We start from the raw sequence: 144,179 nt of genomic DNA, 5'->3' as shown, positions 1-144,179 counted from the left end.
AAATTCACATTGAAAAGCATCAGCTTGGTTGATTAGATGATCCATAACTGATCTTGTTCTCCCTAAATGTCAGGATTCCCCCTTACAGGTCAGACACACCTCAGTATACTGCACAGTGCACACATACTTTGTATTTTTAATATTGGATTATATAGAGTGTGTACATACATTTGTGTGTGCTCTGTAGTGTGTGTTTGTGTGTACATGTGTATGCTCTGGAGATTGTGTGTTTGTGTGTACATGTGTATGCTCTGGAAAGTGTGTATTTGTGCGTACATGTGTATGCTTGGGAGAGTGTGTGTTTGTGTGTACATATGTATGCTATGGAGAGTGTGTGTTTGTGTGTACATGTGTATGTGTATGCTATGGAGAGTGTGTGTTTGTGTGTACATGTGTATGTGTATGCTATGGAGAGTGTGTGTTTGTGTGTACATGTGTATGTGTATGCTATGGAGAGTGTGTGTTTGTGTGTACATGTGTATGTGTATGCTATGGAGAGTGTGTGTTTGTGTGTACATGTGTATGTGTATGCTATGGAGAGTGTGTGTTTGTGTGTACATGTGTATGTGTATGCTATGGAGAGTGTGTGTTTGTGTGTACATGTGTATGCTATGGAGAGTGTGTGTTTGTGTGTACATGTGTATGTGTATGCTATGGAGAGTGTGTGTTTGTGTGTACATGTGTATGTGTATGCTATGGAGAGTGTGTGTTTGTGTGTACATGTGTATGTGTATGCTATGGAGAGTGTGTGTTTGTGTGTACATGTATATGTGTATGCTCTGAAGAGTGTGTGTTTGTTTGTACATGTATATGTGTATGCTCTGGAGAGTGTGTGTTTGTGTTTACATATATATGTGTATACTCTGGAGAGTGTGTGTTTGTTTGTACATGTATATGTGTATACTCTGGAGAGTGTGTGTTTGTGTTTACATGTATATGTGTATACTCTGGAGAGTGTGTGTTTGTGTTTACATATATATGTGTATACTCTGGAGAGTGTGTGTGTATATGGGTTAGGACATTTTGTTATGTTAGACATTCCCTTGGTATTCATGAAAGGGATAATTTTGCTGTACAGTGGCTGTCTAAACAATAAATATGTAGTGAATATCCCAAAATTGGTGAGATGCTTTTAGGGGGGCCCAAAACAAATTCTTGCACCAGGGCCCTGTAGACATTAGGTCTGCCACTGATTTTTAGTATGCTATGCCGTGCATTGCATTAAATATTTATGTACTTAAAAAAATATATAAATAAATTAAAAAACAATATTTAATTAATTAATTAATTAGTTAATTAATTAATTAGTAAATATATTAAATTAATCCACAGTGGAGGAATTTATATATTTATTTACTTAGTACTGCTTAGGTCCAATTTCACATATTGCAATTTTTTTTTTTTAAATGATTAGCTCAACAGTGGATAATCCACTGCTGGGCTAATCATTTAAAAAAAAAAAAAACAATTATAAAATAAATTGATTTAGTTGTTTTTTGGGATGTTGGGGTGGAGAGCAAAATTTCATGGGCGGGGCCCAAGAAAATGTTTGCCCAGGGTCCAGTCAATATTAAAGACAGCCCTGTGTAGCCTATGCTAGTGTATGTGCATTTTTTATACATGCAGGATTAAATAGCATAATTTTCTTAAAATACAGGTATAGCAGTCACTATATGCTTATGCTGTTTCCCTCTCCTAGATGATCCAGACCTTTGAGCGAAGTCAAAGTATACAGGCAACTAGACATATTCCTGGCATGGAGATTCTTGAAGACATGGTGAGCATATACAGATCCCATACAAAAATTACTCTTGTGTGAATATACTGTAATTGTGTACATTAAATTATTTAAATACACCACACACACACACACGTATGTAAGCATAGATTTTAAATTGGTATGTAAAAATTACAAAACATAAAATGCCTCACTTATAAAAAAGCCACTGAACAAATACGTTTTAGACTTTCAGTAAGAACTGGATAGCCCACATGCAGTTAAAGTGGAGTTTGGTAAATGCTTTTCTCTAATAGGCAGGATAGCCAGATCTGTAGAGAAAGGGGATAAAAGAAGATATGGAGGCCTATTTAACAACGGTCTGTCGGATCTGATCCGACAGTGAGGGTCAGGTCCGACAGACCTCACTGAATGCGGAGAGCAATACGCTCTCCGTATTCAGCATTGCACCAGCAGCTCTTATGAGCTCAATCGGGTTGAATTGTGGCGATGTCTGTCCGCCTCCTCCGAGCATGCGGACAGGTTATGGAGCGGCGGTCTTTGGACCGCTGCTCCATAACTTGTGTTTCTGGCGAGTCTGAAGGCTCGTCAGAAACACGGGGCTTCAAGCTCCATACAGAGCTTGATAGATATGCCCCAAGGTGTAATGTTTTTGTATATCAAATATGTTTATGAAAATAAAAATTACAGATATAACCTTAAAGTAATGGTAAATTTTGCCGTTTGTCTAAACAGATCCGGAATCTTATTGATATTTTTAGATGGAGTTTAATTTATCTGTTGTAATGAAGATGCGCTATAACTTACTTTTTAATGTTAAAATTCAAATACCCGAGCTCCGGCCGCCCACTCCAAAAGTATTTTTTTGTTGAGCTAATGTTTTGAAATATTCTACAAACTGCGTTCTAGCTACAACAAAAGTGCCGTATGGCTAGAGCGCTGATTGGAGAACAGTTCAAACCGTTAGATCAACAAATTTTAGAAGTGGCTAACCAGTGCACAGGGTATTTAAATTTCAACGCTACATTAAAAAAGTAAGTTATAGTGCATCTTCATTACAAATGATGAAATAAACTAAAGTACCACTAACATTCCGGATCTGTTTAGACAAATTGCTCCTAATCTACTACACCTGTCTGCCAGTCTTTCTGCTGGCTTTCCTTAGCCTCAATGGCTGATTCCCCCTCTTTTGTTACGTCCTCACCTTCTTGTCTACAGGAACTGTACCCAGTTTGTGGAATTCTCTACCTTATTTCATGGGACTCCCACTTATATTTCAGAGCTTACATTGTAGACTAACTTATTTCTGTGATTTCTCACCTCAGATCATATTCCTTCTTTAATCCTTACCCCTTTAGCATGAAAACTCATAAGCCAACAATTGATGAATAGGGTCCCCTTTATTGTTCATGTAATTATATTTTGAAATTATAGCTCTGTCATTGTGCACCTAATGCCATGTTCGTCCAGATTATGCTGACATTTTATAAATAAATAATAATTTGTGGATTCCAATGTGCATAGCATAAACACATTCAAGTCAAGAACTATAAATTCCTGTGGGTTTTAGTATCTCCTCCAGTATCTATCTATCTATCTATCTATCTATCTATCTATCTATCTATCTATCTATTGGGTACTTATAGAGCGTGAACTAATCACCCGTGAGGGTCTCAAGGCGCTAAGGGAAGGTAGATAGGAGGAAAGGGGGGAGGGGGAGGGGATGGGCGTTCAGTCGAAGAGCCAGGTTTTGAGGTCCTTTCTGAACTTTATAAGGGAGGTGGATTGTCTGAGGTGCAGCGGGAGGGTGTTCCATGTCTTTGCTGCTATGTGGGAGAAGGATCCCACATAGCAGTAGACACCCAAACACTATCTCTAGATCATGATTATCCTCTATAAATATGTCTGTCTGTATATTCATATATACACATATAAATACATGTGTACACACATATATATATATATATATATATATATACATACATACATATATCATAATAATTTTTTAGATAGTGTTATTATGAGTGTAACTGTTTTAAGTGTATTTTTAATGTTTTTTGTGCAACTTTTTAGTCAAGTCTAACAGTTAACCAGAGCTCTGAGGTTGCAGGATCTCGGCGCATGTTAAATTAAAAGGCTCTTGAGCGAACGCATTAACTTTCAACCTGTAATATGCACGCTACTTCTGATGTACACAAAGAGCCGAGATAAACCCCTTTTTGCTTGCGCACAACTGTTGGCGCGCTACTCGTAATCTAATCTGTGTGAGGACCTTGGAATTACACCTGTGTTCAAGGAAGGTCTTTTGCTGCTTGTATAATGGTGTGTGCATTTTTGGTACGGTTCAGGGGATTCTTCTGCCTCAAAGCAAAAATTCCATATCAACATATACTAGTATTATTATGATTATCTCTCATCTTAAGGACATTGTAGGCAAAAATATTCAGCCAAGAATATCGGAAAGCATAAACTTAAAATATTTTTATGTAGAAAAACAGGTTTACATTAAACAGCTTTTGCTTAACTTCAACCACCAGGAAATGCATTTTGTTGTAGAGACATTCATAATTATTCGTCAATAGGGAAAATTCCTAGAGCTGTACTGGTTTAAATGGATAAACCTCCATAAATCTACAAACCTCATAAAGCTGTTTAATGGTCCACAGGATGAGCTGGGGGAAATTCTGAGTGACCCTATGCAAAAAAGGAGATACCAGCAGAAGCTTACTGTTTTCATTGTGGGATATCAGGAGATATGTGGACAACGGAAACATGTGTTGGACCAGCTGCAAGAGGTCAGTTGAAATGCAAGAACCCCAATAATAATCAAAATATCTACATCAGTGCTAAATGACTACTGTTTATACACAGCATCAGTGACACCTTCTACTGACTCTTGAACCTTTACAGTTTTTCAGTTTCTATTGCAAAGTGAATAAAGAGGATGGAGACCTTAACAGGCTGGAAGAATCTTCAGTAGATATGGATGGAGTAGTAGACCAGGTAAGTCATAGATAAATACACACATAACCTGATATTTGGATAAATACACACTGGACTTCAATGGAATTAGTTTTTAGGGCTATTATAGTGTGGTGGGGGGAATACATGGTCTCAGTCATGAGAGCGTGTAATTTTATCACTATCAACCCTGAATGTCTCAAAGGCAGTTTCCACCCTGGTCCAGCAGTTCTCTCTCCTTTGCAGAGGTAAAAAACATAGATTTGCAGGTTAAATAATGAAAAAATAAAATTTTCACTGTATTGGCCCTTTAAATATGCAAACCGATCTAGAACAAGATGATGCTGTTTTAAATAACTTTTCACATATTTCTCCATATCTATCATCTATCTACCTAACTACCTACCTATCTTCCTACCTACATTTTGCCAGCTATAAACAAGCATGTAATGCCAGATGTAGCTATGTTTGTGTGCAAAAATATTGGAGGTGACATTGGCCTAGCTAAGGGTAGTGTCTGGGGTGTAGAGCCTACATGCATGCCATTTGTCATTGATGTACATACTGGAGGGCACAACATTCCTGCCCCAAATTTAATGAATGTTTGGCAAATATGTAGTGCTATATTTATATATGCTTCCATGTATATGTACATTTGTTGTCCAAAGATGCATATATATGTAACATTCATCACTAACTACAACTCTCTTTTGTCCCAAGATATACACAGAGATGAACCACATATAGGGGGCACACAGTAAAAAAGGGGCAACATACACACACACATATATACTGTACCTCTAAGGTAATCTTGGACAAGATCTGGACATTCCCACTAGTTTACTAACCCTAGACGAGTAAGACATTTCAGTGGACTGTTAAAACATTTGGCTTTAATGATTTTCACAACAAAAGAGCTGAAATAGTCTTAAAGAACAATTAAACTTGACATTTCAACAAGGCATAAAATGTTTCATTATTGCAAGCAAAACATTATTGCAATATACATTCATTATTTTATTTTGCAGCCTTTTGCTGTAAAATACATATACAATTTGTGTTTGTTTCACATTTTGCCAGGGAGTCTTGGGTTAATACTTTTACGCAATTTTTGTTCACTTTTCCCTCCCTCCCTAAGCTTCTATGGTGTCACATGCTGTTAAAATGGAAATTATCAGTTTTGCAACAGCAATCATAAGAGGAAAATCATTCTTTGCAATAGTAACTAAGTTGAAGCAGTGCTAAACCACATTAAGGGAATATAAGAGGGCAAGCTACCCTAGTCTACACATGTGCAAACAGAGTTTGTGCTATATTTAAATATTAGTTTGTCATTGGTTAGCAGAGGTGCTTTTGTTCTGGTTAATAGGGATATCAGTGAAAAGAATAAACATAAAACAATATTGTCATTTGACAAAATAGAGCTGCAGTTTCCATTGCAAAATTATTCTTATATATGAAGTTTCATAATCAAGTAGTTTACAATTTGTGTTTAAAGTTTCTTTAATTCAAGAGACACATTTTAACAGTCAAAACCCAAAATCATATCCAAATTCAAATACCCTACACAATATTTTAGTTGTCACTCTTCTAAACATAATGTGGTGGCTATCTTATTTAGAAAATATATAACATTTGAACTACACACCCTAGACAGAAATATGGATGGAAGATACCTCATTTTGGTAGGCAGATTAAGGTTAAAATGTAAGATTCTAGCTAATAGACCTAATAAATATTTGACCTCTTTAATTCATATTGAGCAGGTACACATCAGGTGTGCCCTTTGTCCCCCTTGCTATTTGTACTCACCATAGAAATACTAGCCCAAAAAAGTAGAGACATTAAAACATTTGGCTTTTTTCCTTCCTTTAACATTGAGTGAACTAATAACTTTTTCCCTCTCGGCTAATAACTTTTAACCCCTGACTAGTAAACTATAGGACATATGTGGTAAAACATTAAAAGCCTTGAGAAATAAATACTTGGTGCAAATAACTAGTCAAACATACATCACCACAAAAAAGTGTGCTTATTAAAAATATAGATTTCCTTTCTAGAAATGTGTAATAATTTTGTGTTTACTTTTTGTGCAGATTTTTACAGTTTTGATACATTTTTCTGGCCACAACTAACCAGGAACAGTGCCACGGTTTGCCACAATTTGCTGCTTATTTGTTTTGTTTTTACAGGTCACAGGAGCACTAAAGTCAGCTGAGATGGCTATGTGTCGTCTTGCAGATATTCACTCAGAAATAGTGAACTATGTCAATCAGACTCTATCTACATGTTCCAGCCGAAAAAGGTAAGAGACCAAGGATATAAGACTTAAAGCTGGCATCTGCCTAAAGTTATGGCCATGAACCAAATAAAACTTCAGGCTATTAGAAAACAAATGGGCCTCTAGTTAGTTGGCCTCTGTTTCTGGCGAGTCTTCAGACTCGCCAGAAACAGCAGTTATGAAGCAGCGGTCACAAAGACCATAACCAGCGATGTCTGTCGGACCTGATCCGCACTGTCGGATCAGGTCCGACAGACAATGATAACTAGAGGCCATAGTATTTAATGATACACAGTTATTTCTTGGTGGTGTTTAACAGTTGCTCTCTGTTCTCTTTTATTATTTTTTATTTATTTTTGTATTAAAGTGTATATATATTACATTGTATGGCACTGCACTGAAAAGCCCCAATATGTGTTCCCATAGAATGACAGCCAGCAAACAGAAGCAAAGATGTGAAACACAAATAAAAAATGATAATGGTCTAAGTTATCCAAAACAGGACATAGTATAATTCTAACAACACTGTAAAGAAAAATGTGCCTTGTTTTTTTTTTCCTGTGACAATAATCACAATTTCAAGACTATGTGGAAAGGAAAACATTTAAATGCAGACACAGCAGGAGAATTCAATATACCTTAGCAAGTGGTAATATCAGGGGTGTATTTAGGTTCAGTGCTGTCCTAGATCCTGAATTAAATCAATCTCGCCATCCAACCAGAGACAAAAAATTAAATGTGACTATTATTTTGTGAATATAGGGCACATTGTGATAAATAGTTCAGGGCTGTAAATGGCTGTCTGCACTTACCAGGATTTCTATTGAAGTCAATGGAGACATTAAAGGGACAGTGTACAGTAACATTTTCAATTATCCATTTTACCTGCTGGAGTATACTAAACTGTTTACAAATTGCTCATTTACCTTTCCTTTTGCCTGTTGTATCCCCCACCTATACTGCGCTAATGGGTACAGAAAAACTATGTAAACAAAATCCAACAAAATAAATTAGACTCCCAGTGGAGTATGGGAGAAGGAGGTACTAAAATATTAATTTTCAATTGTTATGTCACACAAAGATATTATAAGGTAGCCTTTGCATTCATTTATATAAAGTGATAAGCTAATAAGATCCTTTCTCCTATTCAGCACATTTTAATGGGTTGTAATTTCAAAGAGCAAAAACAGCTATTTCATATACAAAAATAAACATAAACTAGCCAATTCTCATACATTTAATACTCTACAACTTGTATAAGTCATAGGAAAACAATTTTATAGCATGATGTGTCTCAAAGCATTTCCATACAATTTATAGGTTGTTAAGGATTCTGTAAAAGTGATCTCACACAATGTATAGTATAGTTGAGTTTTGATGTTTTATTTACCAAAGCTCCTATGTCTAAGGAGTGTTTCACAAATAGAGTTTTTTTGTTCTACTGTAAGCAGTCATTATAATTTTCACCTTTTTATTTTTCAGGAAAATTTCAGATGACAAGTAAGTGCCCTTACTGTTATGAGTGGCAGAAGAGAATGAGCAGGGTAAAAACGGTGAATAGGAGAACTAAGGTTCTATTCCAATCCATTAGCAGAGATGTGCAAAATGCTTCAGTGTCAGAGTACTATAATTGGAGGCTGTTCACACAAGAGAATTCAGCTTTCATGTGGTTTTATAATTGTATTTATTTATTTACTTATTTTTTACTTCACAAGGGAAAATCTCTTTGCATTAACCCTTAATTATGAGTGTTTTAATCTTAATAAATTGATTGTTGGACTTTTTTAGAAAAAGTTTTCTTCATATGGTAATAACTCCTGGTTAATTAAAAATAAAAATAATGAAACCTGTACACATTTAAAATATGGTTTTCAGAGTGTTCGTTTATGCAAATACCTGTCTGGACATTAGAAACTGATTAATTATTAAATGATGTAAAATGATTTGCAGTTATTAATTGCACATCATGAATAGTTATTATTAGCTATGTGAAACACATTAGGCAGTTATAGGCTTTGTTGAATCAGTTTGCCACTGTTTTACTTTTCCATTTGACACAAATATTTTAGTTCCATGTAGAAAGAAGCCTGTTTCTTTAAAAGTGTTCTCCAATCCAATGATGTTCTGTTACATTGTATACACAATTCAATGTCACGGCAACCAGGAATGTAATACATTTAAAGGCATCTTCTGTCCCTCCCTGGATGCCAGGCAGGTGCATGCTCCTCCTACCGGGCACACGTGTGCCATCTTTTATTATTGGCAGTGCACTGTTCCTGTAAAACGACATAAGTATCTGTTACGCTCTTAGTTGTTCTGTCTACTACCTGTTTCATAGCATCTGCTTCTGCCTTCCCTGTTTTATTCTCTTCTGGCCAATATCTACTTTTACATCCTTCTGGTCAATGCCTGCTATTGGTCATTACGTAATAATGAGTACTCTTGGCTATTACCTGCAACTGTGAGCTGCAGGTTATTATTTGTTTCTTTGGTCCTTCTTGTTGGCCATCACCTGCTACTGTGTATTGCTGATCATTAACTAACTATCAGTTTGCAATTCAAGCAAAGGAACATAAACCCCAAATGTTTTCTTTCATGATTCAGATAGAACATACAATTTTAACCCACTTTCTAATTTACGTCTTTTATCAAATATTCCTTATTTTCTTTGTATCCTTTGTTGAAAAGCAGGAAGGTAAGTTCAGGAGCGTGCACGTGTCTGCAGCACTATATGGCGGCAGTTTTGCAAGTGCACTAGATGGCAGCACTATTTACTATCATGTAATGCTTCAGGCATGTGCACATTACCTATCTAGATCAACAAAGAATAACAAGAGAACAAAGCAAATCTGATAATAGAAGTACATTGGAAAGTTGTTTGTAATTGCATTCTCTATCTGAATCATGAAAGAAATGTTTTGGATTTCATGTCCCTTTAGCTTCTAAAGTTGTGTATTGTCTATGACCACCACCATTAGCCTGGGCTTTGCTTAGCTACAACCAGTTAGATTTCTGTTGGACTCAGACCTCATATACTTTTACTTCTACTTCACTATCCAGACCACTGTTTTCTGAACGTAGTACATATGTATATTTACAGGAACCGTAAAAAGCTAGAGAAAGCTGTGGAGCAGGCAAGGGGAAACATTGTGACGCTCACAAACCAGCTTCTGCGTGCACAGGAAGGTGAGCTGACTTCTATCAATTTGTTACCATTTGGCTCAAGTCTGTATCATACCTGATCTTCCTGTCATTTGTTTTACTTTTAGATCTAACCTCAAAAGATCAGCAGATGAAAGAAATGTTGCGACAACATGAGATGAGGCTGGTGGAGATTCGCCACTTTAAAGGCCAGCTGGAAGACACCAAAGTAAGATTGCTATAGAATGTGGCTTCATGGTTGTATATCATTCTCCTACCAACTACTCTCATTTTTAACTGCAAAACACTAGGTATAATTCTATTGGCCCACATTTGTGAAATGGGTATTAATGCAAATATGTAGGATTCACAGAACTTTATTTGGTATCATGCTATTTCTTATTGACTCACTTTGTTCCTAACATAAATGTAAATTAAATAGCCAATTACATAAATACTTAATGTAAAATTATAGATATTATATATATATATATATATATATATATATATATATATATATATATATATATTAGATAGATATATATTAGATTATATTCATGTTGTAAACATTAATGCCTGGTAGAAACAGCAAAGGACTGGTGGTCTGAGATGCCTCAGACATTTAGTTTTGCAGATCAATTTTTTCCAGTTATCTAAATTCATCAGCCGAAGTTCTGTTTTTTAGAATTATTCTGGTTTGGACAGAATATTTCTTCCAGTTGGTGATTGAATGGTATTCCTAACATGTCTTCATGAAGATTTGTTGTTTAAGTTGGCCACATTGACTCCAATGCATATTTTCACTATACCTAACAGTTTGATTTGCAGATCAAATGGCATTTGGTAGAAAGGGCTTTCAGGCCATTCTTTTTCCACCTACACTTACCATCACATGATTCACTTTTTGTACTATTCTACATGAATCAGAGTGAAACCAGATTTAAACTTACTGATAAACATATTTTTAGCACATTTTAGACAGACCTATGTGAATGCCCACGCTCCTTGGCACAAATTTGTCATTAATTTATATGTCTCTTAAAGTCATTTTGAGGTCATTTCCATTCTTTTTTTCTTTCTCCAAATAGGTTGTTGCTTGACTATGTATGAATTAGCTCAAGTAAGAAGTAGAGGTGGGTGTGCCCACCTCCTATAATTTTGGGACAGTACTATCTACTAGATATCAGAGGTCATCAGTCCATTGTTACTAATATTGTTCTATATCTAATGTGAAGAAATGGATTAATCAGTAAATATAATTCTGTTTTCTCTTGTAAGGTGTATCCAGTCCACGGATCATCCATTACTTGTGGGATATTCTCCTTCCCAACAGGAAGTTGCAAGAGGATCACCCACAGCAGAGCTGCTATATAGCTCCTCCCCTAACTGCCATATCCAGTCATTCTCTTGCAACTCTCAACAAGCATGGAGGTAGTAAGAGAGAAGTGGTGTAACATAGTTGTTTTTTACTTCAATCAAGAGTTTGTTATTTTTAAATGGTACCGGAGTTGTACTATTTTGTCCCAGGCAGAAAAAGGAAGAAGAATCTGCCTGTGATTTCTATGATCTTAGCAGGTTGTAACTAAGATCCATTGCTGTTCTCACACATAACTGAAGTGAGAAGTAACTTCAGCTGGGGAATGGCGTGCAGGTTATCCTGCTATGAGGTATGTGCAGTAATTTTTTTTTCTAGAGATGTAAATGCTAGAAAATGCTGCTGATACCAGATTTATGTAAGGTAAGCCTGAATACAGTGATTTAATAGCGACTGGTATCATGCTTACTTCTGAGGTAATACTCTTATAGATTTACAATATAAAACGTTTGCTGGCATGTTTAAACGTTTTTATATATACTTTGGTGATAAAACTTTATTGGGGCCTAGTTTTTTTCCACATGGCTGGCTTAAATTTGCCTAGAAACAGTTTCCTGAGGCTTTCCACTGTTTTAATATGAGTGGGAGGGGCCTAATTTAGCGCTTTTTTGCACAGTAACTTTTACAGACTGAGACATCCAGCTTCCTCCAGGAGTCCCCTGCATGCTATAGGACCTCTCTAAAGGGCTCTTAGGCTTTCCAAAATCGTTTGTTGGGGAAGGTAGGCCCACAGCAAGGCTGTGGCAGTTGTTGTGTCTATATCGTTTTTTTGATCCGTTTTTTGAACTAAGGGGTTAATCATCCATTTGCAAGTGGGTGCAATGTTAGCTTATTATACACACTATAAAAATTTCATTTGATTTACTGCTTTTTTTCACTGTTTTTCAAATTCTGACAAAATATGTTTCTCTTAAAGGCACAGTACCGTGTTTATTTTTTGCTTGTTAACTTGATTTAAAGTGTTTTCCAAGCTTGTTGGTCTCATTGCTAGTCTGTTTAAACATGTATGACATAGAGGAAACTCCTTGTTCATTATGTTTAGAAGCCATGGTGGAATCCCCTCTTAGAATGTGTACCAAATGTACTGATTTCACTTTAAGTAATAAAGATCATATTCTGTCTTTAAAAAATGTATCACCAGAGGAATCTGACGAGGGGGAAGTTATGCCGACTAACTCGCCCCACGTGTCAGACCCTTTGACTCCCGCTCAAGGGACTCATGCTCTAATGGCGCCAAGTACATCGAGTGCGCCCATAGCGTTTACTTTACAAGACATGACGTTTGTCATGGATAATACACTGTCAGCGGTATTATCCAGACTACCTGGGTTTAGAAGAAAGCGAGATAGCTCTGGAGTTAGAAGAAATACAGAGCATACTGACGCTTTAGTAGCTATGTCTGATATTCCCTCACAATATACAGAAGCTGAGGAAGTATACAGAAGCTGAGGAAGGAGAGCTTCTTTCTGTGGGTGATGTTTCTGACTCAGGGAAAAAGATTCAACCTGATTCTGATATGTCTACATTTAAATTTAAGCTTGAACACCTCCGCGTGTTGCTCAAGGAGGTTTTAGCTGCTCTGAATGACTGTGATACAATTGCAGTGCCAGAAAAATTGTGTAGATTGGACAAATACTATGCAGTGCCGGTGTGCACTGATGTTTTTCCAATACCTAAAAGGTTTACAGAGATTATTACTAAGGAATGGGATAGACTAGGTGTGCCGTTCTCTCCCCCTCCTATTTTTAAGAAAATGTTTCCAATAGATGCCACCACATGGGACTTATGGCAGACAGTCCTTAAGGTGGAGGGAGCAGTTTCTACCCTAGCTAAGCGTACTACTATCCCTGTCAAGGCCATTTGTGCTTTCTCAGATCCAATGGATAAAAAGTTAGAGGGTTACCTTAAGAAAATGTTTATTCAACAAGGTTTTATTCTACAGCCCCTTGCATGCATTGCCCCAGTCACTGCTGCTGCGGCTTTCTGGTTTGAGTCTCTGGTAGAGGCTTTACAGGTAGAGACCCCATTGGATGACATACTCGACAAGCTTAGAGCACTTAAGCTAGCCAATTCTTTTGTTTCTGATGCCATTGTTCATTTGACTAAACTAACGGCTAAAAATTCTGTTTTTGCTATTCAAGCGCGCAGGGCGCTATGGCTTAAATCATGGTCAGCTGACGTTACTTCAAAGTCTAAGCTGCTTAACATTCCCTTCAAGGGGCAAACCCTATTCGGGCCTGGTTTGAAGGAGATCATTTCTGATATCACTGGAGGAAAAGGTCATGCCCTTCCTCAGGATAGGTCCAAATCTAGGGCCAAACAGTCTAATTTTCGTGCCTTTCGAAATTTCAAGGCGAGTGCGGCATCAACTTCCTCTAATGCAAAACAAGAGGGAACTTTTGCCCAGTCCAAGTCGTTCTGGAGACCTAACCAGACCTGGAAAAAAGGGAAGCAGGCCAAAAAGCCTGCTGCTGCCCCTAAGACAGCATGAAGTATCAGCCCCCTATCCGGTAACGGATCTAGTAGGGGGCAGACTTTTGCTCTTCGCCCAGGCTTGGGCAAGAGATGTCCAGGAACCCTGGGCGTTGGAAATTGTATCCCAGGGATATCTTCTGGACTTCAAAGCTTCTCCTCCAAATGGGAGATTTCACCTTTCACGATTATCTGCAAACCAGATAAAGAGAGAGGCATTTTTACACTGTGTTCAAGACCTCCTAGTTATGGGAGTGATCCACCCAGTTCCAAAGGAAGAACAGGGACAAGGATTCTATTCAAATCTGTTTGTGGTTCCCAAAAAAAAGGGAACCTTCAGACCAATCTTAGATCTAAAGATCCTAAACAAATTTCTCAGGGTCCCATCATTCAAGATGGAGACTATTCGTACCATCCTGCCTATGATCCAGGAGGGTCAATACATGACTACAGTGGATTTAAAGGATGCGTATCTTCACATTCCGATACACAAAGATCATCATCGGTTTCTCAGGTTTGCCTTCCTAGACAGGCATTACCAGTTTGTAGCTCTTCCATTTGGGTTAGCTACAGCCCCAAGAATCTTTACAAAGGTTCTGGGGTCACTTCTGGCGGTCCTAAGGCCGCGGGGCATAGCAGTGGCCCCTTATTTAGACAACATTCTGATACAGGCGTCAAATTTCAAAATTGCCAAGTCTCATACGGACATAGTTCTGGCATTTCTGAGGTCGCATGGGTGGAAAGTGAACGAAGAAAAGAGTTCTCTATCCCCTCTCACAAGAGTTTCCTTTCTGGGAACTCTAATAGATTCTGTAGAAATGAGGATTTACCTGACAGAGACCAGGTTATCAAAACTTCTAAATTCCTGCCGTGTTCTTTATTCCACTCCTCACCCTTTGGTGGCTCAGTGTATGGAAGTAATCGGCTTAATGGTAGCAATGGACATAGTGCCGTTCGCCTGCCTACATCTCAGATCGCTGCAACTCTGCATGCTCAGCCAGTGGAATGGGGATTACACAGATTTGTCCCCTCTACTAAATCTGGATCAAGAGACCAGGGATTCTCTTCTCTGGTGGCTATCTCGGGTCCATCTGTCCAAAGGTATGACCTTTCGCAGGCCAGATTGGACAATTGTAACGACAGATGCCAGCCTTCTAGGCTGGGGGGCAGTCTGGAACTCCCTGAAGGCTCAGGGATCGTGGACTCAGGAGGAGACACTCCTTCTGATAAACATTCTGAAACTAAGAGCGATATTCAATGCTCTTCAGGCTTGGCCTCAGCTAGCGACAATGAGGTTCATAAGATTTCAGTCGGACAACATCACGACTGTGGCTTACATCAACCATCAAGGGGGAACAAGGAGTTCCCTAGCGATGTTAGAAGTCTCAAAGATAATTCGCTGGGCAGAGATTCACTCTTGCCACCTATCCATATCCCAGGTGTAGAGAACTGGGAGGCGGATTTTCTAAGTCGACAGACTTTTCATCCGGGGGAGTGGGAACTCCATCCGGAGGTGTTTGCACAATTGATTCATCGTTGGGGCAAACCAGAACTGGATCTCATGGCGTCTCGCCAGAACGCCAAACTTCCTTGTTATGGATCCAGGCCCAGGGACCCCAAGGCAACGCTGATAAATGCTCTAGCAGCGCCTTGGTCCTTCAACCTGGCTTATGTGTCTCCACCGTTTCCTCTGCTCCCTCGTCTGATTGCCAAAATCAAGCAGGAGAGAGCATCTGTGATCTTGATAGTGCCTGCGTGGCCACGCAGGACTTGGTATGCAGATCTGGTGGACATGTCATCCTTTCCACCATGGACTCTGCCGCTGAGACAGGACCTTCTACTTCAAGGTCCTTTCAACCATCCAAATCTAATTTCTCTGAGGCTGACTGCCTGGAGATTGAACGCTTGATTTTATCAAAGCGTGGTTTCTCCGAGTCAAAATCTATCATAAGATATGGCGTAAATATCTTTATTGGTGTGAATCCAAGGGCTACTCATGGAGTAAGGTCAGGATTCCCAGGATATTATCTTTTCTCCAAGAAGGATTGGAGAGAGGATTGTCAGCTAGTTCCTTAAAGGGACAGATTTCTGCTCTGTCTATTCTTTTGCACAAGCGTCTGGCGGATGTTTCAGACGTTCAGGCATTTTGTCAGGCTTTAGTTAAATTTGGTTCTTAAAGTTCTTCAGGGGGTTCCGTTTGAACCTCTTCATTCCATAGATCCATCAAACTTTTATCTTGGAAAGTTCTTTTTTTGGTAGCTATTTCCTCGGCTCGTAGATTTTCCGAGTTGTCTGCCTTACAATGTGATTCTCCTTATCTGATCTTCCATGCAGATAAGGTAGTTCTGCGTACCAAACCTGGGTTTTTACCTAAGGTGGTATCTAATAAGAATATCAATCAGGAGATTGTTGTTCCTTCATTGTGTCCTAATCCTTCTTCAAAGAAGGAACGTCTATTACACAATCTTGACGTGGTTCGTGCTTTAAAGTATTATTTACAAGCTACTAAAGATTTTCGTCAAACATCTGCTTTGTTTGTTGTCTACTCTGGACAGAGGAGAGGCCAAAAGGCTTCGGCAACTTCTCTTTCTTTTTGGCTAAGGAGTATAATACGCTTAGCTTATGAGACCGCTGGCCAGCAGCATCCGGAAAGGATTACAGCTCATTCTACTAGAGCTGTGGCTTCCACATGGGCCTTTAAAAATGAGGCTTCTGTTGAACAGATTTGCAAGGCGGCGACTTGGTCTTCGCGTCATACCTTTTCAAAATTCTATAAATTTGATACTTTTGCTTCTTCGGAGGCTATTTTTGGGAGAAAGGTTTTACAGGCAGTGGTACCGTTTAAGTACCTGCCTTGTCCCTCCCTTCATCCGTGTACTTTAGCTTTGGTATTGGTATCCCACAAGTAATGAATGATTCGTGGACTGGATACACCTTACAAGAGAAAACATAATTTATGCTTACCTGATAAATTTATTTCTCTTGTGGTGTATCCAGTCCACGGCCCGCCCTGTCATTTTAAGGCAGGTATTTTTTAATTTTAAACTACAGTCACCACTGCATCCTATGGTTTCTCCTTTCTCTGCTTGTCTTCGGTCGAATGACTGGATATGGCAGTTAGGGGAGGAGCTATATAGCAGCTCTGCTGTGGGTGATCCTCTTGCAACTTCCTGTTGGGAAGGAGAATATCCCACAAGTAATGGATGATCCGTGGACTGGATACACCACAAGAGAAATAAATTTATCAGGTAAGCATAAATTATGTTTTTTTGCATTCAGTTCTTTTGCAATGCCAAGCTTAGTTACTGATATTTACTATTTATATATAAAATGGCTTTATAAAAGTGTTCTTTGTAAGCATGTTAAAGTAAGAAAATGGTATTTACCCTACCGGCTTTCAGAATGAGGCTGTACGCTACAAATTATCTTTGTCTATCTGTATTTGCATTGTGATCTTATTGGCCTGGAAGCTCCAATTTAAAGCTAATTTCACTAACATTATAGCATACTACTCATTCTTAACATTTTAAGTTCTTAACTCTGCACCAGAAGGCTTAGGGCTGAAATTGTAAATGTTTATGGGCAGAATGAGATACTCAAGGGAAATCTAGGCATAAAGCCTGGTGCAGCTAGGTACATGGTCTGAAGATCCAGGGCACAGTCTGGTTGAGTTTGGGTGATTCCATTGTTTTCAGTTTAAAACTTTCCTTTATTGTAATCTGTGGGGGACCTTGTAATTCTGCCATATTTTACTATTGCTGCTTTGCAGGGAAAACAAGCTTTCTTACGTGTAGGCAGGGCCGCCATCAGGGGGTGACAGGGGTGACTCCTGTCAGGGGCCCAATGAGCCAGGGGGGCCCCATGAGGGAAGAACTAAAAAAAAAAAAATTTTTTTTTTTTCTTTAAATTTTGGCAGCCACCAGTGGGTACTACAGCAGAGTGCTAATTGAGCATAGAAAATGTTATTACAAGGAGTAAAGTATTAGCATTTGAGAGGATTTCTTAGTGTGCACTAAACCACTATGCTCAGTGTGAGACAGACTTGGCACTTTGTACAGTGTGTGCCTGAGTCAGACGGCAGATCACTTTAATTTGAAGAGGAGGTAGAACTTACTTAGCAAATGTTTTTTATTTCTTTGTGCAATTTTGGATTGTAACTTCAGTGTGGTAGTAGTTGTTTGGTGGGGCTAGGGGTCCATAAAAACACATTTTTTTAGCAGCAGTGTATTTATGATTATTTCACAATGCTGTAGAAATTCTATATTTAAAACCATGCAGAAATGTTTCCTCCTCAATACACAAATGGTAAATGCCCTTTTGGCAGATATGCATTATATATATATATATATATATATATATATATATATTACATTCCAGTTTACTGCCCCTTTATGCAAGGACTTTCCAGATGCAAGGAGGCATCTTATCTAAGATTTTTGCATCTGCATAAAATGTTATACTCTCAGACTAAGATTGCTCAGTGTTTGAAATGAGACAGGTTAACATAAAACTGTTCAGTTTACACTACAGCTGACTTAGTTTTGAAATACCTACCAACAAGCCTAAATCCTGCATTTAAGCAGATCTAATGGTATGAGTACCACAGCTTATGGTCCCACCAAGACCATATAGAGTACAGCATTTTCAAAATCTATAAGTACAGCTGACAGATGGGAAAATTTGTACACTATATTTGAAGTGATGCTCTTGGTTGGGGAAAATAGGGAAAAAACAAACAAACAAACAAACAAACAAACATATGTCAATCTTTTAAAGGTACTTTTCTTCATCTAGCCATCTACCCAGCTCAATAATGTACAATTTTGAATTCACAGAATTATTTTTGTTTGCACATTTACAAATATGATTCTTTAAAAAGTGATCTCTTAATTTCTGCAATTTTTTTTATCATGCATGTCACACACTGTTTATTTAGGGGATGCAAGGTGCATAAATGTTTCCTCCTGTGAGTGTTTCTGTGGGTGTCTGTGTTTATGTCTTTGTGCTTTGGTTTGTGTCTCTATGTGTATTTATTTTTTATCTGTGGGTCTCTCTGTGAGGGTGGGTGTGTATGTCTTTGTGCATTTTCTGTGGATGTCTGTGAGCGTGTGTGCATATGTCTTTGAGCTTTTTCTATGGGTGTCTCTGTGAGGGTGTGTGTGTGTGTGTGTGTATGTATGTATTTCTGTGTTTTCTGTGGATGTCTCAGTGAGGGTGTGTATATGTATGTCTTTCTGTGTTTTTCAGGTGGTTGTCTCTCTGTGTGTGTGTGTATGTCTTTGTGTGTTTTCTGTGGATGTCTCAGTGAGGGGGTGTGTGTATGTTTTTGTGTGTTTTATGTGGTTGTTTCTCTGTGTGTGTATGTCTTTGTGTGTTTTCTGTGTGTGTCTCTGTGTGTGTGTATATGTCTTTGTGTGTTTTCTGAGGCTGTCTCTGTCAGTGTTTCCTTGGGTGTATGTGCAAGTTTGAGTTTGTGTGGGACATTTTGACCTTACTACTGATTATTCCCATCTTTCTACAGACTTTGAGACTAACAAGACCTTTCCGGAAGTAACCAATCTACCATTTAACCTTTAAATTATTGTTTAGGCAGTTCAGGGCCCTTCCTTTCAGCCACTGCATGCTGTCGTCATCATTTAGTTGGCATCTTCCTTTACAAAAAGATAATCAGAACTCCATATTTTGTTTTCTAAATCTCCTTTTTTTACAAAACTGTAGTTTACCTCATTACTTGTCAGGACAATGTAAACAAGTGCTAAGTGTCTGTTTGGGTGTCTGAGTGTGTTTCTTTGCGTGTCTGCTAGAGTGTCTATATGTGAATCCTATGTGTGAGTGTGTTTGTGTGTTTCAGTGTATGAGTGTGTCTGTGTGTGTGTCTGTGTATGTTACTACTTTTACAACATTTCCAAGTTTAAATATACGTTTTAGTCACTTGGTCAAAAATTGCACATGTCAAAGGAGCGGGGGGGGGGGGGGCCTGATCAATGGTTGAGTCAGGGGCCCCAAAATTTCTAGTGGCGGCCCTGCGTGTAGGCCATTGGATAGGTAGATTCACAGCTCATTCACAGAAAATAAAAAGTTCACACTGCCAAAGCAAGCTAGGTTGTGGCTAAATGGATATTCTAGTATGAAATGAGACTATTTTATTTTATAAATAATTTCTCTTTTCTCACTATAACCTCATACCAATCATTCAGAAGAGCCATGCAAAACCATCTTATGCACGCTCATGGCTTCTGTCTTCGAAAAACATAAACAAGGGGCGCCCAGAATAACAATTATATCATCCTAAGCATGAAAATATATATTACATCAATGATTTCAAAAAGCCTTTTTAGATCTCTCTTGATAATCTAAATATATAATAAGCCTCCGTCTAGTGATGTCAATGAGCAAGCGGGAGCACTAAATAGTACTCCACTCGTAATCTATCCCATAATGGTATGCCTGATAAAACAACCAGAATAGGTTGAGACATTTGTCGCAGCAAACATTTTTTATATTGCTTTTAATAAACTAAGCATATAATGAGCCATTTGCATCTGATTTCACTTCTGTGGCGTGCTCGTTGGGAGAGGAACTGGCAGAGTTTGCTAAGGAGGCAGTCAGCTGGAGAGTGGGGATACCAGCTTGCTTTCTGTGCACTAAAAACGATTTGTGCCACTGCCATTGTGAGTAATCTCTTTTGGACTTTCTTTCTTTTATATCATACGATACTGTATCAGGGTATGTGGTGCACCCTTGTTTATATTTTTTTTACATTTTGATTGTATGTGTTTCCAGACCACAGAAGAGGAGCAACCTTCTAAGTGATGCTATACACTGTTATCATTGTTCAACTTTACAAGTTGTTTGAGACTTTGGTATATTGAACTTTACAATTTTATATTTTTTTCTTAATTTATTAGCCAAAATAGAGATATAATTTCATGTGTTTTTGGAATTAGCAGTTGCACATCCCCTATAGCCAAAAGCACTTTTTTGGCTTTCTTTGTTATGATTTTTGTCTTGTCTAGCTAAGCAATTATAAACTATTAGAAGAGTTTGACAATTTTTTTATCAGGGATTTTCAAATACCTTTACTGGGCAAAATATATGCAGTGAAAGTTAAAACATGACATCTATTTGAGTCAATTTTAATAATGATTGCCAAATGTATGTTTTAGCTATTCCATGCTGATTTTTACATGAACTTGTCAATTGGGCTTATCTTTAAATGTCTTCTTATTTGCAAGATAAATCTCCAAACTCTGCAAGAGGAAACAGCAAAGCAACGTTCCCTCTTGGAGGCTGAAATGAGAATACAGGCTGGGAGGTTAGCAGAACTAGAAAGCCAGGTTACCATTAAGCTGAATCAGTATAGACATGCATCTTCACAGGTGATGAATTTGTATTCTTAAAATAATAACGTAATCAGTATCTCTGCAAAAGTCTTGGTACCTTCAACATATTGTATTGCATTATATTCCAGTGGGAGATTCAGGAGCTCATTTCATATACATGTAGAGCTACTCAAACACCTGATGAGGATGAGGAGAAGAGTGTGGTTCAGAAAACTGAGCCTGTTCCACCAAATGACAAAGAGATCCATTGGGTAAGTACAGAGAGGTCAATGCAATCAGTGTCATCCATACATGAGTGATTTATATAACAAGAGAAAATTCCAACATGGGAAAGGCTACACATTGCAGCAGAAAAACCAAGTGAGAGAAAAAATAGATGTAAATTATAAATTATTATTTGTGGTAGCCATGCACAATACAAGAAAAATGCAAGTTACCCCTTTTAATCCGTCAAATTTTATGCCAAAACACGTATGCAAGCTCAGGTAATTAATTTCTTTTTTTTAAAGGGACACTGAACCAAAAATGTTTCTTTTGTGATTCAGATAGAGCATGCAATTTTAAGCAACTTTCTAATTTACTCATATTATCAATTTGTCTTCATTCTCTTGCTATCTTTATCTAAAAAAGAAGGCATCTACGCTTTTTTCTTGGTTCAGAACTCTGGACAGCAGTTTTTGATTGGTGGATGAATTTATCCACCAATCAGCAAGGACAACCTAGGTTGTTCACCAAAAATTGGCCGGCATCTAAACTTACATTCTTGCATTTCAAATAAAGATTCCAAGAGAATGAAGAAAATTTGATAATAGGAGTAAATTTGAAAGTTGCTTAAAATGTCATGCTCTATCTGAATCACGAAAGAAAAAATTTGGGTACAGTGTCCCTTTAAGCCATTCAATTGTGTTTTAAGAGCACCCATTGATTTATTAAAAACACTCAAATTACACATTAAATGTAATTGAATTAAAGACATGGAAAAAATAGATGTTTCACAAGATTATTATTTTTTTAATTATTATTTATTTATTTTTATTGAGGATGTTCAAAATAAAGTTACATATACAGGTAGACAACATAAAGTTTCACAGCAAAATTGCATAATGTGCCTGTAGAACATAAAAACCCCCCATAAAATACAGTCCTTATTTTTCTTCTTTAAAGTCCCCTTAGGATCAAAGAAATAGGCTACTCTTGGACATCTGCAGAGATATATCTTCATAACATTGGGGTTATGTGAAGCAAGGTTACTCACGAACCTTGTATTATTATATTCTCAAAATATATACAAATATAAACACAGTGTGATAGTTATATCCTTAAAGGGACGCTCAAGTCAAATTAAACTTTCATGATTTAGATAGAGCATGCAATTTTAAAAAACTTTCCAATTTACTTCCATTAATAAAATGTGCACAGTCATTTTATATTTACAATGTTGGAGTCACCAGCCCCTACTAAGCATGTGCAAAAATGCAAAGAATATACCTATAGGCATTTGTGATTGGCTGATGGCTGTCACATGATATATGAGGAGTGGAAATAGACAAACTAAGTGCAATTGCATTGTCTTGTTATCATGCATTTGTTGATCATGCAAATCTACTGTATTTACTGGTCCTTTAAGGATTCTGTGATTAATATTGTTGTTAGAGGTCAATAATAAGCAGATTATTGTACACTGCATGGACACACCTCCTTCACAAGATTTTAAAAGGGTTTTTCACAAGATTTTTACAGACCTTCACAAAGTAAAATATATATGACCAGTGCAAAAGGAAAATATAGTGAATAATTGATTCAGTAGTGATAATAGCTGCCTAATGTACCTGAATGTTTTTTTTTCCTGAAAGGGATATTACATTTTATTTTATATGCACTAGAAATGAATTACTGCACTACAAAAGATCTACACACAAAATTAATGTTTCAAAAACATTTAAGTTGTTGATGTTAGGGTTATTTGTATTCTTTTGTAGAGCAGGGACACACTCCTTGAAAACCAGTTGTTTATCTTGCCCACTGCAAAGAAAATACTTCTGGAGAAGATTTTTTTTCTGATGGATATGAATCGAGCAGTAGCATTGTCCCCATATGGGTTATAGCATCACAAGTAATTGACATTCTAATGATGAGCATCTCTTTTTACTCTTTTTACTATTGAAATATAGATTCCTTTTTTTTCACTCTCTCTCTCATACTATGATTTTTACTTTTAGAAAACTATGAATGATAATGGAGAAAGCCAGGTCTCTATCACGAAGCCAAGTACTGTTGACAGCAACATAACTGAAGCTGAAAGGGTGTCACTTTCAGAAATGGAGGCTTCACTTACTATGTCTAAGCAGAATGTCCCCAATATCATATCATCACTCATGTCTGAACTTATTACATCTCTTCCTCTTAATGAAGAGAGTGAATCTATATGTACTTCTCTTCCCGCATACCAAGATGGCCGCTCTATTATGACAGCTCAAGGTGACTCTGAGGAGACCAAGTCTTTTACTACAGAAGAACTCCTGCCTAATAAGACTAATCATCCAGATGGTCCTGCTACTATGCCATACACATTCAGTAATCAGGTCAGTCATTTAAATGCATCATTTTCATTGCCTGAAGAGAATACTGAAAATATCATATCACTGCCTGAACAGGAAAAGACATTTGCTACCTGTGATACAGAATCATTCATTGGAACTCAAACAATGACATCACATCTTATGTTTGATAATACAGCCAATGCTGATACCACTCCACGTATTGGATCTAATGAGAAGAACAGTCCTCTTACATCACTTCCTGTACCCCAAATCAATGCCTGCCCCCCTGAATCAGATGTTGAGAATGGCAAGATAAAAGTGCCGGAAATTGATCCTATTCCTCACCATTCTGTACCACTTCCTGCACCTGAAAATAATACAATTTCTGTTGCATCAGATGGAAATGTATATTTTGCTAAATCACTTTCTATTCTAGAAGTGGACACCAATAATTTTTTATCACAGCCTCTGGAAGGTACTTCTCTTTATTTTACTGCTATTATCGTAAATGCCTAAAAAAAAAAATAGCTAAATAAATAAGCAAAGCATGATGATCAAGAAATAATCTTAGAAAAGCTTAACTGCACAGTGCATAATTTGGTCAATCATTGTACTCACATGTATCTCTGTACACATGTATTTCACAGTCAGCTCATATAAGCTTTTCTAAGACACTGTGGTCTCATATTGTATGTTGTTCCTATGAGAAATTAACATTTCCTATTCCTTACAGATCTTACGTTTCATGCATCTCAACAATTTGAAGAAATAAACTGCATGAATCCAGCGCTCTCTAGCTGTGCAGACACCAAAACTGACAGTTTGTCCATTACACAACATGGAGCTCTGGAAGAAAGAGAAGAGAATATAGTTAGTATATGGCAGTCTTTTGTTTTTATGATTCATGCACTAAACAATAAAATCAAAAGTAGCACAGTGTAGGCTGCAGGGGAGACAGAGATCATTAAAGCTTATTCAAAACTGCATTTGAAAGCACTGAATGCACTGTTCTTTGCACTGCAAGTGAGTGAACCAGATGGGCTGCAGGCAGTGCCGGCACGGCCAATACAAGAGTAATTCGCAGGATTGTGCAGTGGTAAATGCAGAAGTTAGTGATGCCTTCAATGTATTTTCACGTGCAGTACTAGATGTTTTTTTGGGGAGACAAGTAACTTTTTTATGCTTAAAAAATACCCCCATTTAAAAGCAACGCTTTGTAAAGGGACAGTTACTGTAAAATAGTTTTTCCCTTAATGTGTTCCCAATGATTTGTTATACCAGCTGCATATAAAATGTAAGATGAACTGATTATTTGTGTTTATTTTTGTATATGAAATAGTTGCTGTTCTTATCTGAAACCAAAACCCATTAAAAAGGTTTGAGCAGGGAAATCAGATGTCCTTATTTTTATCACTTCCTATACACACACATACTTCTTCATATTAACTCTGTATACCAAAGCCCAATACAATTGAAAATTGACATTTTATAACTTATCTCTCCTAGCCCCCACTGAGAGTGTAATTCATTTACTAACTATCGGCTAGATTATGAGTTTTGCGTTAGAGGCTGTGCAGTGCTAACGAGCAGTTTTTCTCTCACCGCTCACTTACCTGCAGCGCTGGTATTACGAGTTTTTACAAACCTGTGGTTAAAAGACAAGAAGTGAGCGTTGAGCAAAATTTTGCTCATTACCAGCGCTGCTTAAAGGATTACTTTCCGTTATAATTTTTAAGCCAAACAACTAACATATTAAAGTTAATAAACATTAATTAAAACCTACTGACCTATATTTTCTCCAAAACGAAGTTTCATAACGTTCTAAAAGTTATATCTTTTATTTGCCGATGATGTCACGTTATCCTGCCCACTATTTTCAGCACTGCATGTTCAAAATACTTAAACCAATGAAATTGTGTTTAAAGCGCCATTTTGAAACCTAGGTATTGTAAACGGATTGGTACAGAGCAAAGGATACCCGCGGAGTGGGTTTGGAAAACAATTAAATTTGCAGACAAGATTTCTGATATACGGTAGAGATATGTTAATGAAATGCTATTGATAAAAAGCGTATTTGGGGTAGTTAGTTAGTAACAGGCATAGAAAATATTTACTTACAGTGGCCCTTTAAGTCAGCGGTGAGCTGGTCGTATGTGCTCGTGTACGATTTCCCCATAGGAATCAATGGGGAGAGCCGGCCGAGAAAAATTCTAACACCTGCAAAAAAAGCAGTGTAAAACTCAGTAACGCAGCCCCATTGATTCCTATGGGGAAATAAAAGTTATGTCTACACCTAACACCCTAACATGAACCCCCGAGTCTAAACACCCCTAATTTTACACTTATTAACCCCTAATTTGCCACCCCGACACTGCCGACACCTACATTATATTATTAACCCCTAATCTGCCGCTCCGGATACCGACGCCACCTACATTATAGTTATGAACCCCTAATCTGCTGCCCCCAACATTGCCAACAACTACATTATATTTATTAACCCCTAATCTGCTGCCCCCAATGTCGCCGCAACCTACCTACATTTATTAACCCCTAATCTTCCGCCCCCAATGTCGCCGCCACTATAATAAAGTTATTAACCCCTAAACCTAAGTCTAACCCTAACCCTAACACCCCCTAACTTAAAGGGCCACTAAACCCACAATCTTTCTTTCATGATTCAGATAGAGAATATAAATTTAAACAACATTACAATTTACTTCCATTATTTATTTTGCTTCATTTTTAAAATATCCTTAGTTGAAGAAAAAGCAATGCACATGGTGAGCCAATCACACGAGGCTTCTATGTGCAGCAACCAATCAGCAGCTAGTGAGCATATCTAGATATGCTTTTCATCAAAGAATATCAAGAGAATAAAACAAATTAGATAATATAAGTAAATTAGAAAGATGTTTAAAATTGCATTCTCTTTCTAAATCATAAAAGAAAAAATGTGGGTGGCATGTCCCTTTAAATATAATTTAAATAAATCTAAATAAAATTACTATCATTAACTACATTATTCCTATTTAAAACTAAATACTTACCAATAAAAATAAACCCTAAGCTAGCCAAATATAACTAATAGTTACATTGTATCTATCTTAGGTTTTATTTTTATTTTACAGGCAAGTTTGTATTTATTTTAACTAGGTAGAATAGTTATTAAATAGTTATTAACTATTTAATAACTACCTAGCTAAAATAAAGACAAATTTACCTGTAAAATAAAACCTAACCTAAGTTACAATAACACCTAACACTACAATATAATTAAATAAATTAACTAAATTAAATACAATTACCTAAATTAAATTAAATTAGCTAAAGTACAAACCCCCCCCCACTAAATTACAGAAAATCCTAAACTAAACTACCAATAACCCTTAAAGGGGTCTTTTGCGGGGCATTGCCCCAAAGTAATCAGCTCTTTTACCTGTAAAAAAAAATACAAACAACCCCCCAACAGTAAAACCCACCACCCACACAACCAACACCCCAAATAAAATACTATCTAAAAAAACCTAAGCTCCCCATTGCCCTGAAAAGGGCATTTGGATGGGCATTGCCCTTAAAAGGGCAGTTAGCTCTTTTGCCGCCCAAACCCTAACCTAAAAATAAAACCCACCCAATACACCCTTAAAAAAACACTAACCCCCTGAAGATCGACTTACCGGGAGACGTCTTCATCCAAGCCGGGCCGAAGTCCTCAACGAAGCCGGGAGAAGTCTTCATCCAAGCCGGGCAAAGTGGTCCTCCAGACGGGCAGAAGTCTTCATCCAGACGGCATCTTCTATCTTCATCCATCCGGCACGGAGCGGGTCCATCTTCAAGACATCCGACGCGGAGCATCCTCTTCTTCCGACGACTAAAGCTGAATGAAGGTACCTTTAAGTGACGTCATCAAAGATGGCGTCCCTTAGATTCCGATTGGCTGATAGAATTATATCAGCCAATCAGAATTAAGGTAGAAAAAAACCCTATTGTCTGACACAATCAGCCAATAGGATTGAAGTTCAATCCTATTGGCTGATCCAATCAGCCAATAGGATTGAGCTTGCATTCTATTGGCTGTTCCAATCAGGGCAATGCCCATCCAAATGCCCTTTTCAGGGCATTTGGATGGGCAATTCTATCAGCCAATCAGAATTAAGGTAGAAAAAAACCCTATTGTCTGACACAATCAGCCAATAGGATTGAAGTTCAATCCTATTGGCTGATCCAATCAGCCAATAGGATTGAGCTTGCATTCTATTGGCTGTTCCAATCAGGGCAATGCCCATCCAAATGCCCTTTTCAGGGCAATGGGGAGCTTAGGATAGTATTTTATTTGGGGGGTTGGTTTTACTGTTGGGGGGGTTGTTTGTATATATTTTTTACAGGTAAAAGAGCTGATTACTTTGGGGCAATGTCCCGCAAAAAGCCCTTTTATTTTTTTTTGGGGGGGGGCTTTTTTTTATTTTAATAGGGCTATTAGATTAGGTGTAATTAGTTTAAATATCTGTAATTTGTTTATTATTTTCTTATTTTCTACATTATTATGGTTTTTTTTGTACTTTAGCTAATTTAATTTAATTTAGGTAATTGTATTTAATTTAGTTAATTTATTTAATTATTATGTAGTGTTAGGTGTTAGTGTAACTTAGGTTAGGTTTTATTTTACAGGTAAATTTGTCTTTATTTTAGCTAGGTAGTAATTAAATAGTTAATAACTATTTAACAACTATTCTACCTAGTTAAAATAAATACAAACTTGCCTGTAAAATAAAAATAAATCCTAAGCTAGATACAATGTAACTATTAGTTATATTGTAGCTAGCTTAGGGTTTATTTTATAGTTAAGTATTTAGTTTTAAATAGGAATAATGTAGTTAATGATAGTAATTTTATTTAGATTTATTTAAATTATATTTAAGTTAGGGGGTGTTAGGGTTAGACTTAGGTTTAGGGGTTAATAACTTTAATATAGTGGCAGCGACGTTTGGGGGTGGCAGATTAGGGGTTAATAAATGTAGGTTGGTGGCAGGGATGTTAGGGACGGCAGATTAGGGGTTAATAATATTTAACTAATGTTTGCGAGGCGGGAGTGCGGCGGTTTAGGGGTTAATATGTTTATTATAGTGGCGGTGACGTTGGGGGCGGCAGATTAGGGGTTAAAAAGTGTAGGTAGGTTGCGGTGACATTGGTGCGGCAGATTAGGGGTTAATAAATATTATGTAGGTGTCGGCGATGTTGGGGGCAGCAGATTAGGGGTTCATAAATATAATGTAGGTGGCGGCGGTGTCCAGAGCAGCAGATTAGTGGTTACAATTTTTATTATAGTGTTTGCGACGCGGTAGGGCCTCGGTTTAGGGGTTAATAGGTAGTTTATGGGTGTTAGTGTACTTTTTTAGCACTTTAGTTATGAGTTTTATGTTACAGCGTTGTACCATAAAACTCTTAGCTACTGACTTTTAAATGCGTTAGGACTCTTGACAGGATAGGCTGTACTGCTCACTTTTTGGCCTCCCAGGACAGACTCGTAATACCAGCTCTATCGAAGTCCCATAGAAAAAAGACTTTACAAAGTTTACGTAAGTCGTTTTGCGGTAAGGCCAAAGAAGTGTGTGGTACACCTAAACCTTCAAGACTCGTAATACCAGCGGGTGTAAAAAAGCAGCGTTAGGACCTCTTAACGCAAAACTCATAATCTAGCTGAATGTTTACACAGCTTTTTGTTATAGCCAATACTTAGTATTGAAACTTTAAATTTATGTAGGGATACCACAGGCAAAATAAGCCATTTCAAATGCCAAAATAAAGGTAGAGAAAAAATGAGGGTATACTGTCCCTTTAACAAAGTATTTTGCACTTAACAATACAGTATGGAAAAAAAAAAATTATCCATGACATGAACATGATTTTTACAAAAAACAAACAAAAACAAAAATATCTTAGATGAAACAAAAAAAAGTTGACTACAATGTTTCTTTAAACCTTTTTAAAGTGTTTGAAAGAAATGTGAGTGATTTAGCGATATGTTTATTGAAGTTGAATTCTCAGTGGGATCTCCAGGCTGAGGGAGGACAACAGACTCTCTCAGATGTGACAGGCCTGAGGGGTGACCCTCAGACAGAGCTTTTGGAGACTTCATATAGATTTCACATGTGTCTTCAGACAATAAGGAACGTGCTGATTACTGGTGGTAAGTAGAAGTGTTTGTTAATAGAATACTGTAGAAAAATCTACAAAAGGTTATACAGACTGCGCAAAGGTTAGGGTATATATGCTTTAGAATTTAAGGGGATATTTCTCCTAAATCCCCAGGGGAAAGGACACACAGAGAACAATGTAAAATCTAAAGCGCCAGTACAGGCAAAAAATACCCAGGAAAAAGAGAGCATACGATTTTGATGTTTATATTAAAAAATAATTTATTCTTCAACAAATGTCACAACGAGAACCTCAAAATAAAAATATATGTATAATATGGAATGATAATCTCCTAGGTAAAAATTACACCTTATACAAGAATTCAGACAGTAAAATATGTGATTGGCCAATCTCTATTAAAAAAAATGTGAGTAATCTATAAAAGCATTTACACAAGGAAAATCACACATATATTGTAGGCTACTAATGTAAGCAACTAGAACTGTATGTATCAGAATATCAAGCAATTTGTAACACAATATCTATCATAAAAATATCTACTGATAATCTAAGAGTATGTACGCTAAGTGCATAAACCAAATAGCTTCCGTTAAATATGGCTAAGTCAGCATATCAGTAAAATGTCCACAAAGGTGCAGATGAATATGAATGCTTTACTGGTATCCGTGATTCCTTTAGTGTAGCACAGTGTTTTTTGGGTGTTAGTGCTCTAATGGATCCACTCGAAACTACAGGTACCTGTTTTAGTGATCCTTTTAAGTTCAGCTCTTAGAGTGGAATGAGCTGTCTTCTTTGTCCGATGTCACCTTGTAGAAGTAAATGCCTCCAGAATAAGACGAGCAATGTAACTGCTTTAGCTGATCTTGAAGCCGCGCTGTGAACCCCAGCTACAAACACTTCTGTCTCTTGCTCAGTTCGCGCCTATACCGGTTAGGGCGCTGATTGGCTTAATGGAATGGGAGTGTCTGGTTTGAGCTGTGGGGTGCCGGCTCTACAGCTGATCCTTTCCTTTCTTCCTCTTGATGCACAATAGGAGATCCGCAAAGCGTTTCCGCTGAAATTACTTCAGCCTTTGTCAAGCTTGATCTCCTTTGAATCCTATGGCTTTAAATAGCCCTCCTTCCATTTCTATTGGTTAAGAATTTCAGCCAATGTGTGTCTAATTGGCTCAGAAATATTTGTTAAACATTTGTAAACATTATATCTCTTGAATTTATGTATATTCAGATATTGTTTATTTGGTAAGTTCTAATAATTAGTCATAAACATGTATTTCTCTGAAATCTAAAATTGAATGATTGTATAAGATTATAAGAGATATTTTCAACAAACGTTGATTAAAGAACTAGGATGATAAAAAAAAACTTAATTTTGTTAAACTAAACTTTATTTTAGAGATATTAAGGTTGGAATTAATCATAAACAAGTAATTTCTCTGCGAACTAAAATTTGATTGATTATATAAGATTATGGGCTCCATGTACTAAGCCGTCAATTCATCCGTCATTGTAGACGCGGATAAACTCGCCGTTACTCGCCGCGGGCGAAATGGTGTCCGCTGTCGCTATGTACTAATATTCCCCCAATAAATAGACAAGTCTAGCCCGCCGCGAGCAGTTGCGGATTGTTGATAAATTTGACGCCTCGCTCGCCGCGACTAAGCTGATGTACTTAACTTTCAGTTGAATTGTCTGGCCAATTATTAACACGTGACATGCAAGGTGTCACGAACATCATAGTAGTCACGGGAATAGAATTTTGCTCCTATAAAAGTTCAACTTATCTAAACAACTTTATTATTGTTCAAAATTTTTTGAAGAGTGATAACAGAGCGTTATTTTTGTAATATTTATTTACAATTTGGATATGGCTTCATCTGGATCTGATAATATATAAATATTAATATAAAAATAATTATAAAGATTGACAACTATACAATACAAATTTAAAATATAGATTACTCTTTAATTACAGTCGACAAATTGGGTGCAATTTATGTACATGGAAATGAGAGACAAATTAGACGCCAGTTATGCTGTAAGTACAATGCTGATATTACTGCCTTTTATATATGTCTAGACTGGCGTCTAGATTGACTTTCCTATTGTTTTGTACCTTGCCCGCCACCTAAAAGGTGGCGAGGCAAAAATAACGAGGTGGGAGCGGAAATTGTAGCGAGCGGACAAATAGATTTTTTAGTACATTCGTTTTTGGCGAGTTGGTGGTCAAATGTGTCTAATTACAGTGAAAAATGGAGCGGTATCGAGGTTTGGCGGATAAGTACGCTCGCAATTTTAAAGATGCGAGTTTTAACATAATTGACGGCTTTGTACATATCAGTTTGCGAATTTTGATGCGAGATTTGTTGCGGGTAGCTCGCTGACTGCTTAGTACATGGAGCCCTATAAGTGATATTTTCAACAAACGTTGATAAAAGATCTAAGATGATAAAAAAAAAAGGTTATTTTTGAAAAACTAATCTCAATTGTAGATATATTAAGGTTGGAATTCAGAGATGTCCTTAGTAAGGACTAAATGCTACACAATGGTCTAAATTTGTGGAAAAAAGTGGTGAAAAAAATATATGATAAAATTTGATTTTTTTTTTTTTATTTTAAAAGATTGGGATAATTTCACTAATATAATACAGTTTATACTGATTTGTATATAACTTGTCTCTAGTATTTACAGCTTCTATTTTTATAGAGGTACTAAATTTTGATATTATTTTAAATTTATTTTGATTTTATTTAGGTTTTTAAGAAGCAGTTCAGGTTAAAATCTAAATTTAACCCTTTAGGCTTTAGGGTTTGTAATTCAAATATCCATTTGGCTTCTTTTTGCAGGAGTACATAGGATAAATTGCCACCCCTCTTTTTTTCTTTTAATTTAGTTATCGCTGTGAAGTTAAAATATTTCAAATTGTTATTGCAACACATCCTGAAATGTTTCGCGACAGGTAGATCTTTATTGCGTTCCTTTTCCGAATTTTCTATGGAGTTTAGATGTTCCCTAATTCTTTCCCTTAGTGTTCTCTCTGTCTCTCCCACATACTGTTTTTCACATTTTTTGCATGTAATAAGATAGATAACATTCGTGTCCATACACCTGATGGTTTCCTTAATTTTATATTCTTTCTTTGTTATGTTTGATTTAAAGCTTTTTGTTTTAATTGAATGTTTACATGCTTTGCATGATATGCATGGGTAAAACCCTTGTAGTTTTTCGCCTAAGATCCCTCTTATAGTATTATTATTTTTATGTTTAAAAGTTGGTGCAAGTTTGCTTTTTAGATTATTTGCTTTTTTATAAAAAAATTTTGGTTTATCTGGGAGTTTTTCTCCTAAATGAGTATCAGATTTAAGAATTTTCCAATGGGTTTTTATTATTTTTTCTACTTTGATCCTATCTTCACTATACTCTGTTATGAAGGGTAGGAAGATTTCTTCGTTATTTATTGAAGTAGTTGTCTTTGGTTTGTATTGTAAAATCTCTTTTCTATCTAGATTCACAATTTTTTGTCTTTCTGTTTCTATGGTCTCTTCTAAGTATCCTCTTTCTATGAATTTATTTTTTAGTATTTTTTACTGTGTTTCAAAGTCTTCTTTCTCTTTGCAATTTCTTTTTAGTCTTAAGAATTGACTCTTAGGTATGTTTGCTTTCCACCTTTTTAAGTGACAGCTACTTTCATGGATGAAATTGTTAGCGTCTACTTCCTTAAAATATGTTCTGGTAGATATTTTTTCGTCAATAATGTTGATTTCAAGGTCTAAATAATGAACTATATTAGCGCTGAAATCAGCAGTGAACTTCAGATTTAGATTGTTAGTATTCATGTTTTCTAAACAGATTGTTAGTTCCTCTCTAGTTCCACTCCATATGAGAAACAGATCGTCTATATATCTCTTATAGACAATGATGTTTTCCCTATATGGGCTGAGGCTGAGAAATTGTTTTTCCCAGGCTCCCATGAACAGATTTGCGTAGCTAGGGGCGAATTTGGTGCCCATAGCTGTGCCGCAAATCTGTTCATAGTAGTTGTCTTCGTATAAGAAAAAATTGTGGGTAAGAATATACCTTATACTATCTATTAAGAAGTCTCTTTGTTCTTTCTTAATATCTTTAAGAAAATTTTCTATGGCATGTATCCCATCGTCATGTTTAATAGATGTATATAAGGACTGTACATCGCATGTGACCAGTAAGTAATCTTTTTTCCATTTGAACTCATCAAGTAGTAATAGTAAATTGGTAGAGTCTCTTAGATAAGAATCGAGCTTGGTCACATATTTTTGTAAGTATTTGTCTATGTAAGCCGATAGATTAGCTGTTAGTGAATCTATCCCCGCTATAATCGGTCTCCCTGGAGGTTTAGTTAGTGATTTGTGAATTTTCGGGAGGGCATACAGAACAGGCATAATAGGAAATTTGGGGAGTAGATAATCATATTCTTTGTCATTAATGATCCCTTTATCACTAGCTTTATCTAGGTGGTGTTTCAAAAATACTTTATATATCATCGTGGGATTACATCTTAATTGCTTGTATGTGTTGGTGTCATTTATTAGATCATCAATCATATTTCTATACGCTTCTCTGTCTAAGATAACAATCCCTCCTCCCTTGTCCGCCGGTTTTATAGTTATCTCTTTATTTTCTTCTAATTCTTTGATTAGCTTTTTTTGTTTGAGTGTAATGTTATGTTTAATTTTCGTATTTTGCTTAATCTTACTGATGTCTTCAAGAACCAATTTTTCAAAGGTTTCAATAAATAATCCTTTTTCTTGTTTTGGGTAGAAGTTAGATTTATTTTTTAGGCCTGAGTGAATATATTCAGTATTGTTTAAGGCTTCTTGTTCATTTGTAGACATTTTTGTATTAAAATTCCTTTCCAGAGGGGTTTTAAGGAAGTATTTCTTAAGTGTAAGATTTCTAATAAATTTACTTGCATCAATATAAGTGTCAAGTTTGTTTAATGTTCTGGTTGGAGCAAATGACAACCCTTTGTTTAATATTTCTATATGTTTGTTTTCTAATTTAATTTTACTCAAATTAAAAATTCCATTAGTCTTTATCTCTTCATTTTGACCCTCTGTGTGTTCCTGTATGGTTCTTCTACTCTTTCTCTGTAACCCTCCTCCTCTCTTTCCTCGTCGTCTGAGTGATTTCTTTTTCTTCTTGTTCCCTGGTGTTGTGGGCCTACCTCTAAAAAATGTTCAGTGTGTTCTTTACTGTTATCTCCTGTTTTGTTTTGTTTTCTTGTTTCTATCTAATGTATCAAATCTATTAGATGTGGGAATTCTCCATTCATCTTTATTCGGTCTATTTTCAGTGTTATCAGTTCTTTCGTCATTTGTTTTATAATTCCCATTTTTATTATGGTAGTATGTGTTTTTCCTAGGTGTATTTATTTTTGGCTGTTCATAATCCCTTCTGAAGTAATTACGCTCATAATCTCTTCTCTGATAGCTATTGAAACTGTTATAGTTATTTTTGTTTTTGTGTCTCTGATGGTAATTACCCGTTTGCCATTCTGGTCTTAGTTGTGGGCCATTATAATGTATCTGGTTATAATTTGAAGACTGGTTCTCTTGTCTGTAATCATTATAGTAAATAGAGATTGGCCAATCACATATTTTACTGTCTGAATTCTTGTATAAGGTGTAATTTTTATCTAGGAGATTATCATTCCATGTTATACATATATTTTTATTTTGAGGTTCTCGTTGTGACATTTGTTGAAGAATAAATTATTTTTTAATATAAACATCAAAATCGTATGCTCTCTTTTTCCTGGGTATTTTTTGCCTGTACTGGCGCTTTAGATTTTACATTGTTCTCTGTAATAGAATACTGTAGAACAATACAATAATTTATATCTCCTTCATGACATTTTGATTTACATATGCTCTCCATCTACATTTAATTTCCATCTTTTATTTACTTTTTGTCTTCTATCTTTTGCTCGTCTTTCTCCCGCTCTGGAAATCAGGCTTTCATTCACTAGCTAATAAACTGGAATACGAAGACCAAGGTGTATATGGGGAAGTGGCATCGATAAACATGGCACTGCTTGAGAATATCCCAGCAGGTAAGAATGTACATTTGTGTATGTATGTATAGATAGTTATACTTTATAGGTTACAAATTACATATTGAAATTACAGTCAAAGGGTATGAAAGTTGTTAGGAGTCATTTCAATATGTTCTAAATATAAACTGTTTCAATATGATTTGCAAACGAAAGCCTAAAATATGCATCATCTTTTCATAAATACATTTATGAAGTTATCCATATTCAAGTATTATGAAAAGTCCATTTAAATATATGTGTTTAACGATTCTAATATAACAGATAAGTCATGGATCTAAAAGTCCTCTATTCATTTGTGATCAAAAGATGGGGGAGGTATCTTCCCTGAATGTGACAAAAGTTAAGAGGTGGCGCCTACGGCTAACTGTTTGTTGAATTTAATATAAAGGGTTAATACACCAATAATAAATCAATTGATTAATAATGCGAGGATGACCTTAACATATTTCATATATATACAATACTCAAATCATTCAGTAAATTCATGAAACTCTATTCAATATAAAAGATTTTAATTACTCAACACAAGATATACAAATGACGGTATATTTTAAAATTGCATGAACGTTCATTCATTAAATTATAACTTTATCAATTCAATACCCTTAAATATAATGTTAATAAAAATGATCTTAAAAAATTTGATCATATAAAAAATTCATTGACACATTGGCTCAAAAGATCGATTTCCAAACATTAGACTGTGATATTGTGCAGTATTTTAAAAATATCATACGTTGTAAAAAACCATTGGTAATGGACCGCCATTTCGGTGTATTATTAAACCCGGAATTTGGCGTTAGGAGATTAACAGAGTCGATTTCACGAGAAAAACAGTGTCGCTGACACTCCCAAGATCGCCGGACCTGTGAGTACATTTAACCGCAGCAGGCGTTAGGAGACCGTTCACACTGGTGCATGAGAGGAAGACAACCAATAGGATTCCTTAGGTGACACAGAGGAAGAAGGGACACTGAAGCAGCTATTTGCAAAGAACCCCACGACATTGTAGTGCCAGCCTGAAGACGCCGTTACAATCAGGGCGAGCCAGGCGAAATTGGCGGAAAGAGCAACAGTCTCGCAAGGATTGTTTGTATGCACAGCACCTACACCTGTCCGGTAAGAAATCTGACATAAGTCAGTACATCAGTGAGACTTTTATTATAAGAACATAATTAACCTACATAACATTACCTAAAAGACAAAAGGAGATTCCACTCATTCACTAAGGGGTTAAATTATAACATCTAAAGTGGAACAAAGTATCGAAGTTCTAATTGACAGTTCATCAAAAGACGTTTAACAACACATCGTGTCCAGTTACTAATTGACACAATTTTTTTCAAGAGGAAGGAAACAGGATAATAGAATATTGGAACATTAGTTACCAATGGTTTTTTACAACGTATGATATTTTTAAAATACTGCACAATATCGCAGTCTAATTTTTGGAAATCGATCTTTTGAGCCAATGTGTCTATTAATTTTTTATATCATCAAATTTTTTAAGATCATTTTTATTAACATTATATTTAAGGGTATTGAACTGATAAAGTTATAATTTAATGAATGAACGTTCATGCAATTTTAAAATATACCGTCATTTGTATATCTTGTGTTGAGTAATTAAAATCTTTTATATTGAATAGAGTTTCATGAATTTACTGAATGATTTGAGTATTGTATATATATGAAATATGTTAAGGTCATCCTCGCATTATTAATCAATTGATTATTGGTGTATTAACCCTTTATATTAAATTCAACAAACAGTTAGCCGTAGGCGCCACCTCTTAACTTTTGTCACTGTCTTTTCCCCACGTTACTAATCTGTGAGAATTAGTAACATTTGAGGTAGGCAAAACTGTTACACTTGAAGCAGTTAGATAACCACACCTAACCTTTTTCAGATAACCACACCTAACCTTTTTCACAGTATCTTCCCTGAATGTAACTCATCTAGATTCTGATTCTTTAAAATAGGAAGTAAACAAGACGTAACTCAAGCCTTTTTTTTTTCTTCTGCAAGCTTTATTAGAAAAATATATAAAAAATGGTAATACAGCGCAAAGGCACCCATAAGGTTTACATGTTTACAGAAAACAGCTATTAATATCAAGAAAATAAATATTACAAATCCCAATAAACCTGAGTGTTAAAAAGATAGACCACTGAAAAGACCACTGGTTTTCAAACCTGCTCTCAGACCACATTTTGAGGATATCCGTACTAGGTCTCAGGTGAAATAATCAGCTGCTTAGTAAACATGGTTATTTTACCTGCTCTCATCCAAGGTGATCCCAAAAACCTAACCTGTTGGGGAGGGCTGGGGACAGGTTTGAAAATCAGTGAGATAGACCTATAACCACAGAGCTTAGCAGGCACTGCTCCTTAAAGTGCCATAAAACAGGTTGCGATCTGTGCATATCCTAAAAGGGCTAATTAAGTAAAAATAGTTTGCATAAAAAAATGTTTAAAAATTGTTGGGAAATATTTTAAAATAATTAAAAAAAAATAAGCAAAAATACTTAAAATAGCCATGCTGTCTGGACACTGTGCTCCACCCCTCTTATCAGTGTTTAGACACAGGCTTTGTATTTCACCTGAGTTTGCAGCTTCTAGGCATGCTCCAGCAGATAATCCCTATTTATTTGTGCATTTTACCAAAACAACAATGGATATAGCTACAGCCATAAAAGGAATTGTGTGGGGGGAGTTAGAGCTGTACAATTCAGAAACTAAAAAGAAAGGGTTAATGGCGAGGCACTGCAGTATAAATTTGCAGGTAAAGTAATTAAAAAAGTACATATTATTATATGTTGTCTCTATCTCAACTTGTTCTATGTCCCTTTAAGTCTGGAGTTCTACAGTCCAATAATGTCATGTCCATTCATAAGTAAAACAAGACATACTAGTATATCAGTATTTAATTAATATGTTCATGTATATGAATCTAACCAGAATAAACATAAGATTATGCTTATGACAACAGTTTGAAAGAACAACTTCATTTTACAGACAAGTTCTACAACCAATAAAGATGTTACATTCCATAAAAAAAAATTCAGCCTGGAAAAGAGGGAAATTGAGAAAAGAAAAGAAAAAAACAGGGAAAGAAATTATTGGGGAAGGGGGGGACCAACCATGACACCCTTTCCGACAGGAAGACCTCTACCAATTCTAAACATGCATTATAAATAAAACTCCTAATCAAGGGGAGCAACAGGAACTTAGATGGCATCAGTCCTCCTCTCTAATATTAGCTTATGAATTTATACTCTATCCAATCTCAAGTATTGATACCTTTCCAACTGAACCAAATAATCTACCTGCTGTTTCCACATATCTTCCATCAGCACCTCGGGAAATCTCCTCTGTAATGGAATCAAGGATATAATATACAATAGTGCTTTCTGTGCCCTATCTTCTAGCATGGCTCTTCAGGGAGTTTAATAGATAACACTTTGTTTATAAATTAGATGATTTTGTGCAAAAAGGAGCCTAACTTTAAACAGCTCCACCATATGTGGAGCATATCAGCCTCTTCCCGCATCTCCCACTCAATTGTTTATAAATTATTTTAATCCTAACTGGAATGAGATACCACCTAGAAAGGAACATGACATTTGTTTGTTGGACCCGTGCAGATATTGAGGTAGATTTATGTTTCTCAAAAATCCTATCCCAATCTTTAGTAGTCATTTGTACCCCCAGTTCACCATTCCATTTATAGCCATTGTATGGGGTATCAAAACCGTCCATGACTATAAGAAATGTATATATAAGAGAAACTTTATGTTGGGGCAAGGGGTGCATCAAACAAAGCCAAAATAACTCAAGCCTTTTTAACCTACAGGGACATAAGACCATTTTATGTAAAAGAAAAAAAAACTCCTCTTTCAAATGAGGGGTCATGTGACCTTGCACCTGCATTAAACATGGTAGTTGTGAAAATAGTAGCTTACTAACCAATTAGATATCTAGTTTTGAGAAGTAAAGAAAGGGTGCTGAAAGTATTTCCACTATTTTGCTAAATGAATCTATATATCAAGAGAAAAAGGTCCAGATACATTATTGATGTGAAAACATAATTTCTTTTACAAGATATGACGAGTCCATGGATTTCATCCTTACTTGTGGGATATCGCCTCCTGGTCAGCAGGAAGTGGCAAAGCGCTCCACAGCAGAGCTGCATATATAGCCCCTCCCCCTCCACTCATTCTCTTTGCCTGTGTTAGTGATAGGAAGAGGTAAAGTGAGGTGTTTAGTTTAGATTCTTCAATCAAGAGTTTATTGTTTTTAAATGGTGCCAAAGTGTACTATTTTATTACAGAGCAGCTTTAAGTAGTCTTTAAGACTATGGGAACTGGTGGATTTTTGTCTCCACTGTGCCTCCCAGGATTGTGCTGCTTTTGCTGTACATAGTCTTGGAAATTCTTAACTAAGACTTATCTGTTTCACAGGACCTCAGGAGGGAAAAGGTGGACCTCTTGACACTGTGAAGTGGTCATGCTGTTACTCAGCATGAAGGTAAGTGCAGTTCTTTTATTCTGGGACAGAAACAGAAGCTCAGATGAACTGTATGTTTATTATGCCTTGAGGTAAAGGTTAGTGGAACCCGACACTCTAGCGACTGCTACCTAGAAGCACTGGTATATACAAAAACACAAGATGACAGTACCTGACTCTGACAATGTTTATTGGGAGTTGGAGGGAGGGGGGCTATTGTGTGTATGTTTTTTTACCAGACACTCAGGTGGTTCTTAGTATGTGCCTTGAAGCGCTGGGACGTTGTGTGTGGCTTTGCTTTCTGGGGCTGACAGACGCAGGGGAGCTAATAGACAGTGTTTTTTACTTTTGAAACAATTTCGGAGTGCGTATGTTTTTTTCTGGCCTCCGGTTAATGGAGGATGTTGCCTGTATTGGGATTACGCCCACGAGGGGCAGAGCTTAGGACTTGCGCGCTTTCATAGCGCACTTAGTGTTGTGAAGACAGTTGGTTCTTTCGGCCTCTTGTTTTTTTCAGTCCGGTCTCCGGAACAGGTAGGAGCCACAGCAGAGCTGCGGCGAGGTGACAAGGTAGTTTATTTTTTAAAAGCTATCTGTGACTTATACTTGTGGGTTCTTGCCAGAGAATAAGAATGGTGTAAGAGGGAAAGAGAACTTGGAGAGCTTCTCTCTTGTGAAACAGTTTTCAGCAGATTTTATTCAATAAAAACATTTTGTTCAATAAAAACGTATAGCTGTGTAAATTGAGTTCTTAAAGACACAGTACTCAACATATTTATTTTACAGTTTAATTTCTGTGAGTAAGTCAAATTTGCTTGTTGTTTTACTTTAGTAAGATGGATGAACACAGTGCATGCCTTATGTGTTTAAATGCCATTGTAGAACCCCCTGTTACACTTTGTTCTTCATGTATAACTAGGGCATTACAGTGTAAAGGACACATTTTCTTATCTGATGATAATAATGATTGTACTCAGAATGATGAGGTTCAGGATAAAGCTCAATCCCAAGCGTCTCAGCCCATAACGCCCACACAGGCAACGCCATGTTCTTCATCGGTGTCTGCATCATTCACTCTGCAAGATATGGCTACAGTTATGTCCTCAACCCTTACAGAGGTGTTATCTAAGTTGCCAATACTACAGGGTAAACATAGTAGAATAGAGACCCAGGTAGTCCAGGCGACTTCTGATTCCTTGATGGCGATCTCCGATCTTCCCTCCCAGGACTCTGAAGGGGGGGGGGTAGGGAGGTTTTATCAGAAGGAGAACTGTCTGGCTCAGGTAGTACATTACCCAAGACAGATTCGGACGTGATGTCCTTCAGATTTAAGCTTGAACACCTTCGCCTGTTATTGCGGGAGGTTTTGTTAACCCTGGACGACTGTGACTCTATTGTAGTCCCTCCAGAGAAATTGTGTAAGATGGACAGATATTTGGAGGTTCCTACTTACGCTGATGTTTTTCCGATTCCTAAAAGAATTTCGGAAATTATTAACAAGGAATGGGAAAGGCCCGGTATACCATTCTCTCCTTCCCCTATATTTAAGAAAATGTATCCTTTACCTGATACCGTTAGGGATGTTTGGCAAACGATTCCCAAGGTGGAGGGAGCTATTTCTACTCTAGCTAAACGTACAACTATTCCTATTGAGGACAGTTGTGCTTTCAAGGACCCTATGGATAAAAAGTTGGAGGGTCTTCTAAAGAAGCTTTTTGTTCATCAAAGGTTTCTGTTGCAACCAACGGCCTGCATCGTTCCAGTTACAACTGTGGCTACCTTTTGGTTTGATGCCCTAGAAGAGTCTCTTAAGACTGAGACTCCTTTGGAGGAAATATTGGATAGAAGCAGGGTCCTTAAGCTAGCCAATTCCTTTGTTACGGACACCGCCTTTCAGATTGCCAAGTTGGCGGCTAAGAATGCGGGTTTGGCCAGAGTAGCACGCAGAGCCTTATGGTTGAAATCCTGGTCTGTGGATGTATCCTCTAAATCTAAGCTATTAGCTATTCCTTTCAAAGGAAAGACTTTATTTGGGCCTGAATTGAAAGAGATTATTTCTGACATTAAGGGAGGTAAGGGTCACCTCCTCCCTCAGGACAAGACATCCAAACAAAGAAGACAGAGTAATTTTTGTTCCTTTCAAAATTTCAAGGATGTCCCTTCTTCCTCTTCCGCTAAACAGGAAGGGAACTTCGCACAGTCCAAGTCCGTCTGGAGACCCAACCAGGCTTGGACCAAAAATAAACAACCCAAGAAGCCCGCTGCTGCTCCCAAGACAGCATGAAGGGACGCCCTCCGGTCCGAGATCGGACCTAGTAGGGGGCAGACTTTCTCTCTTTGTCCAGGCTTGGATAAGAGATGTTCAGGATCCCTGGACACTAGAAATAGTGTCCCAGGGGTACCAATTGGAGTTCAAAATTCCCTTCCAAGGGGAAGGTTTCTTCTTTCACGATTGTCTACTATGGGAGTAATTTGTCCCATTCCAATACAGGAACAAGGACAGGGGTTTTACTCAAATCTTTTCATGGTTCCCAAAAAAGAGGGAACGTTCAGACCCATTTTAGATCTCAAGAGTCTAAACAAGTTTCTCAGAGTCCCATCTTTCAAGATGGAAATGATTTGGACAATTCTTCCATTAATCCAGGAGGGTCAATATATGACTACCGTGGACTTAAAGGATGCATATCTTCACATTCCTATCCACAGAGATTATCACCAGTTTCTAAGGTTTGCCTTCCTGGACAGACATTTTCAGTTTGTGGCTCTTCCCTTCGGGCTGGTCACGGCACCCAGAATCTTCACAAAAGTTCTAGGGTCTTTGCTAGCGGTTCTCAGACCGCGGGGCATTGCAGTGGCGCCTTATCTAGACGATATACTAATCCAGTCCACGATATACTAATCCAGTCCTTTCAACTGGCAAAGTCCCATACTGACATAGTTCTGTCCTTTCTAAGGACTCATGGGTGGAAGGTGAATCTAGAAAAGAGTTCACTAATTCCACAGACAAAGGTTCCGTTCCTGGGAACTCTAATAGATTCCGTATCCATGACAATCTTTTTGATGGAAGTCAGAATGTTAAAGATTCTGGAGACATGCCGAACCCTTCAGTCCACTCCTTGGCCATCAGTGGCTCAGTGCATGGAGGTAATTGGATTGATGGTAGCGGCAATGGACATCATTCTGTTTGCGCGTTTTCATCTCAGACCTCTACAACTGAGCATGCTCAGACAGTGGAATGGAGATTATGCAAATTTAATCATTCGGTGGCTCACTCTTGTTATCTGTCAGCAACTTACATCCCAGGAGTGGACAACTGGGAAGCAGATTTTTTGAGCAGACAGACGTTTCATCCGGGGGAATGGGAACTTCACCCGGAGGTCTTTGCTACGCTGATTCTCAGGTGGGGCAGACCGGAATTGGATCTGATGGCATCTCGTCAGAATGCCAAGCTTCCAAGGTACGGATCCAGGTCCAGGGATCCTCAGGCCGAACTAATAGATGCCTTGGCACTGCCTTTGTCGTTCAACCTAGCTTATGTGTTTCCTCCGTTTGCTCTCCTTCCCCGGGTGATTGCTCGAATCAAACAGGAGAGGGCGTCAGTGATTCTCATTGCTCCTGCGTGGCCTCGCAGGACTTGGTATGTCGATCTGGTGGACATGTCCTCTCTGCCACCGTGGAAGCTTCCATTGAGGCAGGACCTTCTCATTCAGGGACCCTTCCTTCATCCAAATTTACTCTCTCTGCAGCTGACTGCTTGGAGATTGAACGCTTGATTTTATCTAAGCGAGGGTTCTCTGATTTGGTCATCGATACCTTGATCCAGGCACGTAAGCCTGTTACTAGAAAGATTTACCATAAGATATGGTGTAAATATCTTTATTTGTGCGAATCCAAGGGCTACTCATGGAGTAGAGTTAGGATTCCCAGGATTTTATCTTTTCTCCAAGAAGGATCGGAGAAAGGGTTCTCAGCAAGTTCCTTAAAGGGACAGAGTTCTGCTTTGTCCATTTTGCTACACAAACGTCTGGCAGATGTTCCAGATGTTCAATCCTTTTGTCAGGCTTTGACTAGGATCAGGCCTGTATTTAGACCAATTGCTTCCCCTTGGAGTTTGTATTTAGTTCTTAAAGTTCTTCAAGGGGTTCCGTTTGAACCCATGCATTCCATAAATATTAAGTTATTATCTTGGAAAGTTTTATTTTTCGTTGCTATTTCTTCTGCTCGCAGAGTTTCTGAGCTTTCGGCTTTACAATGTGATCCACCTTATCTTATTTTCCATGCTGATAAGGTGGTGTTACGTACCAAACCTAGTTTCCTTCCTAAGGTTGTTTCTAACAAGAATATTAATCAGGAAATTGTTGTTCCTTCATTATGTATTTTCTCATTTCTGCTAAAGTAAGGCACTGCACAGCTAGTAGTGACACAGTGTTGGCTCTATACATGTACGGAAACATGGGAAAATAGTGAGCTGTGTGGAGAAGAAATAATACTATGGTATCATACAGTTATTAAAAGGAAGTGACAACATAGACAAGCTTACTCTCAATTTTAACACCTTTAACTAACAAAAAATAAATATATATATATTACAAAAATACTATTTGTCATTATATTTTCACATATTTTTTTGCTTTGTGACTAAAGTGTTAACACGTAACCTAGTCATTACATTTGTTATAAATAAAGATTTTATCAGCCTGAGGAGGGGGGGGGGGGGGGAATTAATTGTAACTTTAATTTAAACTTAAAACTTAATTCCCATAAATTAATCAATGACAGTGAAACAACATTTTAATCTGCTCTCTTTATGCATTTTGCTTTTTTATTTTTTGCGTTAAACATAAAACACATTTTTTTTTCATTATTTAGAAACAGTGTACAATTTGAAAAAAAAATCTTTCCAGTTTACTTTTATATATTTTTTGGTATCCTTTGTTGAAAATCATACTTAGCTAGACTCAGGAGCAAGCTCTTGTCTAGAGCACTATATGGTAGGAGGAGTTTTGCAATGCTTTCGACAAACATTAAATTCAAAAGTAAACGTTCATGATTCATATAGCATGTTTACTTTGTTCTCTTGGTATCTTTTATTGGAAAGCATGCCTAGGTAGGAGCAGGAGCAGCAATGCAATACTGAGAGCTAGCTGCCGATTGGTGGTTACACATGTTTCTCTTGTCTTTGACTCACCAGAACTTTTCAGCTACTTTAACTATGTGTTTAATACATTTGTAGATTTTATACACACAGTTAAAGGGATAGTAAAGTCCAAATTAAACTTTCATGATTTAGATAGGGCATGTAATTTTAAACAACTTTTAATTTACTTTTATCATCAAATTTGCTTTGTTCTTTTGTTATTCTTAGTTGAAAGCTAAACTAGGTAGGCTTATATGCTAATTTCTTAGCCCTTGAAGCCCGCCTCTTATCTGAATGCATTTGACAGTTTTTTCACAGCTAGACAGCGTTTTTCACAGCTCCAAAGCGTTAGTTCATGTGTTTCATATAGATAACATTGTGCTCATGCACGTGAGTCAGCAATTAAGGAGGTAGTCAGCAGAAGCTTAGATACAAGGTAATTACAGAGATAAAAAGTATATTTCTATAACAGTGTTGGTTTTGCAAAACTGGGGAATTGCTAATAAACGGATTATCTATCTTTTTAAACAATAAAGTTTTTGGTGTTTACTATCCCTTTAAATGCAAGCAATAGTGCAATAACAACATGCTTTAATGAAGCATTTTCTTTATATCCCTTTAACAATAGCATTTTTGAGCACTAGATGGCAGCAGTGCATACAAAATGTATCAAATTGTTAAAAGATTGATGCAAAGTAAGTTTTATAATAGAATTACATTAGATTTTTGTTTTTCAATTCTATGCTTTATCTGAATCACCATTTTTTTTATGCTACAAATTTCCTGGGTTAGCTTCATATACTAAATAGTGACGTAGTGATTGCTTAGAGCAGCACACAAACCCATTTGCAGTTGATCCTAAAGGTAGCGAGTTTTGGCAATTTGCTGTTACAGAATTTGCTTTTAAAGGGACATTAAATACATTGTATAAGCATAGTTTTCAGGTGATTCCCCACCTCCCTCTAGTCACGTGCTCCACCATGCTGAAATCTATCATTCCCTGCATTCCAGTAATAATGTGTTTGTACATGTGGAGCTACTCCCCTTCAGATACCTGAAGTATAACCTAGGTTACAAAATGGCAGCACCAATTATTACAGGGAGGTGCATGAAATGTAGTTACTTTTTAGTGTCCCTTTAAAGTGATTGTAAAGTTTAATGAATAAGTGCCCGGTATCTAAAAATACCCTTAAAAAGAGGGGCACTTTCATTCATTAAACTCTACAAAGACACTTAATTTTTAATATATTTACCTTTGCGTTATGGTAAACATAACACCAATCCTCCACCCGCTGCTCCTGCTTACTTTTGCAGATTGATGATGAATCCAGCATCCCCCAATTGTTGTGTACCCCCTTTGGCGTCCAGCTTGTGGGATACGCAATCATTGGAGTATGCCGGATTGTCATCGATATGCTAATGGTAAAAGGTATTTTACAAAATAACGGCTAGATTTAGAGTTTTTCGGCCAAAGGGGTGCGTTAGCTACGCGTGTTTTTTCCCCCCCGCACCTTTTAAATAACGCTGGTATTTAGAGTTCTCTGAAGGGCTGCGTTAGACTCCAAAAAGGGAGCGTAGAGGCATATTTACTGCCACTTCAACTCTAAATACCAGCGTTGCTTACGGTAGCGGCCAGCTGGAAAAACGTGCTCGTGCACGATTCCCCCATAGGAAACAATGGGGCAGTTTGAGCTGCAAAAAAGCAGCGTTCAGCTCCTAACGCAGCCCCATTGTTTCCTATGGGGAAACACTTCCTAAGTCTGCACCTAACACCCTAACATGAACCCCGAGTCTAAACACCCCTAACCTTACACTTATTAACCCCTAATCTGCCGCCCCCGCTATTGCTGACACCTGCATTTTATTATTAACCCCTAATCTTCCGCTCCGGACACCGCCGCAACCTACATTATCCCTATGTACCCCTAATCTGCTGCCCCTAACATCGCCGACACCTACATAATATTTATTAACCCCTAATCTGCCCCCCCAATGTCGCCGCTACTTTACCTACACTTATTAACCCCTAATCTGCCGACCGGACCTCGCCGCCACTATAATAAATGTATTAACCCCTAAACCGCCGCACTCCCGCCTCAAAAATCCTATAATAAATAGTATTAACCCCTAATCTGCCCTCCCTAACATCGCCGACACCTAACTTCAAGTATTAACCCCTAATCTGCCGGCCGGACCTCGCCGATAATCTAATAAACGTATTAACCCCTAAAGCTAAGTCTAACCCTGACACCAACACCCCCCTAAGTTAAATATAATTTTTATCTAACAAAATAAATTAAATCTTATTAAATAAATTATTCCTATTTAAAGCTAAATACTTACCTGTAAAATAAATCCTAATATAGCTACAATATAACAAATAATTATATTGTAGCTATTTTAGGATTTATATTTATTTTACAGGCAACTTTGTATTTATTTTAACTAGGTACAATAGCTATTAAATAGTTATTTACTATTTAATAGCTAACTAGTTAAAATAATAAATAAATTACCTGTAAAATAAATCCTAACCTAAGTTACAATTAAACCTAACACTACACTATCATTAAATAAATTAAATCAATTAACTACAAGTACCTACAATTAAATAAACTAAACTAAATTACAAAAAATAACAAACACTAAATTACAAAAAATAAAAAAAGATTATAAGAATTTTAAACTAATTACACCTACTCTAAGCCCCCTAAAAAAATAACAAAGCCCCCCAAAATAAAAAAATGCCCTACCCTATTCTAAAATAAAAAGTTAACAGCTCTATTACCTTACCAGCCCTTAAAAGGGCTTTTTGCGGGGCATGCCCCAAAGAAATCAGCTCTTTTGCCTGTAAAAAACCCATACAATACCCCCCCAACATTACAACCCACCACCCACATACCCCTAAGCTAACCTAAACCCCCCTTAAATAAACCTAACACTACCCCCCTGAAGATCTCCCTACCTTGTATTCACCCAGCCGGGTATCACCGATCCGTCCAGAAGAGGTCCTCCAGAGGGTCCGAAGTCTTCATCCTATCTGGCCAGAAGAGGTCCTCCAGAGGCTCGGAAGTCTTCATCCAGGCGGCATCTTCTATCTTCTTCCATCCGGAGCGGGTCCATCTTGAAGCAGCCGGCGCGGATCCATCCTCTTCTAATGACGTCCTACGTCCGAATGAAGGTTCCTTTAAATGACGTCATCCAGGATGGCGTCCCTCGAATTCCGATTGGCTGATAGTATTCTATCAGCCAATCGAAATTAAGGTAGGAAAAATCTGATTGGCTGATTGAATCAGCCAATCAGATTCAAGTTCAATCGGATTGGCTGATCCAATCAGCCAATCAGATTGAGCTTGCATTCTATTGGCTGTTCCGATCAGCCAATAGAATGCGAATGAATAGAATGGGGTTTTTTTACAAGCAAAAGAGCTGATTTCTTTGGGGCATGCCCCGCAAAAAGCCCTTTTAAGGGCTGGTAAGGTAATAGAGCTGTTAACTTTTTATTTTAGAATGGGGTAGGGCATTTTTTTATTTTGGGGGGCTTCGTTATTTTTTTAGGGGGCTTAGAGTAGGTGTAATTAGTTTAAAATTCTTGTAATCTTTTTTTTATTTTTTGTAATTTAGTGTTTGTTTTTTTTGTAATTTAGTTTAGTTGATTTAATTGTAGGTAATTGTAGGTAGTTTAGTTAATTTATTTATTGATAGTGTAGTGTTAGGTTTAATTGTAACTTAGGTTAGGATTTATTTTACAGGTAATTTTGTTATTATTTTAACTAGGTAGCTATTAAATAGTTAATAACTATTTAATAGCTATTGTACCTAGTTAAAATAAATACAAAGTTGCCTGTAAAATAAATATAAATCCTAAAATAGCTACAATATAATTATTCGTTATATTGTAGCTATATTAGGATTTATTTTACAGGTAAGTATTTAGCTTTAAATAGGAATAATTTATTTAATAAGATTTAATTTATTTCGTTAGATAAAAATTATATTTAACTTAGGGGGGTGTTAGTGTTAGGGTTAGACTTAGCTTTAGGGGTTAATACATTTATTCGAGTAGCGGCGAGGTCCGGTCGGCAGATTAGGGGTTAATACTTGAAGTTAGGTGTCAAAGATGTTAGGGAGGGCAGATTAGGGGTTAATACTATTTATTATAGGGTTTTTGAGGTGGGAGTGTGGCGGTTTAGGGGTTAATACGTTTATTATAGTGGCGGCGAGGTCCGGTCGTCAGATTAGGGGTTAATAAGTGTAGGTAAGGTAGCGGCGACGTTGGGGGGTCAGATTAGGGGTTAATAAATATTATGTAGGTGTCGGCGATGTTAGGGGCAGCAGATTAGGGGTACATAGGGAGAATGTATGTGGCGGCGGTGTGCGGTCGGCAGATTAGGGGTTAAAAATTTTTATTAGAGTGGCGGCGATGTGGGGGGGCCTCGGTTTAGGGGTACATAGGTAGTTTATGGGTGTTAGTGTACTTTAGAGCACAGTAGTTAAGAGCTTTATAAACCGGCATTAGCCCATAAAGCTCTTAACTCCTGACTTTTTTCTGCGGCTGGAGTTTTGTCGTTAGAGTTCTAACGCTCACTTCAGCCAAGACTCTAAATACCGGCGTTAGGAAGATCCCATTGAAAAGATAGGATACGCAATTGGCGTAAGTGGATCTGCGGTATGGAAAAGTCACGGCTGGAAAGTGAGCGTTAGACCCTTTCCTGACTGACTCTAAATACCAGCGGGCGGTAAAAAGCAGCGTTAGGACCCCTTAACGCTGCTTTTGACGGCTAACGCAGAACTCTAAATCTAGGCGTAAGTGTCTTTGTAAAGTTTAATAAATGCGCCCCTGTTTTTAAGAATATTTTTAGATACCGGACACTTATTCGTTAAACTTTACAATCACTTTAAGTCTCTCTAAGAAGCATAGGACAAGCAACATTTTTACAGAAAAATGTGGATATTTTAAAATGAAAGCAAACTGAAAGCAAACAATGTTATTAATCACCATATATCACTATAATTAATTAATTTATTGGGAATTAAAATGAGAGCGTTGTGTCCCTTTAATTTTGTAGAAATATAAATGACTTCAGTGAGAGGATGAAAATGTATGCACAAGGTTTCTTTCATTTGTCTCTATTAGTTCTGCACAGTTTAATTGAAGGTGCCAGCAAACCTGAAAATAAACAAACGCAGCCTGCTGACGCAAGATCACAAGATGGGGAGGACAATGCTGAGATCAAAAGCAAAAAAGAGATCAGGTATGGAGAATCAGCAGTGTAGAATACATTTACAGATTGCTACATTGCTAGCTGTTGGGTTTTCTGCCTCTATACTCACTAACTAATGTAGGATTAAAGGGGACACTAGTCAAAATTATACTTTCATGATTCAGATAGAGCATGCAATTTAAAGCAACTTCCTAATTTATTCCTATTATAAATTTTTCTTCATTCTCTTGGTATCTTTATTTGAAAAGGCTTAAATTTAAGCTTAGGAGCAGGCCCATTTTTGGTTCAGCACCTGGGTAGTGCTTGCTGATTGGTGGCTACATTTAGACCCAAGTGCTGAACCAAAAATAGCCCAGCTCCTAAGCTTACACGTTTGCCTTTTTAAAAAAAGATAGCAAGAGAACAAAGAAAAATGATAATAGGAGTAAATTAGAAAGTTGCTTAAAATTGCATGATCTGTCTGAATCATGAAAGTTTAATTTTGACTAGACTATCCCGTTAACTGTGCACTATGCTGCTAGCTGTACAGAATGCAAAGATAACGCGTCACATTAGACAAAAAAAAAGTATTATAAATACTTAAAGGGACACTGTACCCAAAAATTTTCTTTTGTGATTCAGATAGAGCATGCAATTTTAAGCAACTTTCTAATTTACTGCTATTATCAATTTTTCTTCGTTCTCTTGCTATCTTTATATGAAAAAGAAGGCATCTAAGCTTTTTTCTTGGTTCAGAACTCTGGACAGCAGTTTTTGATTGGTGGATGAATATATCCACGAATCAGCAAGGACAACCTAGGTTGTTCACCAAAAATGGGCCGGCATCTAAACTTACATTCTTGCATTTCAAATAAAGATACCAAGAGAATAAAAAACATTTGATAATAGGAGTAAATTAGAAAGTTGCTTAAAATTGCATGCTCTATCTGAATCACAGAAGAAAATTTTTGGGTACAGTGTCCCTTTAAGAAAAACATATAAGTCCTTATATTTCTCCATGCTTAATGGTTCTGCCGGGTACACTGTGCACTGAATTTTTTTCCACTGTGGTATAATAATTGCTTAATACAACATCATTCACAGATCTGGGATATCCCAGAACACCACATATATTTGAAATAAGGGTTTAAAAGGCCATTATAGTAAAAAAAAAAATGACATGCTTTTGTAGGAGAAAACAATCTATGCGTTTAACCTATGTAATGGGGTTAAACATATACAGTATGTAACATACCACTTGGTAGCTGCAGAGAACTGCTGGTCTCCAGCTGAAACTGCAGCTGACCCAATCAGATGGGCTAATTGTGAAACCTAGCTCTACAACTAGCACTACTGATTGGCTCAGCAGCAGCTTTTCTTTGCAGGGGCTTAAGCACATAGATTTGCAGGGTCAATAGTGAGAAAATTATATGCGCTAACAAATTAAAGCATTTAATTTTTCCACTTTCAGTTTAAGGACATTAAACCAAGTGTTTTAGTAAACTAATTATAACCAAGTTTGAAAAAAAATCAGCAAATTGGGCCAGATTACAAGTGGAGCGCTATTTAATGCTCCCGCTCGAGCGTTAATTGCACTAGAAGTAAACCGAACTTAGAATATCATGTGCACATTTACATTCACGTATTCCCCCATAGGAGTCAATGGAAAATAAACCTAACACCCCACTCTCGCGCAAACCCAATTGCATAGTATCATGTGCGCTAACCCAACATGAAAATATAAATATTTCACATTCCAATGTTCTTCACATAATGTTGTATTTATTCATAAATAAATATTTCTACATATAGCTGATTTTTTTGGTACAGTATATATTTATACATAAATATATATATTTACATGATTATATATAGGTATAGATTTATACAGATATATAAGAGACAGAGAGAGAGAGAGAGAGACAGACAGACAGAGAGAGAAGAAAGTGTGTAGACTCCGCACTCAAAAATCAAGTATATCCATGCCTTGTAGCATAAAACTTGAAAATTGTATTCATACATTTAAAAATGCAGGATCCACAAAAAATACAAAAGTAAAATCACCACTTGTAGCGAACTGCTGTACGCATTCCGATCTCCTCCCAGCCCTTGCTCACCAGCTGTATGCTAATGTCTCAAGTGAGAACCTTTATACAGGTATGCCAGTTCCGTTAACCCTTAACTGCTCAGTCTCAAAAAGCACATAGAAAAAATACATGCAATATGTACTTATAAGAACCTATACATATTTATGGATCTGAAGCCATAGTTAAGCTATACTTAATACAATAATACTATATACACGCTATCAATTTATAATGCATAAAATGTTCTCAAATAATATATATAATAATAGTATAAGCATAGGATTGATAATTTGCACATATGATGATATTAATATGAAAGCAAGGTGTAAAGACAAAATAAACAATGCATAATACATGAATGAATGTTACCACAAATGTACCATATTTCAACAATCTCAACAAGATCATTAACAGATAACTTATATAAAATTTAATTGAAAAGATTGGTATCCATATGGGAATTAAGACCCAATGGAATTCTAGTGTTTACATTAAAAATCCAATAAACCTCACTCTGATCAAGCAATCTTTCTCCATCCTCCCCTCTTGTGGGCTTCGGTATGAAATCAATGCCCTGAATATAAAGTAAACCAGTGTCAGAACCATGATGGTCTCTAAAGTGTCTCCCCACAGGGTCTTCGTGTCTGGATCCTCTATAGAGCTTAAATGTAAAAAACGGTCCTTCATAGACCTTTTAGTATGTCCTGTATACTGTTTGCCACAGGCTTTACATGTAAGAAGATAAACAACATGAGTAGTGTTACAATTAATACGATACTTAATTTTGTACACCTTCCTTGTGACAGTGGAAACTGGGGTCTTCGTGTCTGGATCCTCTATAGATCTTAAATATTGTAAAAAAAACGTCCTTCATAGACCTTTTAGTATGTCCTGTATACTGTTTGCCACAGGCTTTACATGTAATACAATACTTAATTTTGTACACCTTCCTTGTGACAGTGGAAACAAATGTTTCTCCCTCCTTAACATTGGTACATGTCTTACATATCTTAGCTCTGCATTTATAGCAGCCTTTCTTTCTAGTCAGCCAATTATCACTGGCCTCAAGTTTCGGAATCATAGACTGGTTACAGTACGGATTATCATAAAGTTTGTGGAATAATAAATCAGTGTTTACCAATTTTACATGAGGATCCAATTCTTAAACAATTGTTGAAAGAAGATTGTAATTTTGTATCTAAAAAAGCAAAGACCATAGGAAATGTCTTATCACCATCTATGATTCCCAAACTTGAGGCCAGTCATAATTGGCTAACAAGAAAGAAAGGCTGCTATAAATGCAGAGCTAAGATTTGTAAGACATGTAACAATGTAAAAGAGGGAGAAACATTTGTTTCAACTGCCACAGGGAAGGTGTACAAAATTAAGTATCGTATTAATTGTAACACTACTCATGTTGTTTATCTTCTTACATGTAAAGCCTGTGGCAAACAGTATACAGGACATACTAAAAGGTCTATGAAGGACGTTTTTTTTACAATATTTAAGATCTATAGAGGATCCAGACACGAAGACCCCTGTGGGGAGACACTTTAGAGACCATCATGGTTCTGACACTGCTTTACTTTATATTCAGAGCATTGATTTCATACCAAAACCCACAAGAGGGGTATATAGAGAATGATTGCTTGATCAGAGTGAGGTTTATTGGATTTTTAATTTAAAGGACCAGTCAACACTGTAGATTTGCATAATCAACAAATGCAAGATAACAAGACAAAGCAATAGCACTTAGTCTAAACTTCAAATGAATAGTAGATTTTTTTCTGAGAATTTTAAAAGTTATGTCTATTTCCACGCCCCCTGTACCATGTGACAGCCATCAGCCAATCACAAATGCATACACGTACCATGTGACAGCCATTAGCCAATCACAAATGCATATACACTTATTCTTTGAAATCTTGCACATGCTCAGTAGGAGCTGGTGACTCAAAAAGTTTAAATATAAAAAGACTGCGCATTTTTTCTTAATGGAAAAATAATTGGAAAGTTGTTTAAAATTGCATGCTCTATCTGAATAATTAATTTTTAATTTTGACTTGAGTGTCCCTTTAAACACTAGAATTCCATTGGGTCTTAATTCCCATATGGATACCAATATTTTCTATTAAATTTTATATATGTTATCTGTTAATGATCTGGTTGACATTGTTGAAATATGGTACATTTGTGGTAACATTAATTCATGTATTATGCATTGTTTATTTTGTATTTTGTCTTTACACCTTGCTTTTATATTAATATCATCATATGTGCAAATTATCTGTCCTATGCTTATACTATTATTATATACAGTATATTATTTAAGAACATTTTGTGCATTATAAATTGATAGCGTGTATATAGTATTATTATATTAAAGGGACACTGAACCCAAATTTTTTCTTTTGCGATTCAGGTAGAGCATGCAATTTTAAGCAACTTTCTAATTTACTCCTATTATCAATTTTTCTTTGTTCTCTTGCTATCTTTATTTGCATCTAAGTTATTTTTTTGGTTCAGCACTTGTTTATTGGTCGGTTAAATCAATCCCCCAATCAGCAAGAACAACCCAGGTTGTTCACTAAAAATGGGCCGGCATCTAAACTTACATTCTTGCTTTTCAATTAAAGATACCAAGAGAATTAAGAACATTTGATAATAGGAGTAAATTCGAAAGTTGCTTAAAATTGCATGCTCTATCTGAATCACAAAAGAAAAAATTTGGGTTCAGTGTCCATTTAAGAATAGCTTAACTATGGCTTCAGAACCATAAATATGTATAGGTTCTCATAAGTACATATTGCATGTATTTTTTCTATGTGCTTTTTGAGACTGAGCAGTTAAGGGTTAACTTAACTGGTATACCTGTATAAAGGTACAGCTAGTGAGCAAGGGCTGGAAGGAGCCCGAAACGCGTACAGCAGTTTGCTACAAGTGGTGATTTTACTTATTGTGTATTTTTTGTGGATCCTGCATTTTTAAATGTATGAATAAAATTTTCAAGTTATATACTACAAGTCATGGATATACTTGATTTTTGAGTGTCGAGTCAACCCACTTTCTTCTATTTGAATTTACCGCGTGAAGTAGGCGGTTCTCCTGCACCGATCACATGACCAGCCCCTCTGTGAGTGTCGACGCTCAAGAAACGCCATAGGTAGGAGCTGGAGTCCGAGCGCTGAGGGTTTTGAACTATTTTGTTGTGTATATATATATATATATATATATATATATGAATATATATTTTAAAATACATAGAACATATTCTGCTATGTTAATATTTACAGTAAATACATAGTTAAAGCCTTTATTAAAAATGAATATTACATAAGGGCTCCAAATGCACTTCCGATGGGATATTTGCTCTTTGCGCTGTTGTTTATACAGCGATGTCTTGTGTGGCTGGTGATGCGATTACGCATTTGTGTATATGGTTTCTATGGAAACCAAGGGCCAATCAATTCACTGTGACACATCGCGCTTATGCTGTAGCGTGATGATGTCATTCCGAGTTGACGTGATGAAGCGGGCCGTGTTTTAAAATGTATATAAGGTGGGTATTGGAATATAATGTTAGTAGTTTTTTTGGGGGACACGTTCTGTTTTGTGCCTTTTGACATTTGACAAAGGTGTTTATAAAACACTGAAACGCTATGTCTTTGTAATACTTTTTGGAAATAAAATATGACATTTTGTTAAAGTCCAGTGAGTGCCTTTTCTACGATGGAGACTGTATATACATATATATATATATATATATATATATATATATATATATATATATATATAAAAGAACAAGAGGAGATAAATATAATTCAGCGCACAGAAAGAGTATTAATACATCAATCAAATTGTAGTCCGATAAACTGCAATATTTCTAGTCCCATCAAGAAGCACACACTGTGATTGGTAAATGGTTTTCTTCTTACCAGAAGTTACCTCAATCCTATGAGGTAGTGTTTCTTCTTGACAATTAATCCTGAGCCACTTTTCCGGTTTTCTATTTTTCTCCTCGACTATTTTTCAAGCGTTGTACCAGTAGATGGGAAGAAACTTCCTGGTAGAAACTGTCAGCTCTTTGTATCCCCCAGGAGTATGGTTATATGGTAGTAATTCTCAATGGAGTATTATGAAAAGACAAAGAAGACTTGCATAGTGTAATACTGTCAGAAAAATAATTAATTTAAAGATAAAACAATTTGCACTCACATTTAGTGCCCTCAATCCTTAATGAGGTAAGCATTCAGTAAATGTGTAAGGAGCGCCTAACTGAAAGGCAAGGTCAGCACGAGTAGGCCAGGATCAAATGCAAAATGGGTCGTAAATGAATGTAGGAAGAGGTATAAATAGCATATAAAATGTCAATTTAATCTCTGAGTTAAAAATAGGTCTATGTAAGTTAAAATAGGTTTACATAAGCATATGATACAAATATATTTAATAACATGAATCCATGGTACAATTAATAAAAACAAAAACAGATGACAAATATGAATAAAAACAGATGGTAAATATGAATAACAATATGAATAAAAACAGATGCCGACAATATAATCAGTTTTAAAAAAACAATCAGTTTTAAAAACAATGGTGACCGCTCCGGGGTCTAAAATGATATGGGATAGTCAGTGCTCCTGTGTTAAATGCTCGTCTAGGTGACTAAAAAACTTTAATGATACCAAATCCAATAGTTCAAAAGTCTAAAAAGAATCCAATGATCCAACTGATCCAATTTGTGCTGGTTATTCCAATTAGGACAAAAGTGAAAATAAAAATAAAAAATAAAAATATCTAGAAAGTGTGTTCAATGATGATGATAAAGTTGTAAAAAAAATTGTGAAAAAAATGCTCAAAATATATCCAAAAATATCAAAAAAATATGGTGTAGAAAGAAATAGTGTTCAGATTATTCCTTAAATGTGGTGTGGATTACAAACCAAAATGTAAATATAAAACAAAAAACACATCAGTGTTGGTGAAATTCTTGATAGTGCTCAGCTATAAGCAAAAAGAACCAAAAACTCCAAACCTGTGAAAAAATAAATAGTACAACATAGAGCAGTAACGTTTTAGATTAACTGTAATATATTGAAATATAACTCACCATATAGGTCAACGCGTTTCGGCCCACCAATAGGGCCTTTTTCAAGACTGGTATACAGTGAGTAAAAGTGTGCAATTTATATGTTTGATTCGCCAAATGGCGCCAAAAAGTGTTTGAATTGCGCTCATTTTCTGACCCTATGACCCGGATGTGCATTGTGGGACCGGATGTGTAATCTTATTCTGCCAGCTACGTTATGTAATGACCCTATATTTATTGCTTAGGGATTCATAGTAGTGTCCTTTTGTTTATAATTATTTTCTCTTAGATATTATTATTTGAATTGTGATCTTTGTCCCTTTCAGTAAAATTGAGGCCAGACCGGAAGTTTAGTGTTACCGCTAGACTGGATATGATCTATTGTGGGTAAAAACCGGATTCTGCGCCAAACCGGAAGTGAGGCTTTTTTAAGAAAAGTGATCTCTGCTTTATATTTCACTTCTTGTATTAAAAGTTTTTCCAGATTTTTAAAAATCAAAATATAATCAACTATATCTGAGCCATCTGGGTTTTCTGAAGTGGTATAGGTGTTGATATCTAAAGTGATATCTTTCCTCATAGAGTGTGTGATGTTAAACATGTTAGGTGCTAAGATGAGGCTGTGAGCAATTTCAAATGCCAATATAAGGGTAAAGGAGCTATTTGTAAACAATTTAATACACTCCAGCAGGTAAAGTGGATCATTGGGAACAAATTAAAGGGGAGAAATTTTTTGAGTAAACTGTCCCTTTAAGATCTTATGAGACAAAGAAGAGTTCTAAAATTTACAAAATGTTGTTTTTAAGTGTATATAAAATAAAGGATAGTTCAAGAAAGCAGCAATGGGAACAACTAGAGATAGCTTGTGTATAGAAAGAAGTTGGATATTCCGGCAGCGCTAACTTGAGATTAGACCTAAAGCTCCCTTACAATTGGGTCCCTAGTTACCCAGTGAAAATCTAACAGAAACAGTAAATGTGTAAGGAGCGCCTAACTGAAAGGCAAGGTCAGCACGAGTAGGCCAGGATCAAATGCAAAATGGGTCGTAAATGAATGTAGGAAGAGGTATAAATAGCATATAAAATGTCAATTTAATCTCTGAGTTAAAAATAGGTCTATGTAAGTTAAAATAGGTTTACATAAGCATATGATACAAATACATTTAATAACATGAATCCATGGTACAATTAATAAAAACAAAAACAGATGACAAATATGAATAAAAACAGATGGTAAATATGAATAACAATATGAATAAAAACAGATGCCGACAATATAATCAGTTTTAAAAAAACAATCAGTTTTAAAAACAATGGTGACCGCTCCGGGGTCTAAAATGATATGGGACCTAGATTAGCTAGGTTCCTAGAATGATCAACCCTTAATAGTTGGTGGACTTTGGATACCAATATATGCAATCTATCTCGTATGTTGGATATAATTATATTTTTTTACATAATTTTATATATTCTTAGATTTTTATCCTTAACTAGTCACACACTATTAAGAAGGCCACATCTTACATGCACCGATCTCTATTATATTTATTGGAACTTTCTAGCCATAAACTGATCTTAACACAACTGTATTTTTTAATCAATCTACGATTTTAATCTAATCTATACATGATTATTATTCGATATATTTTGTACATATATTATTCTTAGTCCGTCTCAGCCCATAAGACCCCCACCTTATGTAACATCCTTGTCTATATAGCCCTCTGGATATATACCAAATATGTAAATTGATAGGGTGTATGAACTATTCTAAATACAACCTTAGCTTGGGGATAACAGATATAGCCATTTACATTGATCTTCTTCCACACAATCACAACAACATGAAGTTGGATATCCAGATTGTCAGATTGGAAGATTGTCTTTGAATAAGCATGGGCTATAGCTTCAAATTTACCTTTGTTAATATAGAATCATTCTATACCCTTCCAGCCTATCAGTTACTATTAGACACAATTTTAGATAGGGAATTTTCGACTGTTTACCATTTCTATATCATTATGGTCGAAAATGTAATGCTTATTAAACAAACAGACAGTATATAGGTATACTGGAAAAACCCTGATTCACACTAGCAACTAATATAAATATCCACTAAAACCGGAAGTAATGGCATCTCCCCTGGGTCAATACTAACGTTAGACGAGAAAATAATTGGCGAAACAATCGACCATCCCGTACCATTATACATAGGCAAAAATGTAGACTTGAAACTAACACCCTTGGGCTATTGTTGTTTACACCAATAATATTTCCCAATGAGATCATACGGATTCGATAAATCCCACAGAGGTATTAGCCAACTATCCGGAAAACATAAACATCCGGTTTCACACTTCCGGCCCGCATTTACCCATCACGACTTCCGGTTTGGCGCAGAAGCCTCACTTCCGGTTTGGCACAGAAGACTCACTTCCGGTTTTTACCCACAATAGATCATATCCGGTCTAGCGGTAACACTAAACTTCTGGCCTCAATTTTACTGAAAGGGACAAAGATCACAATTCAAATAATAATATCTAAGAGAAAATAATTATAAACAAAAGGACACTACTATGAATCCCTAAGCAATAAATATAGGGTCATTACATAACGTAGCTGGCAGAATAAGATTACACATCCGGTCCCACAATGCACATCCGGGTCATAGGGTCAGAAAATGAGCGCAATTCAAACACTTTTTGGCGCCATTTTGTGAATCAAACATATAAATTGCACACTTTTACTCACTGTATACCAGTCTTGAAAAAGGCCCTATTGGTGGGCCGAAACGCGTTGACCTATATGGTGAGTTATATTTCAATATATTACAGTATACAGTACAATATATTAATCTAAAATGTTACTGCTCTATGTTGTACTATTTCTTTTTTCACAGGTTTGGAGTTTTTGGTTCTTTTTGCTTATAGCTGAGCACTATCAAGAATTTCACCAACACTGATGTGTTTTTTGTTTTATATTTACATTTTGGTTTGTAATCCACACCACATTTGAGGAATAATCTGAACACTATTTCTTTCTACACCATATTTTTTTGATATTTTTGGATATATTTTGAGCATTTTTTTCACAATTTTTTCACAACTTTATCATCATCATTGAACACACTTTCTAGATATTTTTATTTTTTATTTTTATTTTCACTTTTGTCCTAATTGGAATAACCAACACAAATTGGATCAGTTGGATCATTGGATTCTTTTTAGACTTTTGAACTATTGGATTTGGTATCATTAAAGTTTTTTAGTCACCTAGACGAGCATTTAACACAGGAGCACTGACTATCCCAAATCATTTTAGACCCCGGAGCGGTCACCATGGTTTTTAAAACTGATTGTTTTTTTAAAACTGATTATATTATCGGCATCTGTTTTTATTCATATTGTTATTCATATTTCCCATCTGTTTTTATTCATATTTGTCATCTGTTTTTGTTTTTATTAATTGTACCATGGATCCATGTTATTAAATGTATTTGTATCATATGCTTATGTAAACCTATTTTAACTTACATAGACCTATTTTTAACTCAGAGATTAAATTGACATTTTATATGCTATTTATACCTCTTCCTACATTCATTTACGACCCATTTTGCATTTGATCCTGGCCTACTCGTGCTGACCTTGCCTTTCAGTTAGGCGCTCCTTACACATTTACTGTTTCTGTTAGATTTTCACTGAGTAACTAGGGACCCAATTGTAAGGGAGCTTTAGGTCAAATCTCAAGTTAGCGCTGCCGGAATATCCAACTTCTTTCTGAGGTAAGCATTCAGGCACATTAATCCATTAATCCCATATGAATATGTGAAGCTGTTGTGTTCGCCTCTGTTCTCTGAGGTCTAGATGTAAATGAAACATGGGACAACCATGGCTCCAAGTTATGCCAATTTATATATGGGGAGGTGGGAACAAGAATTTATTTATAATAACAACCCATTTGCAGACAATGTCATATGGTGGGGGAGATATATTGATGACATTGTGGTTATATGGAATGGAGAGGAATCTATATGTACGAACTTTATCAACTACTTAAATACCAATCTGATGAATTTTCAATTCACTACGAAAATATCAGACACAGATATAGAATTTTTAGATTTAATTCTATTTCACGAAAAAGACCAAATATTAACTAAATTATACAGAAAGGAGACTGACTGTAATGGATATCTAAGAGCTGACAGCAGTCATTATCAACCATGGATTAATAATATCCCCTATGGGCAATTTAAATGCCTTAGAAGGAATTGCACCAAATTGAGCGATTATAATTAAGAAGCAGAAATTCTTGAAAACAAACTAATTCAGAAGAAATATCCCAGAAAATGAATAAAAAAATATCTAAATACAGTAAAAAATTTGGAAAGACAAACTTTACTAATGAATGGTAAAAATTATCAGAAAAAGATGGTAGAGGAAAGAAATCAAAAGAACACCAATAGAAACTTAAATATGATAACTACATATAATGAAGCCGCACCAGAAATGAAAAAAATCCTAAATAAATATTGGCCTATCCTACAACAGGACAAATTCCTAAAAAAAAGTGTATTGGAAATGCACCAAAAGTAATTTTTAGAAAGAATAGGAATTTCAAACAAATGCTGGCACCCAGCCAACTCAAACAGAAATCAAATGCCCAGAATTGGTTAACCAATACAAGAAAAGGGTTTTTTAAATGTAACAGACTCAATTGCAAAGGTTGTGAACACGCCTATGACCAAAAAAAAACACAAAAACAATTGTATCAAATGCCTTTTCAAAGAAAAGTTGTACAGTAAACAGGTTGATCAATTGTAAGACAACATTTGTAGTTTACCTATTAGAATGTTCCTGTAAATTACAGTATATTGTGCGTACTAAACGACCATACAAGAAACGTCTCTTAGATCATATTAAAAATATAGAGAAAGGGTTTAAAGGCTATAGGCTATCCCGACATTTTAAGAAATTTCACCAAGATCCGAAATTTCTAAAAGGGACTATTCTAGAACATGTCTCATTACCACAACGGGGAGGAGATAGATTTCAGAGATTACGACAAAGAGAAACATTCTGGATCCACTTTATGGGCACTATGACTCCTACAGGCCTAAATGAAGATTTCATTTCATTTGCAGCTTTTCTATAAATAAATCAAAATTAGAATAGATCCAGATAGAGATCATAGACACATATATGTAGTTATAAGAATAGGGTAACCAGAAAACAACATCAATATTATCAATTGATATATGTAGAAGTGAGGTCCCATTATCTATAAAGAGAAGGGGCTAACCCAAACAATCAATACATTAAGAAACGATATTAACACATATATGCAAGTTTTATATTCATACATATTGTTCAGTATGTTTCACACTATTCCCCTTTTATTTCTTATCCAGAATTTCCCCATAGAATTAGGGATAAAAGGGAAACTAGTGATAAGATACCCGCTAGGGTGCTGGGAAAGCGTCCAATTGAAGCACAATGTATGCTAAAAATTTTTGTACTTCTAGATACCTTAACAATTACACCTTTATCCAATATAGCCGAGACATAAATAGAAGTCACGGAGTACAGTTTGGGTCAGATTGTGATTATAACCAGGTTTCCATAGTAACCAGTAAACAAAATGACTGATAGGCGCAATAGTTATCAGGCAAAACGTATTAGCCAGCATCTCCATGAGAACGTATGTAACAATAACCACTACAGGCTGCCGGGGTTACGTGACGTAGTGACGTCACGCGTAACGAAAAAATACGCCCACTTCATCACCCTTTAAATCTAAAGCCGGTCTTGCTGTACACAATCTTCACCTCTGACGAATAAGTATATTTACACTTCGAAATGCGTAAGGATTATTGAAGTGGGTGTACAGTACTTGCACTACGCAACTAGCAACTTGCAGTGGTTTTATTTATTCACCAATTTTTTAAATTGTCATTGCTTTTATTCACTATTTTCGGATAAATTTTTGTTATTAATTGTGAATTACCGTTGCCCTGGGGCTCTATAGTATCAGTATATGTCTGACACATCATTTACATAGACCCCTAGGAGACTATTTTATTCAAATGTGAGTTGGTATCGTCCAAAAAAAACCATCTTTTTAAATTACCCAATAAAAGGGGTTAAAACTCTGTATACTATACAGTGTGACTTTTGAAAGCTCCCAAATAGAGGGAACCCTGTGGGAATTCATTTACATCTAGACCTCAGAGAACAGAGGAGAACACAACAGCTTCACATATTCATATGGGATTAATGGATTGATGTGCCTGAATGCTTACCTCATTAAGGATTGAGGGCACTAAATGTGAGTGCAAATTGTTTTATCTTTAAATAAATTATTTTTCTGACAGTATTACACTATGCAAGTCTTCTTTGTCTTTTCATAATACTCCATTGATAATTACTACCATATAACCATACTCCTGGGGGATACAAAGAGCTGACAGTTTCTACCAGGAAGTTTCTTCCCATCTACTGGTACAACGCTTGAAAAATAGGAGACCGGAAAAGTGGCTCAGGATTAATTGTCAAGCACAAATATTACCTTATAGGATTAAGGCAACTTCTGGTAAGAAGAAAACCATTTACCAGTGTGTGCTTCTTGATGGGACTAGAAATATTGCAGTTTATCGGACTATAATTTGATGTATTAATACTCTTTCTGTGCGCTGAATTATATTGACCTCCTCTTGTTCATTTTTAATCTTTAACAGTGCTATAGGTACACTGTATCATTTTCTAGCAGCACGATTAGAAAGATTCATATTGAAACATTTGTTCTTGACACTGGTATACGGGTTTTGCTACAACTATGTACTGAGATTTAAGTTTTTAGCGCTGGTAATTTATCTTTACTTTTCACACACACACATATATATATATATATATATATATGTCTATACATTGTATACATATGTATTTATGTGTTTATATGTGTATATATGTCTGTAAATACATAAATACACATAGAAATACAAATGTATATATATATATATACATGCATATACATAATACATATTTAGATATGTACAGGGAGTGCAGAATTATTAGGCAAGTTGTATTTTTGAGGATTAATTTTATTATTGAACAACAACCATGTTCTCAATGAACCCAAAAAACTCATTAATATCAAAGCTGAATAGTTTTGGAAGTAGTGTTTAGTTTGTTTTTAGTTATAGCTATTTTAGGGGGATATCTGTGTGTGCAGGTGACTATTACTGTGCATAATTATTAGGCAACTTAACAAAAAACAAATATATACCCATTTCAATTATTTATTTTTACCAGTGAAACCAATATAACATCTCAACATTCACAAATATACATTTCTGACATTCAAAAACAAAACAAAAACAAATCAGTGACAATATAGCCACCTTTCTTTGCAAGGACACTCAAAAGCCTGCCATCCATGGATTCTGTCAGTGTTTTGATCTGTTCACCATCAACATTGCGTGCAGCAGCAACCACAGCCTCCCAAACACTGTTCAGAGAGGTGTACTGTTTTCCCTCCTTGTAAATCTCACATTTGATGATGGACCACAGGTTCTAAATGGGGTTCAGATCAGGTGAACAAGGAGGCCATGTCATTAGATTTTCTTCTTTTATACCCTTTCTTGCCAGCCACGCTGTGGAGTACTTGGACGCGTGTGATGGAGCATTGTCCTGCATGAAAATCATGTTTTTCTTGAAGGATGCAGACTTCTTCCTGTACCACTGCTTGAAGAAGGTGTCTTCCAGAAACTGGCAGTAGGACTGGGAGTTGAGCTTGACTCCCGAAAAGGCCCCACAAGCTCATCTTTGATGATACCAGCCCAAACCAGTACTCCACCTCCACCTTGCTGGCGTCTGAGTCGGACTGGAGCTCTCTGCCCTTTACCAATCCAGCCACGGGCCCATCCATCTGGCCCATCAAGACTCACTCTCATTTCATCAGTCCATAAAACCTTAGAAAAATCAGTCTTGAGATATTTCTTGGCCCAGTCTTGACGTTTCAGCTTGTGTGTCTTGTTCAGTGGTGGTCGTCTTTCAGCCTTTCTTACCTTGGCCATGTCTCTGAGTATTGCACACCTTGTGCTTTTGGGCACTCCAGTGATGTTGCAGCTCTGAAATATGGCCAAACTGGTGGCAAGTGGCATCTTGGCAGCTGCACGCTTGACTTTTCTCAGTTCATGGGCAGTTATTTTGCGCCTTGGTTTTTCCACACGCTTCTTGCAACCCTGTTGACTATTTTGAATGAAACGCTTGATTGTTCGATGATCACGCTTCAGAAGCTTTGCAATTTTAAGAGTGCTGCATCCCTCTGCAAGATATCTCACTATTTTTTACTTTTCTGAGCCTGTCAAGTCCTTCTTTTGACCCATTTTGCCAAAGGAAAGGAAGTTGCCTAATAATTATGCACACCTGATATAGGGTGTTGATGTCATTAGACCACACCCCTTCTCATTACAGAGATGCACATCACCTAATATGCTTAATTGGTAGCAGGCTTTCGAGCCTATACAGCTTGGAGTAAGACAACATGCATAAAGAGGATGATGTGGTCAAAATACTCATTTGCCTAATAATTCTGCACACAGTGTATATGTATGTATCTCAATGTTAAAGCCCTTTGCCTGCTTTTTTTCTAACACCTGAGACCTCATATCTTTGAGCCCCTATAACTTTTGTGTGCAATAATTTTGTAATAATTTTTATTAGATGGTGTTATTATGAGTGCAAGTGTACTTTCTAATGTATTTTGTGCAAATTTTTTGTTTTGCGAAACAGTTAACCAGAGCTCTGAAGTCGCGGTAAGCATTCTAGCGTGAATTGCGATTGTGCTCAAGTGATCATGTTTACTTTCAATTCGTAATACCAGCGGGAAACCTGACAAGCGCAATCACCAGTGATAAACCCCTTATCGCTCGTGTGCAAATGTTTGCGCTCCACTTGTAATCTGGCCCATAATGTGAAAATAAAGGCTTCCCCTGCACTTTGGAGATGTGTTCTCATTTTTATTCATTGTGTCTCAATGGCTGCTGCTGCCCCTGAAAGAGGCAAACGTGTTTTCAATAGAAATTATACTTTCTCAATGACTGTTTGTTATCTCTTTACAATCAATTTGAATCAGAGCGCAATATGGATAGTACTGAATGTAAATTAACGCTTTGTCTCCATTCATGTCAACTTGTTTTTACTGACCAGTTATTTTCTGCCAATAATGTCTTCATCTCGAGAAAAGCCTGACACTTTTCGAAACAGCAAATTTATATAAAATTTCAGTTAATGCATTAGCCAGACTTGTCAGTAGATTTCAGTCTTTATTTCCTACTACCTGTCTGTCTATCTTGCTATGTCAGTTTCCTATCAAATTTGTTGAAAAATGTATATTGGAATTAAGGTTGCCACCTCGGTTATGTTTTCTTGGACATTCAATGAGTTACACATGCTGCAGGGTGTGCAGAGAGGGGCATGAATTGCACCCCTAGACAGCACACAAATAGTGATCCTGGACAGCACTATTCATGTTCCTCCCTGCGCACCCTGCAGCATGTGTAACTCATAAGTGTCCAGGAAAAAATGGCTGAGGTGGCAACCCTAATTAGAATACAGGGCTGGTAAATTCCATATATACATTGTCACACTTCGTGATATTTAATGTTTTAGTCTTGAATGGCAGAACAGCATAGTGCAGCGTGGTAACTCTTACTAATATGTAATTTTATTTTAGTGCAACTCTCTTGGATCCGGATCGTAACACGGTAACTCGTGAATGCACCCATAATTCAGTAAGTAAAATAGCAAACATTACTGCATTACAGAAACCTATCAGTGTTCAAAAAACACCACAGACATTTATTTTCACCAATATACAATATTAATATTAAAGGGACATGTTATACATTTGCACAAACATTGCTGTCATCAAGTTCTCAAGGCAGGTGCACACTACCTAGGTATTCTATTCAACACAAGAAGAGAATAAGTAAATTTGATAATATGTCAATTGGAAACTTTCCTAAAAATGATATGCTCTATCAGAAAATATATATATTTATTTATATACAGTATATAAAATTTTGAATTATGGCTATTTTTCTTTTATTAAGATCCTCAAGCACTGTGTATCTTATTCCTGCTGAAGGGTTAAAGGGACATTATACACTCATTTTTTCTTTGCATAAATGTTTTGTAGATGATCTATTTATATAGCCCATAAAGGGTTTTTTAGAAAAAAAATGTATAGTTTTGCTTATTCTTTAATAACATTGCTCTGATTTTCAGACTCCTAACCAAGCCCCAAAGTTTTATGTGAATACCGTCAGCTACCTTCTCCAGCTTGCTCCTGCTTGTGTAAATGGTCTTTTCGTATGCAAAAGAAGGGGGAGGGGGGGAGTGTCTTATTTGCCACTTGCAGTGGGCTTTCCAGCTACCTTTTCAACGGAGCTAAACTGAGAGCTTCTAAGTAAGTTTTTAAACAGTTTTATACTGGATTTTTATATCAGTATCTGTGCATCTTATTCTTTATAGTAGTGTCTATTGCATGCAGTTATATGAAAATGAGTGTATACTGTCCCTTTAAACATGTATACAGAGTCACGCACCCTGAACTCCCATGCTGTCCCCTCTTAGGGTTAAAAAGAAATCTGCATTGTTGTTGCTTATTAAAATAGCTCAGTTTCTACTGAGTTCAATATTGGTAATCAGTAGCATCATATACAGACAATTAGCTTTCCCAAGCTATCAATTTAGCAGTAATAAACAAAAACACAAAAGAAGATGGGCCGGGACAAAGAGGGCCTTGACGTGGATGAAGATTGCAGAGTGGAGGCAGTGGAAGAGGCCACTGAAGTCCTCTGCCGCCAAGAAGATGGGCCCCCGGCGCCAGGAGCCGGGACTAAGAGGTATGTGGCAGTATAGGGGTTAGTAGTTTAGATACTTGCAGTGGGTATGTGTCAGTATAGGGGATAATAGGATAGATACTTGCGGTGGGGATGTGGTGGTATAGGGGTCAATAGTTTAGATACTTGTGGTGGGTGATGTGGCGGTATAGAAGTTAATAGTAAAGATATTTGCAGTGAATATGTGGCAGTATAGGGGTTAATAGTTTATATACTTGTGGTGGGTATGTGGTGGTATAGGGGCTAATAGGATAGTACTTGCGGTTGGTATGTAGCGGTAAAGGGGTTAATAGGATAGCTACTTGCGGTGGGTATGTGGCGGTCTAGGGGTTAATAGTTTAGATACTTGCGGTGGGTATGTGGTAGAATAGGGGTTAATAGTTTAGATACTTGCGGTGGGTATGTGACGGTATAGGGTTTAATAGGATAGATACTTGCAGTGAGGGGTTAATAGTTTAGATACTTGGGGTGGGTATTTGCCGGTATAGGGGTTAATATGATAGATACTTGTAGTGGGTATGTGGTGGGTTAAATAGGTTAATAGGATAGATACTTGTGGTGGGTATGTGGCAGTTTAGATATTTATTAGTGTGGTGTTAGTTTGCAATCATGGGGTACTTCAGTTTAGGAGTATTAGAATTAGTGGTTAGACACACTAGTTATGTTTCAAAGGATCCTTTAACTATACATTGGCAATATGGACGGCGATGCTGGGTGTTATCTATAGCCAGCATCGCCGACCAATGGCATGTATAGTGAATGCCTCCCGGCTATGCCACTATGTTGGGAGCTTGGAATATTTTGACAGGCTCGCTTGACATAGAGATGGATATTTTGGAATATTTTGCCACCTTGTAGCACTTTTGATCATCGGGACCTTAGTCTGAACTTCAAATCGGTAGTAGATTTTTTTCTGACAAATTTCAAATTTATGTCTATTTCCACTCCTCCTGTATCATGTGACAGCCATCAACCAATCACAAATGCATATACGTATATTCTGTGAAATCTGGCACTTGCTCAGTTTGAGCTGGTGACATAAAAAGTGTAAATAAAAAAAAGACATCAAATTTTGTTAAAGGGACATAATACTCATATGCTAAATCACTTGAAACTGATGCAGTATAACTGTAAAAAGCTGACAGGAAAATAATCCCTGAGCATCTCTATGTAAAAAAGGAAGATATTTTACCTCACAATCTCCTCAGCTCAGCAGAGTAAGTTCTGTGTAAAAAGTTATACTTCACCTGCTCCCAGCTGCAGGTAAAAAAAAAAATGAAGAAATGAACAGCAGCCAATCAGCATCAGCAGTGCTGAGGTCATGAACTCTTTTACTGTGATCTCATGAGATTTGACTTAACTCTCATGAGATTTCATAGTAAGCTGAATAGGGAAATAATATGAGAGTGCACGAGGCTCATCCCCTAAGATGTCCCAGGACAGACACACTAAAATGCTGCTTAGAAATCCTTTACAATGGGAGGTGGCTACTGAGGAACTTTTGAGGTAAAATATCTTTCTTTTTTACATAGAGATGTTCAGGAGATATTTTCTAGTCAGCTTTTTACAGCTATACTGCATCACTTTCAAGTGTTTAAACATTTGGATATTATGGCCCTTTAATGGAAGTAAATTGGAAAGATGTTTAAAACTGCTGCTCTATCTGATTCATGAAAGTTTACACTTAAATTGTAATTGTTTAGTGACTATTTGGTTGCTAACTTCCCAGTTATTCGTCACAGCACCCAAGTAAACCTGTGGCATTTGTGTAAATAAAGGGAATCAAGTTTTAATCAAAACTATCTTGTTCAAAACAAGATATAAGAAAGGTAGCATAAGCCTGAGAAATCCAAGTGTCTTAGCTTGGCCAAAATGTGCCCTGTATGACTAGGTTTGTGCCTAGGGCAATAGTATTTAGGAGAGCAGCAAATATTCAATTGAAAGGTATTCTTAAAACTTGTTACATTCCCACTCATATCCTCTCCAAATATTTGACTCATTAGCTGCAGCTGCTACACTCTGAAGCTCCATCTACAGATTGTATAAAATTGCTACATACTAGACCACTGCAATATTGTGCTCAAGACACGTGTACACTCCTCACATTACCTCAGTATGCTGTCATGAAATGTTTCAACAATGGATACTAAGAGAAAGATGCAAATTTGATAATACAAGTAAATTGGACCATTTTTTTTTTTTAATTGAGAGGTAGGTATTATATATCAGTTCTCCTATATGTTGCCTTGCCACTGACTTTCCTAAAGATATTCTGTCATATGTGTTTGTATACAGGGAGTGCAGAATTATTAGGCAAGTTGTATTTTTGAGGATTAATTTTATTATTGAACAACAACCATGTTCTCAATGAACCCACAAAACTCATTAATATCAAAGCTGAATAGTTTTGGAAGTAGTTTTTAGTTTGTTTTTAGTTATAGCTATTTTAGGGGGATATATGTGTGTGCAGGTGACTATTACTGTGCATAATTATTAGGCAACTTAACAAAAAACAAATATATACCCATTTCAATTATTTATTTTTACCAGTGAAACCAATATAACATCTCAACATTCACAAATATACATTTCTGACATTCAAAAACAAAACAAAAACAAATCAGTGACCAATATAGCCACCTTTCTTTGCAAGGACACTCAAAAGCCTGCCATCCATGGATTCTGTCAGTGTTTTGATCTGTTCACCATCAACATTGCATGCAGCAGCAACCATAGCCTCCCAGACACTGTTCAGAGAGGTGTACTGTTTTCCCTCCTTGTAAATCTCACATTTGATGATGGACCACAGGTTCTCAATGGGGTTCAGATCAGGTGAACAAGGAGGCCATGTCATTAGATTTTCTTCTTTTATACCCTTTCTTGCCAGCCACGCTGTGGAGTACTTGGACGCGTGTGATGGAGCATTGTCCTGCATGAAAATCATGTTTTTCTTGAAGGATGCAGTCTTCTTCCTGTACCACTGCTTGAAGAAGGTGTCTTCCAGAAACTGGCAGTAGGACTGGGAGTTGAGCTTGACTCCATCCTCAACCCGAAAAGGCCCCACAAGCTCATCTTTGATGATACCAGCCCAAACCAGTACTCCACCTCCACCTTGCTGGCGTCTGAGTCGGACTGGAGCTCTCTGCCCTTTACCAATCCAGCCACGGGCCCATCCATCTGGCCCATCAAGACTCACAATATGAGCAGAGGAAGATAACAGTCAGGTGAGTCACACTAACGTGGTATATACAGCAATAATCGTTGTACAATGCAACTGCCCAAAGGCCCCAAACAACAAATGGATAAAGTCACTTTAGATACACACTCGTATGTAGGCAGGTAGCAGCGTTAAGTAAATATGCAGATATCGTAGGAGACAATGGGAACACTGGAATGTCATATCATATGCCAGACTCACCTCAAACTGATGGTTCCTCAGCTCTCAAAAAACGAACTGCTGTCGGCTGACTCGTGCTAAACGGTGTGCGATGAAGTCGCTGTGTAGTCGATAGCTGGTTCCGAGTCTGTGTAAACTTCCGAGGAAAGGCAGCATCTAGGTCGGCATTCACCTCTGTATCCACCTCCGTGTGAGTATATAGGAGGGATAGGAAATCCGATGATGTGCAGCGGGTAAATCTGCGACAGCGGCAACTTAGAGGAGGGGGGTAGGGCAGTTGCAAAGAGGGACTGGAGGAACTCAGGAGCGGCAGCAAACCAGTGAGTCTGGAGAAATGAACATCAGGAAAAAAAAGAGTACTGGATGCTCCGATAAAATTTAACAAATTTATTGATACTTCATTAAAACAACAAAATCATGGAGAAGCAGATAGACACGATTGCAGGCGCAGCACCAGGGCTTACGCGTTTCGGCTGTGAAGCCTTAATCATAGCATACAGGTGCTGGGCCTGACAGGTGCACTTAACACCTTAGGTTGATTCTCATTGGTTAAAAGAAAATTTAAAAGAAAAACAACCCGCCCGCTTGGAAGTGTCATAGACTGAATATAGTGTTAGAGAAGCAAATAACAATATCACAACTGGCATATATACAATGAATAAATGCAAAAAAAACCATATACATGCAAAAAAAACAATTCAAATGCTGTTTAAAGCTAAAACTAAGATAAGATGATTTGAGGACAAAACACTGAATGTACATGAAATAGGGGAAAAAAATGAGAGACAAAGGTACTGAAAATACAAGAGAGTGGTATACTATAAATATCCACAAATACTATAATGCTAAACAAGTGTCAGTACCTACTAAGTCTGTGAGTATGACTTGCAATAAAATAATCATCAAAGGAATCAGGATTGCTAGTGCGAGCATACACGAAGTGTACATCATGATATATAATATAGAATGTATATTCGCAAAACGAAACAATAGTAAATAAAGTTCAAAAAACTAACTGAATAGTAAACTAGATATATCATCTGTATCTAACCTGATGTAGTGTGATGAAAAAAGAAGAAAAGAGGTATGAAAAAATGGCGTACAAAAAGGCTATCTAAGAGTGTGGCACTCAAACCCAGGGGAGATAACAAAGAACTGGAATTATTCCCAGTAATTTATTAAATCATACCTGGAGTTAAGTCCTTTAGGTATTCTGGTGTCAAGTTTAAACATCCAGAATGCCTCTCGTTTGGCCAGTAGTTTGCTGAGGTTGCCACCTCTACTAGGCAGAACAACTTTTTCAATGATGCACCATTTCAATGATCTAAGATTATTGCCATGTTTGCCCTAGAAATGGAGTACCAACGGAGTAGTGGCTTTTCCTATGTTAAAAGATGACAAATGTTCTCTAAATCTGGAGTTCATATCCCTAGAGGTGAGTCCTACATACTGCAGATGGCATTCGGTGCAAGAAATGAGATATATGACATTGCTAGCTGTACAATTGAGACAAGTTTTGATGTCAAATGTTTGGCCAGTAGTATAAGACGTAAAATTATTGGTGACCTGAACAAAGTCACAGGGTTTACAACGTCTGCTGCCACACTTAAACATCCCACAATGTCTCAACCAAGAGCTTTGGTTAGTCTCAATCTTTTTAAGTTCTGTAGGTGCTAGGATGCCCCCTAGTGTGTTACTTTTTCTATAGGAACATTTGAGCCCCTTCTCAACTGTAGTCACTAGTTTGTCATCTGCAGCCAGTAAAGCGAAGTGTTTTTTAACTATGCTGCATACTTTGTTGTACTCTGTGCTGAACTGTGTGACGAAGTAAACTCCTTGGGACGATTTTGACCTGTCACACTTTGGTTTATCTTGTAAGAGTGTCTTCCTATCTATATGTTCAAGGGACCTTTTGGCCCTTGTAACATCGTGTGAAGGATACCCTCTTTCTCGAAGTCTTACTGACAGAGAATCAGCTTCTTTGTCATAAGTAGCTCTGTCAGAACAATTTCTCTTTAATCTGGTAAATTGTCCCTTGGCAACAGCGAATCTCATTTGTATGGGATGACTGCTGTTGCCGTGCAACAGGGTATTCCCAGATATGGGTTTACGATACACACTCATGGAGACACCACTGTCCTGGGCACCTGTGAGAGTGAGATCCAAAAAATTAATGTGCGTGTTATGTACCTCATAGGTGAATTTTAGATTCAAATCGTTAGAATTCAGAAATTCCAAAAAGAGTGGCACATCTGACTGACTACCTGACCATACCAAGAGGAGGTCATCGATGTACCTCCTGTAAAATTTGATGTCCTGTTTGAAGGGATTCCCATCTCCAAAGATGTGGCACAGCTCCCACCAACCTAGGTAGAGGTTGGCGTACGAGGGAGCAAACTTGGCTCCCATGGCCGTGCCACATCTCTGGAGATAGAACTCTCCCTCAAACCTGAAAAAATTGTGTGTAAGAAGGAACTCAATTACAGTGATGACAAAATTTTGGAACTCTGGGGAAAAGTCGCTGTGATTTTGGAGGAAGGAGGAAATTGCTTGCAGGCCTTGCGTATGAGGTATAGATGAATAAAGGGCTACTGCATCTATGGTTAACCATGCGTATTCATCCTTCCATTGAAACGTCTCCAGAATATTGATTATATGCTTTGTGTCACGAACATATGACACTAGGGATAGTACCATAGGTTGTAAAATCGAATCGACCCACTGTGAGAGGTGCTCCAAAAGGGAGTCGATCCCACTCACAATGGGTCTGCCTTGTACTTGTGTAATGCTTTTGTGTACTTTTGGGAAATGATGGAAACAGGGGATCCTTGGAAATTGTACATCTAGATATTTGACAGTCTTATCATCCAGGAAACCCTGTTCCCTACCATCATCCAAAATGTGTTTCAATTGTGATTTAAAGATGTTAGTAGGATCCCTATGGAGTTTTTCATAGTTGTCTGTATTATGAAGCTGACGTTTAGCCTCAGCAATATAATCACTCCTGTTCATTACGACTACTGCCCCGCCTTTATCGGCGGGGCGTATGACTATCTGATTGTTACCCCTAAGTTCAGCTAGGGCATTTTTCTGTTTAAGTGTAAGATTTTGTTTAACTTTCTTGGTTTCTTTTTGAAGCTTAATTAAGTCCATCTCAACTCTCTGTTGGTAAGTTTCTAAAATTTGGCCTCTACTCATAATAGGATAGAAATTGGATTTCTCCATGAGTGTGGTACCTCTGTTGGTGAAATCTGTATCTGTGCTAGACTCAGTTGCTAGGGTTTGAAGGGCAACTACGTCACACATTTCTGCAAAATCACTGATGTTATTAGTCATGAATGGTATAGATGTAGCTCGTTCAACTGACGCAGTATGTGTACTGAAATTTTTTTTTTTCAGGGTCAGGTTTCTTATGAGACGATTTACATCTATAAGTGTTTGAAAAAGATTAAATTGCCTAAGCCTAAAGCTAAAACAGAATGTTGTTGTGATGTCAAATTCACAGATGAAACATTTGACATCAAAACTTGTCTCAATTGTACAGCTAGCAATGTCATATATCTCATTTCTTGCACCGAATGCCATCTGCAGTATGTAGGACTCACCTCTAGGGATATGAACTCCAGATTTAGAGAACATTTGTCATCTTTTAACATAGGAAAAGCCACTACTCCGTTGGTACTCCATTTCTATGGCAAACATGGCAATAATCTTAGATCATTGAAATGGTGCATCATTGAAAAAGTTGTTCTGCCTAGTAGAGGTGGCAACCTCAGCAAACTACTGGCCAAACGAGAGGCATTCTGGATGTTTAAACTTGACACCAGAATACCTAAAGGACTTAACTCCAGGTATGATTTAATAAATTACTGGGAATAATTCCAGTTCTTTGTTATCTCCCCTGGGTTTGAGTGCCACACTCTTAGATAGCCTTTTTGTACGCCATTTTTTCATACCTCTTTTCTTCTTTTTTCATCACACTACATCAGGTTAGATACAGATGATATATCTAGTTTACTATTCAGTTAGTTTTTTGAACTTTATTTACTATTGTTTCGTTTTGCGAATATACATTCTATATTATATATCATGATGTACACTTCGTGTATGCTCGCACTAGCAATCCTGATTCCTTTGATGATTATTTTATTGCAAGTCATACTCACAGACTTAGTAGGTACTGACACTTGTTTAGCATTATAGTATTTGTGGATATTTATAGTATACCACTCTCTTGTATTTTCAGTACCTTTGTCTCTCATTTTTTCCCCCTATTTCATGTACATTCAGTGTTTTGTCCTCAAATCATCTTATCTTAGTTTTAGCTTTAAACAGCATTTGAATTGTTTTTTTTGCATGTATAGGGGTTTTTTTTGCATTTATTCATTGTATATATGCCAGTTGTGATATTGTTATTTGCTTCTCTAACACTATATTCAGTCTATGACACTTCCAAGCGGGCGGGTTGTTTTTCTTTTAAATTTTCTTTTAACCAATGAGAATCAACCTAAGGTGTTAAGTGCACCTGTCAGGCCCAGCACCTGTATGCTATGATTAAGGCTTCACAGCCGAAACGCGTAAGCCCTGGTGCTGCGCCTGCAATCGTGTCTATCTGCTTCTCCATGATTTTGTTGTTTTAATGAAGTATCAATAAATTTGTTAAATTTTATCGGAGCATCCAGTACTCTTTTTTTCCATCAAGACTCACTCTCATTTCATCAGTCCATAAAACCTTAGAAAAATCAGTCTTGAGATATTTCTTGGCCCAGTCTTGACGTTTCAGCTTGTGTGTCTTGTTCAGTGGTGGTCTTCTTTCAGCCTTTCTTACCTTGGCCATGTCTCTGAGTATTGCACACCTTGTGCTTTTGGGCACTCCAGTGATGTTGCAGCTCTGAAATATGGCCAAACTGGTGGCAAGTGGCATCTTGGCAGCTGCATGCTTGACTTTTCTCAGTTCATGGGCAGTTATTTTGCGCCTTGGTTTTTCCACACGCTTCTTGCGACCCTGTTGACTATTTTGAATGAAACGCTTGATTGTTCGATGATCACGCTTCAGAAGCTTTGCAATTTTAAGAGTGCTGCATCCCTCTGCAAGATATCTCACTATTTTTGACTTTTCTGAGCCTGTCAAGTCCTTCTTTTGACCCATTTTGCCAAAGGAAAGTAAGTTGCCTAATAATTATGCACACCTGATATAGGGTGTTGATGTCATTAGACCACACCCCTTCTCATTACAGAGATGCACATCACCTAATATGCTTAATTGGTAGTAGGCTTTCGAGCCTATACAGCTTGGAGTAAGACAACATGCATAAAGAGGATGATGTGGTCAAAATACTCATTTGCCTAATAATTCTGCATTCCCTGTAGTGTATACACCCAGTGTGAGTTATAATGCTTTTTATAATTATTATATTTATGATAATTCTGTAACATCCTATATCTGAGAGTTCCTATATTCATTAAACAGGCTTTTGTCAGGTTTAATGCTACACATATGGTGGTCTTGTCCCTGCTTGCAAAGCTTTTGGTCTGAGATATTATCTGTTATGTCTGATATATTTGGTGTTACTATCCCAAACGACCCTGGGATATTATTGTTTCGCTCCCTACCAAAATGTAAAGCAAAACACTCCCTTTTACTAATCATGTGTATTAACAGTGCTAAAAAAACGTATTCCTATACATTCAAAAACAAATGTAGCTCCCACCAGATTAGATTGGTCTACACAGGTCTCAGATCTACTTCAGCTTGAGCTATACCATTATCTGCAAGTACATAAACTTGAACTTTGATGGATGTTTGGCTTGGACTCAATCCATAATCCTGCTGGGTGATCCTGGCCCATAAGGGCTTTTCTTTTTAAAGACACGATGAGTCCATGGATTTCATCCTTACTTGTGGGATTACGCCTTCTGGTCAGCCAGCAGGAGGAGGCAAAGAGCACCACAGTAGAGCTGTACATATAGCTCCTCCCTCCCACTCCAGTCATACTCTTTGCCTGCGTAAGTGATAGGAGATGGCAAAGTGAGGTGTTAGAAAAGATTCTTCAATCAAGAGTTTATTATTTTTAAAGTAGTGCCAGAGAGTGCTACTTTGTTCCAGGGTGTACCCTAGACCAGATCAGTCTCTATAGTAGAGCATTTGGTGGCTTTGAAGCAATAGGAACTGGTGGGACATAATTCTCACTGCGCCTCCTATATATATTTGCTGCCCTAATCCAGATAGCCTAAGCACATTTAACTCAGGCTTATCTTGTTCCACAGGGCTATGGGAGGGAGAGGACCTCTTACACCTGCTGGACTGCCATGTTGTCGCACAGCATTCAAGGTAAGTGCTAACTTTATTATTTCTGGGGACATCATTCTCTCAGAAGAAAGTGAGCACTACATTACATACCATCACATGTCAAGGGCTAAGATAAAGATTGGGCTCTTTATTGTGATGGGACTGTGGTCTCTTTTTGAGGGAGAGATATTTTATACCGACACTGGGGCTGAGATGGAATCAGTGTTATTTTACTCCCGGCAGTTTTAACATAAAATATGCCGACCGGGAGACGGCTAACTTTATTTTCTGGTGCCAAACAGAACATTTAGAGCAGAGATAGAGCTACCTGACATGCGGTAGCATACTCTGCTATATTTTTCTACAGTTCGGCTTAGTTGTTATATCTCCCGGTCTCCCGGTGTCAGATCTATAAGATCTTAATGGCAACCGGGAGATTGAGTACGGTGACGCCCACGATGGGCGGAGTTATCTTCCCGCCGTTTTGGAGCTTTACGAGCATTGTTATTTGCGCTCTATACCTCCATTATGATATCGGAGGGTTGAGCGTTTCACACGGCTATATAGCGATCAGTGCTAGACCTAAATGCATCATGTGTCAGACGTGTTAAAAGGTCCCTGATTGTTATACTGTTAACTTGGACACCTGGGCACCTTCAGCACAATAGCTGAGGTTCAGTAGGCCCAGAACTGTTTGCTTCCTAAGTAAATGTCAGTTTGCAAAGCACACAATAAGCACAATGTGATTTTTAAACTGGTTCAGTAGGTCCAGAACTGTTTGCTTACTAATTGAATGTCAGTTTGCAAAGCACACAATAAACACAATGTGATTTTTAAACTTTAAAGACAGTAAAGTTTTTTATCTGTGATCTTTATTAGATAGATTCAGTTGCTTGGGTTCGTTCATCCTTGTGATAGGATACTACAAAAGCACTCAAAAGATAATGTTATTTTAACATTTAAAGAAACAGTACTGTTTTTTATGTGTCACTTTTTTATTATATATACTCCTTTTATAGCTATTGCTGTTAAGAGTCTGGTGACACCGGTCAATCCATGCCACAATTTTCTACTATAGTTTCCAGAATAATTTTATGAACCACAGGCAGTGCTCTGCGGTTCCTTGCAAAGACATTGCTTTTTGATGTACATAGCGATATTTCTTTGCAGCAATATTGATATTCTTATTGGATTGTTCTGCACAACAGAAATGAGATGTTCTTTTAAAATTTAAAGAGACAGTAAAAAAAAATTCTGTGTAACTTTTATTAACAGAATTGCGGCTGTTTATTTGTTAATTCATCCTTTGTGACGTAGGATGGTACAAAAATATACAAAAATGAGTTACTTTAAGATTTAAAGAGACAGTAACATTTTGTTCTGTGTACATTATAATAAATGAATTTCAGCTGTTTATTTGTTAATTCATCCCTTGTGACTGAGGATGAAATAAACGCACACAAGAATGGAGTTTCTTTTCAGATTTAAGGGCACAGTATCATTTCCTATGTGAAACAATTTATTTTCTCTTTTGGAATTTACTCCCTCTACGGCGATTGCTGTTTGGGAGTCTATTACCAATGGCCACAAATTTTTCCTATACTTTCCGTCCAAATTTTATGGCTTACATGCAGTGCCCTGCGTTCCTTCACACTCCACTCGGGGTTATGATGCTTTCTATATTTTTCCACGAGGTAAAAGCATTGCTAGAGGAATTGCTATTCTAAATTGTTCCTTCATGTTACTGAGAATCTCAGTTTCAGATGGAGTGGTACCTTAGGCATTCCCTATATTTACAAGACTGTTTCTCATAGCCGACTCAGCTATTGAGGCTGGACGACGTTCCTTAGGGGGGAAGGAGTAGTTTCAACTTCACTACAAGAACTTCTATACCCTTATAGGATAGTCCTATGGAACACACCAGGGTTTACAATGGCAACCATCTGTGTATTTTGCTACCGTCACTAGTGTGACGGCATAGCGGCTTGATGCATTGTCTAATGCTATTAGTCAGTAGCTTCCCTGGATAAAATCCAGGACTGGATAAAGCTTTCACATTGGCTAATTCCTTTATTTCGATTTCTTCCCTTCCAGTTATCAAACTGGGAGCATAGGTGGCTCTGTGCCAGCTCTTGGGACCTTATGGTTAGAGCCTTGTTTTACGGATATATGTTCTAAAACTAAGAAACGTTGTTGGGACCTGGCTTGAGGAAATAAAAAAAAAAAAAAAAAAGACATATAGCCTGCTGTTAAATCAAAGACAGCATGGAGAACATGCCCCGGTCCGGAACTGGATCTTGTAGGGGGTTGACTTCCCGTTTTCGCTCAAGTTGGTTTTGAGCTCAAATGTTTTCCTCTCAGAGGCAGTTTCTGCTTTCAAGATTGTCTGAAGATCAGACAAAAGGTGAGACATCCTTACACTGCGTAGGAGACCTCTCAGACCTGGGAGTGATTGTTTCAGTTCTAATACTGGTACAGGATCTGGGGTTACTGATCGGGTTGTGATTCTCAAAAAAGTAGAATCTTCAGACCATTTTTTAAGAAGGGTACTGTCCTTCAGGATTGAAACTATTAATTTGTTCCATTCCTCCCTTGATCCTAGAAAGTCAATTTATGACAACTGGGGATTAAAGGACAAGTGCTTTCATGTGCCGTTCACGAGAATCATCTCAAGTTCTAGGGTTTGCCTTTCTGGCTAAACTCTTCCTGTTCGTGGTCCCTCCTTTCGGTCTTGCCACAGTTCTGAGTTCTTATGGAGGCTCTGGGATCGATGTTGGCGGTGCTTTAGTTACGGGGCATTGCAATGGCGCCCTATCTGGCTGATATCCTAGTCCAGGCTTCATCCTTACAGCAAGCAAGATTTACACGGACATGGTGTTATACTTCCCGTGATCTCAAGGGTGGAAGGTGTCTTTGGAAAAGTGTTCCTTAGTCCCAAGCACAAGGGTAGCTTTCTTGGGAATCATGACAAATTCCATATCAATGAAGATTTTTCTGACTGAAGTCAGGAAATCAAGTTCTATCATTACTGGTCTAGTCCTTCAGTCCACTTCTCGGCCTTCAGTGGCTCAGTACATAGAAGTAATCGGGCTGATGGTGACGGTAATGGACAATAGCTGGACAGATAACTCAGCATGCTAAGGCACTGTAGCTGAGCTCTGTAACAACCCAAGGGTTGCAGGTTCAATCCCCGGTGAGGTCCACTCAACCTTTCATCCTTTCAAGGTTGATAAAATGAACAGCGCCTTGTGACCCTTAAAATCCTGTTTGTTTGTTCCACTTCAGACCTATGCAGTTAAGCATACTCAGGCAATGGAACGGAGACTATGCAGACTTGTCTCCTCAAATACCTCTGGGTCAGGAGACAAGGGACTCTCTTCTATGGTGGTTGTCTCTGGATCACCAATCCCAGGGAACTGGTTTAGCAGAGTGTGGACTCAGGCGGACTCTGTTCTTTTTATAGACTTCCTGGATCTGAGAGCGAGCTTCAAGGCCCTTCTGGTCTGGCCTCTGTTGGCTTCTGTCCAGTTTCATCTGTTTTCAGACGGACAATATGACGACGGTCTTACATCAATCATCAGGGAGGAACGAGGTGTTCCTTGACGATGGCTGAGGTAGCCAAGATTATCCAGTGGGCGGAGGCTCATTCTTGCTATCTGTCAGCGGTCCATATCCCAGGGGTGGACACTTGGGAAACAGATTTTCTGAGTAGACAGACTTTTCATCCAGGAGATTGGGAACTCCATCCAGGAGTATTCTCTAACCTGATTCTCAAAGGGGGTCGGCTGGAGTTGGATCTCATGGCATCTTGTCGGAATGCCAGGCTTCTGGGATACGGGTCCAGGTCTCGAACCCCCAGTCCAAGCTGATAGCTGCCTTGACAGTTCTTTGGTCCTTCAGCCTAGAATATCTATTTCCCCCGTTTGCGTTTCTTTCCCGGGTGCTCAAATCATATCGGAGGAGGCATCAGTGATCCTCCTCGCTTCTGCGTGGCCTCGCAGGATTTGGTAGGCCGATCCAGTGGACAGGTCATCTCTGCAACCTGGACACTTCCGTTGAGGAAGGACCTCTTATTCAGGGTCCCTTCTTCCACCCAAATCTAGTTTCTTTGAAGCTGATTGCTTGGAGATTGGACGCTTGATCTTATACAAGCGATATTTCTCTGATTCGGTCATAGATACCTTAATTCAGGCATGTAAGCCTGTAACTAGGAAGATTTACCATAAGATAGAGCATACATATCTTTACTGGTGTGAATCCAAGGGTTACTCATGGAATAGAGTTAGGATTCCCAGGATTTTGTCTTTTCTCCAAGAAGAATTGGAGAAGGTTTGATCAATGAGTTCCCTAAAGGGTCAGATCTCTGCCTTGTCTATTTTGTTGCACAAGCATCTGACAGATGTACCAGATATTCAATATTTTTGTCAGGCTTTGATTAGAATCAGGCCTGTGTTTAAACCAATTGCTCCTCCATGGAGTTTGAATTTAGTTCTTAAAGTTCTTCAAGGGGTTCTGTTTGAACCTATGCATTCCATAGATATTAAGTTATTATCTTGGAAAGTTTTGTTCTAAGATCCCTTTACAGTTATGGTTGATGTGATGCGCTGTATGAACAGTCATGTAAATACACAATCTATCTTTATTTATTACCATTTTTTCTGTACAGCTTAAGAGTTAATCAATAAAGCTTGTTAGAGAAAAAACAACAACACAGCCAATGGAAAGGGGGGATGTCTAGCATCACACTGATTTTTACTTCAAGTGCCTTGTGTTTCTAATTGAAGTTTCATTGAGAGTCCTAACAATGTCAAGATGTCTATAATTAACTTATTCCTATAATTTCATGTTAATTTTTGATTAATATGTTTTAAAGAGACATTAAACATTAAATAAATACTAGATATAATTATACATTCAAAGAAAAGATTAGTCTAAGAATAACATGTAGATGCATTTTTGATAAAGTTTCATTAGCTGTTTAAATATTGTCATAATAAGTGTAAACTTTTAATGTCTATAAAACAATGGGAGCTGCCATGTTGTAACTTAGGTTACCTTCTCTGCTGTGGCCAATTAGAGAAAGTTATAAAAAGGTCACTAGAGTGTGCAGCCAATGGCTGTGTGGAATGTAACAGTGTTCCACACATCTACTTCTAACAGGAACTGAAAAGCTCATAATTTCAGAATTTAGTTACAGAAAAAGGGGCCAAAATAAATAATGAAAGTATATTGCAGAGTTGTTTTTATATATACGATTTATCATTTTATATTAACATCTCAAAGTGTTTAATGTTCCTTTAAGTATCCAAACACCTAATTGTAATCATGAAAAAAACACATTTTATTGATTCTATTTTAGATAGGAACATCTTGTATTTTAAAAGTGTGAATTGATCTCAGCGTCCTGCCCATCCCAACAATTTTAGCTTAATGCCTTTATCTTTCTCAAAACTGGAGACCAGAGACACATGTAGGGCTCATGCAACCATTGATTTGTTGTAAAATGAATAAATAATACAATTGCAATTGAATCAGAGTGGGATAGTTTCATATTATAGAACTACCCCTCACAATTAGGTCAAAATAAACCTCCTATTTATTCAAATCTGAGCATGCACAAGATAAAGATTCCAAAAAAGCCCTGAAAAAGGCTAAAATATGCTGGGCACAGTGATTCAGGAATTCAATAACTAGGATGGGGGCAAAAAAATATTTTCTGAGGGATTTGAATACTGCTGATGAGGGTTCCCAATACTGAGGGCCTGATTATCTAAAGCTCTCCACTCAAGCGAGATGATCTAAGATTTCTCGTCTGTACAGTGTGCTCTCTCAAAGAATATTAGAAACACAAATTTATCCATGAGAGATGTTTTTCTCACTATGAATGGTTATGTACTGTATGGGAAGGAGAAACTCCTATTTTACATTATAAAGTCTAAAATAATTTCAATTAATTTGTGTGAAATCTCTCCATAGCAGCGGGTTTTGACCATCAGGACCTGAGTATCTGACAGGTTTTCATTTGCAAATGGCTTATTGTACTGCAAATAAATTGCTTAAAGAACTATTCTATCTGGGACAGAGCCCATGCATCAGTATGCCAATTCCTCTACATGCTACAGTAGAACACTGTGACAGGAGCATTTACAGTTATACTATGCCAGCATTAAATGAATAACACACTTGGTCTGTGTGTATACAGAACAATGGTCCCCTGCCCTATGCTTCTAGTGAATGGCCCCACCTCACAGTGATGTTTACCAATAAGGATGAGAGGCACAACAGACGGGTTCTACAACAGGCGGCACGCCAGGGTAGGATATCCGGACATAAGTACAAGGTGAGTAAATGTCTTTCAGCCCACTGCACATCTTTTCTTATCCATCTCTTTTTATCTCACATTCATGTTCTCCTTAGGAAGCCAGTGAAGCAATGACAGAGTACCGCACAATACTTATGGAACGCATGCAGTCCTTTGTCAGGGGGTACCTGATGAAGGTGTCCTGGAACCAGGCCGAAACCCTCTTAAAGAAACAGAGCTTCCGTTCCCCTCAGGTCTTGCCTGTATTAACAAAGCTAAGGATTCAGAAGCAGCAGGTAATTTTAGGTATTAAATAACACCTACAAAAAGAGGTTCTGAATACAAGCAAATAACCATATATCAGTATCAATCCAGACCCAAATTGCCTCATTCATAAAATGCAAACGAGACATGTAAAGAGTTAATAATACCAAAAAGAAAAGGAAAAAAAAACACGTTTTAGGCACACACTTGTTAATGCTAAATAGCAGTGCAAATGGTATATGAGAAAAAAAAAATAAAAAAAATAAAACTTAACCTTTAATTCACCCAGATTTTAAAAATGGGTAGAGACACCCTCATTAAAAAATAATATATTACAAAAAAAACAACAAAACAGGACTGCTGATGTGTATTAGAATATCAATGAATATTCCATACAAGTGGATCAAATTTCAAAAGGTGCCTTTGAAAAAGCTCAGGCGAAACAGCCGTCAGGCGTGTGTCTGCTGAGGTATGTCTGAAAAATTTAGGGTCAATTTATCATGTGCCGAGCGGACAACGCTAAATGCCGAAAGCATTTGCTGTCGGCATTTAACATTGCACAAGCATTTCTGATGAAATGCTTGTGCAATGCTGCCCCCTGCTCACATGCGGCCAATCGGCCGCTAGCAGGTAGTGTCAGTCATCCTGATCGGATCGGGATGATTGCAGTCCACCACCTAAAAGGTGACGAGAAGTTAAGGAGCAGCCGTCTTCCGAACAATGCTTCTTAAATTCCAATTCAGGCGAGCCTGAAACGCTGGGCGTAAAAGCAGCATCCGCTACTTGTTAAATCTACCCCTTTGTGTTCACTTTAATCTTGTTATATTTTGATCACACTAGTATACATCCGGAGGAAGACTGTAGCCCTTGAACCTTTATGTGACAATAATTGTGGTAATCCATTCTGTGAGAGTGCATATGTGATAAGCCTAACAATTACCCACACTTGTGGGGCTCACCTAATCATAGTGGTAATTACTACAGGGATCTTTTTACTCACAGAGTGTGCTACAATGGGCTTCTCAGTTGTAGACCAGTTACCCAGTTGAATTGGACGAGTTTGTTAGTGAATTTTGAAATTTGATCCACTTGTATGGAATATTCATTGATATTCTCAGACACCTCAGCAGTCTGATTTGTTTTTTGTATATATACTTCTTAATGAGGGTATGTGGTATTTTGGTCTCATCTACATGTACAATTTGCACTGCTATTTAGCATTAACAAGTGTGTGCCCAAAAGGTGTTATTATAATTTATTTTAGGTAGTATCCTCTGCTGGTTACTTAAACAATATACAGGCATATGAAGCAGAACAATTTCTGACTTCTTGATACATAGACATATGAACTAAACCTCAGCTAGGCATGAATTGGAAACAAGTTCTCCTTATCTGCTATATGCAATATTGTTTAGACCATTGTCCGTTTTGTGGTCTTGGGGATGCTTCATGCATGCAACATTTTGTGCATATATTAAGGCTTCTCAGGCTTTTCTTGCTAAATTTATTAAAACTATAGGGTTGAGATTCGGACTCACTAATCCATATAATCATATAAATAAAGCAAGGTCGACTACAAATATATAGGAAAACAGCCTTAGTAATTATATGAGAGTGTTTCTATTTTTTAAATCAATTTTTGTATATATGCATTGTATATATCGCCTACTGTAGCATGTGTAGGGTTTTGCAAGTGCAAAAAAAGTCCATGGATACACTCCATGAAAAGCTTCTTGAGTATGTTTGCTTGGTCTTCTTTGCTAAGGTCAATCAGAAACCAGATATAAATTAACTCTTGACTGAACCTAATCAATCACATTGCAGTATGTTTCAGGACCATGTAAATTGCAGAATACTTACGGAGGCAGTATGCACATTAGACACTATGAGGAAAGTAAAACAAAGTGTGATTTACATAGGTAAATTGTATGAAAAGATGCCAGTGAGTTACTGTACACTGGTGTAATAAGAGAGGGATATCATACAGCACCAAGTGCTTAGCTGGGACAGAACTCTGTTCTATCCATACATGTTTCATTATTGTGCTATCTGATTTTTGAGTGTATATGTTTTGGAAATTTTGGGTATTGTATTTATTTTGTGTATATTTACACAAACACACACACACACACACATATATATATATATATATATATATATATATATATATATATATATATATATATATACACAAAACACACAGAGAAAGTCCAGCACTCACTTACAAACTCTCAGCTAAGATTAAAAGCAAAAATGGAAGGGTTAGTTACCACATCTGGCCAAATAGGACAAGCCCAGGCACCACGTCAAGGTCCCTTCCAAAAACCTGGGTCCACATCCCTGAACCCTGCAACATGCTTAGCCCTGGGTGCTCAATGGTACTCACAGGAAGCTGTGCTGTCTCCAGAGTCACAGGCAGTTAACCCCAGAAAATTACAAAACAAATTAATACTCTCAGCTAAGCTTAAAAGCAAAAATGGAAGGGTTAGTTACCGCATCTACCCAGGGCTGAGCATGTTGTAGGGTCATGGGATGTGTACCCAGTCCAGTCCCCTTCCGTGTTTTGTATATATATATATATATATATATATATATATATATATATAAATCAAATACGGTGAGTTCAGCACCTATATTATTGCACACTGTAGAGGCCAGCCAACCTCTCAAATATAAATGCACAAAAAACAGAAAATAGTGTCAGCACTGGTTTTCTTTTAAAAGCTTCCTTTCTTTATTTAAGCAACATAAGGATAAAAACAGCAGCAACGTTTCGAGTCACGTAGACCCTTAGTCATGCTATGGATTATGGTAAATCACCTCCTTTTATACCACCTGTATGCAAATTAACTTTGATTAACCATATTGGTTCTCATACCTGGGAAGTTAGTAATACCCCCTGCTGGTCAGGTTTCCTAGACAACTTTCTTTACAACATTTTTTCTTTTTCCATCCAAATTCATAGTGTATATATTATTATGCTGTCCTATAGGAGGATAAATAACCATAAGATTACAACAATGTATAATTACATATATACAAGAATACATTAAAAACATTATAAAAACAAATGGAGATCGTAATCTTTGTTTAACCCATTCGGAAAAAGAGTTTTAAGTTGTTGTATCCACCATACTTCCCTTTTTTCAGTAATAACTCTCTGTTACCACCTCTCCTTTGCTTGGGAATATGGTCTATCACCTGAAATCTCAGTTGGCTGACTGAATGCCCAACTGACAAAAAATGAGATGACACTGGTAAGGTCATATCTTTACATCTAATAGATGATTTGTGGGCACTTATCCTATCTTTTATGGGATTTATAGTCTCGCCCACATAGCCCTGCCCAAATGGGCATTTTAGAATGTAAACTACATATTCTGTGTTACAAGTATAAAAACCCTTGATCTCTCTTTTTTTATTATCGTTGATTTGTGAAATAAATTTCCCTTTAATCATCGAGTTGCACTGTGCACAGTTTAGGCATGGATATGACCCTTTATTGGCAGTGGTTAAATAGTTAATAGTTTCTCCTCTCTTAGTACAGTGTGAATTTATAGAAGAAATGCTTAACATCATATTGTATCTGAATTATTTTTTATTCCAAGATACATATTACCTACAAAGAAAAGGTACAGCAATGGGATCCAATGTGGCCCCTTCATACGCCAATATTTTCGTAAGCCAATTTGAAAATAGTTTTGTCTACACAAACAGTAACTACCAAGGAAATTGTAAAATCTGGCTACGTTATATAGATGATATATTTGGCGTATGGAGGGGCACATTGGAGACTTTACAAGAATTTGTAGAGGAGCTTAATAGGAATACTAAAAGTTTGCAATTTACCCTTAATTATTCCAAAGAAAATGTGAGTTACCTTGATACATTAGAATATAAACAGGAGGGTCATTTAGTCACAGACCTTTATTGCAAACCAACTGACCGCAACACTTTACTACACTTTGAAAGTTAGCACCCTGAGAGTATTTAACTCTATCCCTAAAAGTCAGTTTTTTAGGACTGTGAGAAATGTGCAAGATAAGAATCTACAGGAGATGAGACTTAAACAAATTTCTAGATAGAGGTTACCCCCAATCCATTATCACCAATAGTGAACAGGCTGTTACTAATGATATGGCTATGGTTCCTAAAAGACTAAGGGATAATAAACAACATGGTAGAAGACAGACAGACAAAAACAATTTTATTTTTTCTTTGGTATATAACCAATATAGTGATAACATCTCAAGAATTATAAGAAAACACTGGTACCTACTAAGTAAATCTAATCCCCACATTGATGAATTCTGTAGACCCCCCATTAATTCATATAAAATAGTTAATTAAAAAACATCAGAGATCTAGTAGTAAAATCTGACGTGGGTACTCACAGAGGAGAAACCATTAACTATTTAACCACTGCCAATAAAGGGTCATATCCATACCTAAACTCTGCACAATGCAACTGTCAGGGTTTTTTCACTGTTTTGTTTGCCATGTGCTGCTGGCAGCCATTTTACTCACCTCTCTTGCTGACTATGGTGCATTGTGGGGGATGCTGCTCATTTCCTGCACTTCCTTTTATGGCCAGACTGGTGTGCATCATCTGTGTGAGACAGGATGCAGTCTCAGAATTGTGATGTCATTACTTACTATTTAAAGGGCCTCTGTTCAGTATGCTTTGCCTTTGCGTTGTCTCTGACCTGTTTGTGAGAGTTCCTGTGTATTTCCTGGCTGTCTGACGTACTTCCTGGTTCCTGATCCCTGGCTTGTTCCTGACTCTGCTGTTTTCCTTGTTCCTGATTCCGGCTTGTCTGACTATTCGCTTTGGCTCCTAACTCGGCTCGTCTGACTACCAGCTCTGGTTTTGACTCCTGGCTTGTTATTTGACTTGTGGACTTTTTATTATTTTTTGTTATTAATAAAGGTGTGATTATTTTTGCACTTCTTGTCTGATTCCTGGCACCCTGACAGCAACTCGATGATTAAAGGGAAATTTATTTCACAAATCAATGATAATAACAAAAGAGAGATCAAGGGTTTTTATACTTGTGACACAGAATATGTAGTTTACATTCTAAAATGCCCATATTGGCGGGGCTATGTGGGCGAGACTATAAATCCCATTAAAGATAGGATAAGTGCCCACAAATCATCTATTAGATGTAAAGATACCAGTGTCATCTCATTTTTTGTCAGTTGGACATTCAGTCAGCCAACTGAGATTTCAGGTGATAGACCATATTCCCAAGCAAAGGAGAGGTGGTAACGGAGAGTTATTACTGAAAAAAGGGAAGTATGGGGGATACAACAACTTAAAACTCTTTATCCGAATGTTTTAAACAAAGATTACGATCTCCATTTGTTTTTATAATGTTTTTAATGTAATGTATTCTTGTATATATGTAATTATACATTGTTGTAATCTTATGGTTATTTATTCTCCTATAGGACAGCATAATAATATATACACTATGAATTTGGATGGAAAAAGAAAAAATGTTGTAAAGAAAGCTGTCTAGGAAACCTGACCAGCAGAGGGGGTATTTCTAACTTCCCAGGTATGAGAACCAATATGGTTAATCAAAGTTAATTTGCATACAGGTGGCATAAAAGGAAGTGATTTACCATAATCCATAGCATGACTAAGGGTCTACGTGACCAGGAAAACCAGTGCTGACGCTATTTTCTGTTTTTGGTGCATTTATATATATATATATATATATATATATAAGTTGAAGACATTAGAAAAGGCACTCCATAAAATATAGCAACCTCCAGGGTGCACTTAAAAGTAATCCAATATCCATATATAGAAAAAAGGCACTCACTGAAAAAGTTAAGACTTAGCTTTTAATAAATAATTAAATTAAAAATGCATGACGTTTCGGAGGCATTCCACCTCCTTTATCAAATGCGTGATACAAACATTTTGAAAAATACAAAAAGCAGTATACTGCTTTTTGTATTTTTCAAAATGTTTGTATCACGCATTTGATAAAGGAGGTGGAATGCCTCCGAAACGTCATGCATTTTTAATTTAATTATTTATTAAAAGCAAAGTGTTAACTTTTTCAGTGAGTGCCTTTTATATATATATATATATATATATATATATATATATATATATATATATGGTAAAGGAAGGCACTCACTGGTCTTTTCATCAAATATTTATTATCAAGCGTGACGTTTCGGGGACACACTCCCCTTCCTCAGACAAAAGATATATATTTACACACTCACCGGCCACTTTATTAGGTACACCTGTTAAATTGCTTGGTAACACAAATTGCTAATCAGACAATCACATGGCAGCAACTCAATGTATTTAGGCATCTAGACGTGGTGAAGACGACTTGCTGAAGTTCAAACCCTGCATCAGAATGGGGAAGAAAGGGGATTTAAGTGTCTTTGAACGTGGCATGGTTGTTGGTTCCAGACAGGCTGGTCTGAGTATTTAAAAAACTGCTGATCTACTGGGATTTTCATGCACAACCATCTCTAGGGTTTACAGAGAATGGTCCAAAAAATTGAAAATATCCAGTGAGCGGAAGTTGTGTGGACGAAAATGCCTTGTTGATATCAGAGGAGAATGGGCAGACTGGTTCGAGATGATAGAAAGGCAACAGTAATGTGGGGGATATTTTCTTGGCACACTTTGGGCCCCTTAGTACCAAAATATCACCTCTATGCTGATGACACCCAGTCCTACCTCTCCACCCCTGCTCTCTCTCCCTCTGTCCTTTCTCATGTCAGTGACTGCTTATCTGGTATTTCTTCCTGGATGGCCTCTCACCACCTAAAGATTAACATGTCCAAGACTGAACTCCTTCTTATCCCCCCTCAAGCTCTACACCGACTTTTGACTTCTCTATCCCTGTTGACGGCATCACCATTTCCCCATCGCCCCAAGTCTGCTGCCTCGGAGTCACACTTGACTCAAATCTATCCTTCGTCCCCCATATCCAATCACTTTCTACATCCTGCTGCAACCATCTATGCAATATTTCCAAAATTCGCCCTTTTCTGAGCGCTGACACCACAAAGCAAATAATCCACTATCTTGTTATCTCCTGACTTGACTACTGCAATAACCTACTCGCTAGCCTTCCTCTTTCCCGCCTCTCCCCCCTTCAATCCATCCTAAATGCCTCTGCCAGGCTGATCCACCTTTCCCGTCAATCTGTATCTGCTGCACCTCTCTGCGAGTCCCTTCATTGGCTCCCCATTCACAGCAGAATTAAATTCAAAATTCTCACCCTTACATACAAAGCTCTCACCAACGCCACTCCCTCTACCTATCCTCTCTAATATAAAAGTATACTCCAGCCCGTCCACTAAGATCCAACAATGACCTGCTCCTTGCATCCGCAACTATCACCTCCTCTCATGCTAGACTGCAGGACTTCTGTTGTGCAGCACCTACCCTCTGGAACACTCTCCCTCGTGCTGTCAGGCTTTGCCCTAATCTGTCTTCCATTAAATGCTCCCTGAAGACTTTTCTGTTCATGGAAGCCTACCACCCAACTCAATAATAAATTAATTTCACTTACCTAACATTTGCCTCATCTAACATCTTTCTCAATCTTGCAGTCCTCGCTTCCTGTTTCTCAACCTCCTACCCTTCTAGATTGTACGTTCCCACTGGAATAGGGCCCTCAATCCCTCCTGTATGTGTTTATAAATTTTGTCCTGTCTCTTACAAGTCTTGTATTGTTTTATTTAAATGAATTGTATCCATGGACAGCGCTGCGGAATATGTTGGAGCTTCATAAATAAAGTATAATAATAATAATTGAGCATCATTTAAATGACACAGCCTACCCGAGTATTGTTGCTGACCATGTCCATAGTTTTAGACTACAGTGTACCCATCTTCTAAAGGCTACTTCCAGCAGGATAATGCACCATGTCACAAAGCTTAAATCATCTCAAACTGGTTTCTTGAACATGACAATGAGTTCACTGTACTCCTATGGCCTCCACAGTCACCAGATCTCAATCCAATAGCGCACCTTTGGGATGTGGCGGAACGGGATATTCACATCATGGATGTGCAACCAACAAATCTACAGCAACTGCGTGATGCTATCATGTCAATATGGACCAGAATCTCTGAGGAATGTTTCCAATACCTTGTTGAATATATCCCACAAAGAATTAAAGGGACACTGAACCCAAATTTTTTCTTTAGTTATTCAGATAGAGCAGGCAATTTTAAGCAACTTTCTAACTTACTCCTATTATCAAATTTTCTTCATTCTCTTGGTATCTTTATTTGAAAAGCAAGAATGTAGGTTTAGATGCTGGCCCCTTTTTGGGGAACAACCTGGGTTGTTCTTGCTGATTGATGGATAAATTCACCCACCAATAAACAAGTGCTGTCCAGGGTCTGAACCAAAAATTGTCTGGCTCCTTAGCTTAGATGCCTTCTTTTTCAAATAAAGATAGAACGAAGAAAAATTAATAATAGGAGTAAATTAGAAAGTTGCTTAAAATTGCATGCTCTATCTGAATCATTAAAGAAAAAAAATTGGTTTCAGTGTCCCTTTAAGGCAAAAGGGGGCCCAACCCTTTACTAGCAAGGTGTACCTAATAAAGTGGCCGGTGAGTGTATATAAACAGTATTTATACATACTATGTAATGTTAAACCCAATGGGTTAAGGATACTCAATAACCTTCTGCATATGAAACACAGACACATGCAAACCTATTGTGAACATCAAATACAACCAGAAATGAGAGGGGGCGCTCTCTGACAAAAAACAGAACAGTGGACTGAAGCCCGTACAATAAACAAGCTGTAATAAAGGTATAACAGTTAGGTCTATAGCATCATAATGTCATATATAATGCAATCAGATACAAAATTGATAATAATTATAGAGTTATAAAAAGTCCCAAAAAGATGGGGTAGTGCGATGCACTGTCCACAAATGTGTGTGATATCCAAACAGAAGGCACATAATGGACGGCTGCTCTCCTCTCAGATCAATCCAGATCAGGCACTAGAAATAAACACAAAACAGAGGGGCAACTCGTGTGTAGATCAAAAATGCCACCAGCAAGAAAACATCTATAGATGCCAAATGGGTACTCATATGTAGCAATAGCGCCCTAATGTGCTGGAAATCGCAGGCTGATAACTCAGGAAGTATCAGCTAACCCTTGTTCTGGCTTCAGACTAGAAAACAGGATGCAAGTTCCAAGAACGGTAGGCCCCAGGATGCAGTTCCAACAGATAATAAGGTGCTTGCACTAAGCTTTTGTTAAAAATGGTTTATTTAAAAATCACATTAAAAACATTAAGCAAAATCTCTGCTTCTAAAATTGCAGTTTCATCAGGCATAAGACAACATCCTGAACTATTTAAAATAAACTAAAACCAAAAACCTGGGTGAACACATTTGTTATTCAGACACAAGTTTAATGAATACAGGAACTACATTTTGTATACATATACACATGAGGCGCCCCTCTGTTTTGTGTTCATATTGGGAACATACTGTGAAAGTCTTTCTAGGTTAAGGGCTCTGATATGATACAAAAAACTGCAATGGATGGGATATGAACCTATAGCTCTATGTCCTAAACTAACCCAGCTTTGAATGAGATTTTAAAATTTCATTTTTTTGTTCAAACTTTAAATTCTTGGGGGCGGAGCCAGCAACCTATCATGGCAGACGTACTTGTTTGAGCTCCGTATTTATCTAACTGAAAAGGCCTTCTATATGAGTCGTGTTATACTTATTTTTGCCTTTTTTTATATATGAGAGACTGTTCTTAATCTCTAAGGAGAGCTTTGACCTGACCCTGTCCCGGATCGATAACTCTAACACCAAGTCAGATGAAATACAGCTGCCTGCGCCATTGAGGCCTACGGTGTCTACTAAACCCAGATTGGTGACCCTATCAGGCTTAAGAAGGACAGCGTGTGAGCGATATATCTCGACAGAACCATGGAGCCGAACGCTATATGGGAGGAGGATTTCAAGCGAATGGTGGACTACCGGTTTGAATGCCTAACACAGAGCCTTACAACATGGGTGGCTGAGGTGACGCAGATCTCGGACTCCGACATCACTCAGAAGCTGGTGGGGGTGGATTCACCTGAGCCCCTACAAGGTGAACAGAGTGGACCGCTTCTCTCTACGGCAGTAGTCTGTGCTGAACGATCAGCTAACAGGGGGCTATTTGCTCTAACAGGGCACCACTTTGTACCTATCCCACCTCCTGCAGTGATCTTGGGAGGTTCCCTTCAGGCAACGATGCCATGTGGTGCTGCAGCTGCGATGAGACATGGAAGGCTGGTGGCCACCCTCTCCAGGAAGCACTCTGTTGTAATGTTTTTCAATCTGCCCAGCACTTCATCGGCGAACAACAATAAAGTTGAAGTTGAGGAAACACAGTTAACTAAAATTCTGACACATCGGAAGCTCCATAGAGAATGGATTTTAAAACTCCTCAGACTCGGAGTTGGTTAGGTAATTCTAGTCTGAAAGAGGACTCTGCACAAAGTTCATTTCAGCTTGCTCACGCTACTAAGAAGTTCAAATAGTTCAGTTATTATTGAATGTTCAGTGATGTTTTATATATGGTCAATTGGTTCTGGGTTTTTTTTTTTTATCTACTTCATCTTTAATTGTTTGCATTTTCCACTATCGTTTAAGCCTTCTTTGCTGATCTGGGACAAAGTGGACTGAATTTTTTCAAAACTCTATTAGTCCTCTATGGGCTTATGAAAGTGAATTAAACCTTTATTATTGGTATTTGGTTACCAGTGGGAACTCTTATTAAAGGGACAATGGGGTTACTCTCTAAGTGTGGGCTACGAGTGAACAAAAGCTACCTATTTTTCACAACTATATTTTGGTTTAAATAAGCAGCTCATATCCGTGTTTATGATAATTTGTTTGTCTGTTTCATTGTGTTTTCTCCAAGGTTACTTAGATCTGCTGTATCTATATTTGATTTGTATTACACTATACAGACCTAGATCGCTTGAGTTATATATTTAAAGGCAAGTTATAAGGCAGAATTTGGCTTTAAACGAATATTCCTAGATAAAGATGCAATAGCCATTTTCCACCACCAGAGGGGAGTCATGGTTTAATTTCAACCTGTTCACCACGATGTTTTGTGTTCAATATTCTTTAGAAGACAGGAGTTGGATACAAACATTAACCCCTGGCCATGTATGAACTCACTGTACACACATATGCTGAGCCTCATGTTATTGATATATGCCATACTACCTCCCATTTCTCACACTTATGTCACACCCAATTAATGTCTGCTCTGATATTCTAATAGAGATACAACAGAGTTACTGGCCTCAGATATTGAGGGCTAAAACAATTTCTGTTATTCCTTTCTAACCTTTAATTAAAGAGCATGATCTGTAATATTGCCATTCGTTAAGGGTGGTCTTACACCTTACATTATATTTATCTTACCACCTCCCCCCCACACACATATAATAAACCTCCTTATTTAGGAGGGCTACTCATGCGGCTAATCTCTTTCTTGTGCCGCAACCTCACTACAGTTTTTATTAATACTAACCCTTGCAGTATGTCTTGATGTTCATTTTGTTCTATTATATCTACCGTAGCAGGACTGCTTGGGTATTCAGAGCAATATATTTACTTATCTCATCATATCCTTTATACAGTAAACTGATACTTTCATTTTTACTATCACTTCAAATGTCTATTACTCTACTATTCTAAGTTTACAGGTTCAAATGTGATAATTTGATTTCTTAATCTTGGCTTATGTGGAAAATGACATCTAAGAAAAAAGAAAAAGGGGTTCCAGTCTCTACTATTAGAATGTCTATATTGGGAATTTTTTCCTTGTATCTATAGAGACACTGTTAAAATGGAATACATTATTCATGCTTGTTATAATGATATGAAATTCCATATAAATTGTACTGTTTCAGCAAAACCTCAATAAATAAAATATTAAAAAAAAAAAAAAGTAAAAAACAAAACAAAAAAAAACAACTTTAAATTCTTGATTGATGAGCACCATAAACTTCTGCACTTATGTTTCCCACAATTCTCAAGTTTTTACTGGCAATAAAAGTCCATAAGAAATAAATAAAAAACGTAGAATTAGATATTTAAATGACCTGGGGTCCATAAGATTATATTTATTGTATATGTACAAATCCCGAAAATCTAGAATTCCAAAATCCAGAATGAATCAGAACCCAAGATTTTTAACTAATTTAATATTGTTTTAAACATAAATGGCTAGATTACAAGTGGCGCGCAATTTAGCGCTTGCTCGAGTGCAAACACTGCTGGATGTAAACTTTTAATGCACGCAGGTTATCACGCATATTACAAGTTGAAAGTAAATGGTTTGTGCATGAGCAAAAGCCGACGCACACTAACTTCAGGACTTTCAATATTGCCACCACATTAACTTCTTTTCTTCAAAGACTTTAATGGAGTGCTCTGCTGAAAAAAACAAACTAGCACTTATCTTATGTCTGTGACTGTGTGTGTGAATATTTATTCTGGAAATGCCATAAAAAAAATTGTATTACTCCCTGACAAAAAAATATTATGGCCTAAAACCTTTGGGGGGGAGGCATCATTTGGAATGCCTAGAGCAGCACAAAACCTAAATACTCTACTGACAGATATTTATATAGGGATATGTATTTAAAAATACATATAATATTAAAATTGAATAAAAAAATATTGTTTATGTTTTCAGGTATTTTAGTGGAAAGGGCTCCAAAGTATATATATATATATATAGGGTTTAAAAGCTACTAGCCCAGAGGGAAAAAAAGTTAATAGTCCACTCAGTGTTAAAGATAGGAAAAGGTCAAATCCGTCGTCCGCTGCAATTTCTAAGTCATATAAAAACAACCTTTAAGTTGCATTATAGGCTGTATTATGATGATTAAATATTGCCTAAATGACATATGATATTGGTATTGTTGTTTACACTTGGTCCCATCCCCTCGTTAAACTGTCTAATTTTACAGGTGCAAATATTTTGAAATCGAAACCTTTTCCGGTCCCAAGCAGATTGGAAAAAGGGTTTTGTATTGTATTCAATGTATTCATTTGGCTTTACTGGCTAACCTATACCAAGATCATAGAGACCAATGGCCTTGCATATCAACAATGTTACTGATCAACTATTTTGATGACAGATGAGTTGTTGATGACAGATGAGAGTGTTGGACATAGGGTGATGTTTAGAATATTAGTGCTAAAGACAAGGTTAAGATTAGGACTAGGGCTATGGTTAGGGGGTCAGTGCTTTTGGATTCCAGATAAGAAAGCTTTTCTAGTATGCAAGGTGAAAAGGGAGTTAGCACTTCCAGCCCAGCGGCAATGTCACCGGTGCCTCTCATCTGCAGGCAACTTTGCTGTTACCACATAACATTATATCTATGGTGACATTGTGTACACAGTGATATCCTTTATGTGGCATTGTGACAGTCCCTATATTGCCATTGCAGGAAACAAAAGGTTCTGGGAACTCTAGGGTTAACTTAGATAACAAATTAATATATTGTGTAGAAATCTTAATTACTAGGAACAAATGCTAGTTAACTGCGCCTTAGTAACCATGGTGTAAATTGACTGCCAACCTCATATTAGCTTTGCTCTACAGGCTCTGATGCGCTGGAAGGAAGAGAGAGTCCGTAGTTGGGAAAAACGTCTGCATCTCTCAGCATCTCTGGATCTGACACTTCAGGAACTACAGCAGGAGAGTGGAATATTCTTAATTAAACCTGTGCTGTCCTGGCCTCGACGGTAACTCTCATTGTGTTAAAAAAAAAAAAAAAGTTAAAGCATGGGGCCAGTGCTATAAAATTTGGCATTGCTTTTAAATAAATGGAAATAATGATGGTAATAGTGTTCAGATACAAAAGAGAAGAGGTAAATTAAAGTTATACTTTAGGTAATTTCATTACAAATCTTTATTCAATGCTAAATATATAATTTACCAATATTTATTTAAGGAATCTAGTTGAAGTGGTATTTTTCAGTACAAAAACTTTTCACAAGCCCTCTCAGCACCTTCAGATTATCCCTGGAAAGAAGGGTGTCCGAGGCATAAGGGACGTGCTGTGAGAGTATGGATCCTGCTATATACAACATTCAATCAAAGATGTGGCTGGCTGCAAAAATTGTCATGGCTATATTTATGGCTGACTACCCCACACCCTAATATGGATCTGCTATGTCTCTTTTCATAGTGGTGAATGCTAACATGGATATGATGAACTATAGAGGGCATGGGCCTAGATAAAGTACCATTTCGATTAGGTTTTCTAAAATATATTGTAAGAAGACAATTGTTTTTAAATTATAGAATAACAATTTTGGTTTTCTTAGTCTAGTTTTTGCTTTGTACATGACCACATAAGTCACCATATTGTTTTTTAATAAAGTGTGTTTCTCCTTCTTCATGCATGATACATAGTAATGTTTGTCCAGTTGTTGAGGTACCCTGACATTTGTTCTGTATTTCTCCTCCAGTAAGTGCTGGCAATACTTGAGTGAAAGGGATTTTGGAAACCTAAAGGGACAGTGAAGTCAAAGTTAAAGGGACAGTCAACACCAGAATTTGTGTTGTTTTAAAAGATACATAATCCCTTAATCACCCATTCCCCAGTATTCCATAACCAATGCAGTTATAATAATACACGTTTTACCTCTGTAATTACCTTGTATCTAAGCCTCTGCAGACTGCCCCCTTATTTGAGTTCTTTTGACAGACTTGCATTTTAGTCAATCAGTGCTCACTCCTCTGTTAATTCACGTGCAAGAGCTCAATTTTAGATGAGAGGCGGCCTTCATGGTTTAAGAAATTAGCATATGAACCTCCTAGGTTTAGCTTTCAACTAAGAATACAAAAAGAACAAAGCAAAATTGGTGATAAAAGTAAATTGTAAAGTTGTTTAAAATTACATGTTCTATTTGGATCATGAACGTTTTTTTTTTGGACTTGACTGTCCCTTTAAACTTTCATGATTCAGACAGAGCATTTGATTTTAAACAACTTTCCAATTTACTTATATTATCAAATTGTCTTTGTTCTCTTGATATCCTTTGTTAAGAGTAATGCTAGGTAGGCTGATAGAAGTTCAGGATTGTGCACATGTTTTTTGCAGCCTATGGCAGCAGTGTCTGCAACATTGTCTATAGCAATAACACATTGCTATAAACAATGTTACAAACACCGCTGCCAAGTGGCTAGAGACACATGCACACTCCCGAGCTCACCTAGGATTACTATTTAATAAAGGATACAAAGAGAACTAATCAAATTTGATAAACGTAAATTGGAAAAGTGTTTGAAATCATGTGCTCTATCCAATCCATTTAAGTTTATTTTGATTTTACTGTCCCTTTTACTGCTACTTTAAGACTGAAGAGTGTAACACTGTGTTTTCCAGATTCCTGCACTGTGGGGGAATCTGCAGTGCATGACGTGATGTGGCTTGTGCAGTGATTTCACAATTGACACAGGTGTTGCCTGGCATGGTCTTCAGCCTTCATTTATTACTGTTCTAAACCAATTGCCAACAAAGGACTAGATCATATGCAAGTCAATATAACATAGCCACTGCAGAATTTATCATAGTGCCATGATCCAATGTGCAAAGCTAATATTTAGTGGCAACATACTTATTTCCTGTGGCTCTTTAGAGCTGGTCTCTCAGTTGAGGACCTCATGGAATGTATAATTAACTCACCATAACGTTAAACACCACTGTCCAGTTCCACCAATTCACTTTACTATACTATCCGAAATCCCCCTGTATTTTATACCTGGTATGAATGGTTTTGTGTTTAAATAAAGATTTAGCATGAATGTGTTTGATCAATTTGCTACATATTATCCCTATTGATACCTTTATAGAACAGTAATCACTAACTTGTTAACCTATAGGGGTGAGCAAATCTTTTTCAGTTGTACTATCCCAAATCCCCCTGTATTTTATACCTAACCATACTAACTCAATCTCCTCCAAGCGCAATTAACCCTTACTGTGCACCACCCCACAAGTATACCTAATTAAGTCACTTACCTGATCACACAGCGCACTTAGCACAAATTAAAACTTCCCCCCACACAATTATCACTAACAGCTGGCCCTCCACAACAATTCATTTCTACTGCAGCCTCCCCCACCGCAATTGCTCAAAATGGCTGATCTGTTCCCTTAATGTAATTAAAGGGACAGTCTACTCCACTAATTTTATTGTTTGAAAAAGATAGCTAACGCCTTTACTACCTATTCCATAGCTTTAAACAACCAACATTGTTATATTAATATACTTTATAACATTTAAACCTCTAAATTTCTGCCTGTTTCTAAGCTCATGCAGGAAGCGTTTATATCAGTGCATTTTATAGCTTTTCACAGCAAGACATTACTAGTTCATGTGTGCCATATAGATAACATTGCGCTCACTCCCGTGGAATTATTCACGAGTCAGCATTAATTAGATCAAATGCATGCCTGCACTGAGATAAGGAGGCAGTCTACAGAGGCTTAGATACAAGGTGGTAAAAATATATTAATATAACCGTGTTGGTTTTGCAAGTAGATACCAAATGCCTTGCTTTGCTTTCTTTATGTAGGCCTTAAACTCTGTTGTCTTTGTTTAGCTCTCAACTAGTGAAGAACCAGAGGCAGAACCACTCTACATGTAAAGATTTTTCAAAAAGCACTTGGCTTCCCAGCTACCAGTCTAAGAATCAGGTAAAAAAAGAAAACATATATTTACTAATATTGTTTGCAATGGCTCCCATTCTGATGTCCCTGAGCTTTCTTTGCATAAAGGTGTTTTATAAAGATCACTTTAGAGACACAAACATGCAGCCATAATGTCTTTACACTAATTATTCTGAAAATTTGATTTCACTTCCCATCTTGTTAACATCACTACCTGCCTCTCTCGGGACCAGGACAGTCTCCGGTGCTGTGGAAAAGCTCCAAGGCCTCTCAGTAGGGAGTGGAGTGTGCTACAGAATCATGAGGCGTTGAGACCCCTGGTGATCACTCCTAAAGTGCTAGAAATGGACATCCACAGATACTTGTGCAAGGAGTGCTGGTGAGTTAAGCTGTGGCCTGAAGGCAGAACACATCAGGATAAACTGTATCATGCTCCTGCTTGTATGTTTAGCATCAAGGAAGCTATTATTTAGCCTTGTGTTATAATGGCACACACTAAAGTTACTTTACTGTGCATTCTATGTGCGCGATCCAATATATACGGCGCAGGTTTCGGCGCAAGCGTGGAAAACTGCGCCGCCCGTAGTTTCAGCTCGCACAGCGAGCTATCTCATATACGGCACCGGCAGTTGCTAAAGTGCCGTAAGTCTGACAAACTAGCGATGTCCAGAAATCTGCGTAAGTACAAATTTCTGGAGTCGCCAGTGACTTACGGCACTTTAGAAACTGCCGCCACATAAAAAAACTTACTAATGTATCCAATCTGCCGTTACTGTCTAACACGCCTCCCAAAAATAACCCGACACGTATACCCCTCTATCCGCAATCCCCCTCTCACTCCTAACAATAAATATATTAACCCCTAAAACGCCGCTCCCGGACCCCGCCGCCAGCTACATTAACTATATTACCCCCTAATGTGAGCCCCCTACCCCGCCGCCACCTACATTAACTATATTACCCCCTAATATGATCCCCCTACACCGCCGCCACCTATTTTAACTATATTACCCCCTAATATGATCCACCTACCCCGCCGCCACCTACCGTATTTTAACTACATTACCCCCTAATCTAATCCCCCTACCCCTCCGCCACCTATATTAAAATGATTAACCCCTAATCTAATCCCCCTAAACCGCCGCCACCTATATTAAAATGATTAACCCCTAATCTAATCCCCCTACACCGCCGCCACCTATAATAAATGTATTACCCCCTAAAATACTAAAATGTCCCTACCGTAAACTAAATTACAAATAGCCCTGAAAAGGGCCTTTTGCGGGGCATTGCCCCAAAGTAATCAGCTCTATTACCAGCCCTTAAAAGGGCCTTTTGCGGGGCATTGCCCCAAAGTAATCAGCTCTTTTACCTGTAATCTGACCCCCCTACACCGCCACCACCTATATTAAATATATTAACCCCTAATCTAATCCCCCTACACCGCCGCCACCTATATTAAATATATTAACCCCTAATCTGACCCCCCTACACCGTCGCCACCGATATTAACTATATTAACCCTAATTATATTAGGGTTAATATAGTTAATATAGTTATTATATTATATATATTATTAATATAGTTAATAATTAATATAGTTATTATATTATATATATTAACTATATTAACCCTATCTAACCCTAACACCCCTAACTTAATTATTATTGCAATAAATCTAAATAATATTAATATTACGAACTAAAATATTCCTATTTAAAACTAAATACTTACCTATAAAATAAACCCTAAGATAGCTACAATATAATTAATAATTACATTGTAGCTATTTTAAGGTTTATATTTATTTTACAGGTAACTTGGTATTTATTTTAACTAGGTACAATAGCTATTAAATAGTTAATAACTATTTAATAGCTACCTAGTTAAAATAATTACCAATTTACCTGTAAAATAAATCCTAACCTAAGTTACAAATACACCTACACTATCAATAAATTCATTAAATATACTACAATTATCTAAACTAAAATATAATTAAATACACTAAACTAAATTACAAAAAAACCCCCACTAAATTACAAAAAATAAAAAAAGATTACAAGAATTTTAAGCTAATTTACACCTAATCTAAGCCCCCTAATAAAATAACAAAGCCCCCCAAAATAAAAAAATGTCCCTACCCTAAACTAAATTACAAAAAGTAATCAGCTCTATTACCAGCCCTTAAAATTGCCTTTTGTGGGGCATTGCCCCAAAGTAATCAGCGCTTTTACCTGTAAAAGAACCCCCCCATTACAACCCACCACCCACACACCCCTACTCTAAAACCCACCCTATCCCCCCTTAAAAAAAGTCTAACCCCCAAGTGGTCCTTACCTGTCCTGAAGACCGGTGGAGAAGATCCTGTTCCAGGCGGAGAAGTCTTCTTCCAGGCGGCGACCTCTTCTTCTTCCAGGAACCAGCCGGCGCGGAGTGGAGGAGTTGAAGACCGATGACCGTGGAGCTGAAGACCGTCCTCTCTGGAACTGAAGACCGGCGACGCTGGAACTGAAGACCGGAGCCATGGAGCGTGGAGGATCCTCTTCATACGATCGCCACCGTACACTGGATAGGAATTCAAGGTACGCGATTAAAAATGCCGTCCCTTGAATTCCTATTGGCTGATTTGAGCCTTCAAATTCAAATCAGCCAATCGGATGAGAGCTACTTTAATTCTATTGGCTGATTTGAATAGGCAATAGAATAAGAGCTACTGTAATTCTATTGGCTGATTAGAATAGACATTTTTTTATTTTGGGGGGCTTTGTTATTTTATTAGGGGGCTTAGATTAGGTGTAATTAGCTTAAAATTCTTGTAATCTTTTTTTATTTTTTGTAATTTAGTGGGGTTTTTTTGTAATTTAGTTTAGTGTATTTAATTATATTTTAGTTTAGATAATTGTAGTTTATTTAATGAATTTATTAATAGTGTAGGTGTATTTGTAATTTAGGTTAGGATTTATTTTACAGATAAATTGGTAATTATTTTAAGTAGGTAGCTATTAAATAGTTATTAACTATTTAATAGCTATTGTACCTAGTTAAATTAATTACCAAGTTACCTGTAAAATAAATATAAACCCTAAAATAGCTACAATGTAATTATTAATTATATTGTAGCTATCTTAAGGTTTATTTTATAGGTAAGTATTTAGTTTTAAATAGGAATATTTTAGTTAATAATATTAATATTATTTAGATTTATTGCAATAATAATTAAGTTAGGGGTGTTAGGGTTAGATAGGGTTAATATAGTTAATATATATAATATAATAACTATGGCCTAGATTTAGAGTTGGGCGGTAGCCGTCAAAACCAGCGTTAGAGGCTCCTAACGCTGTTTTTGGGCTAATGCCGGTATTTGGAGTCAGTCAGGAAAGGGTCTAACGCTCACTTTACAGCCGCGACTTTTCCATACCGCAGATCCCCTTACGTCAATTGCGTATCCTATCTTTTCAATGGGATCTTTCTAACTCCGGTATTTAGAGTCGTGGCTGAAGTGAGCGTTAGAAATCTAACGACAAGACTCCAGCCGCAGAAAAAAGTCAGTAGTTAAGAGCTTTCTGGGCTAACGCCGGTTTATAAAGCTCTTAACTACTGTGCTCTACAGTACACTAACACCCATAAACTACCTATGTACCCCTAAACCGAGGTCCCCCCACATTGCCGCCACTCGATTACATTTTTTTAACTCCTAATCTGCCGACCGCCACCTACGTTATACTTATGTACCCCTAATCTGCTGCCCCTAACACCGCCGACCCCTATATTATATTTATTAACCCCTAACTGCCCCCCACAACGTCGCCGCCAACTACCTACAATAATTAACCCTTAATCTGCCGACCGCCACCTACGTTATCCTTATGTACCCCTAATCTGCTGCCCCTAACACCGCCGACCCCTATATTATATTTATTAGCCCCTAATCTGCCCCCCTCAACGTTGCCTCCACCTGCCTACACTTATTAACCCCTAATCTGCCGAGCGGATCTCACCGCTACTATAATAAAGTTATTAACCCCTAATCCGCCTCACTCCCGCCTCAATAACCCTATAATAAATAGTATTAACCCCTAATCTGCCCTCTCTAACATCGCCGACACCTAACTTCAATTATTAACCCCTAATCTGCCGACCGAATCTCGCCACTACTGTAATAAATGGATTAACCCCTAAAGCTAAGTCTAACCCTAACACTAACACCCCCCTAAGTTAAATATAATTTAAATCTAACGAAATAAATTAACTCTTATTAAATAAATTATTCCTATTTAAAGCTAAATACTTACCTGTAAAATAAACCCTAATATAGCTACAATATAAATTATAATTATATTATAGCTATTTTAGGATTTATATTTATTTTACAGGTAACTTTGTATTTATTTTAACCAGGTACAATAGCTATTAAATAGTTAAGAACTATTTAATAGCTAAAATAGTTAAAATAATTACAAATTTACCTGTAAAATAAATCCTAACCTAAGTTACAATTAAACCTAACACTACACTATCAATAAATTAATTAAATAAAATACCTACAATTACCTACAATTAAACCTAACACTACACTATCAATAAATTAATGAAATACAATATCTACAAATAAATACAATGAAATAAACTAACTAAAGTACAAAAAATAAAAAAGAACTAAGTTACAAAAAATAAAAAAATATTTACAAACATTAGAAAAATATTACAACAATTTTAAACTAATTACACCTACTCTAAGCCCCCTAATAAAATAACAAAGACCCCCAAAATAAAAAAATGCCCTACCCTATTCTAAATTACAAAAGTTCAAAGCTCTTTTACATTACCAGCCCTGAACAGGGCCCTTTGCGGGGCATGCCCCAAAGAATTCAGCTCTTTTGCCTGTAAAAAAAACACATACAATACCCCCCCCAACATTACAACCCACCACCCACATACCCCTAATCTAACCCAAACCCCCCTTAAATAAACCCAACACTAAGCCCCTGAAGATCTTCCTACCTTATCTTCACCATACCAGGTTCACCGATCGATCCAGAAGAGCTCCTCCGATGTCTTGATCCAAGCCCAAGCGGGGGGCTGAAGATGTCCATGATCCGGCTGAAGTCTTCATCCAAGCGGGAGCTGAAGAGGTCCATGATCCGGCTGAAGTCTTCTATCAACGGCATCTTCAATCTTCTTTCTTTCGGATCCATGTTCATCCCGACGACGCGGAACATCCATCTTCACCGTCGACTTCCCGACGAATGACGGTTCCTTTAAGGGACGTCATCCAAGATGGCGTCCCTCGAATTCCGATTGGCTGATAGGATTCTATCAGCCAATCGGAATCAAGGTAGGAAAATTCTGATTGGCTGATGGAATCAGCCAATCAGAATCAAGTTCAATCCGATTGGCTGATTCAATCAGCCAATCAGATTGAGCTTGCATTCTATTGGCTGTTTCGATCAGCCAATAGAATGCGAGCTCAATCTGATTGGCTGATTCCATCAGCCAATCAGAATTTTCCTACCTTAATTCCGATTGGCTGATAGAATCCTATCAGCCAATCGGAATTCGAGGGATGCCATCTTGGATGACGTCCCTTAAAGGAACCGTCATTCGTCGGGAAGTCGTCGGTGAAGATGGATGTTCCGCATCGGCGGGATGAACATGGATCCGGAAGAAAGAAGATTGAAGATGCCGTTGATAGAAGACTTCAGCCGGATCATGGACCTCTTCAGCTTAACTATTAACTATTTAATAGCTATTGTACCTGGTTAAAATAAATACAAAGTTACCTGTAAAATAAATATAAATCCTAAAATAGCTATAATATAATTATAATTTATATTGTAGCTATATTAGGGTTTATTTTACAGGTAAATATTTAGCTTTAAATAGGAATAATTTATTTAATAAGAGTTAATTTATTTCGTTAGATTTAAATTATATTTAACTTAGGGGGGTGTTAGTGTTAGGGTTAGACTTAGCTTTAGGGGTTAATCCATTTATTACAGTAGCGGCGAGATTCGGTCGGCAGATTAGGGGTTAATAATTGAAGTTAGGTGTCGGCGATGTTAGGGAGGGCAGATTAGGGGTTAATACTATTTATTATAGGGTTATTGAGGCGGGAGTGAGGCGGATTAGGGGTTAATAACTTTATTATAATAGCGGTGCGGTCCGCTCGGCAGATTAGGGGTTAATAAGTGTAGGTAGCTGGCGGCGACGTTGTGGGGGGCAGATTAGGGGTTAATAAATATAATATAGGGGTCGGCGGTGTTAGGGGCAGCAGATTAGGGGTACATAGCTATAATGTAGGTGGCGGTGGTGTACGGAGCGGCAGATTAAGGGTTAATAATAATATGCAGGTGTCAGCGATAGCGGGGGCAGCAGATTAGGGGTTAATAAGCGTAAGGTTAGGGGTGTTTAGACTCGGGGTACATGTTAGAGTGTTAGGTGCAGACGTAGGAAGTGTTTCCCCATAGAAAACAATGGGGCTGCGTTAGGAGCTGAACGCGGCTTTTTTGCAGGTGTTAGGTTTTTTTTCAGCTCAAACAGCCCCATTGTTTTCTATGGGGGAATCGTGCACGAGCACGTTTTTGAAGCTGGCCGCTTCCGTAAGCACCGCTGGTATCTAGAGTTGCAGTGGCGTTAAATTATGCACTACGCTCCCTTTTTGGAGCCTAACGCACTGAAAACCCAGCCATTCTGTGAACTCTAAATACCAGCGGTATTTAAAAGGTGCGGACAGAAAAAAGCACGCGTAGCTAACGCACCCCTTTGGCCGCAAAACTCTAAATCTAGGCGTATATTAATTATTAACTATATTAATAATATATATAATATAATAACTATATTAACCCTAATATAATTAGGGGTTAATATATTTAATATAGGTGGTGGTGGAGTAGGGAGATTAGATTAGGGGTTAATATATTTAATATAGGTTGCGGCGGTGTATAGGGATTAGATTAGGGGTTAATATATTTAATATAGGTGGCGGCGGTGTAGGGGGGTCAGATTACAGGTAAAAGAGCTGATTACTTTCGGGCAATGCCCCACAAAAGGCCCTTTTAAGGGCTGGTAATAGAGCTGATTACTTTGGGGCAATGCCCCGCAAAAGGCCCTTTTCAGGGCTATTTGTAATTTAGTTTAGGGTAGGGACATTTTAGTATTTTAATGGGTAATACATTTATTATAGGTGGCGGCGGTGTAGGGGGATTAGATTAGGGGTTAATCATTTTACTATAGGTGGCGGCGGGGTAGGGGGATTAGATTAGGGGGTAATGTAGTTAAAATAGGTGGCAGCGGTGTAGTGGGATCATATTAGGAGGTAATATAGTTAATGTAGGTGGCGGCGGGGTAGGGGGCTCACATTAGGGGGTAATATAGTTAAAATAGGTGGCGGCGGTGTAGGAGGATTACATTAGGGGTTAATATATTTAATATAGGTGGCGGCGGTGTAGGGGGATTAGATTAGGGGGTAATGTAGTTAAAATAGGTGGCGGCGGGGTAGGGGGCTCACATTAGGGGGTAATAATTTTAATATAGGTGGCGGCGGTGTAGGGGGATTACATTAGGGGTTAATAATTTTAATGTAGGTGGTGTTGAGGGATCACATTAGGGGGTTAGACATTTAATGTAGCTGGCGGCGGGGTCCGGGAGCGGCGGTTTAGGGGTTAAACACTTTATTAGGGATTGCGGCGGGGATTGCGGTTGACAGGTAGATAGACATTGCGCATGCGTTAGGTGTTAGGTTTTATTTTGAAGGCAGTTTAGGGAGTTACGGGGCTCCAATACTCAGCGTAAGGCTTACTACACCTGCATTTTGTGGCGAGGTGAAAATGGAGTAAGATTTCTCCATTTTCGCCACGTAAGTCCTTACGCTGTATATTGGATACCAAACTGCGTGGGTTTGGTATACCTGTCTATGGGCCAAAAAACTACGGCCGAAGGCAGAAATATACGAGCGTAACTTCTATGTTACGCCGTATATGTGATACCAAACCCGCACAAAATTTGGCGTCGCCGGCTTTTGCGGGCGATGCTGCATATCGGATCGGGCCCTATGTGTCTAGCTTCAGCTTACATGTGCCCAGCAACCTCATGGTAATCACCTCTATTAAAGGGACATTGTCACTCTTAAAGAGGCACATTATTCTTTATTAATAGCACTGTGGGAGTTTTTATCAGCCTGTGAGGATTATTGGGAAGTACACAACTGATACTGATGCATTAGTTTAAATTTAAACAGCTTTTACTTAAATGGACAGTCTATTCCAAAATAACGTTTCATGATTCAGATAGAGAATGTAATTTTAAACAATTTTCTAATTTACTTTTATCACCAATTTTGCTTTGTTCTCTTGGTATTCTTAGTTGAAAGCTAAACCTAGGAGGTTCATATGCTAATTTCTAAGCCCTTGAAGGCCGCCTCTTCTCTCAGGGTATTTTGGCAGTTTTTCACCACTATAGGCTGTTAGTTCATGTGTATCATATAGATAACACTGTGCTCATGCACGTGGAGTTCCAGTGAGCCATCTTTGATTGGCTAAAATGGATGTCTGTCAAAAGAACTGAAATAAGGGGGCAGTTTGCAGAGGCTTAGATACAAGGTAATCACAGAGGTAAAAAATGTATTTATATAACTGTGTTTGTTATGCAAAACTAGGGAATGGGTAATAAAGGGATTATCTATCTTTTTAAACAATAAAAATTCTGGTGTAGACTGTCCCTTTAACATTTTATTCAAACAAAATAATATTTACAACATGTTTCAATTTTTGTCTTTCCTATTCATTATTAGAAATGTTTTTATTACAATGTCCCTTTAAGTATAAACGGTAAGATTTGTTAACAAGTTTATGTAAAACAGAATAATAAAACAAATATGGAAAGGAAACAATATACATGTAAATACAGAACTTCTTTTATTATATCTTTAACCCCTTAAGGACGGGGGTAAGTGTGCAAGATCAGAACAAAGTTCTGAAGTAAACATGAGAAGGAAACAGAAAATCATGTGATTGTTGCTGCAATCACGTGACTCCAGCGCCGAAATTGGATCCTGGGGGACTGCCTACGATGCTAGGCACATCCCTCAGTCAGATTTTCCATTTCGTCAAACCAGGAGGGAGCAAGATGCTGCAAATGTTAGGACGTTCTATGCAGTCCTTACAGTGTTAAATCCCAGTGCTTTTAGTATGGCATGGAACATCCTAACTGCATCAGGAGGTTAATAAAACACAATTATGTTTTCATTGCATTATTTGTTTAAAGATATATTTCTTTACCATCTCATCTTTGTATTGCCTTAGGCCCTGATGATTGAAAGTGCTAGGAGACAGCAAAATATTAAAACGCTTCCGCCGCTATGTCTAGCGAGCCTGCCGAAATATTCCCAGCTCCTGACATAGCAACATCGCTGAGAGGCGTTTACTATATATGCCATTGGTTGGCAATGCTGTCTATAGAAAACGCCCAGCATCGCCGATTATATTTGCGATGTATAGTAAAGAATCCCTTGGAATAGAACTGCCATTTGCTTAACCACTAATCCTAATACCCCCAAACGGAAATACCCCACGATCACTAACGAATACTACACTAATAAATATATAATAATAATAATAATAATATTCAGCTCTTTTACAATTATTTTTTTTTTTATAAACCCCCCTCTCAATACAAGTATCCCCTCACCCCCAAAATAATAAAATCTACCTAAAAAAACCTAACTTAAAAAATAAAAGTTAAAATAAAAAAGCCTATTCTTAAAAATAAAAAACCCACCTCTAAAAAGCCCTAACTAACCCCAAAGGTTGTACTTACCTCTTCCGCCACCTCCGCTCTGCAATCTTCATCCATGTCGGGGGCCCTTTTCATTCCGGCTCCTAGCGTTGGGTGCCCATCTTCACTGAGGTGGCTTTTGTGGCCTCTTCCACCACCTCTGCTCTGCATCCACTTTTCTTCAGCTTTCTTTCTAGAGCCCTGCTCTTAATGTGGTCGCCACTGCACACTGAAAGCACACTGAATTTTCGGAAGCTTCTTGTATTATTACATAACAGGCATGAAGTTATGTAGCACTATAATTATAATGCAACTGTCTTTTATAACATAAATATATATTTTAAAACTATGTTCATATTTAAAATAATAAACACATTAAGCACATTTATATACAATAGTTAAACTAATATGTATTATACATGACCATGCATTTTATTTCTAAAATTGTAGATGTAATGTAGTCAGACGTTGCATTGATTTTCAATATTTAAAATGTTATGCATTTATATTTCATAGTGTTTTAAGTATTGTATATTCATTAAAATGTATTTATGTTAGCTTGTTGTGTTTATTTGTGATAACATAGATATATATGTTAACCCCTTAGTGACCAGACAATTTTTTTAATTTTCTTACCGTTAAAGGGACACTGTACCAAAAATTTTTCTTTTGTGATTCAGATAGAGCATGCAATTTTAAGCAACTTTCTAATGTACTCCTATTATCAAATTTTCTTCTTTCTCTTGGTATGTTTATTTGAAAAGCAAGAATTTAAGTTTAGATGCCGGCCCATTTTTGGTGAACAACCTGGGTTGTCCATGCTGATTGGACAGCACCAATAAACAAATGCTGTCCATGGTTGTGAACCACAAATTTGTTGTCTCCTTAGCTTAGATGCCTTCTTTTTCAAATAAAGATATCAAGAGAATGAAGAAAAATTGATAACAGAAGTAAATTAGAAAGTTGCTTAAAATTGCATGCTCTATCCGAATCATGAAAGAAAAAAAATTGTTTCAGTATCCCTTTAAGGACCAGGGCTGTTTTTACATTTTTGCTGTGTTTGTGTTTAGCTTTAATTTTCCTCTTACTCATTTACTGTACCCACACATATTATATACAGTTTTTCTCGCCATTAAATTAACTTTCTATTCTTATCATATCATATAATTTACTATCAAAAAAATGATAAAATATGATGAAAAAATAATTTGACCCCAAAATCTGTTACACATCTATAACCACCAAAAAACACCCATGCTAAATAGTTTCTAAAAGTTACATTGTAACACTGATATCTGTCAGGAATCCCTGAATAATCCTTCACAGGTGTGTGTGTGTGTGTATATATATATATATATATATATATATATATATTTATTTTTTTAATTATTTTTTTTTGTAGACAACCCAAAGTATTGACCTAGGCCCATTTTGGTATATTTCATGCCACCATTTCACCGCCAAATGCGATCAAATAAATAAAATATTTTTTTCACAAACTTTAGGTTTCTCACTGAAATTGTTTACAAACAGCTTGTGCAATTATGGCACAAATGGTTGTAAATGCTTCTCTGGGGTCCCATTTGTTCAGCAATAGCAGACATATATGGCTTTGGCATTGCTTTTTGGTAATTAGAAAGCCGCTAAATGCTGCTGCGCACCACAATTGTATTATGCCCAGCAGTGAAGGGGTTAATTAGGTAGCTTGTAGAGTTAATTTTAGCTTTAGTATATAGATCTGCCTCCCACCTGACACATCTCACCCCCTGATCCCTCCCTAATCCCTCTCAAAAAGCTCTCTTCCCAACCCCACAAAGGTCACCCCCATCTTAAGTACTGTCAGAAAGTCTGCCAGTATAAAAATAGGTGGGTTTTTTTGTTACAATTCAGCCGGAAACTCCCTCTGATCAAACGCATTATGGGCATGCACACATGCACTTCCTCAGAGATGGAGGAATAGGGAACACTTCAATTCCGATTCCCCATTCCTCCCAGAAGGTAGCACTTCCAAACAAGTTGTATCCCTAGGTACCTCGTGAAATTGCCGACAACATACTAAAAGGGCGACTTGATCCCCTGCACCCTGCTCAATCAGCACCCTTTTAAAATGCACTGGAACGGGGCTCAATTCTGGTCTGGAGCTGGGTTCCAGGAGCCCAGCTAAGCCTGCAAGGTTTTTCCAGCCCCTGTCTGTCAGCCCGCCGGGGTTTTAGTGCATCTCTGTAACACATCATTTAAACATCGATTATAATTGTAGTTACATAGCACCTATTGTTTTAATGTGAAGGTTTACTATTTAGTTTAGTTTATTATAGTGAGGTATTTTTCTGACAGTAGGTAGTATGTGGAAGTGAAGTCCAGGAGAGTGTAGGTTAGATTTTACGTACGTGTAGGTGGTATTAGGGACTTAGGCGTTCTAGGGGTGTGTAGGTTTGGTATGACAAAGGTGTAGCTGTTCAGGGGCAGTTAGCGGGGCGTGCTAGTAGGAATAGGCTGCACTTTGATTCGGACACACCGACACCAGATAAATATGTTCAAAAAAGTGAAGTGCAGGTTGCTAGGGGGGCAGCAGCCATGTTTCACTCGCCAGCTATCACCCACACCTAAGAACAAAAAGAAGAAGGCGCTCCAATAGTGAAGTAAATTACAGCAAGTAGATACAATGTTCGCACAAACACCCCCTCTAAGAAGTGGGTACTCACAAGGAGAGCGCACTATAGTAAAGTGCTATTCCAACAGGCTGGATTAATCAGAGCCCACCAGCTAGCTCACACCGGATTCGGTAGACCCTCAGCTCTGTAGTAGTGGGAAAAAAGATAGGGGAAAAAGGACAACACTCCAATAGTGCAGATGGTCACTTAAAAGGAACAATGTCCCCAATGTTATATCCCCAAATGAGAATAAATACTCACATACATAGCGCACTATAGTACAGTGCAAGAAAAGCAGGCTGGTATATCAGAGCTCACCAGCTGGCTCACTCCAATGCGCAGGAACCAGGATCCAAGGTGGGAAAATAGCACTCAAATAAAGCTCACAAATCAAATAAAAGTAAAGTATCTTTAATCACCCACACCTACCTACCAGGTCGGAGAGAGGGTTTGGCTGTCCTCCCGCAACTTAAACCTTTGTGTGCCTTCCAATAAACTGGCACTCCGTTATGTTGGGCCTTTTCAAATACTCCAACGGTTGCCTACGCTCTTGACCTTCCTCCCACCATGTGCATCTCCAATGTATTTCAAGTCTTTCTCTTGAAACCATTGGTTTGCAATCGGTTTACCACTGTGTTGCCTTGTCCCCATCCTATTGACTCTTGTATATCCAGAAACATACAGTATTTGGATCACTGGAAGGGTTACGGTCTGGAGGAGCGTTCTTTGGTTCCCTCCTCTGATGTTCACGCTCCCACCCTCCTCCGTGCCTTCCATGCCTGTTACCCCGATAAGCCTTTTGTCCTCCTGTGGGGAGGGGTCATTGAGGGGCGGGTACTGTTAGGGTTTCACCCTGAATTTGCTAGTTGTTTGCAGCTTTCTGTCGTGGCTGCCATTTCAGACTCACTTGTGCTTTCTCCTTGCCTCAGTCAGAGTGTGTAACACTGCTCACTATACCCAGATTCCCTCTTATGGCCAAAATGGAGGACATCATCAGAGAAAGAAAGGTTGCAGTCCCAGAATGATGATTTCATCACTTACTATTTAACTGCCTCAGTCCAGTCTGCCATTGCCTTCCGTGGTTTTAGACTTCTCTGTGATTTCCTGTGTTTCTGACTTTGTGTATGACCTGGCTTGTTTGACGTCCCTTCTGGTTCCTGATCTTCGTGTTCCTGACCCCGGCTCGTCTGATTACATGCTTTGACTCCTGACACGGCTCGTCTGACTTTGACTCCTGGCTTGTTATTTGGCTTTTGGACTTGTTATTTTTTGTTATTTTTTTCATTTTTTAATAAAGGTGTGATTAATTTAGCATTTCACGTTGTTGTCTGATTCCTGGTACCCTGACAGTGCCTACAGGGAAACTATTTTTAGTTTAAATGAGCACACTGTCTTCGCCATTTAGGCCCACTTCAAGCTGGGCCTTCCCCCCAGCCGCAGCAAAATGGTAACGAGCGGTGATGTCAGCGATGTGGGTGGTGACGTCATGCTCCCATTGATTATGGTAGAGACATCGTTGCTCGCCATTACTGCTCGGCCATATCTCTTTTCTTTGAAAATCTCAACAGACTGATGGGCTGCAAGGCCAACAAAGCCAGTAAGGCAGTTTCTCGTTGGTCTGTAAATGTTTTGAATATTGGACCCTTAATGAGATTTGGTGTTTGCTTTAAGTCAGTGGTCACCAACCAGAATTTAAGACTCCCTGGCTATCACACAAAATAGATTCTAAGGATAAAAAGATTATATCAAGGGTGTGACTGTGATCCAAAACAACACTAGTTGGGAACCACTGTCTAATATTGTTCTAATATGTTTTTTTTTTTAGAAAGCATCATTCCACTTTTTTATTTTTTTAAATGTATAATATTTTTATTAGATTTTTTAAATCAGTAATTGAACAACATAAATTAAAGGAAATGTCATATAAAATATAATAATCTAGTCAACTAAAAAGTGATTGATGTAGTCCACGGTCACTACCACCATAAATGATTAGCATTCTGCAACGTATGGTGAGCAGGGATGAGATTTGCAAGAGATTACTTGGAAAGAATGCTCAGTGCTTAACAAAAAAATATACAGAAAAAAATAGAAGGAACATAAAAGGAATAGAATTAGATTCAATACATATGCGGCCCTGTCTGCCGCAGCTCGCCTCTGGCAGGCAGAATTCCATTGTTGGAATTCAGCATTACACAAGAGCGCTATTTTGTGCAACACCGCCACCTGGCTGTGCACAACCAATCACACGCAGGGCAGAAGCTGTCAATCTCCCCGGTCGGATGAGACCGGGGAGATTGAAATTCTCCACCTAAGAGGTGGAGAAGAGGATAGGAAGCCTGATGACCGCTGCTTGATAAATACTGACTGTAGGTTCTCTTGTGAGAACCTGCAGTCGTAATGTGGCGAATGGCTTGATAAATCAAGCTCTTAGAGTATGTAAGTCTAATATTTATCCCAGAATGAGTACAATAGCTTAGACTAAAAGCTAGTTAGTTGAAGACTATAGACAACAAAACAATCCAGGAGACAGCAGCACCCCTTCAATTTAGGAAGCAGATAATATGTTCAGTGGCAATGAAACTCCATGCCTAGAAAGAAATCTCACTTTCATTTCAAATTGTAATGAGCCTTTTCTAAACAGCGCCATTTCACTTTTTAGGTTTTCTCCTACATGTAAGATGTTTGACATGTGCCTGAACATTAAAATTATGTCTGGTAATTAATATAAAAAGCCTCACATTAAACATTTAATTAGCATGAGGCATTAATTTAAAGTGAATGTAAATTTTGATGCTAAAGTGCCCGGTTTTTAAAAATTCGATTAATTCATCAAAATTTACATTTCACTCGTGTTGTGAAAAAATACTTACCTTTTAATCTTGACAGCCGCTCCAGCTTCCTCCGCCCGTCGCAAAGCCTCTTCCTGGGTCTAAAATGAGGAATCCAGCTTCCTCCAATCACGGCTTCGAATCAGACACTGATTCCCCTGGGGGGGAAACTGTGATTGGAGGATGACCGATCCATCATTTCTGACTTTGCAACAACCAGAGTAAACTGGAGCTGCTGTCAAGTTTAAAAGGTAAGTATTTTTTTCACGAGTGAAATGTAAATTTTTATGAATTAAAGTGCCCCTGTTTTTAATCGAATTTTTAAAAAACGGGCACTTTAGCATCAAAATTTACATTCACTTTAAGAATGTAATATAGCCTATATTATGGGAAATGAGTAGCAAGTAATGCTGCACAACAGAATAAGCATTAGTGAGACATAGAATAATATAATAGAACTTCTACCATTTTCTTGCAGTGTGATGTCAAAGCACCAATCTTCCCCTATTGGATCCACACAGAAGTCTGGCAGTCCTTTAAGAAATTATCTGGTTGTGAAACGCACCACCCCTCTCCTCTCCTTCAACTATGAAGTTGGCATAACAAAGTTTAATGACTAAAGCTAATGAGAATATAACATATTATTGAGGAACACATGCCTAGTAGTATATATAAATATGGTTATTTATTGTGTGTGTATAGTCTATTCACCATTTATAGAGGTACTCACACCTTTCCAGGCTACATCTTCAAGATCAACATCTGGGATTACAATCCCCAAAATCCTCTGCAGTTGTGTGTGTGTGCGTGTGGGGGGTATACAGTAGATTGCACTAACACAATCTACTATTAGTTAAACATTTCTGAAACACTAATTTGTTTGACAAAAATTCAGTATTTAAAAAATTAAAAATCATCTTCACTAAGAATAGTAAAATTATATTTGTAAGTACAAATTAAAACATATTGAAAATTAAAAATTCTCAGTATTTTGTTATACTACAATTTGCCCTAAAAGGACAGTCTACTCCAGAATTGTTTTTGTTTAAAAATTTATATAATCCCTTTATTTCCTATTCCCCAGTTTTACATAACCACCACTGTTATATTAATATACTTTTTTACCTCTGTGATTACCTTATATCAGAGCCTATGCAGACTGTCCCCTTATTTCAGTTATTTTGACAGACTTGCATTTTAGCCAATCAGTGCTGACTCCTACAGTAGGTAACTCCACAGGAGTGAGCAAAAAATATCTATATATGGCACACATGAACTAGCGCTGTCTAGCATTAAAAAACAATAGATAAGAGGCGGCCTTAGCATATGAGCTTACCTAGGTTTAGCTTTCAACACAGAATACCAAGGGAACAAAGTAAATTTGATGTTAAAAGTAAATTGGAAAGTTGTTTAAAATTGCATGCCCTAATTTTGAGTAGACTGTCCCTTTAACTACTCTGGTATTGATTCAGTCTTTAAAATTGTGCACTTCATATTATTCCAGCACTCATTTAGCACATTCCAGAGAGTGTTTACAAATGTCACAGTGTGTTTAGCCTGTTCAATGGGATTGAGATCTAGTAATTGTGGAGGAAAAGGCACGCAATTTTGCACTCCTTTGCTATTCCTTGGGCTTCAGATATGACTGGAACATCTTCAATGTGTGTTAACGATTGTTGTCTCTCTGGAAAGGGAATCATCTTTCTCACAACTTTAAAAGGACAATAAAGTCAAAATATTTATATCCTGTATATGAAACAGCAACAGTAATGCATATTAAATATATATGTTGGCATGATTAGGTCAAAGGAACAACATATGCAGACAAGTTGCTGATAGAAGTGTTACAAGCAGCTTCAGGAATATCATTTTAAATGGGGTGGTCTCTCAACCACCTTCACTTGTATGATGATTTCTGCTGTTGCCTCTTGTATTCTTATCTTTTCTATAGACAATACTGCAGTATTCATACTTTTTCAGTGTAGGTGGTGGTTTCAGTAGACAATAGCAGCTATATCAAACGACAAGTTAGCTACTTTCAAACAGTTTAATACACTCCAGCAGGTACAATGGGTTATTGGGAACACACTAAATAAAATTTTTGCAGTGCAGTTTTCTTTAAAGCCAGAATGTATGTCAAGCCACACAGAATAGAGTGGTACATATCTTTGGTCAAACTGAACTGTAGTTAAACTAGTCATTAACTATTGAATTGGCAAAGCATCCTCACATCTGAATATTCCCTACACCATGTTTAATTGTTGGTTTCACACACTGTGGTGTCAACCTCTCAAGTTTCTGTCTTCCCATATGAAATGTGAGATTACAACTGAAAAGTTCAGATTTTGATTTTTCAGCAAATATGACATCTTTCTATGTTTTTCACTGTGAAATTTCTGTATTATATGGCCAAAATTTCTGTATTATATGACAAAAAAGTGGATTAGAGAACTTTCGCAATAAATGACACTTTGGGGCATATGTATCAAGCTCTGAATGGAGCTTGGTGCCCCGTTTTTCTGGCGAGCCTGCAGACTCGCCAGAAACAGCAGTTATGAAGCAGCGGTCACAAAGACCACTGCTCCATAACCTGTCTGCCTGCTCTGAGCAGGTGGACGCACATCGCCACAATACAACCCGATCGAGTACGATCGGGTTGATTGACACCCCCTGCTGGCGGCCTTTTGGCCGTGAGTCTGCAGGGGGCGGCGTTGCACCAGCAGCTCTTGTGAGCTGCTGGTGCAATGCTGAATATGGCGAGCGTATTGCTGTCCGTATTCAGCGAGGTCTGGCGGACCTGATCCGCAGTGTCGGATCAGGTACGCCAGACCATGATACATATGCCCCTTTATCTGTTGTCTTTTTCTGTTTTTTGCTTACTAGGATAGAATGTTCCTGGTTCAGCTAGGATTTAATTGTGGATGCAAATGCTGTTCTATTCTGTAATATTATTAGACTGCTATATTGATCTTCTAATAGTGTGATCACATTAGGTCTGCCTGGTCTTGCTTTTGATTAAAATTATTTGGTTTCAGAAAATATCTTTAGTGTGCATTGTACTGTCCTCTTTAGAAATATTCAACTTAAAGTAATGGTAAACTTAACATGTTTTAAAATCAGGTCCAGATCGCTAGCTATCTAGCTAGAGCGGCGCTTTGAGAACGGTTAAAACCGTTAGCTCACAAAAAAAATATTTTTGAAGTGGCCGGCCGGAGCGTGGGGTATTAGAATAGCACGGCTAGTTACAGCGCATCTTCATTAGAAGTGATCAACTAAAGTCCATACAAAATATTGCTTAGATTCCAGACCTGATTTTAAAATATGTAAAGTTTATCATCACTTTAATGGCAATTTGGTACTAGGAATACTTTTAGCCCTCAGGAGAACAACCTGTCCTCGCATTGCTTCACTAATCTCCTTTGATATGATTACCTTCTTTAACATTTCAAACAGGAACACTAGAAGAAGCATTGGCAGGACCAAATAGATTTAGTATCAGGTTTTAAAGAGACAGTAAAGTCAAAATGCAACTTTCATGATTCAGATAGAGCATGTCATTTTAAACAAGTTTTCTATGTACTTCTATTAATACATTTTCTTTGTTCACTTGATATCCTTTGTTAAGAGTAAAGCTAGGTAGGCTGATAGAAGCTCAGGAGGGTGTGCATGTCATGTACAGTGTTTGTATCTAGATATAACATTGCTATAAATAATGTTGCAAACACTGCTGCCAGATGGCTAGAGAAATGTGCACGCTCCTGACCTCACCTATGATTACTCTTTAATGAAGGATAACAAGAGAACTTAGCAAATTGATAACATATATAAATTGGAAAGTTGCTCTTTTCAATCCATTGACTTTTAGTCAGAACAGAGAGAATTCTTGAACATCATGTCCCTTTAAAGGGACAGTCTACACCAAAATTGTTATTGTTTAAAAAGATAGATAATGCCTTTACTACCCATTCTCCATACATTTTTATATTATTATACTTTAAAACATTTAAACATCTTAATGTCTGCCTGTTTCTAAGTCACTACAGACAGCCTCTTATCACATGCTTTTTTATTAGCTTTTCACAACAAGAGACTGCTAATCCATGTGTGCGATATAGATAATATTGTGCTCTCTCCTGTGGAGTTGTGCAGGACACAGCACTAATTGGGTAAAATGCAAGTCAATAGATAAAAAATAAATAGCCATGTGATATTCGGGATGTCAGAAGAGGTTTAGCTACAAAAAGACCTTTCTTATTTGACTATTATTCTGTCTAGTTAATCCTCAGAATAGTCTTAATTCTAGCACAGTTATTAATTAAATCCTTAGATTGGAATGAATAGTATTATCTTAGAAATATTTTTGGCCTTCCTCTGGCAAAACTTCTGTGGATTATGGATGCCCATGGTTCTCAATGTAAAATCTATGATGAGTTGTTACAAATTAATCAGAAACCATATGAAAATCATTAGAAACCAGAGTTTTCGTATAGATTGGAATGGCTTTAAATTTATAAGCAGACTGGAACAGCATACCTCCCAACATTTCAAAATTCAAAAGAGGGACCCCCCCCCCCCGCGGCAAAAATTTGAAATGTGGTGGGCAGGAGCAGGGGCGGGGCTTAAAAAAATCATAAGACCAATGTAATATAAATAAAATTCTAAATAAAGTCATATCTTTTAATACTCTTAGGCAGCAAATCAAACACAAGCTCAAACCACTGGTATAGCTATGTGAGCTCTGTATTTAATTAACCTTTGCAGAGACAGTGCTAAATATTTTTATCTTAATTGGACATTTAATAATAGATTCTTTAAAACTGCTCTCTGCATTCCCCATTAATAGTCTAGATTCTGGCCTTTAAAGTTAGCAAAAATGCACAGTAACACACTACATAGCATACACTTACATATGCACATACACACACACTACATAGCATACACTTACACATGCAGATACACACACACTACATAGCATACACTTACACATGCAGATACACACACACTACATAGCATACACTTACACATGCAGATACACACACACTACATAGCATACACTTACACATACATATACGCACACACACTACATAGCATACACTTACACATGCAGATACACACACACTACATAGCATACACTTACATATGCACATGCACACACACTACATAGCATACACTTACACATGCAGATACAGACACACACTACATAGCATACACTTACACATGCAGATACACGCACACTACATAGCATACACTTATACAGGCAGATACACACACACTACATAGCATACACTTATACATACAGATACACACACTACATAGCATACACGTATACATGCAGATACACACACACACACTACATAGCATACACTTACACATACAAAAACACACAAACTACATAGCATACACTTATACATGCAGATACACACACACACACACTACATAGTATACACTTATACATGCAGATATATACACACACACACTACATAGTATACACTTACACATGCAGATACAGACACACTACATAGTATACACTTATACATACAGATACACACACACACACACACACACTACATAGCATACACTGATACATGCAGATACGCACACACACACACACTACATAGCATATACTTACATATACAAAAACACACACACTACATAGCATACACTTATACATGCAGATACACACACTACATAGTATACACTTATACATGCAGATACACACACTACATAGTATACATTTATACATGCAGATACACACACACACACACACTACATAGTATACACTTACACATACAGATACACACACTACATAGTATACACTTACACATGCATATACACACACACTACATAGTATACACTTATACATGCAGATACACACACTTCAAAGCTTACATTTATACATGCAGACACACACACTACATAGTATACACTTATACATGCAGATACACACACACTTATACATACAGATACACAAAAACACACACTACACAGCTTACACTTATACATGCAGATACACACACATACACACTTATAGATACAGATAGACACACACACTACATCATATACTCTTCGTTACCCTGGTGTTAGCACTGCTCATCCTATAAAACTGAAGGCATGGTTAGATGTCATCACTACCAGGGGTTAGAGGTCACCATTACCTGAGGTCAGAGGATATACAGCCTTCCTACTCCTGCTTCACCCACACACCATTCATTTTCCACAAAGAATATAACAGGTATATAACCCTGGGAGAGAAAAGCCAGCTGCTTCCGAGTATGTGCCCAATAGAATTTAAAAAAAAAATATTTTTTTTTTTTAATGCATGGGGCAATGCAGGACAGATGGCTAGCAACCCGGGAAAGCGGGACAGACCCCTAAAATCGGGACTGTTCCGCGAAAATCGGCACAGTTGGGGAGTATGGAACAGGGCACATATAGAAGAATGATCATTTGATAAAGATATGTTTTTCTTTTCAATGTAATTTAATTAAAATACATAGGGCAGATTATGAGAGGAGCACAAATAATTGCGCCCAAGTGATGAGGGCTTTATTGCAGGTGTTTGCGCTCATCAGGCATACCGCTCATATTCTGAGTTGAAAGTAAACGCAATTGTGATTTACGCTAGAATGATTACCGTGACTTCAGAGCTGTGGTGAACTGTTTTGCAAAACAAAAAAGTGTCACAAAACACATAAAAAATACATTACAAAGTATAGTTACTATCATAATAACACTGTTTAATAAATATTATGTTAAAAAATATTGCACACAAACATTATAAGGGCTCAAAAATATGAGATTTTAGATGTTAGAAAAAAAAAAGGCAGGCAAAGGGCTTTAACATAGAGAAAAAAAACATATTTATGCAATATTCATATTCAATAAAGGTTTTAACTATGTATTTACTGTAAATATGTCACATTCCAATGTTCTGCACATAGCAGAATATGTTGTATGTATCTCTAAATAGATTTTCCTATATATATCAGCATATATCTATACCTATATATAATCATCTATATATGTATAGGTATAAATATATGTTGTACTAAAAAAACACATCAGATATATATAGAAATATGTATTTATGAATAAATAGAACATATTCTGCTATGTGAAGAACATTGGAATGTGAAATATTCATATTTTCATGTCGGTTAGCGCACATGAGAATATGCGATTGGGTTTGCGCGAGAATGGGGAGTTTTTTTTCCACTTTTTTTTCTCCATTGACTTCTACGGGGGAATACGTGAACACGCTGGTGATATTCTAACTTCGGCTTTTTGCACTCGTCACGAACGAGGCATCAACCCCACACAAAGGCCTATGAAAGCACACTAGCATAAAAAAGAGGAGCCCATATTACCATGACCCCTAATAACTTTGCAAATTTCATTACAACATGCCCATTTAAAATTCAAAACTCACACTTGAAATACTTAGGCATAGTATTAGCCTCTAACCCATCGAGATGGTTTACCCTCAACTACCAACCGCTCCTACACTCTATCCAGCACTCATTATCTTCCTGGAAAGTCAAATCACTATCATGGCGGGGTAGAATACAATCCATTAAAATGACAATACTCCCCAAAATTCTATACATACTGCAAGCTATGCCCATCACAATCCCGAAAGCGTTTATACAACAATTGCAAAAAGCCATTAATAGCTTTGTGTGGGGAAGACTCTGTCCGAGAATACCGAGAGGAACTATGTATAGATCCCTACAGAGTGGGGGGTTGGGTCTTCCGGACCTACGTCTATACTACCAAGCGGTTAGCCTACAAAGAATTCTTGACTGGCATTGTAGAAGAGACTCTAAGGCTTGGGTGGCAGTTGACTCACAACTGCTTAAATCACCCAACCCCCGGCCCCTTGTGCTGGCTCCCTAAGTCCAGACGCACTCCCCTCTGTGCGACGTCCCCACTCTACAGGCATATCTTTAACATGTGGGATCAGCTACTTAAGACAACCCCAGCTTTGTCCACCCCAACATCTCCACTTACCCCGATCTTTCCCAACATAGAGCTAATGGGAGGGTATGAACCTAGGAAAAAAGACACTATAGTCCATGAACTTTTAGATTCCATCCCTATCACCTGACTACTTACTCAAGGTAAACTTAAGTCTAGAGAAGAGCTTACACAAATATTCCAGGGATTCTTCGCTCCATGGCTTAAATTTGCACAATTACAACATTTTATCCAGACAGCTCACAATAAGCAGGACCTCCTCAGAATCCCTACCCCATTTGAACAAATCTGTCTAACTGAGAAAATTGCTAAGGGCTCGCTATCACTAGCCAAAGTCTTATTACAAAAAGCACAGACCCCTCCACTCCCCCCATATACATCCCGATGGCATCAGGAACTGGGCACGACCCTAGATACCACACAATGGTTACAAATTTTCCAGAATACGCGCACCTCCTCCACATCCCCCAAAGTCATAGAGCTCAACTACAAAGTATTACTACGATGGTACTTAACGCCAACCAGGCTGAATAACATTTATCCTACCGCTACGTCATTTTGTTGGAGGGGGTGTGGTGGACAGGGCACCATGTTACACATGTGGTGGACGTGTCCAAGATTGGACCCCCTTTGGCGTGGTGTAGAGTACATCTTGAAAAAATTAGTTGAGACAGACTTTTCCCTAAGCCCTAAGCTAGTCCTCTTAAATGAAACCCCGCCAATAAAATGCACAATTAGACAGACACTGATACGCATAGGCCTTAACTGTGCGAAATCCCTTATTGCCCTACACTGGAAGTCACCCTCAATTCCAACACCAGAACAGTGGATTAAAAAAACAGATGAGATGCTCTCATGCGAGGAATATGGCTACTACAAAAGAAACAAGTCTGCATTCTATGCAGATCTCAGGTTTTACTGGGACTCTATCACCCCTAAATAGAATCCCCCCCCTATATTGCAAGACCCAACAGATATACTGGAGGACAAAGCCACCCATGAGATCTACAGATGCCCAAAGCTTAACAGATGCAGACATAGAAGTAGAGGTCAACTAGCCCGTACCATACACTAACTCCAGGGCTGTCTCTGCATCAATCCCCTTCCCTATCTCCTCTCCTTATCCTTTCCCCTTCCATTTTTTGTTTTTTTTCTTCCTTCGTTTACCACTTTCTGTTATATTACATTCCGGTTTCGCAATGTTAGAAGGTTTTAAGTTGTGAAATTGCAGTGCGCAGAGACTTTACACCAGGTACCGCGAAATATGGACATATTTATTTTTTCCTCCCTCTGAGATACACCAGAGGAGGCATAGGTCTTTGCCAAGGGGTTCAGTGACCTCCGGAAGGTGAGAAATCTTTAACTGATCCATAACTAGAACCGCCTCCGGAGGTCCACCCACTCAGTCATACAAAAATGTTGATATTAACCTAGTATATATGCAAATTGGGAAGACCCCTTAACTCTCTGTTAACATGACGCACTGGTTGTGAAATTTCACCTATGTAATACTTTACTGTATTGTTTTCTAATGTAAAACCAATAAAAATTATTGTTAAAAAAAAAAAAAAAGAGGAGCCCAAGTAAAACGTATCAACAGGTTTGACTACCGTTGAAGCGTCCCTATGTACCTATTGTTCGTTTGAGTCAGTAAAATATACGCTATGACCAGCATACATGTAAAACCTCCAACCAATAAGGACTCAACTATATGACGCGGAGCTTCCAATAAGAAGGCACGTTCCCTAGATGACGTCAGCACCCGGAAGAAGCTCCACGCTGTTACACACGAAGGAGTGAAACGAGTGATATGACTCGTCAGTGCTTTACAGCGGTTACTTACATGGGATCCCCCTGTGCACAGGATCACCCCGGAAGACAGCAAACGAAAACGGCAACAATGTTAGGAGTAGCTGTGGCGTAAGGCAGACAGGTACATGGTAATTGACCGGTGGTGATGGGGGACGCGTTAACGGCGGTCAAACCTGTTGATACATTTTACTTGGGCTTCTCTTTTCTATGCTAGTGTGCTTTCATAGGCCTTTGTGTGGGGTTGATGCCTGTTATATCTGGCTTTTTGTGCACTTAAAGAGACACTATACCCAAACATTTTCTTTCATGATTAAGGTAGAGAATACAATTTTAAACAACATTCCAATTTACTTCTATTATCTAATTTGCTTCATTCTTTAGATATACTTTAATGAAGAAATAGCAATGCACACGGTGAACCAATCACAGGAGGCATCTATGTGCAGCTACCAATCAGCAGCTACTAAGCATATATAGATATGCTTTTCAGCAAATAATATCAAGAGAATGAAGCAAAATAGATAATAGAAGTAAATTAGAAAGTTGTTTATAATTGTATGCTCTTTCTAAATCATGAAAGAAAAAATTTGTGTTTCATGTCCCTTTAAGGACTTGCATTCACTTATTCAACAGTGTTTCAGCATTTTTACTGCCATCATTTTATTGGATTGATGACTTTAACACAGTTACATGCACATGCGTGACTAGTGGATTTGATTTACAATAACTTTTGTCCAAGGTGCACTTGTCATTGTTTAAGCTGGAATATTTAGTTTAATACTAAGGGATCCCTAGTATGTGTGTTTTTTTAGCATTTATATATTAAAGTGTGTTTTGTGTTTTTGGCATATTTTGTCTCCATTGTTATCTATACTGTTGTGCTTTCTCCCTAGACTTTTAGGAACTTTTTATTTGAAGTAACTACTTCCTTTTCCTTGTTTTATATGTATATTTTCTAGGATTTAGGAGTGAGCTTAACTTTTATATCTTTTTTTTTTTAACCTTAAACAGATACAATTTTAAACAACTTTGAAATTTACTTTTCTTTCATGTAATTAGCAAGAGTCCATGAGCTAGTGACGTATGGGATATACATTCCTACCAGGAGGGGCAAAGTTTCCCAAACCTCAAAATGCCTACAAATACACCCCTCACCACACCCACAAATCAGTTTTACAAACTTTGCCTCCTATGGAGGTGGTGAAGTAAGTTTGTGCTAGATTCTACGTTGATATGCGCTCCGCAGCAGGTTGGAGCCCGGTTTTCCTCTCAGCGTGCAGTGAATGTCAGAGGGATGTGAGGAGAGTATTGCCTATTTGAATTCAATGATCTCCTTCTACGGGGTCTATTTCATAGGTTCTCTGTTATCGGTCGTAGAGATTCATCTCTTACCTCCCTTTTCAGATCGACGATATACTCTTATATATATACCATTACCTCTGCTGATTTTCGTTTCAGTACTGGTTTGGCTTTCTACAACATGTAGATGAGTGTCCTGGGGTAAGTAAGTCTTATTTTCTGTGACACTCTAAGCTATGGTTGGGCACTTTTTTATAAAGTTCTAAATATATGTATTCAAACATTTATTTGCCTTGACTCAGGATGTTCAACATTCCTTATTTCAGACAGTCAGTTTCATATTTGGGATAATGCATTTGAATCAATCATTTTTTTCTTACCTTAAAATTTGACTTTTTCCCTGTGGGCCGTTAGGCTCGCGGGGGCTGAAAATGCTTCATTTTATTGCGTCATTCTTGGCACGGACTTTTTTGGCGCAAATTTTTTTTTCGGTTTCCGGCGTCATACGTGTCGCCGGAAGTTGCGTCATTTTTTGACGTTCTTTTGCGCCAAAAGTGTCGGCGTTCCGGATGTGGCGTCATTTTTGGCGCCAAATAATGTGGGCGTCTTATTTGGCGCTAAAAAAATATGGGCGTCACTTTTTGTCTCCACATTATTTAAGTCTCATTTTTTATTGCTTCTGGTTGCTAGAAGCTTGTTCACTGGCATTTTTTCCCATTCCTGAAACTGTCTTTTAAGGAATTTGTTCAATTTTGCTTTATATGTTGTTTTTTCTATTACATATTGCAAGATGTCCCACGTTGCAACTGAGTCAGAAGATACTTCTGGAAAATCGCTGCCTGGTGCTGGAGCTACCAAAGCTAAGTGTATCTGCTGTAAACTTTTGGTAGCTGTTCCTCCAGCTGTTGTTTGTATTGAATGTCATGACAAACTTGTTAATGCAGATAATATTTCCTTTAGTAAAGTTCCATTACCTGTTGCTGTTCCGTCAACATCTAATACTCAGAGTGTTCCTGATAACATAAGAGATTTTGTTTCTAAATCCATTAAGAAGGCTATGTCTGTTATTCCTCCTTCTAGTAAACATAAAAAGTCTTTTAAAACTTCTCATTGTTCAGATGAATTTTTAAATGAACATCATCATTCTGATTCTGATAATAGTTCTTCTGGTTCAGAGGATTCTGTCTCAGAGGTTGATGCTGATAAATCTTCATATTTATTTAAAATGGAATTTATTCGTTCTTTACTTAAAGAAGTCCTAATTGCATTAGAAATTGAGGATTCTGGTCCTCTTGATACTAAATCTAAACGTTTATATAAGGTTTTTAAATCTCCTGTAGTTATTCCAGAAGTTTTTCCTGTTCCTGGTGCTATTTCTGAAGTAATTTCCAGGGAATGGAATAATTTGGGTAATTCATTTACTCCTTCTAAACGTTTTAAGCAATTATATCCTGTGCCATCTGACAGATTAGACAAAATCCCTAAGGTTGATGGGGCTGTCTCTACTCTTGCTAAGCGTATTACTATTCCTACGGCAGATGGTACTTCCTTTAAGGATCCTTTAGATAGGAAAATTGAATCCTTTCTAAGAAAAGCTTATTTGTGTTCAGGTAATCTTCTTAGACCTGCTATATCGTTGGCTGATGTTGCTGCAGCTTCAACTTTTTGGTTGGAAGCTTTAGCGCAACAAGTAACAGATCATAATTCTCATAGCATTATTATTCTTCTTCAACATGCTAATAATTTTATTTGTGATGCCATCTTTGATATCATTAGAGTTGATGTCAGGTATATGTCTCTAGCTATTTTAGCTAGAAGAGCTTTATGGCTTAAAACTTGGAATGCTGATATGTCTTCTAAGTCTACTCTGCTTTCCCTTTCTTTCCAGGGTAATAATTTTTTTGGTTCTCAGTTGGATTCTATTATCTCAACTGTTACTGGAGGGAAAGGAACTTTTTTACCACAGGATAAAAAATCTAAAGGTAAATTCAGGTCTAATAATCGTTTCCATTCCTTTCGTCACAACAAGGAACAAAAGCCTGATCCTTCATCCTCAGGAGCGGTATCAGTTTGGAAACCATCTCCAGTCTGGAATAAATCCAAGCCTTTTAGAAAATCAAAGCCAGCTCCTAAGTCCACATGAAGGTGCGGCCCTCATTCCAGCTCAGCTGGTAGGGGGCAGATTATGTTTTTTCAAAGAAATTTGGATCAATTCCGTTCACAATCTTTGGATTCAGAACATTGTTTCAGAAGGGTACAGAATTGGTTTCAAGATAAGACCTCCTGCAAAGAGATTTTTTCTTTCCCGTGTCCCAGTAAATCCAGCGAAGGTTCAAGCATTTCTGAAATGTGTTTCAGATCTAGAGTTAGCTGGAGTAATTATGCCAGTTCCAGTTCTGGATCAGGGGCTGGGGTTTTATTCAAATCTCTTCATTGTACCAAAGAAGGAGAATTCCTTCAGACCAGTTCTGGATCTAAAAATATTGAATCGTTATGTAAGGATACCAACATTCAAAATGGTAACTGTAAGGACTATCCTGCCTTTTGTTCAGCAAGGGCATTATATGTCTACAATAGATTTACAGGATGCATATCTGCATATTCCGATTCATCCAGATCACTATCAGTTTCTGAGATTCTCTTTCCTAGACAAGCATTACCAGTTTGTGGCTCTGCCGTTTGGCCTAGCAACAGCTCCAAGAATTTTTACAAAGGTTCTCGGTGCCCTTCTGTCTGTAATCAGAGAACAGGGTATTGTGGTATTTCCTTATTTGGACGATATCTTGGTACTTGCTCAGTCTTCACATTTAGCAGAATCTCATACGAATCGACTTGTGTTGTTTCTTCAAGATCATGGTTGCAGGATCAATTTACTAAAAAGTTAATTGATTCCTCAGACAAGGGTAACCTTTTTGGGTTTCCAGATAGATTCAGTGTCCATGACTCTATCTTTGACAGACAAGAGACGTCTAAAATTGATATCAGCTTGTCGAAACCTTCAGTCACAATCATTCCCTTCGGTAGCCTTATGCATGGAAATTCTAGGTCTTATGACTGCTGCATCGGACGCGATCCCCTTTGCTCGTTTTCACATGCGACCTCTTCAGCTCTGTATGCTGAACCAATGGTGCAGGGATTACACAAAGATATCTCAATTAATATCTTTAAAACCGTTTGTACGACACTCTCTGACGTGGTGGACAGATCACCATCGTTTAGTTCAGGGGGCTTCTTTTGTTCTTCTGACCTGGACTGTAATTTCAACAGATGCAAGTCTTACAGGTTGGGGAGCTGTGTGGGGGTCTCTGACGGCACAAGGGGTTTGGGAATCTCAGGAGGTGAGATTACCGATCAATATTTTGGAACTCCGTGCAATTTTCAGAGCTCTTCAGTCTTGGCCTCTTCTAAAGAGAGAATCGTTCATTTGTTTTCAGACAGACAATGTCACAACTGTGGCATACATCAATCATCAAAAAGGGACTCACAGTCCTCTAGCTATGAAAGAAGTATCTCGAATTCTGGTTTGGGCGGAATCCAGCTCCTGTCTAGTTTCTGCGGTTCATATCCCAGGTATAGACAATTGGGAAGCGGATTATCTCAGTCGCCAAACGTTGCATCCGGGCGAATGGTCTCTTCACCCAGAGGTATTTCTTCAGATTGTTCAAATGTGGGGACTTCCAGAAATAGATCTGATGGCCTCTCATCTAAACAAGAAACTTCCCAGGTATCTGTCCAGATCCAGGGATCCTCAAGCGGAAGCAGTGGATGCATTGTCTCTTCCTTGGAAGTATCATCCTGCCTATATCTTTCCGCCTCTAGTTCTTCTTCCAAGGAATGCTCGTTTGTTCTGCTGGTAGCTCCAGCATGGCCTCACAGGTTTTGGTATGCGGATCTTGTCCGGATGGCATTTTGCCAACCGTGGACTCTTCCGTTAAGACCAGACCTTCTGTCGCAAGGTCCTTTTTTCCATCAGGATCTCAAATCCTTAAATTTAAAGGTATGGAGATTGAACGCTTGATTCTTAGTCAAAGAGGTTTCTCTGACTCTGTGATTAATACTATGTTACAGGCTCGTAAATCTGTATCTAGAGAGATATATTATAGAGTCTGGAAGACTTATATTTCTTGGTGTCTTTCTCGTCATTTTTCCTGGCATTCTTTTAGAATTCCGAGAATTTTACAGTTTCTTCAGGATGGTTTGGATAAAGGTTTGTCTGCAAGTTCCTTGAAAGGACAAATCTCTGCTCTTTCTGTTCTTTTTCACAGAAAGATTGCTAATCTTCCTGATATTCATTGTTTTGTACAAGCTTTGGTTCGTATAAAACCTGTTATTAAGTCAATTTCTCCTCCTTGGAGTTTGAATTTGGTTCTGGGGGCTCTTCAAGTTCCTCCGTTTGAACCTTTGCATTCATTGGACATTAAATTACTTTCTTGGAAAGTTTTGTTCCTTCTGGCTATCTCTTCTGCCAGAAGAGTTTCTGAATTATCTGCTCTTTCTTGTGAGTCTCCTTTTCTGATTTTTCACCAGGATAAGGCGGTGTTGCGAACTTCTTTTGAATTTTTACCTAAGGTTGTGAATTCCAACAACATTAGTAGAGAAATTGTGGTTCCTTCATTATGTCCTAATCCTAAGAATTCTAAGGAGAAATCATTGCATTCTTTGGATGTAGTTAGAGCTTTGATATATTATGTTGAAGCTACTAAGACTTTCCAAAAGACTTCTAGTCTATTTGTTATCTTTTCCGGTTCTAGGAAAGGTCAGAAGGCCTCTGCCATTTCTTTGGCATCTTGGTTGAAATCTTTAATTCATCATGCTTATGTCAAGTCGGGTAAAACTCCGCCTCAAAGGATTACAGCTCATTCTACTAGGTCAGTTTCTACTTCCTGGGCGTTTAGGAATGAAGCTTCGGTTGATCAGATTTGCAAAGCAGCAACTTGGTCTTCTTTGCATACTTTTACTAAATTCTACCATTTTGATGTGTTTTCTTCTTCTGAAGCTGTTTTTGGTACAAAAGTACTTCAGGCAGCTGTTTCAGTTTGAATCTTCTGCTTATATTTTCAGTTTTTTTCATTATAAAATTTATTTTTTATTTTGGGTGTGGATTATTTTTCAGCGGAATTGGCTGTCTTTATTTTATCCCTCCCTCTCTAGTGACTCTTGCGTGGAAAGATCCACATCTTGGGTAGTCATTATCCCATACGTCACTAGCTCATGGACTCTTGCTAATTATATGAAAGAAAACATAATTTATGTAAGAACTTACCTGATAAATTCATTTCTTTCATATTAGCAAGAGTCCATGAGGCCCACCCTTTTTGTGGTGGTTATGATTTTTTTGTATAAAGCACAATTATTCCAATTCCTTATTTTTTATGCTTTCGCACTTTTTTCTTATCACCCCACTTCTTGGCTATTCGTTAAACTGATTTGTGGGTGTGGTGAGGGGTGTATTTGTAGGCATTTTGAGGTTTGGGAAACTTTGCCCCTCCTGGTAGGAATGTATATCCCATACGTCACTAGCTCATGGACTCTTGCTAATATGAAAGAAATGAATTTATCAGGTAAGTTCTTACATAAATTATGTTTTATTATTTAATTTGTTTCATTCTATTGGTATTCTTTGTTGAAGAAGCAGCAATACACTACTGGGAACACAGATGAGCCAATAACATGAGTCACATATATGCAACCACCAATCCGTGGCTCCTGAGTCTATCTAGGTATAATTTTCAAATAAAGGATACCAAGTGAACAAAACAAAGAAAAGTAAATTGGAAAATTCTTAAAAATCACATGCTCTATCTGAATCAGGAAAGAAAAAAAATGAGTTTCATGTCCCTTTAACCTAAGCTGCTCATTTTTTTTTTGTTTTGTTGCAAGGGCTCTAAATGGCAGCACTGTTTCCTGTAGTGCTCCTAGCATTACCTAGGTATCCCTTCAACAAAGGATATCACGGAACTAAGCAAATTTGATACAATAAGTAGATTGGAAACTTTTTTTTAAATGGTATGTTCTGTCTAATTCACAAAATGGAATGTTGTGGTTTCATAACAATTTAAGCCCGTACTAAAAATGATTCAAACCTTTTAATTGTTTATCTGTACTTTTATTCAAAAATATTTATAAAGATACTGGAAAAAATAAAAAAGGTGATATACAAGGAAGCAAGATCTGATCTCACCTGTGCTCTCTACACTTATACTCTGAATGGTCTTGCTGTTTTTTATTGGCCAGCAGAGGCGCTGTACCATTTCCATTTGCAGTTGGTTGCTGGTTTCCCTGGCTTACGTCACTCCCGGAGCCACCCATTCCCCCTGCTCAGTGAGTTCCTGGGTAGAACTTCCCGCTTCCGGCAGGTCGGGTGATGGAGGGAGAAAGTGCTTCATCTCTGCGGGTACCCCCTGAGCTGGGGGAAGATGATGCTCCCGGGAGTGACAGCGACACTGAAGGGGAGGACATATTTACGGGGGCAGTAAGTGACTGCAGGGTTTGGGGGCATACGATGCTTCACAATGCACCGTTACTCTTCCTTGATGGCTCTGCTTATGTAAGGAAGTTGAAGCCTACACATTACTTCTTTAGTGGTGCATTGTGTATACATATAGAGTAAAATAATATTCTGCACCCATGCCTACACATTACTCCTTTAGCGGTGCATTGTGTATACATATAGAGTAAAATAATATTCTGCACCCATGCCTACACATTACTCCTTTAGGGTGCATTGTGTATACATATAGAGTCAAATAATATTCTGCACCCATGCCTACACATTACTCCTTTAGTGGTGCATTGTGTATACATATACAGTAAAATAATATTCTGCACCCATGCCTACACATTACTCCTTTAGCGGTGCATTGTGTATACATATAGAGTAAAATAATATTCTGCACCCATGCCTACACATTACTCCTTTAGCGGTGCATTGTGTATACATATAGAGTAAAATAATATTCTGCACCCATGCCTACACATTACTCCTTTAGGGTGCATTGTGTATACATATAGAGTCAAATAATATTCTGCACCCATGCCTACACATTACTCCTTTAGCGGTGCATTGTGTATACATATACAGTAAAATAATATTCTGCACCCATGCCTACACATTACTCCTTTAGCGGTGCATTGTGTATACATATAGAGTAAAATAATATTCTGCACCCATGCCTACACATTACTCCTTTAGGGTGCATTGTGTATACATATAGAGTCAAATAATATTCTGCACCCATGCCTACACATTACTCCTTTAGGGTGCATTGTGTATACATATAGAGTAAAATAATATTCTGCACCCATGCCTACACATTACTCCTTTAGCGGTGCATTGTGTATACATATACAGTAAAATAATATTCTGCACCCATGCCTACACATTACTCCTTTAGCGGTGCATTGTGTATACATATAGAGTAAAATAATATTCTGCACCCATGCCTACACATTACTCCTTTAGGGTGCATTGTGTATACATATAGAGTCAAATAATATTCTGCACCCATGCCTACACATTACTCCTTTAGCGGTGCATTGTGTATACATATACAGTAAAATAATATTCTGCACCCATGCCTACACATTACTCCTTTAGCGGTGCATTGTGTATACATATAGAGTAAAATAATATTCTGCACCCATGCCTACACATTACTCCTTTAGGGTGCATTGTGTATACATATAGAGTAAAATAATATTCTGCACCCATGCCTACACATTACTCCTTTAGCGGTGCATTGTGTATACATATACAGTAAAATAATATTCTGCACCCCAGTCATTCACGCTGACTTGTCAGCACACTGCATGTCTGGTTAACGTGGCTCTACTCACTGCTTGTTTGGAATATAATACCTGCATTTGTTACCTGCCCACTTGTCTTTGATCACCTTTCTTGTCTGGCTTACCTTGCTTTTTTTTACTCTTCTTGAATGGCACACCGGGCTCTGCTTATGTTTCCTGCATGGCATTTAGTGACGTTTGCATTTGTTTTGCCTGGCACATACTTCTGTGCACGTCTTAATTAGGTTCTTGGCACGTGCCCAGTCTACCTGTTTACATTCTTTTATTGTCTCTAACAGCAAGACCAGTTATTGCCCAGCTCTGTGTGGCTCTGCTCGCACTGCTTGCCTAACACACCTGGGTCCACTCACATTATTTTCACTTCCTGGTTAGCTCCTGTTGCTTGTATGGTAATACAGCTTTCTGGACACAATTCTTTAATGAACTCTTGTTTTTTGTGTATTTCTCCTGCCTGGCACTCATATTTTCATTCACATTTGGTTCTTCCTATACTTCTGGTCTAGGACAACTGTCTCTGTCCACATTTCTTGCCTGGCACAACTTTGCTCAGCTTATTTTATTTTTATATAGCTTAATTTTGCACCCTTTTACGGGCACATAAGTCACTGCATGGCAATACCAACTGTAGCAATGCATTTTATATGGTGTACCAGGAGTGCCTAGCACTTCTGATTCTGCTCACACAGCTTAGCTGTCACTCAGGGCTTTGCATGCACACATTTTCTTGTATGGGCCACTGCAGGCACATCGTGACTGTCAGGGCTCGTCTCACACTTTACATGACATGCCAGGCACAGCCCTCTCATTTTTATACACACTGTGCACAATTCAAGCTTGGCATACTGGGCTTTTTATACACACCAGCGTCACACACTCTTCTTGTACAGTTCATTTATCTGTGCAGCAGGCTGAGCTAACACTGCACCCCTTGTTATGGTAATATTGTCTGGCAGTCGTGTATGGTATAGAGGGCTCTGTGCATGCAAGCACAAACTGCTCAGCAGATTTTAAAATTGATAATGGTTCTGTCTTTTTTTAATAGAGGAGTTCCTTGGATGTGCTGTCTGGCAATTTGGTTATAGATTCCTTTGATCAACATGGTCCCTTTCAGTGAAAGCTTACTGAATCACCTTAAAATCTTGTTGTTTGTGTTATAATTGCTGCATTATATCTAATTGACCGTGTCCCTTCATTGGAAGTACTTAGTTTACACAATCATGTATTCATTTCAGCCTATTTAAAGACTAGAACATATCCTTTTTGAGTTGTCATAAAACAATTCCTGGAAATGTCCTTTAATTTTTAGATGTAATTATTATACTAATATTGAGGGTCCAATTTTTTTGCCCTGGTTTGAAATTCCAATTTAGTGCATCCTATTTGTTTTGTCCCCCCCCCCAATTGTTTCTCACCCTTTTCAGTAGGATGTACACCAGAAGTATTACTCCCCCCCCCTTTTTTCAGTTCTCTTATTAACCATAACACACACATTCATTTAAATACTCCTATATGATTTAAGAATGTGATACAATAACGTGTATCCCGTTTCTTGACAAGCTTTTAGGTCTGCAATAAAGAACTCTATTTCAGAATTCACACATTTTTCTGTTTTCAAAGGTTTATTGTATGATCCTCTATTATTATCAGTTATTTGTAGAGCGCCAACAGATTATGCATTGCTATAAAGGTCTAATATGCAAGGTAGTGTTTATGGGAGATCAATGGGTAGAGTGCCCTGTCAAGAGTTGCACTGTTTTAAATCAGCTCTCATGAAGGTAATCTACAAACAGTTGGGCTGGTAGGCTTGCATGCTAAGGGGTTTCAGGGGATGACAAAAGGAGGAGAGGAACTGAGGTTAGAAAAGGTTAGCGTATGTTGTATGCATCCCTGAACAGTATAGTCTTTAGGAAGCGCTTGAAACTATGAAAATTAGGGGAGAGTTTTGTGGAGCGAGGCAGAGAGTTCCACAAGGTAGGGGCCAGTCTGGAGAAGTCTTGTAGAAAGGAATGTGAAGAGGTAACAAGAGAGGAGGATGTTGTAAGCAGAGCGAAGTGGACGGTAGAGAGAGTATCTAAAGACAAGGTCTGAGATATGGGGGTGCAGTGTTATTGATGGCCTTGTATGTAAGAGTCAGGATTTTCTGTTTTATTCTGGAGGTTAGAGGAAGCTAGTGAAGAGATTGGCAGAGAGGTGCAGCAGATGAGGAGCGACGTGCAAGGAAGACGAGACTGGCAGAAGCGTTTATTATGGATTGTAAAGGAGAAAGACGACAGCTAGAAAGACCAGAGAGGATGGAGTTGTGTCTTATGTGTGGAAGTGACACATTTTGGAGATCCTTTTAAGGTGGAATTGGCATTGGCCAAAGACTCTGTTATTGGTTGCAGGTGTAAAAAAATCTTTAGAAAAAACTTTGCAAGCATATAGAATAATGAAATTCAAACAATTGGTAAATAATTTTCATGGTACCATTTCTGAGCATCTGGTTTGATTTCATACCCATTTTTTTCACTGTTGTACAATTTGCATGGAACACTTACTGTACATTTGGCACAGCTAGAATTTGACATATTTTAGCTTCAATATTCTCAGGGGTACACGTAACTTGGCATCATATTTTTACTTGGTCTCACTTAGAGGGCAAGCATAGGAGTACCTCTTGCATAGATGAGACTTTTGAAGTTTGAAATACAAAAATAAACTCTCTAAAATAGTTGTTTCTGCTAATTGAAACCGTAACAGTGGTCTCAGCAGAAAATGTTGCCAGTCGGTAGGCATTATGATAGCTGGGTGGTGGCAGTGTAATATTTTCTAATATTATATCATTTTCTGCTATTCAAATAAAAGTTAATGGCATAATTTAACATAAATGTTTTGTGCAATAAATACTGAATATTTTTAATATTAGCTAATTTTAGTTTAAGATAGGCTAAAATATTAGCTTGCTGGTCTACCTGCTAAAAAGGTCTTAGGGAAAACACAGCGTAACCCAATAAACTCTGCTGAACTCCCAGGGAGAGCAGACCTCATTATCTTATCCGCACTGTTCCCTTTAAGATTTTATGAGGGGCTCCGCAGTGAAAGAGTTAATTATGGAACCGCACCCTGCAGTTAGCAAGCACTACACAATGCAGACAGCAAGGTATAAATCCCTAATTAACTGTTGCACTACTGGGCGGCTCTCAAAATCTGGCATTGGAGAGAACATTGCTCATTGGTCTAATTCTTTACACAAAGTCCTTATTTATTGCTGTTTATTCAAAGACCAATACTTAGGACAATGGAGAATACACATATTAGTACATCTCTGTCACAGTCCCCACTAGGAGCATGATGTAATCTTAACCTTTATGTATACATCGTTTTTCTATAACCACTACTTAAAAAGGGGACATGATACCCAAAATTTGAAGCACTTGAAAGTAATGCAGCATACTGTAAAAAACAAATCGCCTGAAAAAGTAATGATATTTTACCTCAAAATCTCCTAAGTATTCACACCCCACTGCAAAAATACTTTAAGCAGCCAATCAAGATACTAGTCCCAGGACTTGCTAGGGAGGGTGTATCTAGTATGTGCAGGCACAGTCATGCTATTTTCCTATTCCGTTTAAGGAAGTTTACTATGAAATCTCATGATATTTCAATGAAATCTCATGAGATCACAGCAAAGCAAAGCATGACCTAAACCCGGCTTATGCTGATTGGCTATAGTTCTGTTTTTTCTTTTTCAATTTGATGCAGGACAGCAGCTGAAGTTTAACTGTTCACAGAACAATTACTCTGGTGAGCTGAATACATTTTGAGGTAAAATATCTTCCCTTTTGACATAGAGATGTTCAGGTGATATTTTCATGTCAGCTTTTTACAGTTATGCTGCATCACGTTTAAGTGATCTAGCATATGAGTATTATGCCCCTTTAAGTACTGATATTGTCAGTATAGATGGGGATACAACAGGCAAACTCAACCATTTCAAATGACTAAATAAAGGTAAAAAAGCTATTTGTAAACAAGTCAATATACTCCAGCAGGTAAAATGGATCATTGTGAACACATTGAAGGGAGAGAAAAGCACACTGTCCCTTTAATGTTATCTGAGCTGTCACAATAAAGTTTTAAAACATTTCATGCCATATAATACATTTTGATCATAGCTGTGGCCTAACACTAAAAAGTTAATTGCCATTTATTTACTTTAGTTACTGGATGAAATGAGTTCTAAAGCATGTGCTTGCTTTTAGCATACGGTGCTGTATGTATAGCTGACTTATTCATTGTATCCCACTGCCTCAGATTGTGCTGCAGTGTGTGACTGTTCATTTAATGATTTATTTTTATTTATTTTCCAGCTGGGACCGGGGCATAATTGTAAATAGAAATAACAATACTATTAAAAACCACCTTTATTCACATAGCAAATAGTGTGCTGTGATGTGGAATTTGTGAGAAGCCATTCATTATTTGAAAAGTGTAGATTTTTCTGCTGACTACAGAGCACATGATATCTTGTGTTTTGTTCCAAATGATGACACAATACCAGAAACTCTTGTGTAGGGGGAACAAATCTATGAAGTGGGCTTTTTAATCATTCTTATCCCTTATCAGAGTATCTACTAGCAAAAACTTCACATGGATTAAAAAAATTCCTTACCTGAGTTTATTAATTTGAATAAGGCAAATTTAATGTTTAAGCAGAGTTTAACAGATTGCAGTAACATACAGATTCTTAAAAGTGATGGCAAATTCACTTCCATAACTTCAGAGTATGAAAACTCTTCCGCTAACTAGCATATTGATATGCTTATTTTGTTCTAATGCCAAATCTACTTTTAATACCGAGCGTTTTTGTCAGGCTCCGTACCTGATTCAATGCAGCCTCTCTGAATAATTTTCCCTTAGGCTTCTTTGACTGGCAGCTCTTTCAGCCAATCAGAGCCTTGTCATGCGCCCCATGTAAGTTAATAACAGCACGCTCCCGTGCTTGGAACTCAGGCTGTTAACAGTAAGCAGCCTCACTGTTTATGTTGCGCAAATAGCGCAGCAGTTGTGTTTGTGCAGTTCAACTTCCAGCCTGAGTTCCAAGCACGGGAGTGTGCTGTTATTAACGTACATGGGGCGCATGGTGAGGCTCTGATTGGCTGAAAGAGCTGCCAGTCAAAGAAGCCTAAGGGAAAATTATTCAGAGAGGCTGCATTGAATCGGGTAACGGAGACTGACAAAAACGCTCGGTATTAAAAGTAGATTTGACATTGGAACAAAATAAGCATATCAATATGCTAGTTAGCGGAAGAGTTTTCATACTATGTGAAGTTATGGAAGTGAATTTACCTTCACTTTAATCTGGCTGTTTGTTTCTCATTTTGCCTATATTAAATTCATTATTTTATTACATGCTGTGTTGTACTTCGTCTTGTGATGTGAGGTTAAGGGGAACACTGTTAGGCAAATTGCTTGCACTGATTCATTGGTACATGTTATGTTTTTAATTTTTGCTTTTTAATTATTATGTTGTAACGTAGTTGTCTCCTTCACATCCAGTCATGCATAGTGAGATAAACAGCTCTCAAGCTAAAGTGTGCCTTTCTAAAATTCTTTTGAGAGAACACTCAGTACTGATGAGATTTATTAGATACTCTGCAGAGAGCTTTAGATCATAAGGTCCTATGTGTTAATACTGACAAAGAGGTCTCCTAAAAGGAGGAAACTGTCATTGATTAGTGAGTTGTGCAACTGCCACCCCTGATTGTCTCACTAGCAGTATCCTGCTCTAGAGCTTCAGTGCTTGCGGTTCCTGAGCAAGACTTCACCTGTGTCTTTAACAGCAATAATGCAAAAATTTCAAGCATGTTCATTTTACTTAAAGGGACAGTCAAGTCTAAAAAAAACTTTCATGATTCAGATAGGGTATGTAATTTTTAAACTACTTTGCATTTTACTTTTTTCACCAATTTTGCTTTGTTCTCTTGGTATTATTAGTTGAAAGTAGGGCTGGGCGATATGGGAAAAAATGAAAATTGCGATTTTGGACCAAAAATCACGATTTCGATTTAATTGCGATTAAAAAAAAATAACTGTTAAACATACATTTCTCACAAAAAAATGCATTAAACTGTACAGAATCTTAAAGTGCATATTTCTCATTGACCAATAGAGGCTGAGAGCATTAAAATACACAAAACTAGTTTAAATAAAATATAAGTGCAAACAGATACCTGATGTGCAAGTAATACACACACACACACACACACACACATATATATATATATATATATATATATATATATATATATACACACACACTCTATAAATATATGTATGTTATGGAAGTTATTCTAGCTTTTGTTCTATCTCAGGAGTGCTGTTCTCTTTCTCTTTTCTTTCATGTAATTGGCAAGAGTCCATGAGCTAGTGACGTGTGGGATATACATTCCTACCAGGAGGAGCAAAGTTTCCCAAACCTCAAAATGCCTATAAATACACCCCTCACCACACCCACAATTCAGTTTTACAAACTTTGCCTCCCATGGAGGTGGTGAAGTAAGTTTGTGCTAGATTTCTATGTTGATATGCGATTCGCAGCAGGTTGGAGCCCGGTTTTCCTCTCAGAGTGCAGTGAATGTCAGAGGGATGTGAAGAGAGTATTGCCTATTTGAATACCATGGTCTTCCTCTAGGGGATCTATTTCATAGGTTCTCTGTTATCGGTTGTAGAGATTTCTTCTCCTACCTCCCTTTTCATATCGACGATATACTCTTATATACCATTACCTCTACTGATTCTCGTTTCAGTACTGGTTTGGCTATCTACTATATTTAGATGAGTGTCTTAGGGTAAGTAAGTCTTATTTTATTCATGACACTCTAAGCTATGGTTGGGCACTTTATATGTAAAGTTCTAAATATATGTTTTAAACTTATATTTTCCATGATTCAGGATAATCAGTATTCCTTCTTTCAGACTGTCAGTTTCATTTTTTTGGGAAAATGCATATGAATAAATATTTTTCTTACCTTAAAAATTTCAATTTGACTTTTTTTCTAAATTGCGGGCTGTTAGGCTTGCGGGTGCAGAAAATGCTTCAATTTATTGCGTCATTTTTGACGCGAGACTTTTTTGGCGAAAACATTTAGTCATTTCCGGCGTCATAGTTGACGCCGGAAGTTTTCACATGGTTGCGTCATTTTTTGACGCATGTGTGTTACAGACTTTTTTTTTGGCGCCAAAAAATGTGGGCGTCATACTTGGCGCCAAAAATGTGGGCGTCATACTTGGCGCCAGTTTTTTTCGCATTATTTCAGTTTCACTTTTTTGTTGCTTCTGGTTGCTAGAGGCTTGTTTGTTTTGCATTTTTGCCCATTCCTGAAACTGTCATTTAAGGAATTTGATAATTTTGCTTTATATGTTGTTTTTTCTATTACATATTGCAAGATGTCACTACCTGACCCTGGATCAGAATCTACTTCTGGAAAGACGCTGCCAGATGTTGGTTCTACCAAAGCTAAGTGCATTTGTTGTAAACTTTTGGTAACTGTTCCTCCGGCTGTAGTTTGTGTTAGTTGTCATGATAAACTTTCTAACGCAGATAATGTTTCCATTAATAATAATCCATTACCTGTTGTTGTTCCTTCAACATCTAATGTTCAGGATGTTCCTGTTAATGTAAGATAATTTGTTTCTAATTCTATTCTGAAGGCTCTGTCTGTTATTCCTCCTTCTAGTAAACGTAAAAGGTCTTTTAAAACTTCTCATATTTCAGATGAATTTTTAAATGACCGCCATCATTCTGACTTATCTATTTCTGATGAGGATCTATCTGGTTCAGAAGATTCTGCCTCAGATATTGACACTGATAAATCTTCATATTTGTTTAAGATGGAGTTTATTCGTTCTTTACTTAAAGAAGTGTTGATTGCATTAGATATGGAGGAGTCTAGTCCTCTTGATATTAAAACTAATAAGCGTTTAAATTCAGTTTTTAAACCCCATGTAGTTATTCCAGAAGTTTTT

At 37.6% G+C, this 144,179-nt stretch overlaps 3 protein-coding genes across 3 annotated transcripts in view; all 3 read left to right on the top strand.

Moving 5' to 3' along the window:
- The first annotated feature begins 1,992 nt into the window (after positions 1–1,992).
- On the top strand, positions 1,993–30,046 carry LOC128664487 (uncharacterized). The gene is made up of 12 exons (XM_053719310.1): positions 1,993–2,013; positions 4,321–4,533; positions 4,649–4,741; positions 6,892–7,004; positions 8,463–8,480; positions 10,081–10,166; positions 10,250–10,350; positions 21,204–21,347; positions 21,440–21,562; positions 23,531–24,326; positions 24,585–24,721; positions 29,885–30,046. Exons 1-12 carry the CDS (start codon positions 1,993–1,995, stop codon positions 30,044–30,046), a joined length of 2,007 nt encoding a protein of 668 aa, XP_053575285.1.
- Positions 30,047–36,004: 5,958 nt separating this feature from the next.
- On the top strand, positions 36,005–118,258 carry LOC128663182 (uncharacterized). The gene is made up of 9 exons (XM_053717385.1): positions 36,005–36,098; positions 50,885–51,002; positions 67,865–67,922; positions 84,924–85,061; positions 85,139–85,318; positions 98,944–99,086; positions 101,956–102,049; positions 102,256–102,401; positions 117,757–118,258. Exons 1-9 carry the CDS (start codon positions 36,071–36,073, stop codon positions 117,896–117,898), a joined length of 1,047 nt encoding a protein of 348 aa, XP_053573360.1. The 5' UTR covers positions 36,005–36,070; the 3' UTR covers positions 117,899–118,258.
- A 16,426-nt stretch (positions 118,259–134,684) lies between these two features.
- SNX1 (sorting nexin 1) overlaps positions 134,685–144,179 on the top strand; it is a 240,470-nt gene continuing 230,975 nt past the window's right edge. Inside the window, exon 1 of the mRNA XM_053717383.1 lies at positions 134,685–134,838. Within this exon, the coding sequence (XP_053573358.1) occupies positions 134,731–134,838 (108 nt within the window). The 5' untranslated portion in view covers positions 134,685–134,730. The remainder of the gene's footprint in view (positions 134,839–144,179) is intronic.

This window comes from Bombina bombina, chromosome 6 (assembly GCF_027579735.1).
Source record: "Bombina bombina isolate aBomBom1 chromosome 6, aBomBom1.pri, whole genome shotgun sequence".
In the NCBI taxonomy this organism is placed as follows: Eukaryota; Metazoa; Chordata; class Amphibia; order Anura; family Bombinatoridae; genus Bombina; species Bombina bombina.
This window is presented reverse-complemented; position numbering and strand designations above follow the sequence as displayed.

What these genes read in the sequence shown, in the direction of transcription:
- LOC128664487 (XM_053719310.1), top strand. Translation starts at nt 1,993, where the DNA reads ATGCAGTTAAAGTGGAGTTTG. An exon ending in TGCAGTTAAAGTGGAGTTTG is followed by an intron (nt 2,014 to 4,320) that starts GTAAATGCTTTT and finishes ATTCGTCAATAG; the next exon opens with GGAAAATTCCTAGAGCTGTA. An exon ending in TTTATCACAGCCTCTGGAAG is followed by an intron (nt 24,327 to 24,584) that starts GTACTTCTCTTT and finishes TATTCCTTACAG; the next exon opens with ATCTTACGTTTCATGCATCT.
- LOC128663182 (XM_053717385.1), top strand. Translation starts at nt 36,071, where the DNA reads ATGGCACTGCTTGAGAATATCCCAGCAG. An exon ending in TAAGGATTCAGAAGCAGCAG is followed by an intron (nt 85,319 to 98,943) that starts GTAATTTTAGGT and finishes TTTGCTCTACAG; the next exon opens with GCTCTGATGCGCTGGAAGGA. An exon ending in TACTTGTGCAAGGAGTGCTG is followed by an intron (nt 102,402 to 117,756) that starts GTGAGTTAAGCT and finishes ATTTTCTTGCAG; the next exon opens with TGTGATGTCAAAGCACCAAT.